Here is a 112,276-nt window from a genome sequence, read left to right on the forward strand (position 1 = left end):
GTTTTGTTGTTTTCTTTTGAAGACAAAAGCATCTCACCATAGCCTAAGCTGCTCTAACACTCCCAGCAATCCTCCTGCCTCAGCCTCCTGAGTGCTGGGATTACTGGGGTCTACCACCACACCCGGCTAGCAGTGGTTTTGTCCTTCTGCGACCTGGGGCAGTTACTGCTGTCTCCTGAGCCACACATTTAAGGACCTGAGGCTCAGGTGAATCCCTCTCGACCAAGATCCCCAGTGTGACTGAGGGCCCATCCCTGTGCCTGACTGACCCTCGCTTCTCTGCCATTATCATGCCTTGTCTCACAGAAGCATCAAATGTCTCCCTATCCAGGTCACCTGAGCCCAGAGACCATGGGGTCCAATCCTGGGCCTGCAGTGGTGGCAAGGACACATGCCCTAGGAAACTCTCCCCCGGCAGCCTATGCTGGACGGCCGGGGAGGAGATAGGGCAACACCTGACACCCCAGCGCTGGGCCTCTAGGCCTAGAAAGGAGTGACAGGCGTAGTGTGCCACAGACCGCAGGGCCTGACAGGCTACGGCTGGGAGAGGCCCGCAGGGCGCTTTACAGGCCAGCTTGTAAATAAGTAAGGAGGCAGGTAGAAAAGGCAGGGTGGGCCGGCTCCAGTTCCCAGGCTCAGAGGCCAGCCAGGACAGGGGCAGGAAGCTCCGGGCCTTCAACTCAAGCAAGCCAAAGGTCCTACCCGGTGTGTGGGTTGCGGAGCGCTGCAGGAACTCTCACTACACCTACCACCTCCTTTACTCCCCCACCCCCACCCCGTTCTCATGACCTTCAGCTTGCTCTGGGGCCAAGGATGACCTTGAACTCCTCATCTGCCTGCTTCCACCTCCCAAGTGCCGGGTTAAAAGGGGTGCACCACCATGCCAGTTTTAGACAGTACTGGGGGTGCTGTATACAGAACCCAGGACGTTGACTGTGCCGGGCAAGCGCTCTACCAACTGAGCTATGGCCCCACACCTGTTTCTGTTTGTGTTTGTTTTGTTTTGTTTGAGACGGGATCTCATGTAACACAGACTGGATTCAAACTCACCATGTAGCCGAGGCTGGCCTTGAACTTCTGATCCTCCTGCTTTCACCTCCCAAGTGCTGAGATTATAGTATGTCACCACCATAACCAGCAGCTTTAAAAAGAAAAAGAAAAGACGGTCTTACCGTGCAGCCCAGCCTGGCCTTGAATTGACAGTCATTCTCCTGCTTCAGCCTCCAGCCGGAGTCCTGGGATTCCAGTTCTGAACCACCACACCCGACCTTCCTTACTGGTGAATCACATATCCCAGGAGTCCCTGCTGTCTGTGTACCTGTCCCAATGCAGACCCATGTCGGGGACACAGAAGAGCTAGGAAGAGCCCCCACCCCATCCCCTCCATCTTGCAGAAGGGGCAGGTGCAGCCTCTGAGAGGAGCAACCCAGGGAGAGCCATGTAGGGATGGGAGAGTCCAGCTTACTGAGGGGCCTGTAGGCTGGGGGTCAGGAGACTCAGGATCCCTGAGCGGAATCTGAAGACGATGGGGTGACAGAAAGGGGTGTGATAAGACAGGCCGGGGTGGGGGGAGTAGTCTGTGTAGGATTGGCACGCCAGATGTGTCACAGAGTGTATGTGCTGTTTGCATGAGAGCGCGCGCGCGCGTGTGTGTGTGTGTGTGTGTGTGTGTGTGTGTGTGTGTGTGTGTGTGTGTTTGAACATGGAGGCCAGAGGTCAAACTTGTGTGTTGTTCCTCAGGAGGCATCCATCTTGGTTTGGGGGACAGGGTACCTGTTAGGGTTTAGCGGAGTACCCTGCGCAGCAGGGCTAAAGACAAAGATCACACCACAAAACACATCTCATGTAAGAGGTTTACGGGGGAGGGGGCATGAAAGGCCATCTCAGAGCTGGAGAAAGAGAGAGACAGACAGATAGACAGACGGACAGACAGACAGACAGACGGAGACAGAGCAGAGAGCGAGAGAGCAGTCTGAGATGGCGGAGACCTTTTAAAGGGTACACACATTGAAGGAATTTAGTGACTGGTGGCTGGTGATGACGTAGCCCAGGGCATTGAGTCGCTGAAGGCAGGCTGGGAGAGCACCTCACCTCACTGGCCTGAAACCATTGCTTTGGCCAGAATGGGTTTTCTGCCTCCCCAGTGCTGGGATTACGAGTGTGCACCACCAGTAATGTTATACGATGTGTTGTCTGGGCACTGGGCATAGAACCCAGGTCCTCACGCAAGCACGCAGCAAACATTGTACCCGCCTTACCACTGCATCTTCATCTGTAGGTCTTTGGGGCCCAGGGCAGCAGCCCGGTCCAAAACAATAGCCTCTTTATTTATTTAGGTTCTTTGTTAGTTGTTTCTTTAGCTGGTACTGAGGACGATATGGATCCCAGGGCCTTGTGCATGTTAAATGTTCAGCCTGTCATTGAGCTGTATTTCTGAGCCCCATTTTATTTGTTTATTTATTTTTGGGAACAGAGGCTCCCTGCGTAGCCCAGGCTAGACTTTGTCAGTCCTCCTACCTCAGCCTCCCAAGTGCCTGGTGATAGTCGTGCCAAGTTTGTAATGTTTAGAGAATGAAATACACACCCGTATAGATGAATGTCAAGGGAAGAGACGAGACTCGGTCGCACCGGCTCGGGGCACACAGGTTGGAATCAGGAGGCTGTTGTTAACAACAGCTCACTTAACCTGGGCACTGGGCTGCAGACTGGGCCTGGTGGTACACATCTGTAATCTCAGCAGTCAGGAGGCAGAGGCAGGAGGATTGCAAGTTCAAAGTCAGCCTGCACATTGAGTTAGGACAGCTAGGGCTATATAGAAAGACGCTGGCTTTGGTGTTGTTCTTTGTTTTTTGAGACAGGGTTTCTTTGTGTAACAGTCCTGGCTGTCCTGGAACTCACTCTGTAGCCCAGGCTGGCCTCAAACTCACAGAGATCCGCCTGCCTCTGCCTCTGCCTCCCAAGTGCTGGGATTAAAGGCGTGTGCCACCACCGCCCGGCAAAATATTTGAATAAAATACAACAGAAGTCTGTTGCTCAGGGACGTTACCTGTCCCGATTCTAATAGATTTGTCCCACCTCCCTCCCAGTCACTTCTGCCCTTCCTCTCTCTCCCCATTCCTTGACTTTTCCCTTTACAGCATGTGCAGTTAAATTCCTAAAAAGTTCAATATTGGTAAAAATGGGTCCCTTTTGATTCCACCTTTCAGCCTCATTTTTCACTCCTTGGCTTCTGTCTGTGGCAGAATCCAAAAGCCCTGTTCGTATGCAAAGTCACCTACAAATTCTGCAAGAACCCCGCGTCTACAGGGGCATCCTGTCTCCCAGCAGGGGCTATTGACCTTGCTGAAATCACCTTCCAGTGAGGAGGCAGGTTTGAAAGGCCAGCAGGAAATGGATAATTTATGTAATTAACTCCCAGCTCCTGAGCCTCCGGGCAGCTGAAATGTGTACAGTCCTGGATTTGAGTTTAATCTAATGAATTACGGGGACTGAAGCAAACGCACAACAGGACGTCGGACCATGCGCGGTGAGGGCTTGCCTATCTTACGAAGCCGGGAAAACATGGCTGCTGGGAAGAGAATACAGGAGCAAGGTGGTGGAGAAGGCTCAGGGACTTGCTGCCAAACCTGAATGAAGACTTGAGTTCAATCTCCGGGCCCCACATGGTAGAACAAGAGAAGTTACTAATAATGCAAGGTGTCCTCTGGCTTCAACACTTTTATGAGCATGGACTCACACACGGTAAATAATGAAATGCAATTTTAAAAACGCTTTAATATGGTGTAGTATTACACCATATTATGAGAAGATGGTGTAGTATTTTCATCAAACCTATATACATCCTTTTTTTATTTGAGACGGGGTGTCACAGTGTGACCCAGATTGGCCTGGCACCCACTACTGATAGCCCAAGGTAGCCTCTTCAGAGTTACAGCAATCCCCCTGCCTCAGCCTCCTGAGTGCTGGGATTCCAATTGGATGGCACCATCCTTCAAAAGCTGATGTGGATGCCTCCTCCTCCAACAAGCCCTCCCTGCCCTCTCTCTGTCTCTCGGGCTAGTCTTCCCCTCATGCCCATGTTTACTCCTGGTGTCACTGGCTGTGGCCAGGCTGGTCATGAACTTGGAATCTCCCATAGTTAGGAATGCAGACCTGAACAAGAGCTGTGGGTGAGCGCCTGCCCAGACGGCTGGTGGGACAGACTGAGCCCTGAAGGTCCTCTGTCCCTCCTGCAGGCAGACACCAGACTTTCTAGAAGAGCCACCCCTTGGGGCATTTCCCAGGTGGTCCACAGAGCCCAGGCAGGCTCCCATGGCTCAGCCCAGCCTCTCACTGCCCCCCTTTACCCTCCAGGAAGCCCCAGGCCTTTCTCCCACTGATGAAATCTGAAGGAATCCGGGTAGGAGGTTGGGCCACAGTGAAGAGAGCTAGCTGGAACCAGTTTGTGAGTTTCTTCTCTTACAAGGGGCAGGCACTGGGGCAGAACACTCCCAGCCAATCCTAACCCCCACCCTTCAACCTCATTTTCCTGGCTGAGACTCACTCTACGCGTCCCCCTGAGATTCTGCGTTCGGGAGGCCTCTTTCCTCCTTCTTCTGAGTCTGTTGTTCTTACCCTAGGAAGAATGACATTGTCTAGACTAAGAATGGACTTTGTGGTGAATTGGCCTGAGGCTAATTTTTAAAAATATTGTTACATTTGTGTGTGTGTGTGTGTGTGTGTGTGTGTGTGTGTGCGTGCGTGCGCGCGCGCCCGTGTGTGTGTGTGTGTGTGTGTGTGTGTGTGTGTGTGTGTGTTGTATCTGCCATGCACCTGTGGGGAGCACCCAATCTGTGACTGTCTAAGGAAACAGACTGCAAAAGGTCATTTTTCCTAGCTAGGGAGATGGTTTGCTGCTCGAGCATGATGACCGGAGTTCAAATCCTCAACATTCATGTAACAGCGTGGCACAACAGTGAATGCCCGTAACCCTAGTGCTAGCAGACACAGGCTGGAGGACCTCAGGGTCTACCTAGCCCCAAGCCTAGCCAAAATTGATGAGCTCAGATTCTGTGAAAGGGGAGAGCAATCGAGGATGACACCCAATGTCCACCTGCACACACCCACTTGAGGGCGGATGGACCTATTGGCACACAAATGGATTACACACACACACACACACACACACACACACACACACACACACACACACAAGGTCTTGTGTGTCAGGGTGGTATCAAACTTGCTGAAGCTGACCTTCAATTACTGTTCCTCCCCATGTCAACCTCCTGCCTCTGTCTCCTGAGTGCTGGGAATGAAAAATGTTCCAGCCCAGGGTCCCCAGAATTTAAAAAAGGTTTATTTTTATTTTACGTGTATGTTTGTCTACATGTATGTATGCATGCCACATTCATGCAGTGGCTGCAGCAGCCAGAAGAGCGTGGAGCTCCTGGGAACGCAATTCCGGTCTTCTGCAGGAGCAGCAAGTGCTCTTAACAGCTGAGCCATCTTTCAATATTAGCCTCCTGGAATTATTTCCTTCTTTCCTCCTTTCTTCTTTTGTTTGTTTTTCGAGACTAGGTTTCTCTGGGTAGCCTCGACTGTTCAGGAACTCACTGTGTAGACCAGGCTGGACTCAAGCTCAAGAGATCTGCCTGCCTCTGCCTCCTGAGTGCTGGACTTAAAGGCGTGCGCCATCCACCACCACCTGGTTTATCCTCCTGAAGTACTTTTTAAATGGAGAGGAACATGATGGTCCAGGCCTGTAATCCCAGGATTTGGGAGTTTGAGGCAAGAACACTTCAAGGTCAGCCTGGGCTACGTGAAACCCTATCTCAAAAATAAAAATAAAAACAACGAAAAAGAAAACTAACCTTTCAATGTCTGCCTGCCCTTTCTAGAAGTCCTGCTGTGGTTAATCAACTACAACCCACAGCTAGATTCCCTTAGCGGGGTCGGGGTGAGGTCCGGGTGGATGGATGTGGCTTGGTACAGTTTCCCAACGCCCCGCCCCTTTTGGACGCCTTTGCTCTGGCCCCGCCCCCTCTCCGGCCCCGCCCCTGTCCAGGCATTGTTATTCAGCCTTGGTTGGGTGACCAGCCCCTCTTTGATCTGGGTCCCACCCCTCGCTCACCACCTGGCGCCGAACGCTCCGTAGCCAATCAGCGCTCGCGGGCTGGCCTCCGCCTTCTCAGGCCCCGCCCTCCGCCTTTAATCCTAATCGCTTCCGTCTAGCAGTCTCAGAGCCACGCGGCGCAGCCTGGGAGGTGTTTTCTTCGCTCTTTGGCGCCACTTTCCACATCCTCGGGCCTCTGCCTATTTGCATTTGGGAATCTGATTTCCTCTTCAGGACCGGCGACCCTCAGTCCACTCCTCCCAGGGCTCCAGTACCCAGGGTTCGAGAGCCAGGCGCCCTAGCCCTGGGAACCCGCATCCTGGTTTCCCGGAGCCAGGCATCCCGGATCTACGCCACCTGGGTTGAACTTCTTGAAGACCTCGGCCACTTGGGCGCCCTAAAGCCTTCCCGGAGTCAAAGAATCCCACGTCCTAGTGTGAAGAACTGCCTCCCCCACCCCAAAAGAAGAAAAACCAACTCAGGCTCTCTCAACTCTGTTTTTGGGGGTCCTTCACCACTGGGAAAAGTAAAGGGGTCTCGGCGCACAGTCCAGGGAGCTTAGGACACTCCACCCTCCGAGAGCCTGTGGACACACCACTTCAAGGACTCCTGCAAAGTTCCAGCCTCGACTCTCCGTCCCAAGAACATTGCACCCAGTCTCTAGGCGCACAAGGGACCCCCAATTTCGGCTCAGCATGGCAGTGGATCCCCCTAAGGCCGACCCCAAAGGGGTGGTGGCGGTGGATCCCACCGCGAACGGTGGCCCGGCGTTGGGCTCCAGAGAGGACCAAGGCGGGAAAGCAGGTGGCTGCTGCGGTTCCTGGGACCAGGTGCGCCGCTGTCTTCGCGCCAACCTGCTGGTGTTGCTCACGGTGGCGGCGGTGGTGGCCGGCGTGGTGATTGGGCTGGGGGTCTCGGCGGCGGGCGGTGCTGAAGCGCTCGGCCCCGCGCGCTTGGCCGCCTTCGCCTTCCCGGGAGAGCTGCTGCTGCGTCTGCTGAAGATGATCATCCTGCCGCTTGTGGTGTGCAGCCTGATCGGGGGTGCAGCCAGCCTGGACCCTAGCGCCCTCGGCCGTGTAGGCGCCTGGGCGCTGCTCTTTTTCCTGGTTACCACACTGCTCGCGTCCGCGCTCGGCGTGGGCTTGGCTTTGGCGCTGAAGCCGGGCGCCGCCTTTACCGCTATCAACGGCTCGGTGGGAGACTCCTGTGACCACAATGTACCCACCAAGGAGGTGCTGGATTCCTTCCTGGATCTCGCGAGGTGTGTTCCCACCGGGGATTGGGGTGGGTGGGAAGGGCCCGGTACAAACGACAATGACCGTTCGAGGGAGGAAGGACTCTTGAGCCTCTGTTGCTCAGGATGGCCCTGAACTCATGGCAATCTTTCTGCTTCATCCTCTCAAGTGCAGGGATCTCACACATGTGTGCCACCACTAGTGATGGGACTTCAGATCCCCCAGAGTAAGACACGCCTCCTAGAGTCTAGGAAAACCCAAGGTAATGTTAACAGGACCTCGAACTCTTTGGAAGGGTGAATTTTTACGGAAGTTCCCCAAATTTGGGCGCGGATCTAGATGTGGAGGGCTTGTAGAGGAAGAAGGAGTAACCCTTCCTAGTCTTGTTTTTGGAGACAGGTTGCAGGGTTTCCCACAGCCACGCATGGCCTTGAACTCCTGATCTTCCTGACTTCATCTCCCAAGTGGCTGGGATAACAGCATCATTTTGCTTATTGAAAACAAGTCTGCTACATCGCTCAGGCTGCTCTCCCAGCAGTCCTGCCTCAAGCCTCTTAACTCGGTTTGCAGGGGTGGCGTGTCTAAAGAGATTCAAGGTCTGATCTAAGGAAAAGAGCCAGAGCCAAGCGCCCCCTCAGAAATAAAAAAGTTTGCAGCTCCACAGAGAACAGCTGTGCAAACTACTGGGCGGGAATTTTTGGGTGGCAAAGGGCACAGAGAAGGAGTTTCTGGGAAAAGATTTGGACTCAAGGTCTAAGGCCCTTGTACTCTGTCAGGAGCCATTGGAGGTGCAGTGGGGATGTGAGGAGCTTCCTGATCCCCAGTGACAAGTGTCCTCGCACGTCACCCAGACCCAGCTTCCCGCTCACTCTCTCTAACCCCAAGCAGCCAGTCAGCTTTCCGGTGCCTTCTCTCTGCCTTACCCTCTCACTTCCTCCTGCGTGCTACCCTTCAGTGCCCCCCTCCCCACTTACCCTTCTCTACCCAACCCACTTTGGAGGACTCTAGACTCTGGCTCCACGTGGCCTTGCCATGAGGCCCTCTGATTCAGTGTCTTCAGATTGGGGACTTCCTGGAAGGAAACGAGAAGGGGTGGAGGAAAAAGTGAGTCAGAAAACAGGGCATCTTCTGTGGCCGGGGCCGTAGCAGGAGCTGAGATGGAGGACAGGGCTCTTCTTGTCCATACTGAGTATTGCCTCCTGGCTGGTGCAGATTAGCTGGGTCTCGGGCCCTGCCCTGGGCTGTGAGCAGACACACCCTCCCGCCCAAACTCAGAACAGCTGGGACTCCCTTGGCTGGCTGGCCACCCACCCTCCGTCTCAGCCAGGACGCTTGGTGATGGCCAGCTGGCACTCAGGTAAACACACAGACGCACACGTGGCCTTAAGCTAGCTGTGAGGTAGGCGTACAGGGAGGGTTCTAGGCACTCTGACTACATTTTTATTATTATATGCACGAATGTCTTGCCTGCGTGTGTGTCTGTGCACCACATGTGTGCCTGGTGCCCACAGATGCCGAAAGAAGTGACTGGATTCCCTGGGACTGTAGTTACAGGTGGTTGCCAGCTGCAATGTGTGTGCTGGGACCTTATTATCTACATTTCCCCCACCACTAGCACTCTTAAAGAGCCACTTTTGTGTGTGTGTTTTGTTTTTCCAGACAGGGTTTCTCTGTGCAGCCCTGGCTGTCCTGGAACTCGCTCTGTAGACCAGGCTGGCCTTGAACTCAGATCCGCCTGCTTTTGCCTCCTGAGTCCTGGGATCAACGGCGTGCGCCACCACCGTGGCCCGGCCTGGAGCCACTTTTAATGATGCCCCTAGCTGTGTAGAAGCTTGAAGCCCTCTGTTCTAGAGGGCAGTACAAGTCAGACATGGTGGCCACACTGCTAAGACTCACCGCTGGTGAGATGGGAGGCAGGAGGATCCGGAGTTCTAGGCTGCCCTGGGCTGCATGAGACTCTCACCTCCCCACCCCACCCCCAAGAACAAGGACAAGCAAAAATCCTTGGGCAAAGTTTCTTGCCTTCCTGTGCCTCAGTTTCCTCTGTGTGTGTGTGTGTGTGTGTGTGTGTGTGTGTGTGTGTGTGTCTTTGTCTTTAAGGCAGGGTCACCCTGTGTAGCCTTGTCTTTGAAGCGGTCCCCACGCCTGCATCAACACACCTGCAGTCGGTTAAGAAGGAGTTGGCTGTGTGAAGCAGTAGCAGTTGCCACCTGGCCTGCGGCAGACACCCGCAAGTGGCCTTGCAAGGACAGATGCAGATTCATGAAGGGAACAGCCGTCCCCTCTCTCTGCCATGATTCCTCAGGCCCAGATCCCCCCCCCCCACTCCTCCCATGCTCTCCGACCCACCAGCCTGCCCCTTAGGGATCACCCTGTCCTCACCCCTCCAGGAAGTAGCTGATGCAAGACACCCAGGGTATTAAATGGTTGTAGGGGGTGGAGCTGAGGCCTGGTATGACCCTGCCATTGCCTGCCTCTCAAAAGCCCAGGTTTTTGTTTATTTTTTTTTTTTATTTCCAACCCACAATCCCTTGGTTCTGAAACACCAGCTTCCCGGGGCCAGAAGAGGCCAGTTGAGACTCCCACATCCTGGAAAGGTGTGCTGCTGCTGGTGGTGGACTAATTCCTCCAGCTACTCTGGGGGCTGAAAGATCACAAGTCTGAGGCAAGCCCTGGGCTGATGCAGCTAGAGGCCAGCCTGGGCAACTTAGCAAGACCCTGTCTTGAAAAATAAAAAGAGGGCTGAGAATGTAGTTCAGTGGTAGAGTGGGCAAGGTCCTTGGGTTCAGTCTCGAGTATGGCAAAATAAAAGGATGCTGGGAGTGCAGCTCAAGGGCTTAAGGTACTTTCGCTGCCAAGCCTGATGACCTGGGTTTGATTTCTGAGACCCACACAACAGATGGAGAAAACTGACTTCACACAAGAGCAGTGGGGGCACACATACCCCCCCCCCAATAAATAAGTGTTTATGGCCTGGCATGGTGGTGTACACCTTCAGTCCCAGCACACTGACAGTGGGAGTTGGATCTCTGAGTTCAAGGGCAGCCAGGGTTACATGATGAGACACTATCTGAATATATGGTGTGGTGTGGTGTGGTGTGTGTGTGTGTGTGTGTGTGTGTGTGTGTGTGTGTGTGTTATAAAGAGTGTGATTGTAATCCCAGTGCTCAGGAGGTAGATGCAGGAGAAACAGAAGGTTAAGAGGTCACCTTCAGCTGCATTTTAAGTTTGAGGCCAGCCTGAGCTACATGGAGACCCTTTCTTAAACAGCCAAGAACAAGAAAGGAGAGACTCCCATCACCACCCCCCAAGAGGCCAGCCCATCCCTCTCCTGTCCCCCTATCCCCCCCCCCCCCACGACAGTACCTAACAACAGTGTCTATTTCTGCAGGAATGTTTTCCCCTCCAATCTGGTGTCTGCTGCATTCCGCTCTGTGAGTCTTCCCGGGTGTGCTGCGGGACTGGGGGTGGGGTGGGGATGGGCAGAGAAGAGGAAAAGGCATGTAGCAACTTGCCAGCGGTTTGCCATGGAGACTCATCCATGCCTTTCCCATTAAGAAATGAGACTGGGGGCCATTGGGGGGGGGGTGACGAGAGCTGGCCAGATAGCAGGTAGAGGTGCTTCCTGTGGGAGGTTGACAGCCTGATTTTGATTCCCGGAACACACAGTGATCCTCTGACCTCCAAACGTGGTGGGGGGTGGTGGTGCACATGTTGGGTACACATACACACAATAAATTAAATTTTAAGAAGAAAGAAATGAGGATGTTGGGGAGGCTTGGTAGAGCCTGTAATACTGGCTCAGGAAGGCTGAGGTAAGAGAATGGAGAGTTCAGGCCACACAAGAAGGTACCATCTTAATAAATGAAGCTGGGCACGATGGCCCTTACCTATAATCCCAGCACGTGGGACGTGGATGGGGAGGGACCGAGAGCTCAGGGTTATCCTTGGCTACACAGGGAGTTAGGAGTCAGCCTGGGCTACAAGAGACCTTGTCTTTGGAAAGAGGAGGGGAGGGAGGGAGGAATGAGAGATGCTCGGGCCCGGTGTGTGGCTTTGTTCCCAGGATGGTGTGTGGTAGTTTTGGTGACAATTGACACTGACTTTTTTTCTGCAGTACGCTACCTCGTATGCACCCAAAGACGCCAACACCTGTGCAGTACAGGTGAGCTGAAGGGTGGGGTCCTGCAGAGCCTCGCTGCTGGCCCAGGGTAGCTTTTTCCGTGTCGCCGCCTTCCTTCTCCTTTGTCTTTGGAATCTTCCAGAAGTTTAGTGTGATTTTAGATTTAAACTCTGCAATCCTTGAGACTGGCGTTGTGGTTCAGTCGCCGAGTCCCTACCTCGCATTTCCAGCATTCCTTGGGGTTTCATTCCCCAGCATTGTGTAAGCTAAGCACGGTGGCACACACCTCTGAGCCCAGTAATAAATAAGAGTACGGGCCGGGCGTCGGTGGCGCACGCCTTTAATCCCAGCACTCGGGAGGCAGAGCCAGGCGGATCTCTGTGAGTTCCAGGCCAGCCTGGGCTACCAAGTGAGCTCCAGGAAAGGCGCAAAGCTACACAGAGAAACCCTGTCTCGAAAAACAAAAAAAAAAAAAAACAAAAAAAAAAAAAAGAGTACGGAAATTTCAGGGTCATCCTTGGCTACAGAGGGAGCTCTAGGCCAGCATGGGCTATATGAGACTGTCTCAAAAGCTGGGGGGCGCTGCGTGGGGCCGGGCCTGGGGCGGTGGTGGAGCTAGTTTTGGGCATTCTGTTCCCAGCGTGGTAGCGGGGAGCCATGCTGACCGCTGACATGTCACTAATCCTTCCAACCCTGTTTGCAGCCACCTGCCTGTACACAAAGAGAGATCAACGGAACCATGGTCCAGGTGAGCAGGACAAGGGCTGAGGAAGCTGCACCACAGGCCCACTGTGGCTTTTCAGTTTGCCTCCCACCCTTTGCTGTCCGAGTCTTTCCCCCCCAAAAAAATGTACAGTGTGAAATTTGATCTAAAGTCTGCGGTCCTCGTAGCTGGGAAGATAGAGCTCAGCAGGTGGAGTGTTTGGTGTGAACTTGTGACCAACCCCGGGCTTGGTCCCTAGCACCAGTAAACCAGGAGTGGTGGTGTGTGCTTGTGATCCCACATTAGGGATGTAGAGGCAGGAGGATCAAAAGTTCAAGGTTAGCTGGGCGGTGGTGGCGCACGTCTTTAATCCCAGCACTAGGGAGGCAGAGCCAGGCGGATCTCTGTGAGTTCAAGGCCAGCCTGGGCTACAGAGTGAGTTCCAGGATAGGCACCAAAACTACACAGAGAATCCCCCCCTCCAAAAAAAAGTTCAAGGTTATCTCTGTATACATACAGAAGAGACCCTATGAAATTCCATTGTCCTTAATGTCTCCTGAGGTTCTGAGGATCAACCTCCAGCCCCCTCACAGGTGGATTCAGTCCTTCCTCACCCTCCCACTACCTGATCCCATCATCTCCCCCACCTTTACACAGTGCAAATCTCATCCTGTTCATTGGCCAGAGTCCCCACCCTCCATGACCCCCGTCTCTCTAGAATGCATACTTTCTCCACCCCCTCAGCTTCCTTGAAACTTCGTCTGCCTAGTTCATTTCCTGTTGGCCAGAGTGGGTAGGTTTCTTCTCGTTCTCTGAATGCTCACCTTCTATTGCTTTTGGAGATTGTGTGTGCTGTGAGAAACACCATGACCAAACACAACGTAGGAAGGAAAGGGTTTGTGTTCCCTTGGCTCTATGCATCTATCATGAAGGGCCTCGGGGGCAGGAACTGAAGCAGGCAGGGGTCAAGGAGAAAGGCTGCTTACTGGCTTGCTCTCCATGGCTTGCTCAGCTGCTTTCTTAGAGAATCCAGAACCACCTGCCCAGCAGTGGCAGCACCTACCACAGTGGCCTGGTCCCTCCCTCATTAATTGTTAGTCAAGAAAATGCTGCACAGATCTGCCTACGGGCCAATCAGATCAAGAAAACACTGCACAGATCTGCCTACGGGCCAATCTGATAGACGAGGCTTTTTCTCAGCTGAGGTTGTTCCCTCTTCCCAGATGAGTCTGGCTTGTGTAAAACTGATAAAAAAAAAATAACCAGGACTCATCAGTTCCAGCCCTGCTCTCTCCAGGTGACCCCTGATCTGGTTTCCTGGGCCTCGGCAGGACCTAGGACAAGTGCAGTGTAGCTGGGTTAACGCGCTCTCTTCTCCACCCCGCTCTGTTCCTTTCCCAAAGCTGGGGTGTGAGGTAGAGGGCATGAACATCCTGGGCCTGGTGGTGTTCGCCATCGTCTTCGGTGTGGCCCTGAGGAAGCTGGGGCCTGACGGAGAACTGCTCATTCGTTTCTTCAACTCCTTCAACGACGCCACCATGGTCCTGGTCTCCTGGATTATGTGGTAGGTGGTGGGGACAAGGGATGGGCGTGTCTGTTGTAGATATGGGGGGGCCTCCTGGTGCAGCTCACCAGAGCCTGAGGGGGTCTTTATTAGAACCCAGTGTTCACCATTCCCTAGCTATGTGGCCTTGGACAAGTGACTTGCCTTCTCCGTGCCTCAGTTTCCCCATCTGTAAAATGGTGACCATTCTGTATTCCATCGGTGCTAGGATTGAAGCATTTGCCTTCTTGATCATACTAGAGGGCGATGGAAGACAGCCAAACTGATGTACCACAGCTTTCGATGTAACGACATGGTTCCTTTTGAATTAAGGATCTGAAATGGTGCCTGCCTTACCCAATTGCCATAGAAGTGTAGGTGACTCATAGAAGCCATGGTATCGCTCGGCTTGCCTCACGGCGCCTGCGTTCCATCCCCTGGGCCTGGCTCCTAACTAGTGAGCAGCCACAGATGTGAGTGCTCTCCTCTGGTTTTTGTTAAATGACTTCAGGAAATGAAAGCAAAAACCACACGCAGATGCCTCTGGTTTCCTCCTTATCCATCTGGTCTCAAACTGACCCTGCCCACCTGGCCTGGATCTAAAGATCAGAAACTGAGAGGAAAGACAAGATGGCTACTTAAAACAAGCACACTCCGGAGGCAGAGGCAGGCGGATCTCTGTGAGTTCGAGGCCAGCCAGGTCTACAAAGCCAGTTCCAGGATAGTCAGGACTGTTACACAGAGAAACCCTGTCTCGAAAAACTAAACCAAAACAAAAAGCAAAAAAAAAAAATCTTTTCTGGGACTGGAGAGAGTGCTCAGTGGTTAAGAGCCCTGTCAGCTCTTCCAGAAGACCTAGATCGAGTACCCAGAATCCACAGGGTGGCTCGCAAGCTTCTCTAACTCTGATTCCAGGGGAGTCTGTTGCCCCTTGTGGCCAGTGTGGTGCCCATACATACATACATACATACATACATACATACATACATACATACATACAAGCAAAGCCTCCTTACATGTAAAATAAAAAACAAATCTTTAAGAAAAGTAACTTTCCAGTGGCTGGAGAGATGGTTCAGGGATTAAGCTCACTCAGTGCTCTTACAGAGGACCTGGGTTTGATTCCCAGCACCCACATGGTGGCTCACAACCATGTGTAACTCCAGCTCCAGGGAATAAGACCCCCTCTACTGGCTATCAGGTATGCACATGGTGAATAGACATACATTCAGGCAAAAACACTCATACATATAGAATCAAATGGAAAAACTTCAGCCAGGCATGGTGAAACATTCCTTTAATCTCAGTACTGGGAAGGCAGAGGCAAGTGGATGGATCTTTGTGGGTTCAAGGCCAGCCTGTTCTACATAGCTAGTACCAAGCCACTCAGGCAACACAGAGAGACACTGTCTTAAAAAACAAAACAAGCCGGGGCTGGCGAGATGGCTCAGTGGTTAAGAACACTGGCTGCTCATCCAGAGGACCCAGGTTCAATTCCCAGCATCCACATGGCAGCTCATAACTCTGCAACTCCTGTCCCGGGGGACTCGACACCCTCACACAGACATACATGCAGGCAAAACACCAATGCACATGAAATACAAATAAATAAATTATAAAAAAACAAGCAAACAAGCCAGGCAGTGGTGGTGCACATCTTTAATCCCAGCACTCGGAGGCAGAGGCAGGTGGATCTCTGTGAGTTCTAGGCCAGACTGGTTTACATAGTGAGTTCCAGGACTGCCAGAGCTACATAATGAAACTCTGTCTCCAAAAAACAAAAAAAAGCCGGGCGGCGGTGGCGGTGGCGCACGCCTTTAATCCCAGCACTCTGGAGGCAGAGCCAGGCAGATCTCTGTGAGTTCGAGGCCAGCCTGGTCTACAGAGTGAGTCCCAGGAAAGGCGCAAAGCTACACAGAGAAACCCTGTCTCAAAAAAAAAAACAAAAACAAAAACAAAAACAAAAAAACTAGAAAAAGCCATACTAATTGGGTTTGCCTTTTTGTTGTAGATTTTTGGAAATTGGGTTTCACTATGTAGCCCAGGCTTGCCTCAAACTCAGTTCCCCTATTCTTGCACCCAAGTGATGGGACACAGGCATCCACCACCACATTCAGTATTATTTGTGAGTGTGGTGCTGGGGATCTGAACCAGAGCCAAGTAACTGTTAAGTAAGTACTCCTGGGTTGAGCCACGCCCCCAGCCCTTCGCTTTGGGGGTGGGAGGGAGTTCTGGGCTCTAGACTCTACCACTGAGCCACAACCATACCCCTAGTATGTCTTGGTCAGTAAGATCACTGTGCTGGAGCAGCGAAGCGGTAATGTGAGTGAGAACAGCTTCCAAGACAGCCCGGTTTCCCACCCTGGTGCTGCCCATTCCCACTGTGACTTCTACTCTCAAGTTAGACTTGATTTCCTGGGCCTAGATTTTTCTCCGTAGACACTGGGACCCGTGACGGCTGCTTCAGAGGTCACAAAAGAGTTAATGTGCATACTGTTCTCAGGACAGTGCCTGGTCTGTCCCATGCTCAGTAAACAATGGCAAATATTTATTTAAGCATTTGCACTTACAAAGTTTCTGGGCAAGTCTGAGTGGCTAGGGCTTGGCCAACTGGCTCTTCCCAGTTGCACAGGTGGCTGGGAATTGGTGCCATTTTGTGTAAAGGAAAAAGCTGAGGAGACATTCTGCCATGGCAGCTAGGCAGGAAGGTATTGGGAATCCTAGCTGACAGCAAGTGCACCTTGGGGTCTTTGCTCTGGGAGACAGGGATGGTTGTTGGACCAGAAGTGGGACTGTGTACATATGCTTCCCAGCTAGTGTCTCAACTCATCCTGTAAGTTAGTGATTGGTGTTTTCTTCATTTTGTGTTGAAGACTAAAAGCAGAGATTTGAGCTGCCACTGAGCCACACCCCCAGCCCCTCACTGGGGGATTCTAGGCAGGGGCTCTACCACTGAGCCACACCCCAGCCCCTCACTGGGGGATTCTAGGCAGGGGCTCTACCACTGAGCCACACCCCCAGCCCCTCACTGGGGGATTCTAGGCAGGGGTTCTACACTGGGCCACATTTGTCAGCCCTCTTTACTTTTTGAGACAGGGTTTCGTGGTCTTAAACTTTTTTCATGTGTATTCAGTGCCTGTGGAGGTCAGAAGAGAGCACCAGATTCCTTGGAGCTGGGGTTCCAGGCTGTTGTGAGCCACCGTGTGGGTTCTGGAAACTGAACCTGGATCCTGTGGGAAAGCACCCAGTGCTTGTAACTGCTGAGCCATCTCTCCATTCCTGGCCTTGGACTTGTGATGCTCACAACTTAACTAATGCCTGTGTGTCTGGAAGGGCAGCTTTGTAGTCCTTTTTAGATGCACATTCAGTATTGGCTCCAGTGGCTGCGACTGACATGCTTGTAATAGGAACTCTCTGGGCTGTCAGTCAGCCGTGATCAAAGGCTTGGGGTATGTTCCCAATGCCACAGACCTGGGAGTTAGCGTGACCCCGTCACACCTTTTTCTTTTTTACTGAGAGTGTTTCTGACAGCAGCTGCTATAACAAGCAAACCCAGAAAGCAGATGACTCAGAGCGGTGGGTTCTTCTTTCATTCATTGTCAAGTGTACACCTGAGGCTGCTGTTCTGGCGGGGATGGGGACTCGCAGCCAGGCTGCCTTCAAAGGGAAGAAGCGTGTCTACAGGTAGCTGAGTGTCCCATAGGCCAGTCTTGGGGCGGTACCCTGGGCAACCCCAGACTTGAGGGAGAGGCTGGGACGTGTGCTCAGCTGAAGTGCCGAGCACAGGGCCTGGCTGTGCCGGTGACGTGGTCAGCAGCACTAACCTGTCTCGGTGATGATCAGGTACGCCCCTGTGGGCATCTTGTTCCTGGTGGCCAGCAAGATTGTGGAGATGAAAGACGTCAGCCAGCTCTTCATCAGCCTCGGCAAATACATCCTGTGCTGCCTGCTGGGCCATGCCATCCACGGGCTCCTGGTTCTGCCCCTCATCTATTTCGTCTTCACCCGCAAAAACCCCTATCGATTCCTGTGGGGTATCATGACGCCGCTGGCCACAGCCTTTGGGACCTCTTCTAGGTGAGACCTGTTACCAGTTGTAACAAAGGGACCCGGGAGGTGGCTATTGGTGTTTGAAGACCTGTGAAATAGTGTGATTGGAGCCATTTGATGTGGACACAGGATGTCTTTTTCTTCTCCTTTTTAAGATCTATTTATTTTGTATACAGTGTTCTGCCTGCATGTCTGCCTGCAGGCCGGAAGAGGGCACCAGATCTCATTACCGATGGTTGGGAGCCACCATGTGGTTGCTGGGAATTGAACTCAGGTCCTCTTAACCTCTGAGCCATCTCTCCAGCCCTAAAATGAGTTTTTCTTTTCCTTCTTAGCCTTTGTGTTTTGTGTATATCAGCGTTTCACCTGCATGTATGTCTGCAGTGGGGGTAGTGGTGTGCAGAGGCAAGAGGAGAGTGTTTGATTCCCCTGGGGTTGTAGTTCCAGCCGTGAGCTGGCAATTGAACCCAGGGCTTCTGGAGGAGCAAGCACTGTTCTTAACCACTGTCCCATCTCTCCGGACCCTTCCATCAGCTGCTTGGGGTCCTGGGTTCCACTGCTCTTGAAAGAAACGAGAGAAACACTGTCTTTTTTGCTGTCTGTTGTATTGTTGTTCTTGTGTGTGTCGTATAGGTGTGAACACTCAGTAAGTCAGAAACCACCCTCTTTGTTTTGCCTCTCTGGCTCGGGCTCTCTGGCCTTCAAGTTTCTGGCCTCCCTCCCCTCCCCGTAGGGAGGTCTGCTGGGATTACAGACGCTTGTACTGCATGACTGACTTTTTTACATGGGAACGGGGACTTGAACTCTGGGCTTCCTGTTTGTGCAATTAGAGCCGTCTCCTCAGACAACCCCCTCCCTTTTTTTTTTTTAAACGAAAAACCAAAACAACAAAAGCATTTATTCTTGTGTACATGTGTACATGTGTGGAGATCCAAGGACAGCTGGAGGGAATGGATCCTTTTTCCTACACTAGGGGTTGAACTCAGGCGCGTCGTGCTTGCCGACTGAGCCAACCTTAGCCCCCTTTCCTCTTTTTTCGTGGAACCATGCCCTTGTGCATGCTAGGGATCGGCCCTTCCACAGAAAGCCACACCCGTCAGCCCTCACCGGGCTTAACCGCTGACCTACTTCCCGGCCCTCTTTATTTTGAGACAAGGTCTCACTCACCACATTAACCCTGGCTGCTCTCAAATGTGGAATCCTTGCTGGGCGTGGGGGTGCTATAATCCCAGCACCTGGGAGTCAGTGGCCAGCCTGGTCTACAAACAAGTTCCAGGCCAGCCCCAGCTGCACAGTGAGAGACCCTGTCTCAGGAAGGGGGAAACCGTTCACACACACACACATGCACACGCGCACACACACAGTTGGTCCCTCCCTGGGGTTGAGGTTACAAGATGTGTCACTACATCCAGCTTTTTGTGGGTGTTTGCAGACTTCCGGACACAGGAAGAAAGATAAGAGGGGTCTAGAGGGAGCATTTGAGACCTTAGTCCTCCTGCACACAGCACACTGTACTCCAAGCAGGAGTTTCGCAGGATCCTGGGTGCCTGCTTTAGGACGGGAAGGACACTGGAGAGCTAGATCCTCTGGATGATGGGAGGGAAGGGAGTTTGGGCAGGTGGGCAGGGTCCCCGGATGATGTGGGTTAGGGCTGAGTGGTGGATGACACCCTCAGCTTGGGAGTGGCCCCGTTGGACTGTGGGCCTGGCCTTTGCGGTCCAGGAGCGCTCACCCAGGCTCACTGACTCCCTCCATCAGCTCTGCCACATTGCCCCTGATGATGAAGTACGTGGAGGAGAAGAACGGCGTGGCCAAACACATCAGCCGCTTCATCCTGCCCATCGGCGCCACGGTCAACATGGACGGGGCGGCGCTGTTCCAGTGTGTGGCCGCGGTGTTCATTGCGCAGCTAAACGGGGTGTCCCTGGACTTCGTGAAGATCATCACCATCCTGTGAGTGCTGCCGGGTTGTGACCAGGAGCCCTGCCCCTCCTTCCCATCACAATACTCCATCTCACTGCCCTTCCCTCCCCAGGGTCACAGCTACTGCGTCCAGTGTGGGGGCCGCAGGCATCCCAGCAGGGGGCGTCCTCACGCTTGCCATCATCTTGGAAGCCGTCAGCCTCCCTGTCAAGGACATCTCCTTGATCTTGGCCGTGGACTGGCTAGTGTGAGTGGGGCCTTGGGAGTCAGGGGGGGGTCCCGAGGAGCCGCCTGGGAAAGGGCCTAGGGACTTTTCTGAGCCCAGGAGGCAAGACAAGACGGGTCTGGAAGGGAGCATGTGGAACCCGAGTCCTCCTTATGTTCAGGCGGTGGTGGCGCACACCTTTAATCCCAGCACTTGGGAGGCAAAGGCAGGTGAATTTAAGAGATTCAGGACAGCCAGGTCTACACAGAGAAACCCTGCCTTGAAAAACAAAACAAAAATAATGATGATAATGTATGTATTTTTATTTGTGTGTGCATGCATGATAGGGGATGGAGTATGCTTCATGAAGTGGTTGGTTTTCTCCGTCCACTTTTGTGTGGACTTTGGAGATCAGGCTCAAGCCTTCAGTCTTGTACAGGAACCACCTTTACCTGCTGGGCCATCTTGCCATTATTTGTTTGTTTGCTTTGGGGTGTTTTTGTTTTGTCTTGTCTGAGACTGGATCTCATTATGTAACCCTGGCTGCTCTATCACTTACTATGTAGTCCAAGCAAGCCTCAAACTCATGGTCCTTCTGCCTCAGACTTCGTGGTACTAGAAATACGTGTGCGAGCCCCTATACTTGGCCAAATCTTTGGGGTTTTTATAAGGAACCCCAGAAAGGCAGTGAGCCGTGGTACTTTGGAGCCATGACTCCTAGGACAGGCAGCTTAATCTCAGTTCTGTCATAACCATGTGACCTTAATCTTCCTGTGTCTCAACTTCCCCATCTGTACAATGGGAAGAGAGTACAGTATGTGCTACACATGTAGAGGCCTATTTGCATCCCTCCCGCCCACGTAGAACCTGGGCCTGACGGAGACAGATGCGTCTGTAAGAGCTCCTTGGCCCGTCCATCTCCCTGATTGACGTGATCATGGTGGATTCAGTGAGAGATGTTGTCTGAAAAAGTAAGGGTGTCGTGTGTGTGTGTGTGTGTGTGTGTGTGTGTGTGTGTGTGTGTGTGTTGCACACCTTTAATCTCTGTGCATTTGAAGCCAGCCTGGTCCCTCTCCATGGTGAGTTCCAGGACAGTTATGGAGAGAAGACCCTGTCTCACGGAACGTGTTTTCTAGCGGGAGCAGGCAGGCCGCCTGGGCCTGGCCTCCTCTCCCTTCCCTCTGACTTTGTCAATGCTTGTGCCCCTTTAGGGACAGGTCCTGTACCATCCTCAATGTGGAAGGTGATGCGTTTGGGGCAGGACTGCTTCAGAGTTACGTGGACCGTACCAAGATGCCGCCAAGCTCAGAGCCTGAACTGATCCATGTGAAGAACGACCTGCCTCTGAATCCACTGCCCCTCACCACAGAGGAGGGGAACCCCCTTCTCAAACAGTACCGGGGACCCGCCGGGGATGCCGCCACATGTGAAAAGGAATCTGTTATGTGAATATCGGGAGGGACTTTCTGTGCCCTGATGGCATCACATTGGAAGTGGGGATCATGAGGGCTGGAGAGATGGACTGGTGTGGACTCCAGGGGTGGGCTGTTCACACAGTCCGGGAAGCTAGGGGTCCCTATCTCCTTCCTGGAAAGGATATTGGGGGCCTCATCGCTGGGGTAATGTGCTTATATATGAATGTGTCCACAAATCTCCCCCCATCTTGGCTCCCACTCAAGGAGATGACGTTCTCTGTCACCCAGAGCCAACTACCCATCTACCATGTAGAGTTCTCTATCCTTTGAAGGCAAAAGTATTGTGATGTGATGCTGTCTTAATGGCGGTAGCTGTGGTGTGTGTGTGTGTGTGTGTGTGTGTGTGTGTGTGTGTGTGTGTGTACACATGTGGGTGTGTGACTTTCCCGGTAGTCCCTCCATGACGATAAACACTCCCCCACAAGTCGCAGGGAAAGCCAAGGATAAATATTGTCACTCCGGAGCACATTTTTAACAATAAAATGGTGTCAATGCATGGGATGAAGTGTTCTGAAAACCTGACTAACACCGGGTGTGCAAGCACACACTTTATTTTTTTTTTTTTTTTTTTTTTTTTTTTAGAAAACAATGGTTTTAATAAATTCACAATAGAATGGTATACATGAATTTAGGGAAAGCAAACAATATCATGAAAATCCTCCAGATCACATGAGTAAATCTTATATACACTGATGACATAAGACATTTTATACACCACTTCTCAAACATTTAAGTCCATCAGTACTTGTTTTGAACCCATTATGATGCAGGATACTAACACGGGGACATTTAGTCAGTTCCTTGCTGTGTTGTGTTGGTACAGAATGACATCTAAAAAACCATTGTGTTAGCTCTGGAGAAAAAGGCTCAGTGGGTAAGAGCACTGGCTGCTTGTCCAGAGGGTCTGGGTTCAATTCCCAGCACCCACGTGCAGTTCACAACTGCCTTTAACTCCTGTTTCAGGAAACCCAACACCTTCACACAGACATACATGCAGGAAAAACACATTAAATGAAATTTAAAAATATTTTTTAAAATATCCTCCCATCCCGGGGGAGTGGTGGCACACACCTTAGATCACAGCAGTTGGAAGGCTAAAGAAGTTATATCTCTGAGTTTGGGGCCAGCCTGCTCACAGAGTGACTTCCACAACACCCAGAGCCACACAGAGAAATACTGTCTCAAAAAAACAAAAACAAACAAAAAAATGTAAAAAGCATCACTATAGTCTTGTAGGAGAAAATGGTATATAGCCTGCATCACAGATGTATGGGTTTCTGTCCTAATATGTTGTTTGTTTTGTTTGCAGTTTTCAATTGACCTAAATGAGTCTTCAAAATGGATTCTTTTAGGACATGTGTACAGCCATTAAGCAATGGTGAGAAGAGATCCACATTCTTCTGTTGCTCTTTAGATGTTCTAACTAACTAGCACTCTGATGCCTTTTTCAACAGCCACTCAAAAAGCTCATTTCGCATGTAAAAAAAAATGTATCCAGTGAAGCACACACTTTAATTTCAGCATTTGGGAAGCGGGTTTGAGGTTTTTATCTGGGAAGAGGACACAGGGAGAAGAATCAGGAGCTAAAGGCCAGCCTGGGCTATGACACTGTCTCAAAAATTTTTTTTAGCTAGGCAGTGGTGTACACCTTGAATCCTAGCTCCCCAGCGGGCGGAGGCAGATGGCTCTGAGCTCGATCCCTGCCTGGTCTACATAGTGAGTTTCAGGCTATCCAGTGCTACATAGTGAGATCCTGTCTTTTAAAAAAAATAATATTTTGACTAAACAGGGCCTGGAGAGATGGCTCAGAGGTTAAGAGTACTACTGTCTGCTCTTCCAGAGGTCCCAAGTTCAATTCCAGCACCCACATGGCAGCTCACAACTGTAACTCCAGTTCCAGGGAATCCAGTGCCCTTTCAGACATATATGCAGGGAAAATACCAATGCACATTAAAAAAATAAAAATAAATTTGGGTGGGAGAAAGTATATTTTGACTAAACACACTAAACATTTCAATGCCAAAGACAAGTTTAGGCTTCACTGAACTCAAATCATTTGGGATCACTGAGCTGGTAAGAAGGCTTAGGAGGTACGGGAACCAGTTGCAAAGACAGACGACCTGAGTTCTATCCCTGGGACCCACCTGATGGAAGGACAGAACTGATTCCTGCCAGCTGCATACCACCCCAACGTGTATACGCAAATACAATGTAAAACACTTAAATATACATATTGGGTTGGGAATTTAGCTCAGTGGTAGAGCGCTTGCCTAGCAAGCACAAGGCCCTGGGTTCAATCCTCAGCTCAAAAAAAAAACTTAAAGGGGGCTGGAGAGATGGTTCAGGGCTTGAGAGCACTGGTTGCTCTTCAGAGGACAGGTTCCAAACCCAGCACCCACGTGGCCGGCCAGCCACTCCCAATCGTCTATAACTCCAGTTCGAGGGGATGCCACACGCTCTTCTGACCTCTGTGGTCACGACACATGTTTACACACTCACACAGACATACGTGTAAATAAAGGGTAGAGACGGCTCCACAACTAAGCACTTGCTGTGTTTGCAGAGGGCTGGGATTACATCCCAGCACTCAATCATTTGTGGCTCCCTAGGGGCTTGGATGTCCTCTCCTGCCCTCCGTGGGTACCAAGCACTTGGGGTGCACATACACACATACATGAAGGCAAAACACTTTACACTTTTGCGTTTATCACTTTATATATGAAGTAATCTGTTTATGTTAGTGGGGCTGGAGAGATGGCTCAGCAGTTAGGAGAACTGGCTGCTGCTCTTCCGGAGGGCCTGGGTTCCATTTCTAGCACCCCCTAAGGTGGTCCGCAGCCATCTGTTAGACAATATAAGCCTGGTCCCTGGATCCCAGTGAAGGTGGGAAGAGGACTGACCTCACAAAGTTGTCTTCTCATCTCCACACTTCCACAGTAAATTTTTTTTTTTTTAATATTTTTTGAGACAAGGTCTCACTATGTACTCCTGACTGACTTGGAGCTCACAGAGATCCATCTGCCTCTGTCTCCTGAGTGATGGAATTAAAAGCAAGCACCACTACACTCAGCTCTACTTAAAATTTTATCGTTAAAAATCACCATTGATCCTGGCTGGCTTGGTGACGTCTGTACTAGGGCATTTTGGATAAAATGAATAATGTATTACCTTGGGAAAAATTCATGAACCTGTGCTTGTAAAAATTAGTGCATTTTGTTCTGTGTTCTACTTAAAAATCCTGTACCGGGGCTGGGAGATGCTCAGTGGTAGAGCCCCTGCCTAGAATCCCCCAGTGAGGGGCTGGGGGTGTGGCTCAGTGGTAGAGCCCCTACCTAGAATCCCCCAGTGAGGGGCTGGGGGTGTGGCTCAGTGGTAGAACCCCTGCCTAGAATCCCCCAGTGAGGGCCTGGGGGTGTCGCTCAGTGGTAGAGCCCCTGCCTAGAATCCCCCAGTGAGGGGCTGGGGTGTGGCTCAGTGGTAGAGCCCCTGCCTAGAATCCTCCAGTGAGGGGCTGGGGGTGTGGCTCAGTGGTAGAGCCCCTACCTAGAATCCCCCAGTGAGGGCCTGGGGGTGTGGCTCAGTGGTAGAGCCCCTGCCTAGAATCCCCCAGTGAGGGGCTGGGGTGTGGCTCAGTGGTAGAGCCCCTCTAATACAAGGTTGTTGGCTTCATCCCCAGCATTGGGGGTATGGGTCTTGTACAACTTCTAGAAAGTTCATATACCACTGTGACTTCTGTCTGCTCTCACTATCCAAGTATTTCCCATACAATAAATTGCTCTCTCTTTTAGGATTATTTTTTCTTTTCTTTCTTTTTTTTTAAGATGGCGTCTCTCTATGTAGCGCTAGCTGGCCTTGAACTAGCAGAGATCTGCCCACCTCTGCTTCCATGCCCAGCCTATGATTCATTTTTATGTGTATCTGTGTCTGTGTGAATGTATACCATGTGTGTTCATAACTGCAGAGGATATTCCGGAGCTGGAGTTACATATAAGTGTGTGTGAGCACTCTGATGTGGGTGCTGGGAACCAAACCCATGTCTTTTGTAAGCACAGCAAATATTTTTTTTGGGGGGAGGGGGAGGAGCTTTAGACAGTGTTTCTCTGAGAAGCAGTCCTGGCTGTGCTGGAACTCATTTTGTACACCAGGCTGGCCTTGAACTCTGCCTCCTGAGTGCTGGGATTAAGGCGTGCGCCACCACTGCCTGGCACAATCAGCAAATATTAACTGCCTGAGCTGTCTTGTCATCTCTCCAGCCTTCCCAAATTTTGTGATTTTTTTTTTGTATTTTTAGATTTATTTATTTTCTGTGCATGAATATTCTGCCTGTGTGCACGTATGTACGCCATGTGCATGCCTGCTGCCCGCAGAGGTCAGAAGAGGCATTGGGGCCCCTGGAACTGGAGTTATGGATGGTTGTAAGTCTCCATGTTGTTTCTGGGAGCTGAACCTGGATCCTCTGCAAGAGCAACACGTGTTTGTAACTGCTGAACCACCTCTGCACCCTCCATTGAGGATTTTTTTTTTTTTTTTTTGAGGTAGGGTTTCCTATGTATCCCGGGCTGACCTCAAACAAAGCAATCCTCCTGCCTCAGCATCCCCCAGTGGTGGAATTAAGGTATCGACCAGTCACCTGGCTTTGATTTGCCCTTTTAGTTTTCTTTCTCTGGGAAACCTAAAATCTGCTGTGTCACTCAGTCTTGCTGTTCTTGGGGGGCTACTCACCTATTTAGCCCATGCTGGCCAGAAGCTCCAGATCTATGGCTTCAGCCTCCCGAGTGCCCGGATTACAGGTGTGTGCTCCATGCCCAGCTGTGCTGCTGTTAAGGCGTGTGTGTGTGTGTGTGTGTGTGTGTGTGTGTGTGTGTGTGTGTGTGCAGGCTGTGACCCCTGCATGTCTAGTGTGTTAGACAGAGCTGCTGTCCTCCCCTCCCTAGGTCGCTCTGTTGACTGGTTCCATTTTCCTGGGTTTTCCACCACTGGGTCTTAGGATGGAGGGATCTTGAGTCTGTCCAGCATGGTTTTGGACATTCCTTCCCCGCGGTCATTATGGTTCATACCTGACTCCACGCCCCATCCTGTGGTACACACAGACAGTGCTGATGAGTTTGATGTGGAAGCTGTGTGGAACTGGGCTTTTAAATGCTTTCTCAGTTAGGTCCTGATCCTTATTGTGTTGCAGTAAAAGTGTAAGAGCCTTTTAACAGAGCTAGGTATGGCCCATGTGCCTGCAGTCCCAGCACGTGGGAGGCAGCGGCAGAAGGCTCCCCAGTACATGGGTACCCTGGGCTACCAAGAGAAAGCTGCTGCTGCAGAAACACTAGCAATCGGAAGGCTGAGCCAGGAGGATTGCGGTGAGTTTGAGGCCAGCCTTGGCTATAGAGTGAGACTCTGTCTCAAACCAACCAACAAAAACCATGGGGGGGGGGGAGCATGGCTAGAGAGATGGCTCAGTGGTTAAGAACATTGGCAGCTCTTGCAGAGGACTTGAGTTTGGTTCCCAGCACCCACACGGCAGCTCATAGACATCAGTAAATCCAGTTCCAAGGGATCTGGGCTCTGTTCTGGCCTCTGCAGGCACCCCCCCCCATACACACACACACACACACACACACACACACACACACACACGCAGTGCCCATATATACACACATAAAGTCTTTATAAAGCCCAAATAACCTAGGGGCAGTGATGTGGCTCAGGGGGTACAGGCACTTACTGCTAAGACTGATGATCTGAGTTCCGTTCCAAGGACCCACAGAATGAAGGGCAGAACCAACTCCTGCACATTGTCCTCTGATGGCACTACCCCCCAACTGCATGCGTGTGTGCGAGAGAGTGTGTGTGTGTATGTATACGTGGTAGTACGTGCATACTGAACTATAACCTCAGTACTTGGGAGGTGGAGGCAGGAGGGTCAGGAGGGCTAGGCCTCACACAGTGAGTTCTAGGCCAGCCTAAGCTACATCAGACCTTGCCTCAGAAGAGGAGTAGGCAGGGATGCAGCTCAGATGGCAGCCGCTGCTTCTGGAGTAGCATGCACGTGGTCCTGGGTTCAATCCCAAGATTGAGTTCTGTGACATGTGGACAATAACTTTACATCCGTGGGTTCAAACTGTTGAGGCATAGTAGGCTCTTTTTTCCCTTCTCTTCCTCCCTCCCTCCCTCCCTCCCGGCCCCCCCTCTTCCTTCCTTCCTTCCTTGGGAGATAGGTTCCAGCTATGTATCCCAGGTTGGTTTTGAACTTTCCATCCTCTTGAGTGCTAGGGTTACAGATGTCCACTGCTATGCTTGGCTCAGTGGCCTTCCTTCCTTCCTTCCTTCCTTCCTTCCTTCCTTCCTTCCTTCCTTCCTTCCTTCCTTCCTTCCTTCCTTCCTTCCTTTTTATTTTGTCCTGGACGGTGTCCCGTTTAACCCAAGCTTGCCTGGTACTTTGTAGCTGAGGCTGACCTTGAATTTCTGCCTCTCCTATCTCCACCTGAGTGCTAGGATTACAGCCATGTGACACTGTGCCCGGTTTTATGTGGCACTGGGGACCAAACCCAGGGCATTCATATCTCATACTCAAGCTACCACACACCACATTTTCCTGCTCTGGAAAGAACTCCACACCCGGCTCCTGTCACCTCCCACACTGGCCGCTTCCCTGGTCCACCTGACCCTTGACTTCTGAGACTTCCCTACCTCAGCGCTCTCCGGGTTGAGTTATTCCCCATATGTCCACAAGAGGGCATCAGTTCCTACTTCTGGGAGCTCCCATTCCCGCTCAGAGGTGTCTCATCAGGCGCGGTTCATAGCCCTCGAGACCTCTGCAGCAACCCCCTTCACCAGTTTATTCCACCCACCCACCCCCACACACTCCAGCCACACTGGTCTCTCTTTTTGTTGGTTTGGATGTGTTTTTTTTTTTTTTTGTTGTTGTTGTTTTCTTTTTTCTTTCTCTTTTTTTTTGAGACAGGGTTTCTTTTGTGTAGCCTTGGCCTCGAACTCACAGAGATCTGCCTGCTTCTGCCTCCCAAGTGCTGGAATTAAAGGCGTGCGCCACCACCACCCAGCGGATTTGTTTTTTGAGACAAATGCTCACTCCATAGTCCTAGCTGGCCTGAAACTCTAGGCCTCAGCATCCCTCCAGCTTTTGTTATTTCTTTCTTTAAATTTTTTTTTTTACAGTATCTATTACTTATTATTTGACAATTTCTTAAGGGTATACCATATATATTGACCATATCCATCCATCTTTGACTCCCATCACCTCTTCTTCTTCCTCTTCCTCCTCCTCCTATTTCTTCTTCTTCTTCTTCTTCTTCTTCTTCTTCTTCTTCTTCTTCTTCTTCTTCTTCTTCTTCTTCTTCTTCTTCTTCTTCTGGTTCTTCGAGACAGGGTTTCTCTATGTAGCCCTGGCTCCTGGCTGCCCTGGAACTTGCTCTGTAGATCAGGCTGGGCTATAGATCATCTGAGTTCAATCCCCAGGACCCACAGAATGTGAGTTCAAGGCTAGCTTGGTCTACAGAATGAGTTGCAGGAACAGCCAAGGTTGTTATATAGATGTTGTCTCAACACCCCCAAGTGTGTTTATATATATGTGTGCATACATGTTTGTGGGCATGCACATGCAGATATGTGTACAATGTATATGTGTGAATATGTCAGTTTTCTCCCTACACTATGTGGGGTCTGGGGATCGAACTCGGGTCTCAGGCTCGGTGGCAAGCCCCCTGACCTGGTCTTGCCTGCTAGTTATTTCTTGCTTATGCCAGGCTGGCTCTTGCCCCAGAGCCTTTTCTCTGGCTGGTCCTTCCCCTAGACACCTTTGGCCCAAATCTCTACTTGGATCTTTCTTCATCTCTTTCAAATCTTTGTCCAAATGTCATCTCAGCAAGGTCTTCTCTGAGGATCTTTAATCCAATCCTCACCCCCATCCCATGCATCCCTTACCCACCCATTACCTATTCTAGTCACTTGGTTTCTGTTTTAATTTTTTTACACTTATTGATTTTTGTGCATGTGGCATGCATTCCGAGGTCAGAGGACAAATCCCAGTTCTCTCCTTCTGGTCCTGTTTTTTTTTTTTTTTTTTTTTTTTTTTTTTTTTGAGACAGGGTCTTGCTTTGTAGCCTAGACTAGCTGAGAACTCAACGTGTAGCCCAGGCTGGCCTGGAAGTTTTTATGTAGTCAAGGTTGCCCTTGAGCTCCTGCTTCTTCTGTCTCTCCTTCCTTAAGTGCTGTGGGTTGAGCCTAAGACCTTCTGCATGCTAAGCAAGCGCTCTGCCGCTCAGCCACTGACTACAGTCCCGGCCAAAAGGCTAGGCATTTGTAATATGTAGATGTGTGCGCCCCCTGCCCCCACTTCCTGACACCCCAGGCGCTTGTCTGACCCTGATACTAAAGGAGCAGCTCCAAATGTGCTGGAAGATGTGTAGAGGCCAATTGCCAAGTGCCGTGGGCAACAAGATTTTCTGAGGTGATGGGCAGGCCCTGGCCAAGTCTCTGATGAAAGCCGACACAAGCTTCCCTCATTCTACATGGGTGTTGCACTTCCTGGAAAATCCAGAGGCGGTTAGAGCCTCACAGAGGGCCTCGTGTTTACAATGGAGACTTCAATGTGGGGCGTAGATCAATAGTATTTTTGCCTGCGTGGAAGGCTAACATTTAGTTGGTCTGATCTGGATGTATAGGTTATTCAAATGTAGAAACAATTTCTCTTCTGGCTGATAATTAGTTGGTGAAGTAGTAAATTTACACAGTCTTTATTAATTTACTGGGGAAGGGCATGCATGCTTCTTCACCATGTGGGGCCTGGGGACCAACTCAGGCTGTCAGGCTTGGCAACAGGTTGTTTTTACCTGCTGAGCCTTCTTACCGACATTATAATTATTATTTTATTGTATTGTATGGGAGAGGGTTTGCTCAGCTGTGACCTCAGGATGTCCTTCAATAGCTTCTTTACCTAGCCGAGTGTGCTGGTGCACTCACAACACTCGGGAGGCAGAGGCAGGTGGATCTGAGTTCGAGGCCAGCCTGGTCTACAGAGTGAGTTCTAGGACAGCCAGGGCTACACAGAGAAACTCTGTCTCAGAAGAACAAAACAAAACAAACAAAAGCCCTAACTTCATGACCGAAAGCAGTTTGGGGAGAAAAGGGCTGATTTCATCTTAGAACTCTCAGGTCACAATCTGTCACTGAAGGACGTCAGCGCAGGAACAGAGGCGGGCACTGAGGCAGGGGCCACGGAGGAGTGCTGCTTACTGGCTTGCTCTCTATGGCTTGCTCAGCCTGCTTTCTTTCTTCTTCCTTTTCTTTTTGATTGAGACAGGGTTTCTCTGTGTAGTCCTGGCTATCCTGGAGCTTGCTACGTGGACCAGGCTGACCTCGAACTCACAGAGATCCTCCTGCCTCTGCCTCCCTAGTGCTGGAACTAAGGGAGTGCACCACTATGCTTTGCCTGATCGTTAGTTTGTTTTGAAACATGGTCACTTGTAGCCCAGGCTGGCCTGGAACTCTCCATGTAGTTGATGATGGCCTTGAAGTCCTGCTCCCCCTGCCTCCACCTCTCAAGGGCTGAGGCTGTAGGCAGACACCACCACTTCTGGGGGTTTCCTTTAGTTTGGTTGAGATGGGGTCTTGCTGTGTTGAAGGCTGGCCTTGAACTCCTGGGCTGGAAATACTCCAGCCTCAGCCTCCTAAATAGCCGAGATCCCAAACACATACAGCTGTGTTGGCATCCCGTGCTTTAATAGTTAGCTAGTACTATTTTGTGGTACAGGTGATCAAGCCTGGGGCCTGTGCAGACTAGATGAACCCGTGTGCTACATCCCTATCCCTTTGTTTTTTAAATCAGGACCAGAGTGCAGGGGCACCTATCTATAACCAGCGCCTGGGAGACTGAGGCAGGAGAATTACACATTGCAGGCCAGCCTGGGATCCACAACGAGGACAGACCTTGGGTCAAGGGACAACAACAAAAATCCTCCGTTGGGCCAGACGTTTTGGTACACACCTGCCATCCCAGCACTCCAGAGTCGGAGGCAGGAGGATCCTAAGCTTGAAGCCAGCCTAGGCTACAAAGTTAGACCCTGTCTCAAACCCCTGCTCCTCCCAATAAAATAAATGGAGGCGGGGAGAGCACACATCCAGGAAGTGTGTGGAACAAATCCTTGAAGCAAGAAAACAAAAGGCTTTGTTCATCTTGGATTTTTTAATTTTAAAGTAACATAATTTAAGCCTTATTGAACAATATACAGCCTGGTAATAGTGGTTTGAACATGATTTATATGCATAATCAGATAGGGAAAGTTATTTTTAACCTGTTAAATGGCGCACTGCAAGGCCCCACTTGGGTACTATTTCTGGAGCGGGACGTAAGGAGGGCCTTGAAATGATGGACTGAACTCGAGTCTCCTATTGGCTACTTTGGCCTCAGTTATCCTCCCTGGAAAATGGAGGATACTAGCAGCTGTCAATTAAGGGGGTAGGAGTGAGGATAAATCCATTCGTGCGTATGCCTGGGCCCCAGGAAGCACTCTGTAGCTGTGAGCTGTGGCAAAGGTTTACCCCTCCTGGCAAGTGGGGGAGGAAGCAGGTGCAGAGGACTGAAAGAGGTAATAAATACGTCAGCCGGGATCCAAACCAGAGCCCGCTAGTCTTCCAGGTGCACGAAGGGGTTAGAAGCAGCAGCTACATCAGGCAGCGCAAGGAGGAGGGGAGGTGGCCAGGGCGGTCCCACCACCCAGAGCCCCTCCAAGATGGCTATGGAGCAGAGAAGACGGAGCGGGGCAGATGCGCCCTCCAGTGGAGGAAGCAAACACCGCAGCCAAGGATCCTGAGGGTTCTAGACACCAAGGGAGGTATTCAGTAACTGAGAGGAAACGGGCAGAAAGCAAGACTGGTCCGGGGCCTCCTAAGTTGTACGTGGTAGACTGAGGCTGGCTGGTCTGTCCTCCGGACCTCACTTTCCAAGGGCCTAGGGCTCTGGAATACAGGGCAGAGACTGTGCGAAGCCCCGAGGATGGGCTCTAATCCCTGGGCCTGTCCATCAAAGGCCGCCACTTTCCTCCATTACTAGGATGGGCTAGGAGATCTGCGCACACAGCCCAGCTCATGGTTTAAGAATATGTATGTTGCTTCAATCTTCGGCAGGGTTCCTGCCAAAGCTGGACTTTTCCTGTGGGCTCCCTCAAGTCTTCTTTGGCAAGTTCACCTCTTTTTTTTCTCCAGTGCGCAGCCTCACCGGCCAATCAAACAAGCTTATCCGGATCCACAGGACCTCCAAAGGCAAAGAACAGCTTCCTGTAGCCTGCTGTGCTCAGGCACCAGACACAAGCACCAGGGTTTCAGCCACCTGTCAAGCTTAAGAGTGCAGGGTTGGGGTACTCAGGGTTCTCGATGACGCCGGGCCCGAACTTGAGTTCCAGAAAGCGGCGGTAGTTGTTAGGGGCCTGTGCCATGAAGCCGGCGAACGGCAGGGAGATTAGCGGCTGCAGGAAGTGCTCCGGGAACTCCACATCCTGCCGGTGGTCCAGCCACGTGTCCTTGGTCATGACGCCATTGCGGGGGTAGAAGGGCCACAGGTCCACGTGCAGGTGGTTGCTCTCGCTGTACTGCACTCGGAAGAAGTCGCCCTCCACCGCCTTCTCCCACACGAAGCCGCGTTCGTCCACTACTGAGCCAGCCTCGGCGCCCCGCAGCTGCTCGCAGTTGCCCACGTCCTCCAGGTAGATGCCCAGGTCTACGTCGTAGTCCCAGGGGATAATGTCGCCGTGGCGGGCTGCACCCAGCAATGAGCCGCCCTCCAGCCAGTAGCGCACGCCTGCCGCCTCCAGCACGCCCACCACGTAGCGGGCAGTCTCGCGCAGCGCGCGCAGGCAGCAGGGCGGTGTCCAGCGTCCCTCGTACAGGTAGGAGGGTGTGTCGCCCGCCACTGTCCCGAAGCAGCGCGCGCTCTCCTTACTGCAGCCGAACCACTCGAGCCGCCCGCCCTCCCAGCTCACCAGGCGGATGCCCAGTGTGCGCAGTAGCGCCGCCCTCCGCGAGCGCCCCTCGCGCTCCGCCTTCCAGCGCGCGTGGGCCGTGGCCAGCGGAGGTTGGCGCGCTGCGGCGAAGGTCAAGTCCAGCAGCTGCACTGTCCAGCCCCGTAGGGCGGTCTGCAGGAAGAGGCCGGTGGCCAGAGGCCGCGCCAGGGGCACCGAGAGGTTGAAGAGGTCTCGGGAGCGCAGCAGCAGCACAGCATCACCATCTAGGGCGTCGCAGCGGGGCGCGCTGGGCGCTGGACCATAGCGCGCAGTCCACTCCCGCAGGCTGACGTTCAGTGCTAGGCACCGCGCAGGGTTGGCGGTAGCGACCGGGGCGGCTACTAGGCGCGCGCTGCTCCCCCGGAGCGCCTCCACCATACGCTCCAGGTGGCCTGGTGACTCGACCCGCGCTCCGTCAGGCACCAGGGCCACGAACTCGGTGGCCACGTATGTCTCTGGGCGCGAGGCCGCGGCTGGCCGGTCCAGGGCCGGCTGGAGCAACGCCAGGCGAACGTTGGGGATGCGAGGCAAGGCCAGGGGTGGGTAAGGGAGCGTGTCCGCCGCCACCACTACCGGCTGGGCTGGGTCCTGCTGCAGGAAGGAATCCACCAGCTCTGGCACCGCGTTGTCAAAGGCCTCAAACTCCCGAATCAGGACGGTGACTCGGGGACCAGTGACAGGAGTACGGCGGAGGCCCCGTGCCCGGGAGTTTCTGGGTTGGTGTTGTAGCCACGACACATAAAAGAAGACTAGGAGGTTGAGGATGATGGCGGCTGCCAGGGCAGCCCAGCAGCGGGTGAGCCGCATGGGGCCCGATGTCAGACCCTAGCGGGGACGTCCAAGGCATCCTGGGGAGATAGGATGAAAAGGGAGACTGGAGCAGGTTGTCGGCAGGCCCCTCCCTCAAACCTTCAACCCCTCTTCCTGGATCTGATCTCAGCACTTGCCCTCCAGGACTTCCTAGGTTGGACAGCTGATCTTTCTGCAGCTACCTCCCATTGTTGAGTTTACTGATGTGGGACACCACATAGGTGTAAATGTACCACCTAGCTGTGTGTGCAAGGCTGGTTAAGATGATATATTTGATGTCATGTGTATTTGATCACATTTTTTTAAAAGCAGTAGTCCAAGCCGGGCAGTGGTGACACACGCCTTTAATCCCTGCTCTAGGGAGGCAGAGGCAGGCAGATCTCTGTGAATTCGAGCCCAGGCTGGTCTACAGAGTGAGTTCCAGGACAGGCACAAAGCTACACAGAGAAACCCTGTCTCGGAAAACAAAACAAAACAAAACAGCCCTAAGAAAAGCAGAAGCAGGATGGAGAGTTCAAGGAGAGCATCGGCTACATAGTAAGACTTTCTGCCTCAAGAGACAAAACAAAAACCCAAAAGCAGGAAGAGGAGGAGGAGTAAAGAGGCAACAGCTGCTGCCCTTTAACCCCTGCACTCAGGAGGCAGAGAGAGGAAGGTGGATCTCCATAAGTTCAAAGCCAGTCTGGTTTACATAGCGAATTCCAGGATAGCCAGGGTTACAGGCCCTGCTTTTATTTTTATTTTAAAGAGGGCTGGGGTCATGGCTTAGCAATAGAAGCCTAGCCTGGAATTCACCATCAAGGAGTCCACCAAGGGTATGGCTTTTAGTGGCATAATTGCACAGCATTAAAATGTTTCATCCCCAGTACAGTAAGGAAGAGGGGGGAAATCCCAATCAAACAAACACAAAACAGGGCTGGAGAGATGGTTCAGCAGTGAGGAGCACTGGTTGCTCTTCCAGAGTCCTGGAATTCGATTCCCGGCACTCACAAGGCTGCTCACAACTGTCTGTAACTCCAGTTCCAGGGGCTCTGGTGCCCTCTTCTGGCCTCCATGGGCACCAGGCATGCATGTAGTTAGTACACAGACATGCAGGCAGGCAAAACACTCAAACACTTAAATAAAAATAAAGCGAGGAAGCTGAGGCACAGAGAGGTGAAGTCACTTGCTCAAAGTTACACAGCAGAGAAGAGGAACATGGGACATGATGCAAGAAGCTAGTTCTGGAATCCTACTTCAAACCAGTATACCAAAGGGCACAGTGGTACTCACTTTTTTTTTTTTTTTTTTGGTTTTTCGAGACAGGGTTTCTCTGTGTAGTTTTGGTGCGTTTCCTCGATCTCGCTTTGTAGGCCAGGCTGGCCTCGAACTCACAGAGATCCGCCTGGCTCTGCCTCCCGAGTGCTGTGATTAAAGGCGTGCGCCACCACCGCCCAGCTGTGGTACTCACTTTTAATCCCAGTATTCTAGAGGCAGAATCAAGGGGATCTCTATGAGTTTGAGGCCAGCCTGGTGTACACAATGAGACCTTGTAACACACACACACACACACAACTGAAAAACCCTAGTAAATCATCTTGCTTTGTGAGATGGGATCTCACTGTGTATTGAAGGCTGGCTTTGAACTAAGAAGCTCTTGCCCTTCTGACTGCTAGGATTACAGGCATATGCCACTATGTCCACCCAACTCTGATTCTTTTCTTTTTGCAATCAATCACATAGCCCAATTCTTTCACTACATCTCTTCCAGAGCTGACAGACAGGTGCTTGAGAAGCTGAATATGCCACATGACTTACCAACTGAAGTCAGTATATCAAGTGGGTACTTACCAAGTACTCTGTGCCAGGCTGTTTTTGAGACAGGGTCTCAATGTGGGCCAGGCTGACTTGAATTAGGGTATATAGCTGAGGATGATTCTACCTAACAAGGGCTGGGCTGGGGTTACAGGGATGCACCACCATCTTCCACAAGCACTCTACCAGCTAAACTACGTCCTCAGCCCCAACCCCAATCCCAACCCCGGCCGGTGTTCAGAGATCTGTGTTCTGTGGTCCCGAGAAGACAGGCAAACCAAAACAACTTAGGTAGGAGACCAGCAGGGGGCATTAGTGAGTAACACAGGGACTGAACTAGGAGGAGTGGTCAGGGAAGGGAGAGGGAAGCTGAATCTTACTGGCTTTCCATCCCCCCCCCCCAACATTTTATATGCTAGAAGTGGTGTGGAGTCACAGCTCTTGGGAGGTGGAGGCAGGAACACTAAAAATTCAAGGTCATCCTTGGCCACTGCTTGAGTTTGAGGCCAGCCTGGGCTACGTGAGACTGTCAGAAAAATTCCAAACCAACAAAAAACAACAACAAAACAGTGCATAAAGTCTGAGATGGCCCAGCAGGTAAAAGTGCTTGACACCAAGTCTGACCTGAATTTGATTTCCAGGACCCACACAATAGAAGGAACGAATCAACTCCAGCAAGTTGTCCCCCGACCTCTTACACATGTACATGCACACAATATAAATATGTGATGTTTTTAAAGTGTATGCAAGTGGATCACTTGGATTTGGCCTGAGCCTAGTCACCCAGGTAGGTACCAAAAGGAGGTCTATTCAGGAAAGCCTTTAAGGACACAGAAAGGGAGTATCTTTGTGATTCTTGTGACGTCGAGGGGACTGCTTACCTCCCTAGGTTTCAGGCTGAGGGTGATCAAGGAGGGTGGCTCCACCTTGAGTCATCTGCTCTGCTGAGGGAGGAACCAGAAAACATCAAATGAGCCAACTCCATGCAACAAAGTGCAATTTTATCCTACCCACAAAAGAAGGCGAGGACTCTTTTTTCCTGTTTGAAGTCCATAAGCTGGGTTACCACTTCAATTGTCTCAGGAGTGGGGTAGATGGGTAGAAGGTGTATCAGTTATCAGATCTAACTATCCTTCCATGATGGTGTCCAAGGGCAGACGTGACAGCAGCTGTTACCATGACAACCTCTTCCCTAGACACATACACCCTTTGGAGATAATCCTAAAACATCCCCTATCTTTCTGGATCACTAGAAGGTGGGAGATTGCCCTGTTATAGTAACCAGGGCATGGCTTTGACTGTTTCTCATCTCCCTGGAAATGGTCCAGGCCCTGTAACCATAGCAACTGTCCCACAGCAGCACTTCTCCTCTAAATAAAAACACCTGGTTGGTTTGTCCATGGACCTCCCATATGGGAAGGGGAGATGGTTACCATGGTAATGCCAACTGGGTTGGCTGGGGGAGGGGTGGGGCTGAGGCATTCTTCTTAGAGGAATGTCTTTGGGGCTGGGTTCTTCTCTACCTGAGCACTAGGTGAGGAGAGGTTGCCATAGTAACTGATGAGGATAGGGTCAGAAGAACCACCAGGGACTTGGGTTACCTTAGCAACCTCCTCCCGGTGCAATCAATGATAGTAGAGGTTCGGGGCTCCACATACGCAAAATGGGAGGGGGCTGGAAGAGGCCTCCAGGTTGGAAAGGGTTGCTATGACAACAGACTTGGTCAGGGCTCAGGACGGATCTCACTCCCCAAAGCACCCCAGGTCGTCTATTTCTCCCCCCCCCCTTAATGAGTGAAAGTGATGGGGGGGTTGGTATTTGCATCTGGAGGGGGGAAAGAGGACACTGGGGAGAAGGCAGAAAGAAGTCCCGTTCGGTCTCACTCCTGCAAGGGGGACAATGGCGAGGGGCCCTAGGTCCCTTGCGTAAGTGGAGGCAGCCCCTACCCCCTCTCCCTCCCCGATCCGCACCCCGGAGCGCACACCATCGGGGGGGGGGGGGTCGACCCCCAACCCGGGGTGGGCGAGGCGCGCGCCCAGCTCCCGCGCTCGCCTCCGTTCCCCTCGCCCGTCCGGAGCGGGAGCGCGCGCGCGCGCGGGCACGCGAGGTGGGGGTGTGAATGTGTGTGTGTGAGGCTGCGCGTCCGCGCAGGCGCGCGAGGCACGGCGGGCGCGCGGGCCGGCCCCGGGGCCTCCATGATGGAGGAGCGAGCGGCCGCCGCGGTCGCCTCGGCCGCCTCCTCCTGCCGCCCTCTGGGCTCGGGCACGGCTCCCACTCCGACAGCGGCGGCCCCGGCCTCCAGCCCGGCGCCTGGGCCCGGCCCGGTAGGGAAAGGAGGCGGCGGCAGCGGCAGCGGCGGCGGCGGCGGCAGCCCGGGCCCCACGGCGGCGGGTCCGGAGCCCCTCAGCCTGCCTGGGATCCTGCACTTTATCCAGCACGAGTGGGCACGCTTCGAAGCCGAGAAGGCCCGCTGGGAGGCCGAGCGCGCCGAGCTGCAGGTGAGCGCCGCCGCCGCTGCCCTCCCGCGTCTCCTGCGCCCCCCGCCCCGGCCCCGGCCCCGGCCCCGGCCTCGCCTCACCCGCCGCCGCCGCCGCCGCCGTCGCCATCTTGGAGCAATGGCCGCCGGGACGGCCGGGAGGGGGCGGGCGGGGACGGCGACGGGCCGGCGGCGGGGTCCCCGGGGCCTCGGGGCGGGACGCGGGACGCGGGCCCGGGCCGGCCAGAGGAACCGAGCCGGGGCGGAGCGGGCTGGGGGCAGCCCCGAGGGGGAGGGACGGGCCCGGGCCGGGGGTAGAGGGTGCCTGAGCGACGCGAGTCCGGGGCCCTCGGGGACGGGGCGCGCTGAGAACGTGGGTGGGTGGGGGTCTGCGTGAATACAAACGCCTCGTACCCCGATCCTAACCAGATGCCAGCTGTCAGGGTGGGATGGGCGAGCTGCCTTTTGGGGTGGCACCCTCTTGACACTCACTGGATGCCCGGAGTGGAGGAGGAGAAAGTCTGGAGAGCTGGGATGGGTACCTTGGGGGGAGTGTCCGGCCTGGAGGAATTGAAAAGTGGCAGCGTGAGGACTGAGGAGGGTGGATGGGTGGGTGGGGGCAGGTTTATGGGAGGTGTCCCAGGATGAAGTGTGCAAGAAGGGACACTTCGGGGATGTGTGGGTACCATGCAGGGAAGGGACCGTTTGGGTGGAATCACGGAGTGGGCAGAGGACGTGTTTTAGGAAGCCGGAGGGGAGCTTGAGGGTGGAGAGCGACAGTTTTTGGTCTTGGAGGCAGTAGAGCCATGGTTCTGGTATGAAAGATGTAAGGATGTTAGGTCGGAAGCTCTGAGCTGTAGGGACATGTGTTGGATAGATCCAGTGTGAAGACAAGCGCGCCCGTGATGGACACAGTGAAGAGGAACCCAGGTGCCTTTGGGTGATGAGTTAGCAGGAGAGACAGCACGAGGGGGACCTCCATGAGAGAAGTATTTGTGCAAGGTCCTGAAAAGGGACTTGATGGTTTGTGGAGCAGAAACGTGCCAGGTGATGGTTCATGGAATAGGAAGGAGTTGGGCTGGGCTCTGTGACCTTGAACAAGGTACTCTTGGTGGATAGTGGTCTTTCAGATCTGCCGATCAGAAAGGTGAGCACTTGAAGGCCTTCAGGGACGGGCCACCAGGAGTCAAATGGTTCCTAGGCTGGGATGTTAACAACAGAAACAGGCAGTAGTTGGCTTCTGGCAGTCCATCTTTGTGTTTCCAGTGTGCTCGTTCCTGTCTAATTGAAGTAGGGCTCCAAATAAGTGACTGATTCGAATTTTGTCCATGGGATGGATGAGGAGAACATCCTGCTTTTCTCCCGTCCTTAGCTGGTGGTAGCTGAGGCTGTGGTGGGAGAGGAATCCTTATGTAAGTGCTCCTCGTGTTGTGCCCAACTCTAACTCAGGCTCGTTCCCAGCATACATCTCATCAGATCTTCTCAATACCCCATTATGTAGGCAGGGCCAATGTCATTACCTCACTCAGCAATAATGACAGCAGCTGCTATTTGTTCAGGGCATATTATGTGCTGGACACTGTGTTAAGTACTGTGATGCATGCTATCACTCTGAGAAGGGAGATGGGATCCCTTCCTCTCTGTTTTAGCACGCAGAGGAGGAGCGGGGTCTGGGGAAGGCAGGCGAATACTGCGGATCACAGCAGTGAGTGGCAGTGCTGATCTTTCCCCTCTCCGATACTCAGCACAGGTGAGCAAAGTCTCCAGGGAAGCTTAGAGGCCTTGGCAGGTCACTCAAGCCCTCATAGCAGACTGAGGGCTGAATCTTGGCCTCTGGAACTTGAACATGAGCACAACTGACAGTGTTACATCCACTGTAACCCCCCACCCAACACACACACACACACACTTGCTGTATAGCCCAAGCTCAACTCAAACTTGCTGTCCTCTTGCCTCAGCATTCTAAGTGTTGGGATTGCAGGTGTGTGCTACCTCTTAATGAGAGGTATGTGTCTGTCCCCTCACTTAGTAACCTTTTGTGGAACTCATGGAGCGCACTCTGTAAGAGGCTCCAGCGTCATCATTTTGTACTTTTGTTACATTATAAGTCAAACATCAGGGGTGTGCAAGAGTGTGTGTGTGTGTGTGTGTGTGTGTGTGTGTGTGTGTGTGTGTGATTGTGTGTGTGTGTGTGCATGCACAGAATGAATGGGAATGTGCTAGAATATACCACTTTGTGACTTTTCATCAAGTCTCCTTTTCCTATCAGCAGAGAGAGCTCTTTTTTGATAACGGTGTAGTGTTCCCATGGGTATTTATACCATAGCTTATTTATTTTAACCCTTGTCAGTGGATTTTTAGGATTGTTTCCACCTTTCCAAACCTGTCAGAAATATCTCTGAGGCCTCAGGAAACAGCTCAGTTGGTGAGGTACTTGCTGGACAAGTGTGAGGACTTGAGTTGATTCCCCAGAACCCTGGTAAAGAGCAGGCCTGGCAGCGGCACACACTTGTGACCCAGTGTTGGAGAAGTAGAGAAGGGCAGGTTCCTGGGGCTCACTGGCCAGTACGCCAACCCTCTAAGAGCTCCAGGCTCAGGAGAGGTCTGTCTCACTCAGCAAGGTAAGGGTGCCTGAGGAACGGTACTTCTGCACACATGCACTCATATATACACACACAAGATACGGCTCTGATGACTGAGTTGATCCTGTGTGAGCGTGATACAGAGTGGTGAAATAGATGTCTTTAAAAAATGATGATTGATCTCTTTTGTACTCCTTTTTACATTTTTATTTTATTTATTTTTGTTTGTTTGTTTCAAGACAGGGTCTTAACTATGTAGTTCTAGCTGTCCTGGAACTCACTATGTAGACCAGACTAGCCTTGAACTCACAGAGATTCACCTGCCTCTGCCTCCAAGTCCTGGGATTAAAGGTGTGCGCCACCATACCTGGCTAGATTTTAATTTTAAAAATTAAGTTTGTTTGTTGTGGAGGTCAGATGACAAATTGCAGGAGTTGATTTTCTCCTTCCACCATGTGGGTCCTGAGATGGAACTCAGGCAGCAGGCTTGGCAGCTGGCATCTTTACTCACTAAACCATCTCCTTGGCCCATGCGCTTCTCTCCATTCATTCATTCATTCATTCATTTGTTCGTTTGTTTATTTATTTATTTTGGTTGTTTCGAGACAGGGTTTCTCTGTGTAGCTTTGCGCCTTTCCTGGTACTCACTTGGTAGCCCAGGCTGGCCTCGAACTCACAGAGATCCGCCTGGCTCTGCCTCCCGAGTGCTGGGATTAAAGGCGTGCGCCACCACCGCCCGGCTGTTTGTTTATTTTTGAGGCAGGGTCTTGCTGTGTAACTATGGCTGTATTGGAACTTCATATGTAGATCATGCTGGCCTTAAACTCACAGATACCCCGCCCTCCCACACACACACACACACACACACACACACACACACACACACACACACGAACATACCTCTAGCTCCTGAGTGCTGGATTTAAAGGCGCTTGTTACCACATTTGGCCCCTTTTTATTTTTGAGTCAGGTCTTACTCTGTAGCCCAGGATGGCCTCAAACTCGCAATCTTCATGCCTCAGCCTCAGGAGTGCTGGAATTACAGGTCTGCACCGTTACAGGAATAATCCCATCCTTTGTAATGGATGTGCATCAGCATGTCTGGTGAGCAGTGTCCCTCCTCACTCACCTTTCTTCCGTCCAGCGCTCACACTTTCTTAGGGGCAGTGTCGGTACTGAGAAACTGGCCTTGGCTGGTTGTGATACAGTGCTCAGGACACGTGTGGGAAGAGGGCTGGCCAGGAGATTCCAGAGTTCAGAGCAGAGAAGTAGTGGAGTGCACTTGGATAATAAGTAGAAATGTGTTGGGATAGGTGCTTCTCAGGAGCAGATGGTATGACTTGCCCCTCAGAACCTTCTAGACCAGCAGAAGAGGCTGCTTTATTCAGGAGACTGCAGAGAACTGTCTGTGCTCATGCATAAAGTTGATTGTGGGGCTCTGCTCTGTGCTTCTGAGAAGGGAGCCCTGGGGAGAGCTCTAACCTGATGTTCTTGCAATGGAGAGAGTAGATGAGGCTCCAGGGAGAAACCCCAGCCTCCTGGGCACTCTGGGACCAGTAGAAAGAAGCTCTCCCTACCAGGAGCTGTGTGAGCTATAGGCTCCAGGCCACACCGAATGGGAGCTTGCGGATAGGGAGGTCTGCAGCAGGAGCGGCTCTGTTCCACGAGGATGCTGCCTTAGGGGAGCAGCCTGGGAGAGAGGCAGCCCCAGGATGAAACTCAGGGTGTTGGGGCCCTGTGGCTGGAGGGTGTGGCACTTCTAGCTCCCAGCTCCTCTGCTGCCCCCATGTAGGAGACAGGCCAGTGCCAACACTTCCCCAATCCAAGACACTTCAGCCACATCTTCTTGGTTCTCCGTCCTCTCTTCTCTACCAGAGGAACTGCTGGGAAGAGGACAGCAGACTGAGACGGCGCTCCGAGCCTCCACTCAGCTAGTCTCCGTTCTTCTGGGTTTAAAAAAGTTTTTATTGGATTTATTTATTCATGTGTTTGCTGAGAGTGCAGACATCAGTGCTACCATGCCCCATTTTATGTGGTGCTGGAGATCAAATTTAGGGCTTCATGCATGCTGGGCCAGCACTTTAACATCCTCAGCCCAGCCCCAGGGGTTCTGTGGCGGCTGCTTTTATTGGGGTGCCTCCTCTTTGAGCTTTGCTAAATTCACACTTGGTTCTCCACATGTGGTTGTAATGGCTTTGGTACCCACCTGGTTATAGCTTTCTCCTGTGGCTTCCCGTGCTCTTCCTGTTCATCTCTGTGCCTATGGCCCTTTCTCTCACTTGGTTCACTGGTCCTAGTTCACATTCTGATGCCGCCCTGCTGTCCTTGTACGAGAGCCTTTAGTCTGCCCTGCCCTGTTGTCTGTCTCTGCCTGCAGCTCCCTCCCTCCCTTCCCTAACTTCTGGTCAGCCTCAGTTCTCTGTTAACCCTGGGTAAAAGGAGGTGAGACACAGCAAGCCTGGGGTACAGGGGCAGGGCAGATAGGCCAGGGCCTTGCTACCCCCAAGGAGAGGATGAACAGTGTGAGTGGAAGAACCAGGCAGGTCAGCCTGTGAGCTTTTGGGGGAGCCCTGGAAGCACTTGAGGCCTGTGATATGTAGGAAGCAGGGCCCCAGGAAGATAGCCGTCTGCAAGGGCTGGCCTCCCAAGCCTTTCTCCCTGATGGGTCTTGGTTCAAGGGTTAGGTCCCTTTGACTAGCTGGGATTTTGAATTAGTGGACGGGGAGAGAAAATGAAGAGAGGCAAAGGCAGGGGCTGATACAGCAGCTCTCATTGCAGGTTGGAGCTGCATATGAGAGAGAGTGCCCCGGTGCTCTGTTCTCTTAGCAGAGGAAGGCCCGATGAGCCACTTAGTATCTGCAGCAGATCAGCGGCAGAGCCACACCTGGCTCTCAGGCTGCCTTGGGCCGGAACAGTGGAGCCATTCTGGGAAAGCCAGCAAGAGCCCCGTGACCTGGGCTTTGGTGGAAGGGCTTCCGGAACATGATTGGGGGTGCTGTTGGCCCAATGTCTCTAAATGGCCTGTTGACAGGCTGGAGCTGACTAGGGCAGCCCAACTAGCAGACAGGGAGGAGAGCCTGCAGGAACTGTACGCCGTGTCTGTGGCACATCTCCTCATGCCCTGGGCAGCAGGAAGCTTTGAACAGCTTCTGCACTGTAGCGGGAGCTGAGCCCAGCCTCCTACTCTTGTCCCTGAGCGCCAGAAGTAGCTTCCTACGTCTTCCAGCAACAGATGCTCTGAAGGAATAGTGGGATACCACCTCCACCAGCAACCATAGGGACAGCAGCTGATGCGGGAGGGAGGAGTCCGGGGCTGTTAATGCTTAACACCCCCAACCCATCCCTGACCTAACTCCTCAGAAGGCCACAGCCAGGTCAGGCCTTGCTGCCCCTGTTTGAACTTCTTGGGTTAAAAATGCCTCCTCAGCTTGCTTCCCTGCCTGCCTGCCTTTTTTTTTTTTTTTTTTTTTTTTTAAGGTAGAGTCTTATCTTAGCCCACACTAGACTTGAACTCATAGCAATCCCTCTGCCTCAGCCTCCCAAGTGCTGAGATTATAGACTGAGCTCTTTTATAGGTGATATACCTAGAGACCCTGGAGGTGGGCCCAGCATGTCCTCTCTCGTTGAACCCTGGCATTGCTGTGGGGGAGGGGCTGAAGCCGTGTCTGAATGGGGAGGGAGACACAGCATCAGTGACCCTGAGCCCTGTTGTCCTCCTTTCTCTTCTGTCCCAGGCTCAGGTGGCTTTCCTCCAGGGCGAGAGGAAAGGCCAAGAGAATCTCAAGACGGACCTGGTGCGGCGGATCAAGATGCTGGAGTATGCGCTGAAGCAGGAGAGGTGAGCCCTGCCCCGCCAGAGAGGTCACTGTTCCAGACAGGCTGGCAGGCTGGCAGCTGCACTCCTGCCAGCAAACGAAGGTTCTCTACCTCCCTCCTCCCATCATCCCTAGGAACAGGGTGAAGCAGATTGTAGTGGGTGGGATTCAGATGCCAGCAGCAGCATTGGGGCCATGGCAAACCTACTGTGTGCACCAATTCTAGACAGCTGCTACCTTGCTTATTCTTGCCATAGTCTGATGGTGTTGCTGGCCATGGTTCTGGGAAGGAACTGAGACTTCAGGAGGAGGGTAACTGGGAATCTTAGAGCTGGTGCCTGTGGGGCAGGGAGTGAATGAAGGAGGCCCTGGGACTTGGGCTTCTTAGGGTGGTCTCTTGCCCTGTCTACACTTCTCTATTCATTTGTTATTTGCTCTTTTAGGGCCAAATATCATAAACTGAAGTTTGGGACAGACCTGAATCAGGGGGAGAAGAAAGCAGATCTGTCAGAACAAGGTACCCGCCCTTGCATCCTCCCTAGACCACCCCCCCCCCCCCAGCACTGCAGTTGCTTGGCATAGAGAAGTTGCAGATGGCCTGCACTTTCTTTCTTTGCTCTGTGAAAAGCAGCAGTGGCCATAGGGCTAGAGTGGGGTGGAGTTGCATCCTCAGTGTCTCCTCCCATCATCAGTCCTGTGTCAGACACAGTGCCCAGCACTACCTGTCTGCCATCCTGCTGTCCTCAGGGACATGATGGATGCCCCAGCAGCCCCTGTTAGAAGAGTGAGTGGAACTATTTATAGCATGCTGTGGAAAGCACTGGAAAGACATCACTGAAGAGGTGGTGTTTGCACTGGGCTGTCATTCAGTCATTTACCCTCAAAAATTGATATGTGATGTGCTGGCTTCCTGTCACAGAACAGTGCCACAGCAGAGAGCAGAATAGATGTGATTCTGTTCTGTGGGCACTGGTGGCTTAGGCTTCTGGAAGGAGGGATCAGATGCCCATGGGAGTGAGGGGATGTTTTCAGGTGAGGCACTAGTATCCAGTCAGTGAAGGTAGACCCAGTGGCAAGGGCACCAGCGTGCTTGGCTATGCTGGTGATGCTGGGAGCCTGGCCCAGGGCTCTGTAAAGGCCTCGCCTGCAGGGCTAAGGGAGGTCATCATTTCATTCCATGCTTCTCCTACCAAGATGTAAGCTCTTGATTGGTATGGCCCAGGCATCTAGCCCAGCCTTATAGATGCCCAGTGGATAACTGATGAGCAATGCACAGAGCAAGTTTCCCAGCCAGCCTCACCTCATCCTGAGAGGTGAAAGCTGTAGCATGGGAGGCAGGCTTTCCTAGGCGCTCAGAGCTGTTCCAGGAAGTGCAGCCAGACTGCCCACTCCTTGCATAAGAAAGCAACAGCCAGCCGTGCATGTGGAGGCACAGCTCTGCTATTGTGGGGGTGGTTGGCAGTGGCCAGTCAAGAGCCTAGTGAGGAGAGCTTCCAAGAAAGGAGTCACTTGGAGTGGGAGAGTGGGTGGAGCGCGCTCAGGAAGTGGGACAAGGCCTGTGATGGTGGCAGATCCAGACTGGATGGGAGAGGAGGGTGACAGAGAGTATCGTGCCTGACTGAGCCGGCCTCCTCTTTCCTCCCTCTAGTTTCCAATGGCCCTGTGGAGTCGGTCACCCTGGAGAACAGCCCGTTGGTGTGGAAGGAGGGGCGACAGCTTCTGCGGCAGTGAGTGAGGGGAGGGGGGGACAGGATGGGGCATGAAACACACAGTGAGCTTGGCTCCGAAGATAAGCCCAGGAATCTGCAGTCCTTCCTGTCCCCCGGGACAGGAACTATCAGGATCCCACCAGCCAAAGCTGGAATGACCCATCACCCCATGGGAACTAGAGGGAAGGCACCGCAGCAGGGGGCACCCTCCCACACCCCGAACTTGACCCTGCATGCCTTGCCTCTCTGACATTTCCTTTTAAAAGAATAATGTTGGGGGAAAAATATTTTTTAAAGAGTGAAATTAAATTATAGCGGTAGTAGTACCTGGGTGCTGTGGGTTCAACCCAGGACCTCGGAGAAGGGGAGCCTTATTATTGGCTTGCCTTCTGAGCAGAGAGCTGTCCTGCCTCCTGAGAGGAAAGAGGCCCCAGACAGAATTGTTGGGCCACCAGCCTCCAGCCAAATCAGGATTTGTGTTACTTTAAAGATTTTAGCAGTTTAGGATACCTGAGAAGTAAATAAGCCCATTTCTGAGGAAATGTGACCCTGTCTGTACATGTTGGCATCTCCGCTATCAGCCTCAACACTTAGAGAGGTGCCCTGGGTCACTAATAGTGTGCTCTGTGCTCTGTTAAGATCCAGGGCTTGCCTTTTACTGTGCTTAGGCTTTGTAATGCTTTGACTAAGTATTATCAAATCCTCCATATAAATGAGCTAGGTTACATAAGGTTAAGAATTTCATGGGTGGAGTGTGGTTTAAGTGTTAAACCAGGCCCTGGAGTCCGTCCCCAGCACCACAAAAATCATCACCATGTAATAGGCACCCTTCTGGAAAGCCAAAGATCTTGAGAGCCAATCCATCATGAGGTGTTTCAGTCTTAGGACTCGTGACAGACCTCAGGAAGCTGACCTCGGCTGTCTTCAGCTCAGTCTCTGCAAACCACTGCTAGCTTAAGTGGGCACAAATAACCCCAGAGGGCTGTGAAACAAACAGAATGAGAGCCAGGCACAGTACCTGTCTCTCACTGGTGCAGAGACCATTTGAGGAATTCATGGAGCGCCTACAGTCACCTCTAGAGCCCACCTTCCAGATTGCCAGGCTTCTCTACCTCTCTTGTTCCCCGGGACTTATCAGAGACGAGACAAGCAAAGGAGGGCACAGGCGCCCAAAGGTGCCTCTAGCAGAGCAGCAAGGCAGTATTGTCCCTTAACTTTGGAAGCCGCAGACACCCATGATTGACTTTTTGATCTTTTTCTCCTCTTCTTTTTCTTTTTCCTTTAGGCCAGTCTCAGCTGGCTTCAGTTTTTTAAGTTGCAGAAGTAATAAATGCTCAGGTGTAGAAGTAAGTAGAACGGTCTGCAGCGCTCTCTTGCGGGCTGCGGATGTAGCGCAGCGGTAGAGCGCTTGCCTCGCATGCTCAAGGCCTGGGGTCCATCCCCAGTACTGCAGAAAAAAAGTGTACTCTTGTGTCCTGGAGCCTCCCCTGCAGAGGTCACTGTTGCTCAGTTTATGTCTGTCTTCTAGGCATCCGGGAGGCAAGCACAAGTGTGTGTCTGTGTGTGATGAAAGCATACACACACCTTCACACTCTTTTTTTCCATTTTTATAAAACCTGGAATCACATGGAACATGGAACATGTACCATGTTCGCTGTGCTGCTGATCATAGCCATCTCTGTGGTACTCTGCCTTCGTCACCTTCTGCCTAGCGTCCATCAGTGGACATCTGGCTTTTCCTGCACGTGGGCTCTCCCCTACATGTTGGGGACACTGTGCCATAGCAGTGTGCATGGGGACCAGGGCTTCCATTGAGAAGTATCAGAAGCCAAGCTGCCGCTCAGGGGTTGCTTCTGAAAAATTGCCGTCTGCTCTTTGGTGGCACCTCAGAAGGCTGCTGGGTTTTTCGTGGCCCCAGCAGCCAGAATAGCTCAATTCATGTGTTACCTGAACTGGCTCTGCTCCCACAGGTACCTGGAAGAGGTGGGCTACACAGATACCATCCTGGACATGCGGTCCAAGCGTGTACGTTCCCTTCTGGGCCGCTCGATGGAGCTCAACGGGGCCACCGAGCCTATCGAGGGGGCTCCCAGGGCTTCACCAGGCCCCGGGGGACTTAGTGGTGGCGAGTCTCTGCTGGTAAAGCAGATCGAGGAGCAGATCAAGAGGTGAGCCCCTGAGCAGGAGTGCTGTTCTTCCTCCCCCAGGAAGACTGGGCAGTAAGCCCTTGTAGATTGTGTCGCGGGCTCCACCACAGCGAGGTTTCCCCTTTAGGTTGTTGCACGGCCTCTTTTCCTAGCTGAGGACAGACCTCGGGTGGTTTGGTTGCAGAGGGAAACATGTGAGGCCTCTCCCCTTGTCTTAGGGGGCTCATTTTGTTCATCTTCCCGTCAGTAGTTGGTATTCATCAGAAGCAGTAACGTCATCATTAGGTGATGCTAAGTGCTATGAAGAATGTGAAGAGAGTGACAGGAGATTGCCAGGTACTGTGGCACGTCCCTGTGGTCCCAGCTACTCAGGAGGCAGAGGCCGGAGATTGCTTGAGCCTAGGGGTTGGAGACCAGCCTGGCCAAGAAAAAAAAAGTAACAGAAGTTGTGCCCCTCTTGGTGGCTGAGAGGGAGGACCTCTTGGTGGGGGTAGCATTTGGACAGAGAGGAGCAGGAAAGAGTGCTCTCTAGGCAAGGGAAATGCTGAGGGCTGGATTCTGAGACAGAAAGGGCTTGATGTGTGTGGGAAGCAGGAGACCTGTGTGGCATGGCTGCTTCAGTAAACACGTGAGCCTTGTGGCCTGTGGTCTGTGGTGAGGCCAGATCTCAGGAGGCAGCTCATGGACTGCCTCCCAGGCCACGATAAACAGTGGATGCTTAGCCACAGGGCTGTGGGAAGCCAGTGGTTTCTAGCAGAGGTATATCATCTGACATCTTAGTCTGCTTCAAGGAGAGATTGCGGAAGCAGGGAGGCTGGGGGCGGGGGTGGGGGGGAGATTAGGCCAGGGCTGATGGACCTGAGCAATGGACAGGTAAGAAATGGGCTCTTGTAGAGGACTTAGGGGGAGAGAGAGGGAAAAAAGTCTGCGGAATGGATTGACACCTTTTGAAGTCAGGAATTTGAGGGGGAACGGCAGGAGTTGATGCAGTTGAACAGCTGTGTTGAGGGTAGGGTTCCTGTACGTCCCACATCAAGAGGCCACATGTAGCTTGGAGCCCTGAACATCTCTCCAGTGTATAGCACACTGATGTTTGGGGAGGGATCCAACTGTGGACCCTGAGGGCTCCTAGGTCTAGAGATTGGCAAGGAGAGCTGAAGGAGGAAGCAGCAGCCAGAGAGAGAGGAGGCAGAGGTAGGTGTGGAAGGAGGAAGTCCTCAAAGGAGAGGGTTCCGGGATGGCCAGAGAGGATGCTCTGTATTGATCTCCATAGAAAGTCGTAACTAGGTCCTGGCAGTTGACAGCTCTGTGTGACAGTGGACAGCAGGAAAGAGGGTGGGTGTCTGTCTGTGCCGCTGCACTCGGTATTGGGAGCCAGGAGGCAGAAGAGGAATGCCGCCTATAGGATGGGACGTGTTGACGGTGAAGAGTGTCAGAGTGGCCGCTGCTCAGGCTGATTAGTTAGGGCAGGGCTCTGGGCAGCGGTGTCTTCTTACCTAACTCATAGATGACTTGGTGCAGACATATTCCGGGGTACTCTGTCACCACAGTTGGAATTCAGTGGGTGGGAGGCACAGGCATAGGCCGAAAAAGAGGTTGTGCATGCTCAAAGCCAAGGCTCCTTGGGGCTTAGGAGCTCAGCTATGGCTGGGCTGTCTCCCTCTCTTTCCTTTTGTCACCTCGGCGGGACTGACATCCCTCTGTCTCCTTCCCTGTCTCGGCAGAAATGCAGCAGGCAAGGATGGCAAGGAGCGCCTGGGTGGCTCGGTCCTGGAGCAGATCCCCTTCCTGCAGAACTGTGAGGATGAGGACAGCGATGAGGACGATGAGCTAGACAGTGTTCAGCACAAGAAGCAGCGTGTGAGGGTGAGTCTCCTTCACTGCCGCCTAGCCTCTGCCTGGCCTTCCCTGACCCGTGTGGGGGCTGCTTCCCTTCAGCTAGCCTGCCCCACCCTGAGTTGAATGTTTTGACCTGTGACTCTTGCTTTCTGTCCTCATGTCCTGAAAAGGGTGTGAAGCACAGGCTCTTGGCAAAGATTTGTGAATGGATTAAATGTGCCTGGGCCTGGGTGAGGTCTGGGGAGTCAGTGTGAACTGGGGGGGGGGGGGGGGTCCAGTCTGCTAGTGTGGTCAGGACTCTTGCTTGTGGACACTGACCTTATCAGCATGTCCTCCCATCTGGCTCCCAGCACCCAGCATGGTCCTACCTCCATGGTCCTGTGCTCTTTCCAGGATTCTGTCCTTGGTTGTGGTGTGGCTTTAGTTGCCCATTAAGCATCTGCTGAACCCCTCACAGCCCAGCTCTGAGCAGGTCATGGGACAAGACCACAGTGGAGCACTGGTGGCTTTGTAGATGGCCACCTGCAGGATGTGCTGAGGTGGAGGCAGAAGTACCAGCTGTGGGAAAGGCCTGAGCTTTCCCTGGACCCCACTTACCCAGATGTGGCTCTTTCCCACTCAGTCCAGGCACCCCTTCTCTATCTTTCCTTGGGTCTCCTGGGGCCACAGGGTATGTGTTTTGTCAGCTCCCAGAGCTCCTGGGTTTCCTTCTCTGGACCCTGACAAACCTTTGAGGTGGTGGTGGGAGGGGCTTGACTTCCTTCCACTCTGTCCCTGGGGTCCCTAGCATGACTTAACACAGGGTCTTGTCCAGATGGGCTTCTGATGGGAGCAAAAGGACAGACCTGGAACTCTGAAGGAGGCAGAATGCTAAAGGGTGTCTTTGATATGAGCACTCTAACTTGGCTTCCTGGTTCCTTGGTTCAGATGCTGGAGTCTTCTGTTCCTCCCCACCCCCACTCAGGATTGTCTTTTTGATTTTTTGAGACAGGGTTTCTCTGTGTAGTTTTGGTGCCTGTTCTGAATCTCGCTCTGTAGACCAGGCTGGCGCACACACACACACACACACACACACACACACACACACACACACACACTGCTGTCTTTTCTTTTGTATGTGTATGGGGGGGGGAGGGAGGGAGGGAGGGAGGGAGGGAGGGAGGGAGAGAGAGAGAGAGAGAGAGAGAGAGAGAGAGAGAGAGAGAGAGAGAGAGAGAATATGTATGCATGTGCTACTTCATGTAGAGGCCAAAGGTCTGCTTCCTCAATCTACCTTATGGTTTCTTGGGTTTGTTTGTTTTCATTTTTGGTGTTTTACTTATTATTTGTATATTAGAGTTCTCTAGAGGAACAGAACTGATAGAATAAATCTATAGCCAGCTAGATATATATAAATCTGTAGATAGTTAGATAGAAAGAAAGAAAGAAAGAAGATTTATTAGAATGGCTTACAGGCAGTGGTCCAGCCTGTCTAACAATGACTATCTACCAATGGAAGGTTTAAGAATCCAGTAGTACCAGGGGTGTGGGGTGGTGGCACACGCCTTTAATCCCAGCTCTCAGGAGGCAGAGACAAGTGGATCTCTGTGAGTTCAAGGCCAGCCTGGTATACATGATCAAGTTCCAGGACAGCAACAGTGGTTACACAGAGAAACCCTCTCTTGAGAAACTTAAAAAAACAAAAACAAAAACAGGATCCGGTAGTTTCTCTGTCCACTAGGCTGGGTGTCTCAGCTGGTCTTCAGTATACGCCAGAATTAGAAGTAGGCTCTGATGCCAGTGAAGGAATGGACTTGCTAGTGAGGGCAGACAGGCAGAGAGCAAGTTTCTTCTTCCATGGCCATGTTTGTTATAGGTGCCAGCAGGTGTGGATCTTCCCACCTTCCCACCTCAAAAGATGCAGATTCTAAGTGGATCTTCCCACTTCAGATGATTTAATTAAGAAAATCCCTCACAGGTGTGCCCATCTATTTGGGTTTTAGTTAATTCCTAATGTAGTCAGTTGACAACCAAGAATAGCCATCACAGTTTGTTTTTTGTGTTTTTGACACAGTTTCCCTGTGTGGTCCTGGCTATCCTGGAGCTTGATATGTAGACCAGGATGGTCTAGAACTTGCAGATATTCCCTCTGCCTCTGCCTCCCAAGTGCTGTGAGTGCTGTGATTAAAGGCTTGCACCACCATGTCTGGCTTACCTTGTTGTTGTTGAGACAGGTTTCTCACTGGCCTGGACTTGCTGATGAGCCTCCAGGCTGGCTGATTAGCAAGCCTCAGAAGTGCTGCCTCCCTCTCCTCGGCACTGCAGTGCAAGGACATACTGCCGTGCCTGTCTTTTTACCTGGTTGAGGGGATTGAACTGATGCTTGTTAGGCAAGCAGTCAACTGAACCGTCTTCCCAGCCTCTCGGGACTTTCCTTCTGAGTCTGGGTGATGCTTCCTCTGGGAATTGGCCCTCTTAGCTCCTCACAGCAGAAACGATTCTTCGCTTTATTTTGCTTTTGTGTTCTGTGGTAGTGATGCTCAAACTTAGGGCTTCACACATGCCAGGCAAGCACTCTGTCTCTGAGCTTCATCCCAGCCCATTTGTTTGCTTTTGAGACAGGTTCACACTGTAACTGAGGCTAGCCCAGAACTCTGGGGTATCCTTTTGCCTCCTCCTCCTGAGCACTAGTTCAGGCATGAACCGTCACACCCGTCTTCCCTCTGACTGCTGTATTCCGAGAGGCCTGTGCATTTCACTGTCCCCCATGCCCTGTGGGCTCCCTTGTGTGGATACCTGAGAGATGTCATTTCTAGATTCAGGCACTCCGGATGACCACACTGGGAGTCAGCTGGGTTCTGGGGCACCACAGTCTGTTGGTGCTGCCCATTTTGGGGTCCAGTTTAAATTTGGGGACCTGGGGCAGCTGGCTTCCTTCTGCCTAGCTTGTCCCCACCACACATTAGGATGGGAAGAAGGGTAGTGGTTTGGGTGACTGTTCACAGTGCTGTGAGGTAGAATGAAGCCATGTCTGTAAGCTCCTTCTGTGAATCTCTAGTTCTTGCTCAAGCACACAGCTGAGTGACAAGCGTGTGTTGTCACAGTTAGCTTTATGCCCAGAGTGGATGCAGAGGGTTCTGATCATGCCCTGTGTGTCTTTGTATACCCCAGGGCTTGTATCGTATGACTTGCTGAGAGCCATGTGTGAGGGCGGGGCCCCGCAAAGCTGTGAGGAGGAGGGATGAGAGTGCCCGGTGCTGCGGTAGAGGAGGGCCCACCACAGTCTCAGATCTAGCTGTGGGAGATGGGCTGAGGGCTTGTCTCTCCCGGGAAGCGGCTGGGTTGGACCTCTGAACCCCAGCCCTTTCCCCACCCAGCTCCCTTCCAAGGCCCTGGGGCCTGAAATGGAGGATGAGGATGAGGAAGGTGACTCAGAAGACGCCATCAATGAGTTTGATTTCCTGGGCTCAGGGGAAGATGGGGAGGGGTCTCCAGACCCTCGACGTTGTGCTGCAGAGGGGAACCCCCATGAGCTGGGTGAGTTGGTGACTGACTGGCAGGCCTGGCTAAGACAGGCTCTGACCCTGCATGCTTCAGCTGCTTCCTGTCCAGGCTCTGCCTAGGCGGATGGACTTCCTGAGGTGGCTCAAGGATAGCTCAGGCCCAAGCCAGGCCCAGGCCCTTACCCTTCCCTGGAAAGTCCCTGCACACTGTACTCAAGTGGCTCTGCAGAAGTAAAGCTCCAGTCCTCACAGCAAGTGTCCAGTGCCTGTCCAACTCAGGCAGGGCAGGATGAAAGCTGAGGGGGGGGGGGGGGGAATGGGACTGTGTTTTCCTGTCTGTGACTCCTGGCCAAAAGGGCCTTGGGGTCCCCTGGGCCTAGGGTAGAACCGGGATTTGCCTGCCACCTCTCACTGGGTCCCTGCCAGTCTGCTTCCTCAGCCTGTCTCTCCCTGGGGTCAGTGCTTTACAGCGTCCACTATTGCAGGAAGGCCAGCCGCAGTGGGGTGGGTAGAGCTGTGGGCGATTCTTGCTCATGCCTCATCCATGCAGAAAGCCGTCGAGTCAAACTCCAGGGAATTCTTGCTGACCTCCGGGATGTGGATGGGCTGCCCCCCAAAGTGACTGTCCCACCTCCTGGCACACCCCAGCCCCGGCCTCATGAAGGTAATCTCCAGCCCCATATTCCAGTACCTTGGGGTCCATGACAGAGGGGGGGCTGCAGAGATAAGTCCGGGATTTCTGTGTCCTCAGAGGTAAGGCCCAGTCTCCAGTCTGCAGCTCCCTGTCCCAAAAGGTCGTCTGTCTGTCTGTTTCCCTCTCTTTTTGTCTGTCCTCCCCTGTCTGTCTGTCGTCCCTGTCTTCCTTTCCAGCTGCAATTCTTGAGCCTGTCTTCCTGCCTCTCTTCCTTGCTCCTCATCCTTTCTGCCTCTCTCTGCCTTTCTCTCTCTCTCCCTGGCCCTGTCCGCCCCACCCACCCCTCCCCCCCTACCAGGTTCCTTTGGCTTCTCCTCAGACGTCTTCATCATGGACACTATCGGGGGCGGGGAGGTGAGCCTGGGGGACTTGGCAGATCTCACCGTCACCAATGACAACGACCTCAGCTGTGATGTAAGTTCTTGGGGTGCCCCATCAGTTCTTAGCTCAGCTCTGACCATGTTGCAGGTCTGGGTTCTGTCCCTTTCATGTGAGGACTGTGAGAAGTCATTCCATAGCCCCAGCAAGAGGCTTCAGTACACCATGCCTTAGAGAGGGGTATCTGGCAAACACCTCAGTGTGGTGCAGGCTCTGAAAAGCACAGGAGTTTCTTCATCCCATGCCTTCTTTGGGGATGTGGGGAGATGATTGCCAGCCTTGCTTCCCCCACTCGGGGCCTCTGTTGTGAGTGGAGTAGGGGCTGGAATGAAGAGGCCTCGTGGCTGGCATTCTGTGCTGTGCACCTTGGATAGGTCACTGGGACTTCCTGGGTGGGTTTGGATGCATTTTTCCAGGGCAGAAGATGATCAGGTACTGACCCCAGTAAGGTTGGAGGCTAGTGTAGAATGCAGAAGTGAGGCTAGGCAGGGGCTATTGGAAGTGTACTGCAGGGTTCCTCAACCTGCCCCATGGGTGTTCAGGGAGTGGGGAACCCACTTGAGCACAGATCCTCCAGTTCCTAAGAATCGTGATAGAAATGCCAGCTGAGCCCAGGTGAAGGGGATCTGAAGGCACTAAGGCTTCCCTGACAGCTCTTGGTGTCTCCCAAACCTGGCTGTCCCCTCGCAGTGAGCAGCTTCACCTCACAGGACACATGCTCTCACAGCATGTGTCCTGGGGCCTGATGGCTCTGCTTCCCAGCCTCCCCTGCCAGGGGCCTGTCAACTCGAGTCAAGGCTTGTTTTCTAGGGCTTTGTAGCTTGGGGACCTGTCTGCAGTCACTCTGACCTCCCCCAGTCCCAGCCTCCTTAGCGAGGCCAAGACCAGCTGTCGTGCCACTGCTCTGCAGCATTGTCTGTCTGGGGCTTTTGCTCAGGATGGACAAAGTGCAGGTTTCTGAGTGGGACCCACTGTTCTGCCTGCGATTGACCTTTCTGGCTTCCTTTGTGTGGCACGATTCTGAATGTTGTGTGTCTTGCTGCCTCCTGCCCAGGGCCTTTAACACGCAGCTTCTTTCTTCAGTCCCTTTCTCCTTGCCTGGTGCTGCTCCGGTCCTGCTTATCTGTCACTACCTCACAAGATCCTCTTGGTCCCTAGAGGAGGGTAGGCTGCCTTGGTGTCCCCTCCTCATGCTCAGAGTTCCCGGTTCTGTATATTTAGGACCTGTGTGTCTCCCTGAGGGGCCTCTGAACTGTAAGGCCCCAGAAGAGTTAGGCTCCCCTGGCCCCTTCAGAACCTCCCATGCTGCTGAAACCTGCTGAGTGTGTGAAGGGCTCTTCCTGGCCTGCTGAAGGGCGGGCAGGCTGGGGCCAGTCAGTTCCAGTCTGAATGGGGTGGCATCAGTGTCTGTGTGAGTGCTGGCATATACAAGAGAACACTGAGGCAGCTCCCCATCCCCAGCTGTCTGACAGCAAAGACGCCTTCAAGAAGACATGGAACCCCAAGTTTACTCTCCGCTCACACTACGATGGCATCCGCTCACTGGCCTTCCACCATAGCCAGTCAGCACTGCTCACTGCCTCTGAGGATGGCACCCTTAAACTGTGGAACCTTCAGAAGGCAGTTACAGCCAAGAAGTAAGGATGCCACCCTGGAGGGGGTGGGGCCCTCGGACCTGGGGTCCCAGTGACGGAGTTCCTCTCTCCCACAGAAATGCTGCCCTAGACGTGGAGCCGATTCATGCTTTCCGTGCTCACAGGTAGGGCCTGAGCCTGTTCTAAGCCCTGGATCCCGGCAGCATGGGCTAAGCTGCTGCCTGCTGCCCTGGAGACCTGGGCCCTCTGTATACTGGAACCTCAGTACACCCCTTCCCCGGGGACCATGTTGATTCCCATGTGGTTTCACTGAGGCCCTTCTGAGCAGTAAAGGCAGAAGATAGGAGACAGGCAGCTTTCCCAGGTGGCCTTGCCAGAGCACAGAGGCCAAATTCCCTTTGGCGTCCTTAAAAATGCCTAGGAAAGGAGACTGATGAGCTGGCTCAGTGGATAAAGGTACCTGCTACTAAGTTTGACAACCTAAGTTTGATCCCCAGGGTGGGAAAATTGTCCTCTGACCTCCACATGCACATGGTGATATGTGACAACAAATACATTTAAACTATTTTTAAAAATAGCTAAGAGAGCTGGGCATGACGGTGCATGCCTTTCACTCTAGCACTCAGGAGGCAGAGGCAGGCGGATCTCTGTGAGTTCGAGGCCAGCCTGGTCTACAGAGAGAGTTCCAGGACACCTAGGGCTGCACGAAAGACTCTGTCTTGAAAAACAACCAACCAAATAGCTAGGAGAAACCCCCAGCTCCTGTGAGCAAGGCAGGCCCGAGCCTTAGCTGCCCCCATCACCTGCCCTTGCCCCGCAGGGGCCCTGTGCTGGCAGTCACCGTGGGCAGCAACAGCGAGTACTGTTACAGCGGTGGGGCTGACGCCCGCATCCACAGCTGGAAGATTCCGGACCTCAACATGGACCCGTACGATGGCTACGGTGAGGCTAGACCCCGCCACACCCACCTCCTGGCACAGCCCTGCGGAGCAGCTCTGTAGGGCTCCCAGTCTGATCTAGTTAGTGGGTGGGGCAGAGGGAGATGGGCAGGAGGGGTAGTGGTGAGGGGAGGGTTGGCAGCATCTGAGAATCAGCGTGAGCTGGCCTTCTGGGGAGCCAGAGACAGGAGAGCCGAAGTCAGGGCCACAATGGGCTTTGGCAGCTTGGTGGACTCTGTTCTTGGGGACCAGCCAGGGTCTTATCGTGGGTCAGTGGAGGGTTTCTTAGAACAGGAAGTGAGCTGAGAGGGGGCACCATGGGCACCACATGGCAGGGAGGTTAGGCTTTGTCTTTGATCCCTTTAAGAGTTAAGTGGAGGCAGAGGCAGGTGGATCTCTGTGAGTTCCAGGCCAGCCTGGTCTACAGAGGGAGTTCTAGGACAGCCAGGGCTACACAGAGAAACCCTGTCTCAAAAACAAACAAAAAAAAAATGTCTTTCACTAGAAGTGAACACCAAGTCCCATCCCTAACTAAGAAGCTATTTGCGATTGATTCCTGCTGAGAAAGGGAGTCAGTCTCTCTGATCAGTATCCCTGGGTGTATCTGTCACACTCCGGGGCTGGCCCCATGCCCAGGAATAGTTGGACAACACAAAATAGACTCCATGTTGTTGGGGTTGATTTTTTGTTTGTTTGTTTATTTTTGGCAATTTTTGTTTTTATCCTCTGTCTTTAGTTTGTCTATTTTGATTTTTGTTTTTCTTATTTTTTTGAGAGAAAAGAACATGAAGTTGGGTGGGTAAGGAGGTGGGAGAATCTTGGAAGAGTTGGGGAGGGAATATCACAATATAGTTGATGAAAAAATTATTTAAATACATTTTTTTAAAAAATTGTCTTATAGGTTGAGTATGGTGGTGCACATCTCTAATTCTTAGCACTCTGGAGGCAGAGGCAGGCAGAGCTCAGTGAGTTCAAGGCCAGCCTGGTCTACACAGTGTGAGTTCTAGGCCAGCTGGGACCACAAAAAGAATATTTTTTAATAAACTCCAGCTCTGGAGGGTTGTAGAGATGACTCAGTGGTTAAGAGTGCTGACTGCTCTTCCAGAGAACCTGGGTTCAATTCCCAGCACCCACATGACAGTTCACAACTATAACAGTTCCAGGGGATCTGACACCCTTGTACAGACATACATGTAAGCAAAACACCAATGCACAGAAAATAATAATAAATCACTAAAAATAAAAAGAAAGAAACTCAAGGTCTGCCTAAATAAAAATGTTTCATTTGTTTGGTTTGGTTTTTCAAGACAGCATTTCTCTGTGTAGCTCTGGTTGTCCTGGAACTGGCTTTGTAGACCAGGCTGGCCTTGAACTCACAGAGAGCTGCCTGCCTCTGCCTTCCCAGAGCTGTTTTACTCTTGAATATGGCCTTGTGCTAAAAATGTTGTGGCAGAGTAGAGTTGTATTTACTGTCGAGGTACCAGTTATCTGGGAAGGTCAAAGGTCAGTCCTAAGTGAACTGCCATACTTCAGGTATTAGCTGGATTGACTCAGAACTGTGTGGAGTCTTAACAGATAGAGAGGCCACAGAGGGTCCTTTGAGCAGCAGAGGCTGTGAGAACCTAGCAAGAAAAGACACCCTAGGGCTAAAGGGCAGGCTACCCTCGGTCAACAGAGACAATACTGCCCCTCCTGCTCCCTGGCGCCCTGAGCTGCTGACCTTGGCCCTGGGGAGACAGTGAACTCAGAACTCAGAGGCCTCATCTCCTAAGCTGTCGAGCTGCTTCCTGTGCCCTAGAGTCTGCCCAGAGGAACTCATGGGCAGTGGGCAGCCACCCAGGTCCCAGCCGAGCGGCAGCCCCTGGGCCATCCAGTGGGGCTGGCATCACTAACAGCGTATTTCCTCCCGGCCTGCCCAGACCCAAGCGTGCTGAGCCACGTCCTGGAAGGCCATGGGGACGCTGTGTGGGGTCTGGCTTTCAGTCCCACCTCCCAGCGCCTAGCGTCCTGCTCCGCTGATGGCACCGTCCGCATCTGGGACCCCAGCAGCAGTGGTCCAAGCTGCCTCTGTACCTTCCCCATGTCTGGAGGTGAGTGTTGACCGCACTGTCTCAAAAGCAGGATGCAGAGCCCAGGGCTCAGGTGCTCCTGAGAGGACCTCCAGCCGCAGGGTAAGACTGGCTCCTTGATAGCCTTTTCTTCTCTGTGCTCTCAGAACACGGGATCCCCACCTCAGTGGCCTTCACCAGCACCGAGCCTGCTCATGTTGTGGCCTCCTTTCGTTCTGGTGACACTGTTCTTTATGACTTGGAAGCTGGCAGCGCCCTCCTCACATTGGAGTCCCGAGGGAGCAGTGGTGAGCAGGCAGGCCAGTGGGACTAAGGTTTGAACGCCCATAGGACCCCAGTTCCTCCTGTAGCTCTGGGGACCTTGCCATCAGTGAGATCAGAATGTTGCCCATGTGCCCTCAGGGGCCACAAGCAGGAAGGAAACAAGGCTCAGTGGCGGCCAGCCAGCCTGACACAGTGGGCTGGGTAGTCTGTCCCCAATTGCAGAAGTGGCCTGCCCCTCCTCAGTCCCTCCCTCTCCCCCTTACCGTGCAGGCCCAACACAGATCAACCAGGTGGTGAGTCACCCAAATCAGCCCGTCACCATCACTGCCCACGACGATAGGGGCATCCGGTTCCTGGACAATCGGACAGGTGAGGCCCAGCCTTCGTCCCTCACTGTGTTCTGGGGAGTAGGAACACGTTCAGACTGCCACATCCTAACGTCGGCCTTATAGGCTCTCAGCCTGGACCCCACCTCGCCTTCCCAGACAAGGCCTGTAGAGGGAGGCCACTGCCAGCCACTCTCTGTCCCTCCCTCAGGCAAATCCGTGCACTCCATGGTTGCCCACCTGGACGCAGTCACCTGCCTAGCCGTGGACCCCAATGGCGTGTTCTTGATGTCAGGAAGTAAGTTGGGCCCCTCTTGCTGCCCCTTCCCCAGGAGGGTTGGAGGCAAAGAGAAGGGGCTGCAGCCATGGCAGGCAGCTCCACTCTTGAACGTGCTAGAAGTTCTGCCTCGTTCTCATCGGCTGTCCTTGGTGTCCCTCCCTGCCTAGGGATTTGTCCGTGGGGACCCAGATCCCCTCAGAGTTTGAGCACGTGGTCCCTCTCTGCTCTCAGATACAGGCTCAGCAGCTGTCTACTCTAGAATGGGGAGACAGGTCCCTCAGACCAGTGTCAGCTGCAGTGAGTGTGTGCAGATGTGTTTGCAGATGTGCAAGCAGTGCTGGTGGAGGCTGTAAGCAGATCACAGCTCGCTCTGCCTAACGTTGCCGTGTACTGACTGAGCAGCTGCACCCCAGGCCTCCTGTTCCCTGCCCAGTGGCATCAGACCCAGCCCTGATACAGACAGCTTAAGATCGGGGGCACTGCTTTCTGGGCTGAGTCCCTGGAGCTGGGCTAACTTGAGGAGCAGAGCTTCAGGCTAGTCATGCTCTCTCACGCCCAGCAGAGACCCTCGCCCAGGCAGTCTGCTGGCTCCACTTCCACCCTCAGTTCCCCGCAGTTCTCAGCCCTCATTGGCTGCTTGCCCCAGCCCCTCCTTGGCCATCCCTCTACCTGGAAGGCTTCACCCCCTTTAAGCCATGTCTTTTCGCCCATCACCTAGAGCTAGTGTCTGCTATTTTCTTTCTTCCCTGCTGTGCTGGGGATCGAACCCAGGGCCTTGGGCTGGCCAGGCCCGTGTACGGCCCCTGAACCACACCCTACCACTTTCAGCTGTTGGTGCTCAGTCACCCTGCAGTCCGAGAGCCGCCTGTTTGTGTGCATCGGTCCTCCAGCGGCCCTTCTGTGCTTGGCGGGTAGCAGAGTGGTTGACAGGATGGGGACAGAAGGGCTGCCCTTAGGGCAGAGCCATGGGAGGAAGAGGGCCAAGCTGCCTCCGTCTCAAGGCCTTTCCATGAGGCTACGTGAAGGATTGGAAACCCAGATCTGAGCTGAAGCTTGGTAACAGACTCTTGTGCCCCACACCTGTGCAGGTCATGACTGCTCTCTGCGCTTATGGAGCCTAGACAACAAGACATGTGTGCAGGAGATCACAGCCCACCGCAAGAAGCATGAGGAGGCCATCCATGCAGTGGCCTGCCATCCCAGCAAGGCACTTATCGCCAGTGCTGGTGCTGACGCCCTAGCCAAGGTCTTCGTATGATCCCACCTGGCCTCGCCCTGGCTACACAGTGGCAGGGAGCGGGGCCAGGCCAGTGGGGCTGAGGTAAGGGCCAGAGGCCGTTTGTGTTCTAGGTAGGAATGCAGAAACCCAGTGTCTTTGCCCCAGAAGATACCCCCTCCTCTGTGACCCCACTGCCTTTCAGTTTGAGTTGGGTTAAAGCCCAGTCCTATGAGAGTGAGGCTTGTCTGAGAAGACGGGAGGGATTGGGGCTAGAGTAGGACTCGATCCTAACCAGCTGCCTTCCCTCTCTGTCTCTGCAGGCAGCCCCCAGCCTCCCTTGAGAGGCTCAGAGTCTCGGCCTCTTTCATCTTCCTGGAGCCTGGTGGTGCTAATGGCCCTTTCCCCGGGAATTACCCCTTGAGGATGGCCTCTGGGGTTCCTGCTCATGCCCCAGCCCTAACTCCTGATATAGCTGTCTCCTGAGTTTGGCACAGCCAGGACTGGGTGTCCTTGGGGATCTGTTTTTTCCAAGACAATAGGAGGTGCCAGGCTCCACCCTGGAGTGCCACCCCTCCTTCACCCATCAGATGAAGGGCTGTGCTGAGAGGGGTCTCCTGTGGCCCTCTTGTGTGGGCCCCAGGCTGTCCTCTTGGACCTCAGTCCCTTCCTCCTGCTTCCAACACTAACCAAGCCTCTGGGGCCAGGCCTTCCTGGGGAGGGCCTCCACGCCTCTGGGGCACGCTCCCGGCCACAGGCCCTCCTTGAGATGTAGAGGGTGGGGTGGGCCCCGACCCTGGCTCGCTGTCCATCTGTATAAATGAATGGGATTTGAACGGCGCCCACCCCACGTTATCACTGTGTGATAGTCTGTCAGTCTCGTCCCAGCTCCACACTTTTGCCTCTATTTATTTCACTCTTCATTTGGGTTCCACCTTGTGCCCTTGGTTCCCCCTTCAGTTCCTGTTTATAAGCCCCATCCCCTTTGCCTCCAACTTGTACGTGAAAAAAACTGTCTCAATAAACCCTTTGGAGTAAGATAGGTTCCTCGGGCCATCTGTCCAGGGGATAGGGGACTGGGGGGGTCACTCCCTCTGCCTTGGCTGAGTGGAGTCTGAGGAGAGGGATATATGATGGATTGGGGTTCTGTGATGGAGTGGGGGGGTGAAGCTGGGTGCCATGCCAGTGGAGAGCAGGAGTGGAACACAGGACCAAATCTCTGAGCCCTCCTCTCTGTCACTAGACAGGTCTCCCCGGGGCAGTAAACGGTGAACAAATGCTGTGTTGTGAAGACCCTTGCCCGTTCAGGAGCTAAGAATAAGAACTAGAGCCCCTTTCCTGCCCCAAACCCATTCCTGGACTGCCCGAGGACAGGCAGGGCCCCTCCCCTTCCTGCGTTCAGTGTCAGCCTGTAGGGTTAGGCGGGCCTTCGTCCCCTCGCCATCTTCATAGCCTCCCTCAGCCTGGGAGTCCACACTGAGAGTAAGGGTGAGGTGACGCCAGCCAGCAGGCACAGCATGCCCCACACCCTCCACCTTCACCCCCTCAGAAGGGTCAAGGGGTAAAGAGGACTGTAAGTCCAAGTCCCGAGCCAGTGGTCCTACCGGGGACATGCCCGTCTAGGAGAAGGTGCCGGTGGGTATGTGATTTTCAGTGACACTCAAGCGGCCAGATGAGCTCCACGTGGCCTTGCCTCCCCCATCCCTTTGGGCTCTCTGCAGCTTCCCCAGGTGGTAGTTTGGGTTTTCACTCCAGCCTCAGACTTCCTTCCCCAGCCCCTGCTCCCCGGATGTGGTGACAGCCAGCACTGTACCAACCTCAGCTCCCCCAGCAGCACTGAACCATAAGGGGGGCTCTTGTGGACAAGTCGCCGCTCTCGGAAACTAGCTGGGAGCCTCTGCCTGATCATTAGAGTAGAAGTCAGCATTGCTCCTGATGGAGATGGGGTTGATTACACAGGCCTGGCTCATGGGCTCTCAGTAGATGTTACCTTTTTAGATTTCCTGGATTGCACTATTTATTTCAGAGAAGGGTGGAGGTCAGGACAACCCAGAGGGGCTGGTTCTCCTTTGATTAAGTGAGTCTCCAGGATTGAACTCGGGTCAGTGAGCCTGGTAGCAAGCGCCTTTACCTGCTGAGCCACCCCACTAGCCAGATGCTGGACGATTCACTTAACAGACCCAGCCAGAAGCCCTGAGTGGCTTTGGTGCCTCCCTTCTCTGCAAATGTAAGGGCAGCAACATCAACTGGACTAGCTGTGTTCCAGGCACCTGCATTCCATCTCTGAAACACAGCCTCCTGACAGGGAAGGAAGGCTCACGGTGGGGAAGCCCCTACCTCCAGGCACACAGCCGAGTCTCATGAGAGGTCTATGAAGTGCCCTTTGGCATGCCGCCTTGGTTGGGGGTTCTCGTGCCCCTTTCAACTCACTGGAGACAGACATGAGGCTAAGCTCTCCTGTGCATCCTGAGGCCTCCACTTCCCCCCTGGGTACTGGGTGTGTTGTTGAGCTGGGGACGTGGGGTGGGGGTATAGGACCAAGAGCGGAAAGCCACCGGACTTGACACCGAATTCCGACCTTTTCCCTGGGGTTGGCGCCGGATGCGGGCCAGCCTGACAGCTCCCTCTCTCAGCGACCAAGCGCCCGCCCCTCCCGTCCGTCCGTCCGCGGCGGTGGACTGCTGCGACAAGTCAACTTTCCAGACTGGAGCGTGCGGAGGAAGCCTTGGACCTTCCGCCCTCTGCCCACCCCAGCCACCAGACACCCCCCCACCCCCACTCCACACCAACTCCCCAGCACGGGGTCCCGCCTTCCCCTTCCGCCCCAGGCCCCTCGATGAAGGCTCCGCCCCGTGACGTCACGGAGCCCCGTGCTGATTGGCCGGCTGCGCCGTCGTTCCCGAGACTTCCTTCTGGGCCGCTGCCGCCGACTTCAACTTTGAAGGGGGGAAAAAAGATCCACCGCGCTGTGCGACCCTCCCTTGCCCCTCACCCGCCCCGCCTCCGGTAACGCTCCCTTCTTCGCCGCCCCTGACCCAACTTTTCTTCAACTTTCGCGACCTGTGAGAGTCTCTTCTTCCAGCCCTGGCCCTGGGGACCCCTCTCTCCCCATCCCTGAGCCAGTCGGGTCCCTATGATCCACTAGGTCCCTGACCAAAGACCAGAGCATCCTCGGGCCGCTCTGAGTTTGAGCCTGCCGTCAAACCCGCTGGATCCTGGGATCCCCCTGCTCCGCTTTCAACCTTCTTTCTCCCAGGGGCCTTGGATCGTGGGGGTCTTTGATTCCAGGGACCCTGCCCTACCCGATTTTTCTTTTCTGGTTTCTCGCAGTCTTCCGATCTCTGGGTACCCTCCAAACCACTACTTTTCTTTCTGATCTGTGCTCCCTTGACTGCGGGCGTTTGACCCACTAGATTCCTTTTCTCTCATTGCCCAGGATCCCGCCATCCTCCAGTCCCTCAACCTGACAGATTTCTCTCTCAAATGCCTGCGTTTTTACCACCACCGCACGAGAGCGCTCGGATCTAGGTCCCAGGTTCCTCAGCGAGCTCCGGGCGGCAGGTCGAGCTCCGGGCGGCAGGTCGGGGTCTGGCCCCCATGGCCGCCGCCCCCTCCCATGCCGCCGGAGTCCCGGGTTCTCCGGTGCCCGGGTCGCCTCCGCCCCCCGGGGGCTTGGAGCTCCAGTCGCCGCCACCTCCGCTGCCTCAGATCCCGACCCCGGGCTCGGGGGTCTCCTTCCACATCCAGATCGGATTGACCCGGGAGTTCGTGCTGCTGCCGGCAGCCTCCGAGTTAGCTCATGTGAAGCAACTCGCCTGTTCTATCGTGGACCAAAAGGTGGGTGCCTGGGGGCTCTCCTCATAAAGGAAAGGGGGCTTCAGAAGGGGCCCGGGGCTTGTTGGGAGGGGAGAGAGGGGCCTGGGTAACTGAGCCGAGGAGGGGCACTACTCCCCGCTTGTGTCCTCACTCCACCACTGGTTTGAGAGAGGCCCAGGTAGGGGTGGGGTGCCCCAGAGGCCTCCCCAAATTGCGTGTCGCTGCTTGTTGTTTTCTGCAGCGGGCAGGGAGGAAAGGGAGGGGCCTTGCCAGGTGTGGAGTGGGGAGGAAGGGGCAAGTGGGAGCTGCAGATCAGGGGGACCTCTTATGGTCCCACCCCGGGGCCTCGGTTCTTTGGAAACAGTAGAAACCGAAGCCATCCTGGCCATGGTGATCGGGTGACATGTGTGGGTGTGTGGACAAGCTGCCAGGGCAAGCAAGGTCTCGGGGACAATCTCTACCCTTCCCCAGGCCTACGATGGGGTGCGAAGGAGCAAGGCACTCCTTGTGTATCCCCTCGGCACCCCCAGAACCACTGCAGACTTTACCTGCTCTCCTAACCACGGCTTCCCCATGCTCCTCTTAGCTTTAGATATCAAGATTCCTCCCCTGAGTGTCGAAAGGGAGCCAAGTAGGACCGGATCCCCAATCCTAGGAATGTTAACAGTTACCACCAGGCGGGACGGGGGTGGTGGCAACACCCCTGTGATCCCAGCAACTCGGGAGGCAGAGACAGGTGAACCTCTGTGAGTTCAAGGCCAGCCTGGTCTACAGAGTGAGTTCCAGGACAGCCAGGGCTACACAAAGAAATCCTGTCTCAGAAAACAACCAGAAGTTATGACCAGGCTGGTAGAGCACTTGCCTAGCAAGCAAAAGCCCTGGGTTCCATTCCCACCCCAACCCGCATCCCAGGGCGGTGGTGGTGCTTGTGTGCAGTTCAAGTGCCTGACTGTGAAAATGGAGAACTTTGGGGTCCGGAGAAGTTAGATATTGAAATCTTTTCATACTAAGGCATTCAAGTACTAGAATCTGAAGTTTATAGTGTCGCTACATCGTAAGAACCCTAGATGACACTGATAATAATAGGACAGTTACAGTGGGAACCCAGGATTCTAGAACGAGAGCACATTGGAATCCAAAAACATCCGGATTTAGGCTTCTCTCAGGCTCTTGGAACTGGATCCTTGGGGCTTAAGGGAAGCAGAAGGAACAGGGCCACCTCCCCCATTTTTTCCAGCCGGTGAAACTAGTTTAGAAAAAGACCTTCCAGTTACTTTTGTAATCCCAGCACTGAGAAGGAGCATCAGGAGCTTTAAGCCGGGCTAGGGCATTTCCAGACCCTGTCTCAAGAGAAAAAAAGAAAAAAACAAACTAATTCACCATGAGGGGCAAAGCAGTTCTGGTTTTCTGTAGAAGATTGGGGTGGGGAGAGCCGTGCCCACCAACTCCCCAAAGTCCAGCCCAGCTCTCATTCTTTTTTTTTTTTTTTTTTTTTTTTTTTTTTTTTTTTTTTTTTTTTTTTTTTTTTTGGTTTTTCGAGACAGGGTTTCTCTGTGTAGCTTTGCGCCTTTTCCTGGAACTCACTTGGTAGCCCAGGCTGGCCTCGAACTCAGAGAGATTCGCCTGGCTCTGCCTCCCGAGTGCTGGGATTAAAGGCGTGCGCCACCACCGCCCGGCACCCAGCTCTCATTCTTAAACCAGCCGGCTTAATGGGAGGCAGGGCCGGGGCTCCTGTACATTGTGCCTGGAGTGAGATTCTTGGTACCAGAGTTCAGATCCCCAGCCTCCCCTCCTCAGGCCCAGCCTAGTTTGTTTTTTGCTCTTCCCGGGGTACAGGTGCTGTTTAGGGCCCCTTCCTGCCTGCCTTCCGTCCTGGTGCCCCACCTGGGCGGTTTCACTTTCTGTTTTACGGGGTTTCATTTCCTGCCCCTTCCCAAGCTGGGACCCGGACACCTGGGTTTTGGAGCACTGGATGAGGGGAGGCCTCCTTACCTCTGGCTATCTTGAACACCCCTCCCCAAAACCCCTAGCCCCCCCCCCTTCCTTTCTAGTTCATTCTGCTCCAATACTGGGCTACGAGCCAGGTAACAGGGACAATGGATTCAGGAAGGAAGCTGGGGTGGAGATGTGGCCGAAAGAGGAGGGGGTGATCACTCAGTGTCCCGCCAGCTCTGGAAAATTCAAAGTGTCTATTCTGCCCCTGGAGCCTTTAAGCCGCCTCCCCCGAGCTTTGGCCCTCAGCCGGCCCCCTGCCGTCCGCGCCACCAGACTGGCCGGTGCTCCGACCCAGCACACCTGGGGCCCCAGCATCCTGCTGGCGCGAGCTGGGGTTGGGAGGGGCCAGGCAGGAAGCGGTGGGCTGCAGGGTCTCGGTTTCCGGGGGAAACAGCCAGTTCTGCCCCTAGAGGGTTCAAGGAGGCTGCGGCTGCCGCAGGCAGCTCTGAGCTTTTCTGTCGCCACCCCCTCCCTGCCCCTCAGTTCCCGGAGTGTGGCTTCTACGGCCTGTACGACAAGATCCTGCTCTTCAAACATGACCCCACATCGGCCAACCTCCTGCAGCTGGTGCGATCGGCTGCAGATATCCAGGAGGGCGACCTGGTGGAGGTGGTTCTGTCGGGTGAGAAGCGGCGGTCACCCTGGGGGCGGGGCCTCGGGCACGGGGCCAGGCCTCTGGGAGGGGTGGCTGAGGGTGGGCATGGTGGGGCTCACCTGTAACCCCAACGTTCCTGAGGCACAGACAAGAGAAGCGCTGTACGTGTAAGGCCAGCTTGGGCTAAAGAGTGAGACATTTGGGCTGGATAGTTGGTTCAGTGGTGAAGAACACTTGTTGCTCCTTCAGAGCACTGGGAGCTCACAAACCGTAACTCCGGTCCCAGGGGGATCTGACGCCCTCTTCTGACCTCCACAGGCATAAATGCTGGCAAAACACCATACACATAAAAAACCGTAAAGTCAACAATCTTAAAAAGGTGGGGAGGAACTCATCAAGAGGTGTGCGCCTTTAGAAGTCTTGGGGAAACCAATTAGCTAGTTTATGTTTATTTGTTTGAGATAAGGTCTTACTATGTAGCCCTGGCTGGCCAGGAACTCAAAGAGCTCCTTTTGCCTCTGCCTGCCCCTGGAATACTGAGATTAAAGATGTGAACCGTCAGACCCAGATGGTTAGCCCCCTCCCTTTGTGATACTGGGGACTGAACCTAGCACCTTGCACATGCAAGACAAGGTCTGTACCAGTGAGCCATACCCTCAGCCCACCAAATCTGTTTTACATTTATTTAGTGTGTGTGTGTGTGTGTGTGTGTGTGTGTGTGTGTGTGTGTGTGTGTGTAGAGGACGACTTCTGGGAATTGATACACCAAATGGAGCTCATGGATCGGGCCTCAGATCATCAGCGTTGGCAGCAAGCACTTGTTTATTGCTGAGCTGTCTCGCTGGCTCCAGGACTATTTTGTTCTAGTTATTTATTTTGGTTTTTTTCGAGACAGGGCCTCACTATGTAGCTCTGGCTGTTCTGGAACTCACATCTACCCTCTGGTTCAAGTGTATGTCCCTCCTTGCCCACAGCCTCGGCCACCTTCGAGGACTTCCAGATCCGCCCGCATGCTCTCACTGTGCACTCGTACCGTGCTCCGGCCTTCTGCGACCACTGTGGGGAGATGCTCTTCGGTCTTGTGCGCCAGGGCCTCAAGTGCGATGGTGAGGGGGCTAAGGGACTGGGCGGAACCCGGGAGGTTGGGAAGGCTGGGGCTCGGACTGGGCTCAGGTCAAGGGGTGGAGCTTAGAAGATGGGCGAGGCAAATGCTGAGAGAGAACTGGGGAGGAGGGTGGGATTCAAGTCTGTGGGCGGAGCCCAGGGGTGGGGCTAGTGGGCTAGGTTAGGGCTCTTGGGCTAAGTTTGCGGAAGAGTGAGAGGCCTGGGCTCCTGACTCTGGATGCAGGGCCTAGGAGGAGATCCTTGGTAACTGAAGTTAAGGGTTCCTGGACAGAGCAGAGGTCTGGTTCAGATCTGGAGATAGAGCATAGGAAGATGGGGCTCCCAGAGTAAGCATTTAGGGAATTTTTTTTTTTTTTACTTATTATTTATTTATATGTTATATGCATGGGTGTTTTGCCTGACTATATGTCTGTTGCACCACGTGCATGGGCTTTAGGAACTGAACCTGGGTCCCCTACAAGAGTAACAAGTACTCTAGCCACTGCTGAGATCTCGAGGTGAGGTGATGGAAGAGCCAGCCCGTGTCAGTCAGGGACCAAGCAAAGAAAGAGAACAGAAGGAGAGAAATAGCAACTATTTATCTGGAAGAACTGGCCTGTAGGACTTCGAGGCTGGCCAGGCCACAATCCTCAGGGCAGCCTGTCTGAGATCACAGGCTGAATTCTACAGGCTGGCAATCATTATAGCTCTTCACAGCTTTGGGTCTAGTGAACATCAGGGGCGTTCATCAACCAGGCTAGAATCAACAGGATGTGGACTTGAATCCAGTACACAAAATATCTCCAGCTGCAGCACTGAGTCTTGGGGACTTTTGCTGTGGGAGACAGGACAGTACACCTGTGTGCTTGAGGCACAGGGTGATTTCTTGAGATGGGGGGCCTGCCTAGTAGTGAATGCAGGTTTTGGCTCTGATGGTCTTGCGCCCCCTACAGGCTGCGGGCTGAATTACCACAAACGCTGTGCCTTCAGCATCCCGAACAACTGCAGCGGGGCTCGCAAGCGCCGCCTGTCATCCACGTCCCTGGCCAGTGGCCATTCTGTGCGCCTAGGCAGCTCCGAGTCCCTACCGTGCACCGCTGAGGAGCTGGTGAGGGGCCGGAGAGTGGGGAGGCTTGGAGGCTGGGGGCTGATGGGGCCAGGCAGGTGCTAATACACTCATGCGTTCCTTCCACCCTCGCTGTTGGGTAGAGCCGGAGCACCACCGACCTCCTTCCTCGCAGACCCCCCTCGTCGTCGTCCTCCTCCTCTTCCTCTTCCTTCTACACAGGCCGTCCCATTGAGCTGGACAAGATGCTGATGTCCAAGGTTAAGGTGCCACACACCTTCCTTATACACAGCTACACACGGCCCACCGTCTGCCAGGCCTGCAAGAAGCTGCTCAAGGGTCTATTCCGCCAGGGCCTGCAGTGCAAAGGTCAGTGGGACCAGCTGAGAAGACTGTGGGTCTGACGATCCCACCCAGAGCAGCGCAGGGCCTCATATCCATGTCATCCTGGAAGCCACTGGAGTTCTGGAACCCTAAGTCCTTGGAAATCTAGATTCCTAGAACAGGATAGAATCCTCACTGTAAAACCCAAGAATCTGAGAGTCAGGGAACCTTAGAACCAGGAGATTCAAGACTTCTGGAGCTGGGCATGGTGGCCCACGCCTTGAATCCCAGTACCTGTGAGGCAGAGGCAGGGGGATCTCTCTGAGTTCGAGGCCAGCCTGGGCTACAGAGTGAGTTCCAGAACAGCCAGGGCTATACAGAGAAACCCTGTCTTGCAAAACCAAATCTATCTACAGATATATATTCAAGACTTCTGGAATTACACACCTGTAATCCCACCCAGCACTTGAGATGTTGAGGCAGGAGGGTCAGGAGTTTAAGACTAGCCTTGGCTATAAAGTTTGAGGCCAACCTGAGCTACATGAAATGTTATGAGGAGGCTGGAGACGTCGCTCTCAGAGTAGAGTGCCCACCTAGCACACCAGAGGCCCCGGGTTCCATCCTCAGGACCCCACCTTTGAGCCAGACAGTAGCACACAAGTCTGTAATCAGCCTGGGGTTAAGTCACCTCCTGCCTTACCCAGTTCCTGGCCAGCTAGGCTTCGGGAGATCTTCAAAACAACAATGAAAATATCTGGAAGAAAGAGGAGAAATAAAAAGGCCCAGGCCATTGGGGTGGCTCAACAGATTAAAGGCGCTTGCCGCCAAACCTCATGACCTGAGTTCAGTCCCTAGGCCCCACGTGGTAGAAGGAGAGAGCCAACTCCCACAAGTTGCCCCCTGACATCTACACGCACATTATGGCACTCATGTACACACCTGTGCATGCATACACCCCCACCCCCACCCACAATTAACTAAATAAATACATCTAATAAAAAAAAAGTTTGGGGGCTGGAGAGATGGCTCAGAGGTTAAGAGCACCAACTGTTCTTCCAGAGGTCCTGAGTTCAATTCCCAGCACCCATATGGTGGCTCACAACCATCTGTAATGAGATCTGGTGCCCTCTTCTGTGTACATAATAAATTAAAAAAAAAAAAAAAAAAAAAAAAGTTTGACCTGATGGCCCATGCCTATAAACCCAGCACTTGGGGGTTGGAGGCAAGAGGATCATGCTTGGCTTCATAGCAGGTTCTGGGCCAGTCTGAACTACCAAGAGACCCTAGCTCAGATACATAGATAGATAGATAGATAGATAGATAGATAGATAGATAGATAGATAGATAGATGAGTCTATACTTGTGGCTCTTACCTGTGGAGCTATCGCCTCAATCTTTATAGTGTAATCCTAGCGCTATTGATGCTGAGGCAGGAGGATTGCCAGGAATTAGGTGCTAGCCAGCCTAGGCTACATAGTGAGACCTTGTCATGCACGCACAGTAACTCTCTCCTTTCCCACCCGTCCCCTCAGACTGCAAGTTCAACTGTCACAAACGATGTGCTACCCGCGTCCCTAACGACTGTCTGGGGGAGGCACTCATCAATGGAGGTAAGACTCTCGGCATCCAAGAGGGACGGGGCGGGACAGGATGGAGGCCCTTCTGATGCCCCTGTCCCCAACAGACGTGCCGATGGAGGAGGCCACCGATTACAGTGAGGCCGACAAGAGCTCCCTCTCAGACGATCTGGATGACTCTGGTGTCATCCCAGGCTCCCACTCAGAGAATGCTCTCCATGCCAGCGAGGAGGAGGAAGGCGAGGGAGGCAAGGCCCAGAGGTACCCAGGGCCCCTTCAGGAGGCTCCCTGCTCCCGGCCCCCAACAAATCTCTGCTTTCCTGTCTCTAAGATGGCTGATGTTAGTGTATGATTGAGTCCCGCCTTATCTTTGGGTTCTCTCTATTGCTTCTTTTCTTTTTAAAAAACATTTAATTTTTTGGAGGGAGGGGCAGGGGGATGTTCAAGACAGGGTCTCTCTGTGTAGCCCTGGCTGTCCTGGGACTTGCTCTGTAGACCAGGCTGGCCTCAGATTCGGAGATCTGCCTGCCTCTGCCTCCTGAGTGCCGGGATTACAGGGTTTTGCCGCCACTGCCGGCTTCTTCCTTGATCATTTAAAAGATTTTGTTTTTGCTTTCTTTCTTTTTAAAGTTCAAGGACAATTTATTAGCGTTTGAAAGAAAAACAGCCAACTGTACATCTCAGCCAGTGCCCTGAGTGGTTAGGTAGAAAAGAGAGAGAGCCGTGCCTCTTTGAGCGAGGGTCCAGGAAAGGTGGCGTGTTCAGCAGTAGCGGTGAACATGCCGCTGTGTGGCCAGAGGGAGGCAGGCTCAGGGCTTCCAAGACAGAGTCCAGATGCCAGGTCACAATCACTGGAGGTCGTCTGTAAGCCAGGCTCTGTGCCCAGCTCCTTGGGAAGCTGGAGACTGCGGCACAGAGCCGTCAGGTACTTGCTAGACAGCCTGCTTTTGTAATATTGTAGTACTGAGGCCAGAGCCCAGGGCCTTCTGCGTGGCAGACAGGAGCCTAACCTGTAGCTGGCTTGAGAAGCCGGCCTCCTCAAGAGTCACCTTCCTGCTGGGGCTGGGGCTCAGTTAGGTACAGTGCCTGGCTAGCCAGCAGGAAGGCCTGGGTGACCCCTAGCCCTGTATAAACGAAGTGTGGCAGGGTACACCTGTAGTCTAGGACTCAGGAGACAGGGGCAGGAGGGCCAGTGCCAGCCCAGGTCACACGGAATTCTCTTAGAAGGCAAAGCCAGGGCCTGGAGAGACTTCTCAGAGGCTAAGAACACTGGCTGCTCTTCCAGAGGACCTGGGTACAGTTCCTAGCACCCTGTGGCCAACCACCTGTAACTGCTGTCTCAAGGGATTTGACACCCTCTTCTGGCTCTTTCAGGCACCATGCTGTGCAAGCAAAACACTCATACACATAACATAAGAGAAATCTTTTTTTCTTTTCTTTTCTTTTTTTTTTTAGCTAAGCTTTTTCCTGTGTAACCTTGACTGTCCTGGAACTCACTCTGTAGTCCAGGCTGACCTTGAACTCAGAGGTTCACCTTCCAAGTACTGGGACTAATAAGCATGCACCACTATGCCAACTCAAACAGATAGATCTAAAAAGAAAATAAACATAGCCAGGTTAGCAAGATGGCTCCGTGGGTAAAGGTGTTTAATCCCTGTCAGCCATGTGACCTCACAGAGCTGTCCTTCACCTCCTTCGCTTTCCAGTGATGGAACAGACCCCCCCCCACACACACACATAAAATAGTAAGCGAAAAGAATCCTGGGGGGCGGCTAGAGGGCGGCTCGGTGGTTAAGAGCCCTGTTGCTCTTGCAGAGGACCTGGGTTCAGTTCCCAGCACCCACGGCAGGAGGCTGACAATGACTGTAACTGTTGCTCCTGGGGATCTGACATCCTCCTCTGCCTTAAGGCACACCCACACACATGGCATGCGATCACTCACACAAACACTGAAAATATTTTTTTCTCAAATTATAAAAGCAAGAGTCCCCTTGCTATGAAAATCTAAAAACTCAGTAGGCAAAGAAACAGCATTTTCACACGACTGCTCAAAGGTGTCCCTGTGGCCCCAGGCAGGACATTATTTTTGCATGTGACGTCTAACATCTGGCCCGTTCCTCCGCAGCTCACTGGGATATATCCCCCTGATGCGGGTGGTACAGTCTGTGAGACACACGACCCGGAAGTCCAGCACCACCCTGCGGGAGGGCTGGGTGGTCCATTACAGCAACAAGGACACACTGGTGAGTTGGGGGTGGGATGGGGGTGGGGCTAGTTAGGGGTGGGTGGGGACAAGTGGGTGGGGCTAAGTTTCTGGGTGGGCTGGAAGAACTTGAGTTGACAGGGATCCCTGAAGCTTGTATGGACAGAATCTCCCACCTTGTCAGAATTATGGATAGGTGTCTGGGTGGGCGTGGTCAGAATGATGGATGGGTGTCTGGGTGGGCGCGGTCAGAATGATGGATGGGTGTCTGGGGTGGGCGTGGTCAGAATGATGGATGGGTGTCTGGGTGGGCGTGGTCAGAATGATGGATGGGTGCCTGGGTGGGCGTGGTCAGAATGATGGGCGGGCCGGGAAAGTGGGTAGGTGAGGCTAGCTGGGTGTGACTAGATTTATAGGTTTGTTGAAAAAGCTTGAGCGGATGGCATACTCGGTGGCCAGATGGGTGGGGTCTAGGTGGGCGGAGTTAGAGAGGGGAGGGCTGGGAAAGTCCAGGTTAAGGTGGGTCTAAGAGCCGGGGTTCCACAGGCAGTGCTGGAATCGAGGGTATGTTAGAGGAAGGAGGCTGGGCAGGATGTGCAGCAGGATGGGTGAGGCTGAGCAGAACCACAGTCCCAGCTAGGGGAGGAGCTCGGCTGGGCATTGCGTTTGCAAACCACCTGGCTGTCAACCTCACCCTGCCCCTGACTTTCCCTCAGAGGAAGCGGCACTACTGGCGCCTGGACTGCAAATGTATCACCCTCTTCCAGAACAACACGACCAACAGATACTACAAGGTGGGCCTGTGTCCTCCCTCTCTCCTCCTCCAGCAGTGGTCACCGGAGCCCTTACAACTGCCACGATCCCCCACCCGCCGTCTCCTTGCTTTTGTGGTGAGGCCAGGGCTGCCCACCAGCCTCATGCGTTCCCGCTGGGGAGCAGGGCAGATTCTTAGGCCGCCCGTATCTCACCTGTAAAGAGTCTCAGATACTGGTTCCGCCCCTGGGCCAGTGTGAGAATTAAAAAATAATCTGTGGAAAGCGATGAGCTTGGGGCCTGGCTTGTACAGGACCCCTGATGTCGTAGCTGGCCTGGCCTGGCACTTAGAGATCTGCCTGCCTCTGTCTCTGGGGTTAGAGGCGTGTTCCACCACGCCCGACAAGCCTGTGAGTGCTTTAACATTCACGGATGGCCTGCAAGTTTGCCTTCTCCGCAGCTCCCCTGTGAGGCCCTGGGCTACTGTCACGGCTTCTACACGGTTCTTCACAGTAGTCTCTGGGTGTGACTTTGCTTCTCTGTAGCCGGGGGCGTCTTTCCTAAAACCTTCAGAGGCAGACATGATGATGAGTCTGTGATCACAGCATTCTGCGGGGTAGAGTTCCAGGCCAGCCTGGGCTACATGAGACCCTGTCTCAAAAAGTAAAATACACACATACATAAAGTCACCAGTGTTCCAGTGACTCCATTGATCTTGGAATGCAGATCAGGTTCCCCGGGCCTCCGCCATGTCTTCCTCGACATGCCCAGGCCTGCGTCTCTCTTACCTTTTCTTGTCTCTACCTCACCACATAGCTTGTTACGTAAGTCACTTTCTCTTTTTTTTTTTCTCTTTTGGTTTTTCCAGACAAGGTTACTCTGTGTAGTCTTGGCTGCCCTAGGACTTGTTCTATAGACCAGGCTGGCCTCAAACTCATAGAGATTCATCTGCCTCTGCCTCCTGAGAACTGGGATCAAAGCCGTGTGCCACCACCAACTATAAGTCACTTTTTCAAAGCCAGGGTCCAACTTAGGCCTGGTAAGCACTCTACCACTGAGCCACACCCCAGCCCCTCACTGGGGGATTCTAGGCAGGGGCTCTACCACTGAGCCACACCCCAGCCCCTCACTGGGGATTCTAGGCAGGGGCTCTACCACTGAGCCACACCCCCAGCCCCTCACTGGGGGATTCTAGGCAGGGGCTCTACCACTGAGCCACACCCCAGCCCCTCACTGGGGGATTCTAGGCAGGGGCTCTACCACTGAGCCACGCCCCCACCCCCTCACTGGGGGTTTCTAGACAGGGGCTCTACCACTGAGCCACACCCCAGCCCCTCACTGGGGATTCTAGGCAGGGGCTCTACCACTGAGCCACACCCCCAGCCCCTCACTGGGGGATTCTAGGCAGGGGCTCTACCACTGAACCACACCCCCAGCCCCTCACTGGGGGATTCTAGGCAGGGGCTCTACCACTGAGCCACACCATCAGCCCTCACTGGGGGATTCTAGGCAGGGGCTCCACCACTGAGCCACATCCCCAGCCTTCTTTCCACTTTTTGTTTTTGAAGCAGGGTCTCACCAAGTTGCTTAGGTTGGCCTTGAACTTGTGTCCCTCCTGCCGCAACCTTCCCTGTGACTAGGGTTATAGACTCGTACCCCTGAGCCTGGCTGTCACTCACTTCCTCTCCCCTTTTCCTCCCTGTCTTCCTTTCTTGGTGCTTCGCCTGCACCATAGTTCCTGCACGTTCTCTCCACCGCCTCCCTCTTCTCTGCTGTTTGGATCTCCTTTAGTCTCATGGACTTTCCGCACCAGCCATAAACTGCACTTCCTTGCTCCAGACCTTTCTGTGGCTGCTCTCTCGGGCCCTTAGACAGGATCCAGTCTTCTCTGTATGGCCCCTGGTGTCCTTGTGGAGCCTCGTGTCCTTCATTTGCAAACACTTACCAAGTGCCTACAGTGTGCCGGGGACTGTCCCATGTGATGGCACAGCACACTTTCCGGGGCCTTTGCACATCCTGTGCCCTGGCTTCTGCCAACTGGCTGTTCTTATGGCTAATATGGGCACTGGTGGGAGACCTTTCCTGACCTCCATGTAGACCAGGCCTGTCGTCCTTATTGACTGTGGCTTTTATGTGGCCCTCTGAGAGCAAAGGAGCCACAGGGATGGCCCACCAGGCTGGCCCGTCCTGACAGTCCCCTCCCTTGCCAGGAAATCCCACTGTCTGAAATCCTTGCCGTGGAGTCGGCTCAGAACTTCAGCCTCGTACCTCCAGGCACCAACCCACACTGCTTCGAGATCATCACGGCCAATGTCACCTACTTTGTGGGCGAGACACCTGGCGGGGCCCCAGGAGGGCCGAGTGGGCAGGGGACAGAGGCCGTGCGGGGTTGGGAGACAGCGATCCGCCAAGCACTGATGCCCGTCATTCTCCAAGATGCACCCAGTGCCCCAGGCCACACACCGCACAGTAAGTCCCCACCCAGGGCGCTGTGAGATGACATTGGAAAGGCTCGTAGGTGTCCTAGGGAAAGGGATGAGCCTGGAGGAAGGCTGGGTGGGCTTGGGCTGGGTGTGTCTCTGTGCAACCCTTACCCAACCTTGGGGGTGTCGCCTCTGAGACTAGCTGTGGGAATTGTCCAAGTCCGTCTTCTGTACCAGCCAGTAGGGCAGGACTGAGAAGAAGAAGCCGGGAAGCCAGGGGCACTTTACCCGAGAAAGCACAGCTCTGGTACAGTGTGGACCAAAGAGAGGAAGCAGGAGCGAGCCTTCTGCACATGAGTGCCAGAGGGAGGCCAGTGTGTCAGGAACACACAGCCTGGAGTGGGTCAAAGCCGCAGACAGATGATGCCTACATCAGCCTGTGTGTCTGGCACAGAGGGCCTGAGCTTCCCCGAGGGTATGGAAAAGCTGTGGCAGAGCCGAGTCTAGAGGAGGGACAAGGTCCCTCTGGCTTTGTTGAGTGGGGATTACATACAGAAAAGGACAAGACTGAGTCAGGCATAGATAGCACCACGCACTTACTGTCCCAGCACTTTTGAGGTGGAGGCAGGGGGATTGCTATGAGTTTGAGGTCAAGCAGTGATTTCAAAGCCAGACTGAGCTCTCCCGCAAGATTCTGGCAAAGAAGAAAGAGTAGGAATGGGAAGAAGAGGAAGAATGGAGAGAAAGGGCGCTGGAGAGGTGGCCCAGTGGTTAAGGACCTGCTGGGTGAATCACAACCGCCTGTAACTCCAGGGGTTCCTATGCCCTCTCTTGGCCTCTCTGGACAACTGTACTCGTGTGTGAGTCCATGCACACACAGACATACACACCTACACCTATACAAACACACCTAAAAGTAAAGATAAAATCTTTTAAAGAGAGGAGAAGGAAAGGGGCAAGACTGGGACAAGGAGAAGAGGGACGAATCTGGGGTAAGTTGTAGGTGGGGGTTGGTGAACCGTAGTCTAGATGGGACTGTTGTGGGGTGGGAAGGGGAGATGAGGAAGAGAAGCATTTGGGTGGCAGAAGGAACAGGACTTTGTAAATGCCTCAGTTGAGTTTGTAATGTGATGGGGCAAGTTCCAGGGAAGTTGCCGAAATCTGTTGCGGCTCTCCCCCCCAGCCTTAGTTTCCTGCTCTGTTAACTGGGACCATCATGCCTCCCTTCCTCGGCGCGGAGGACCCTGGGTAAAAACGTAGGCGCAGGAATGCGAGGTCCCGGTTGGAGTCTCTCGGTACATCTGGTCTACCCCCCCCCCCACCACCACCACCACACTCTTGTATTCCCAGTTTGTAGATGAGGAAGTTAAGGTTCAGAGTGTAGCCTCGGGAGGTACAGGTGACAGCCGTGCTGAGCCTGGATCCCACTCGCTTGTCTCTCCCCTCCTCCTAGGACGGGCTTCTCTGAGTATTTCTGTGTCCAACAGTCAGATCCAAGAGAACGTGGTAAGTCTCCTGCCACCATGGGGGCAATTTCCTTCTGTCTTCATTTCATTTTGGGTCATCATGACAAGCTACCCTGCTCAAAGTGGCTTGGGGGCCGGAGAGATGGCTCAGCAGTTAAGAGCCCCTCGTCCTGAAGAGGACTTGGGTTGGATTCCCAGCATCCACCTTGGGCAGCTCACAACCCTTCCCTGTAAATGCCAGCTCCAGAAGACCCCATGCCCTCTCCTGACCCGCTCAGCTATCTGCAGTCCTGCCCACACATATTTAAAATAAATTAAAAAATAAAACAATTTTTATTCTTCTAAAATTAAAAAGTAAATTGTTTATTTTGTTGAACTTTAAAATAAACCTAATTAAATCAAATAAAAAAATTTTAAAGCAACTTAGGAGAGACAGAGTCTCTTTGGGCTCAGAATACAGCCAATCACTGCAGGCAGCTCAGTTGGCAGGACCTGGAGGCAGCTGGCCACATCTGTAGTCAGGAGCAGAGTGGAATGCGTGTGTGCCTGCCTGCTGCTCACTCATTCCTCCTCCTCTACACAGTCCAGGACCCAGAGCCAGGGAATGGTGCTGCTCACTGTTTGCCCAGGTCGTTCCACATCCATTATAAGACAACCCCCTGCCCCAGGGCAGCCTGGGCTGGACCCTCTTTCAGCCGACAAAACTACCATACCTGTCGGCTCTCCTCCGACCTCTGACCTCCTGGTCCCCTGTCTCCTTGACCCTCTCACCTCCAGTTTGCACCCATGACCATGCTGTCTCTACCTCACAGGACATTGCCACTGTCTACCAGATCTTCCCAGACGAGGTGCTGGGCTCCGGGCAGTTTGGAGTGGTCTATGGAGGTAAGGATGTCACAGGGCTGGCTCAGAGGCTGCCCGGCGGTCAGGTGGTGCCATGCCCTCCTCGCTGCCTGTCTCCTGTTTTGTTGGAGCCGGGAAGCTGGACCCCAGGTACAGAGATTTGCAGGCTCCTTTTTTCATCAGGGAAACCAGTGGGCTTCCTGCCTGTTGTTAATAGGAGATGTCTTAGTTAGGGTTTCTACTGCTGTGATGAAACACCATGACCAAAGAGCAGGTTGGGAAGGAAAGGGTTTATCTGGCTTACACTTCTGCATTGCTGTTCATCACGGAAGGAAGTCAGGACAGGAACTCAAAACAAGGCAGGAGCCTGGAGGCAGGAGCTGATGCAGAGGCCATGGAGGGGAGCTGTTTACTGGCTTGCTTCCCCTGGCTTGGTCAGCCCGCTTTCTTGTCGAACCCAGGACCAGCAGCCCAGGAATGGCACCACCCACAGTGGGCTAGGCCCTCCCCCATTGATCACTAAATGAAAAAATGCCTTAAAGCTGGATCTCACGGAGCATTTCCTCAGCTGAGGCTCCTCCCTCTGATGACTCTAGCTTGTGTCAAGTTGACACACAAGACCACGCAGTACAGGAGATGTACATTCTGGCTTCTAATTGGTTATGAATATAGTTGTCCATGTTATCCTCCCCCTTCCCCCAGACAGGGTTTCTTTGTGTAGCCACTTCGTAGCCCAGGCTGGCCTCAAACTCAGAGATGTGTCTGCCTCTGCCTCCCAAGTGCTGGGTTTAGAGGCGTGCGCCACCACATCTGGCTTTACATTGCCCTTCTTAAAGCTCTCTCTGTAACTATAATTTGCGGTTGTGACCCTCTTGCCTCAGTCTTCCAAATGCTGAGATAACAGGATTGTACCACCATGCCTAGCTCGTTTATCTTTCTTCTTTCTTTCTTTTTCTGGGGGTGAAACCCAGGGCACCCTGAATGCTAGGCAGATGCCCTACCACTGAGCCACACCCCCAGCCTCACTGGAGGATTCTAGGCAGGTGCTCTACCACTGAGCCACACCCCAGCCCCTCACTGGGGGATTCTAGGCAGGGGCTCTACCACTGAGCCACACCCCAGCCCCTCACTGGGGGATTCTAGGCAGGGGCTCTACCACTGAGCCACACCCCCAGCCCCTCACTGGGGGATTCTAGGCAGGGGCTCTACCACTGAACCACACCCCCAGCCCCTTCCACTTTAACTCTCTAGACCTGCCCTCCCATCCCTCATACTGAGAACTCCTCAGAGAAACCTTGAAGGCCTCTAACATCTTTGCTCAATTCCATCTGGGTCCCCATAGAGTGGTAGAAGGAACCGGGAGGTTCTGACCGCTGATCCTTTGCCTTTCCTGCGCCCTGCCCCCAGGAAAACACAGGAAGACTGGCAGAGATGTTGCGGTCAAGGTCATTGACAAGCTGCGCTTCCCCACCAAGCAGGAGAGCCAGCTCAGGAACGAAGTGGCCATTCTCCAGGTGACCCACAGGGCCCGTGACCCGGCCATGCCCTTGCATGCAAAGAGCCCGCCCTTCCGCTTACTCCTTTTAAGCATAACCTGTTATGAGCCACAGTCTAGGGATGATCAAGTTAGGCTTCCTGGAAGAAAAGATGTCCATGCCGGAACTGAGAAGTGTTCCGAGCAGAGAGGGACCAGGACCAGCCCATGTAGGTGACAGGAAACCCTAGAGCCGTGGAAGAAATGAGGCCAGGGAGGAGGGCAGAAAGATACCAGCGGGCTTTCTTCTAAAGGTACCTAGGGAGCCATAGGAAGATCTTGTGGGCTAGGGGATCAGCGGTAGAGCACTTGCCTACCATGCATGAGTACCAGAAGGAGAAAATGAATCAAACAGAAGCCAAAGCAGCAGAGCTTGCTATCTTCCCAAGCTTCCTGCCGTACCCTCCTGCCGCCCAGGCCTTACCCCTAAGTTCACACGCAAAGACCCTCGAAGCGCTTTCCACCTCTTGCCGTGCTGATCCTCAGTCCTGACCCCTCTTCTCCCGTTTCCCGGACAGAGTCTGCGGCACCCCGGGATCGTGAACCTCGAGTGCATGTTCGAGACCCCTGAGAAGGTGTTCGTGGTGATGGAGAAACTGCATGGGGACATGTTGGAGATGATCCTCTCCAGTGAGAAGGGCCGGCTTCCTGAGCGCCTCACCAAATTCCTGATCACGCAGGTGCGCTGCGGGCCGGCCTCGGGCGCCCCCTGGCGGAGGCCGGGAGAACAGGCTGGTGCCTTGGGCAGAGAGTTAAGAGAAATAGATGGAAATCGTATTAATAGCAACAAGAGATAAATTATGGAGGGACTGAAGCGGGGTGTGGCGGCGCACGCCTTTAATCCCAGCACTTGGGAGACAGGTAGATCTCTATGAGTTCAAGGCCAGCCTGGTCTACATAGTGAGTTCCAGGATAGCCAGAGCTACGTTGTAAAACCCTATCTCAAAAAGAAAGAAAGAAAACGACACTCAGGTCTCAGTAAACACCATATTATTGCTCTCCCTGTGTCAGCCCTGCCCACTGTGGTGACAACACCCACCATCCAAGCAGACTAAGGCTATCTTGGTCACAACTGTGTCTCAAGTGCTCCCCAACCTGGGACAAGCATGGAGCAGAATCTGGCAGAGCATTGGTGGAAGAACCTAGTGAAGGATTGAAAGATTGAAAGAGGAGGGGAAAGAGCCCATTTGCCCCTTTCATAATAATAGCTCTTATTGACCCTGTTTTAATAAGCTTCCCAAGTGCTGGGATTAAAGGTGTGCACCAGTACTCCTGGCTTCATTTTCTTTTCTGAGAAAGGATCTTGTGTAGCCCAGGCTAGCCTGGAACTTGCTATGTAGATGAGGATGATCTTGAACTTCGGGTCCTCGTGCCTCTCTCTATTCCCTGAGAGCCCAGATTATGGACCTGTACCACCATACCCAGTTTGTGCAGTGCTGGGACTCAAACCCAGGGCTTTGTGGGTGCCACAGAGAGCAGAGCCACATCCCCTGACATTTGCATATATGTATATATGGACTCCTATAGTCCAGGCTGGCCTCTGACTTGCATCCAAAGATGGCCTCGAACTCCTGCTCCCCCGCCTTCACTTTGCAAGTTCCGGAAGCACGGGTGTGCTCCACTGCGCCCAGCTCCTCACTGGCCGAGTGGCCAGAGCTGTGGGACAGTTTGAATACACCTCTGGGCAGCCCACTGGTTAGCTCCGTTGGGAGAGCGCTTGCCTGCCTAGCTTGCACCCAGCCTTGAGCTGGGGCTTCAGGATGAACTGGGCATGGTGGCACAGGCTGCTACGGGAGGCGGGCGGGGAGATCTGGAGGTCACGGCCATCTTTGCCTGTGTAGTGAATTCGAGGCCAGCCTGGGCTACCCGAGAGCCTGTCTCAAGAAATAAAAACAATGTTTATTGTCTGAAACTTTTTCCATCTTTTCCCACCAACCAAGTGGGAGGATGTGTGCTTTCACACTTCTTACTAACGCTGGATAAAAATAATTGCCAGGCTCAGGAGATTTCATATCGGCTTTTGGCTTTCTGAGACAGGCTCTCATGTACTTGATGTTCGCCTCGCATGATTCTCCTCATTATCCGTCCTGCTGCTGGGGTCACAAGTGTGTGCCACACGCTTGAGTTATTTTTTCTATGTTTTATGTCAAATTAGTATTTTTTTTAAAAAAAATCATTTATTTATATTTATTATTATCTTTATTTTAGTTTTTCGAGATGAGGTTTTTCTGTGTAACAGTCCTGGCTGTTCTGGATCTCACTCTGTAGACCAGGCTGGACTAGAACTCACAGAGATCTGCCTGCCTCTGATTCCCGAGTGCTGGGATTAAAGATGTGCACCACCACTACCTGGCTCGCTCTTTCTTTCCTTCTTTCCTTCTTTCTTTCTTTCTTTCTTTCTTTCTTTCTTTCTTTCTTTCTTTCTTTCTTTCTTTCTTTCTTTCTTTCTTTCTCTCTCTCTTTCTTCTTCTTCTTCTTCTTCTTCTTCTTCTTCTTCTTCTTCTTCTTCTTCTTCTTCTTCTTCTTCTTCTTCTTCTTCTTTTTCCTTTGCTGCTGCTATTGTTGTTTGAGACATGGTCTCCTATATCCTGGGCTGGCCTTGAACTTGCTATGTAGTCAAAGAGGACCTTGAATTCCTCCACCTCCCCAGTGCTAAGAATCCAAGCATAAGCTACCACATCCACCTTATGCAATACTGAGGTGGAACCCAGGGCTTTGTGCATGCTAGCTAGGCTATCACTTCACCCATGGCTTTCATTCACCATGGAGGTTTTTTGTTGTTGTTGTTGTTGTTGTTGTTATTTTTCTTTTTTCTTTTTTTTTTTTTTTTGATTTTTCGAGACAGGGTTTCTCTGTGTAGCTTTGCGCCTTTCCTGGGACTCACTTGGTAGCCCAGGCTGGCCTCGAACTAACAGAGATCCGCCTGGCTCTGCCTCCCAAGTGCTGGGATTAAAGGCGTGCGCCACCACTGCCTGGCTTGTTGTTATTTTTCAAGACAGGGCTTCTCTGTGTAGTTTTGGTGCCTGTCCTGGATCTCACTCTGTAGACCAGGTTGGCCTTGAACTCGAAGAGATTTGCCTGGCTCTGCCTCCTGAGTGTTGTGATTAAAGGCAGCCACCACTGCCTGGCCACCATGGAGTTTTAACCTTTGCCGTGTTCAACATTCCCTGGTGTGGTCTGAGTTTCAGTTCTCCCTGGAGTGGCCTCCCCTCTGCCTCAGACTGTTTACTCTGGGACAGCTTTTCTGTTAGCTACGATGCATCCTGTGCTGTACTTTGCTGCTGCTCTGTCTGTACACCCCCATCAGTATCCCTGGATTTGCTAGGCACAGATGGAGACAGAGAGCCACATCCTGACCGTGGAAGAGGGATCTGAGTGTTTTCAGCAACCTAAGTAGTTTCTTTCCTCTGGTTTTCCATTTCATCCTTCTCTCTCTCTCTCTCTCTCTCTCTCTCTCTCTCTCTCTCTCTCTCTCTCTCTCTTTCTCTCTCTCCCTCTCTCTCTCTCTCTCTCTCTCTCTCTCTCTCTCTCTCTGTCTGTCTCTCTCTTTCTCTCCTTTCTCTCTCTCTGCAGATTTCTGTCCTCAGAGCTCTTGCCTGCTCCACCTCTAAGCGATGGACCCAGTTCTTTGCCCCAGGAACGTATTTAGGCCCCACCACCACCACCCTTCCAGGTAGGTATGGTTAAGTCCTGAGCTCAGCAGGGAATGGTGACACAGGCTTGTAACCCTAGCACCCGAGAGGTATAAAGATCCATCAGTTCAAGGCTAGCTTTGGCTACATAGTGAGTCTGGGGCTAGCCAGGGATATATAAGACCCTGTCTTAAAAATAGAACAAGAGGTTAGGCAGTGGTGGCGCACGCCGTTAATCCCAGCACTTGGGAGGCAGAAGCAGGTGGATCTCTGTGAGTTCGAGGCGAGCCTGGTCTACAGAGTGAGATCCAGGACAGCCAGGACTGTTTGTTACACAGAGAAACCCTGTCTCTAAAACTAAAAACAAAACAAAAATCTAAAAATTAAATTTAGTGTGTGTGTGTGTGTGTGTGTGTGTGTGTGTGTGTGTGTGCATGTCAGAGAGAGCGCATGCATGCATGCACACATGTGAGGCGGGGGAGGACACATGTCATAGTACACATGTGTGGGTGAGAGGACAACTTGCAGAGGTCGCTTCTCTCCTCCAACACGTGGGGTCCAGGGATTGAACTCAGGTCATCTGGCTTAGTCGCAAGCTCCTGCTGAGCCATCTTGCCAACCAAAACAAGGTTTGCTGTTGTTTGTTGTTTTGTTTTGTTTTTGAGACAGGGTCTTACTGTGCAGCCTTAGCTGCCCTGGAACTCACTCTGTAGCCCAGGCTGGCCTCGAACTCCCAGACATCCATCCGCCTCTGCCTCCCGAGTGCTGGGGTTAAAAGCACGCACCACCACATCAGGCCTCAAAATGTATTCAATTGCACCCTGTGTCTTGGGAGCCCTTGCTGTGTTCATAGCTCGTTAGGATTCTAGGCTGGGTCTTCCCACGCTCCCCACTGCAGCCCGGCCTTTCTAGAGTTCTCCATCAGGCTCTTAACTCTGGAGGGTAAATGGTTCTACCGTTTCTGGGATTCCTTCCTGAGAGGCGCCCTCACCCAGGTAGCATCCTTAGGGGTGCAGGGGAAGGCCTGGGTCGGGCTCAGGGGTGTGGACATCGGGGCTGGTTCTCTCCTTCCTGGCTCACTGGCCCTGCCTCCTCTCCTCAGATCCTGGTGGCCTTGAGACACCTGCACTTCAAGAACATCGTCCACTGTGACTTGAAGCCGGAGAATGTGCTGCTGGCATCCGCCGATCCGTTTCCTCAGGTCCGTTGTGTCCCCTCCTAGACGGCGGCAAGCCCTGACAGCAAGGGGGTGGGCAGTGACTGACAGTCTAGATGCCGGTGAGCTCCAGACCCTAGGTGACATGGCCTCCTAAGGCAGGGGCTCTAGCTCACCCCCATTGCATCTCGCCTGTGTATTCTGGGCCTGCAAAGGGACCCACATGGCGCTGGGTACCCTCTTCCCTGCTGTTATGTCTAAGCCAGTTTGGTGGTGCTGCTGGCCTTCATGGTCCATGGTCTAGCTACAACACAGAGAAAAAGACAAGAGGTACAAAAAATGCATGCATCCCTTTCCTTCACTGACACAGTAGAGAAAGTGGCCACCTCACTTCCCTTACATCCCATTCACCTCGCTCACCTTCTAGGGATGGAACCTAGGGCGCTGCTCATGCTAGGCCTGTGCTCTGCCACTGAGCCACACCCCAACCCCTCACTGGGGGATTCTAGGCAGAGGCTCTACCACTGAGCCACACCCCAGCCCCTCACTGGGGGACTCTAGGCAGGGGCTCTACCACTGAGCCACATCCCAGCCCCTCACTGGGGGATTCTAGGCAGGGGCTCTACCACTGAGCCACACCCCCAGCCCCTCACTGGGAGGTTTTAGGCAGGGGCTCTACCATTAAGTGAATCCAATCCCTTTTAATTTTTTATTTAAGATAAGGTCTCAGTATTTTCCTTGAAAGCCCTCTCATGCTCAGAACTTCTTTTTCCTATCTATCTTATCTATCTATCTATCTATCTATCTATCTATCTATTGTTTTTCAAGACAGGGTTTCTCTGTGTGTAGCCCTGGCTGTCCTGGAACTCACTCTGTAGACCAGACTGGCCTTGAATTCACAGAGATCTCCTGTCGGCCTCCCGAATGCTGGGATTAAAGGCATGGACCACCACTGCCTGGCTTTTTTTTTTTTTTCTAATTTACTTAGTTTTATTTTATGTGTGTTGGTATTTTGCCATGGGTGTTGGGTCCCTTGGAGCTGGAATTACAGACAGTTGTGAGCCACCATGTGGGTGCTGGGAATTGAACCTGGGTCCTCTGGAAGAGCAGTCAGTGCTCTTAACCGCTGAGCCATCTCTCCAGCTCTTTTTCTTAATCTATGTTTGTTCTGCATTAAAAAGTAAATAAGTTGAGTTTTTCGGGCTAGCTGTGAACTCAGTCTGTAGTCCAGGCTAGCCTTGAACTTGTAATCCTCCTAGCTCTGCTTCCCCAGTAGCTGAGATTACCACCAGCAGGAGCAGATTCTGCATGCCTGGTTCCCCAGAAAGTCCTAGAAGTTAACCCATTCCCAGTATGGAGGCATCAGAGCCCTTGTTAGAAAGCATGTGCCCATTCCAACTGGACACGGCTTCTAGAACGTTGCCTCTGTTCCCTCTTCCAGTCCATACACCCACCTATCCAGTAGGAACCACCAACAAAGGGTCAGTCGGAGGCTGCAACCCATTCTAGGAGGCAGACAGAGGGCTTTAGGGAGCGCTTTATAGAAATTTCTTCATACTGGGCACAGTTCAGAGAGCTACACTCGGATGATCTCACGCCATCCTCATGCTCGCGCTTTGAGGCAGGTGCTGTTATGTTCTTCCTTGTGTTTGAGATGTGGAAACTGAGGCACAGAGAGGGGACGTCATGTGACGTGCCATCGCTCAGCTAGCGAGTGGCAAATCCTAGATTTGAACCAGCATTCAGTGTTGTTCGGCATACCGAGGTGGCGGTGGTGTGGACGCACAGTGGGGAAGGTGACGTCATCATCCCTCACCGCCTTCGCCCGGTCGCCTTCGCAGGTGAAGCTGTGTGACTTCGGCTTTGCTCGCATCATTGGTGAGAAGTCCTTCCGGCGCTCGGTGGTGGGCACACCCGCCTACCTGGCCCCCGAGGTGCTGCTGAACCAGGGTTACAACCGCTCCTTGGACATGTGGTCCGTGGGCGTGATCATGTACGTCAGCCTCAGTGGCACATTCCCCTTCAATGAGGACGAGGACATCAATGACCAGATCCAGAACGCAGCTTTTATGTACCCAGCCAGCCCCTGGAGCCAGATCTCATCTGGAGGTGAGCCTCGGTGGACAGACTAGGAAACAGGGAGGTGGGGAAGGAGACAGGCCCCAGACTTCATGGGCTGTAAGCATGGGGACGAGGGGGGCTCAGTGGGTGTGGGAGAGCAGCAGAGTGAGGCTGTCAGAGATGTGGGGGAAGCTGGGCCTGGGTGGGCGGAACTACAAAGCGGTGGGGGTGGGCCCGGGCCAAACGTGGGTGGGGCCATAAGAGGGGGCTGGTCAAAGAGGCGGGGCTGTGCGAGTGGGTGGAGCTATGAGAGTGAACCCTGGAGGGGCAGGTGCCTTGTGGGTAGACCCTGGTACCAAGGGGAGGTCACGGTGGCTTGAGACTCCAGGACAAGTACAGAATCAGGGTACTGGGGAGACTCAGGGAACTTTCTTTTCTTCTCTCTCTCTCTCCTCTCTCTCTCTCTCTCTCTCTCTCTCTCTCTCTCTCTCTCTCTCGTTATTTTATTTCATGTGCATGGATATTTTGCCTGCATGTGTATATGTGTGCATCATGTGCATTCCCACTGCTCCTGAAGGCCAGATGTGGGTGTCAGATCCCCTAGAACTAGAGGTACAGGTGGTTGTGAGCAGGGAACCTAACCTAGATCATTTGGAAGAGCGGCCAGTGCTCTTAACCGCTGAGCCATCCCTCCTGCTCCAGGTCTGTCTGTCTGTCTCTTTTGTTTATTTTATGCGTATGAGTGTTTTGCCTGCATGTATGCATGTGTGCCTGGGGACAGAGAGGAGGTCAGAAGAGGCCATCAGATCCCCTACAAATGGAGCTACTATGGATGGTGGTTGTGAGCCACCATGTGGGTGCCGGGAACCAAACCCAGATCCTCTGCAAGAAGAGAAAGTGCTCTTCACCACTGAGCCGCCTCTCCAGCGCTATCAGATGTGTTCTTTTTCTTTTGCAACAGTAGGGATTGAGCCCAGAGCTTCATGCATGGTAAGTGCTCTATGACTAAGCCATACCCCCAGCTCTTTCGTTGCGTTTTAACCACAGGGTCTACTAAACTGCCCAGGCTGGCCTGGAACTCATTCTGTAGCTCAGTTAGGCAACAAAGAGTTCAATGCTGGGATGAAAGGCCCTGAGAGCCATCAGGCCTGGCTGAGACTCAAGCTTTAACCGTGATATGTGGTTTGGAACTCCTGAGACAGACATCTGGGGCCTTGAGGATGGGGTGCAGCTTGTCCATGTAGCACCCTGAGAGGAATAGGACCAGAGGAAGCCAGAGTGGCCTGCACGTGGGTAGAGCCTTTCTAGAGAGAGGCTGGAGCCGGACTCTGTGAATGGAGCAGAGATGAGCCTGAAGAGTGGAAATGTGTCCAATGATGAGGCAACCCAGTCTAGGGGTGTGGCTTTGGGGTCAGGTGTGGGATAGGACATTTGAGAGGATGAGAGCCATGGGTGGGCTTGTTTGGTTTGGTTTAGCTGGCTTTGGACTATGTAGCAGAAGAGAACTTTGTACTCTCCATTCTCCTGCCTTCACTTCCCAAATGCTAGGATTACAGGCTGATGCTAGAAGAGCCTGGGAAAGCTTTGTCTCCATTGTTCCTAGCAACACAATGCAACAGCTATTTACAGAACAATCCATTGTATTAGTAAAAGAAATCTATGTCAGAGTATAGGGCAGTGGTAGAGCCCCTGCCTAGAATCCTTCAGTGAGGGTCTGGGGGTGTGGCTCAGTGGTAGAGCCCCTGCCTAGAATCCCCTAGTGAGGGGCTGAGGGTGTGGCTCAGTGGTAGAGCCCCTGCCTAGAATCCCCTAGTGAGGGGCTGAGGGTGTGGTTCAGTGGTAGAGCCCCTGCCTAGAATCCCCCAGTGAGGGGCTGGGGGTGTGGCTCAGTGGTAGAGCCCCTGCCTAGAATCCCCCAGTGAGGGGCTGGGGGTGTGGCTCAGTGGTAGAACCCCTGCCTAGAGTCCCCCAGTGAGGGGCTGGGGGTGTGGCTCAGTGGTAGAGCCCCTGCCTAGAATCCTCCAGTGAGGGGCTGGGGTGTGGCTCAGTGGTAGAGCACCTGCCTAGAAACCATCCTGAGAGGCTGGGGGTGGGGCCAGGTCCGTGGTAGTTCTCTTGCCCAGGACCCATGAAGTGCTAGGTTCCCTCCATAGCAATGTAACAAGAACACCATTCTAAGTTATCTAGAGATGGTTCTAAGCAAGCAGCGAGACTATGCAGAGGCTGTATGCAAACCTCTGCCGTTTTATATAAAGGACTTGAGCATCTGTGGAGTTTGGTATCCATGGAATCCCTGCAGATATCGCCCCTAGGCTTACATGGACCCGCACAGAGAAGCCTTGTCCTTCAAGATGCTCTGTCAATGACAGAGGCTCAGTGGGGCCCTGGCTTAAACACCTGACACTCGGTGATCTTCCTTTTCACAAAGGCCGGAGCTTCTGTCACGGGGCCTTCTGAGGGCCATGGTGGCTTCTGTGTGAGGCAGACCTTTGTTTTCATTTTCCTTTTGTCAATATGGCACGTTACTGTTCGCTCCCTGCTGATCCCAGTGATGTCAGGATTCCATGGGGAATAAATGTTTTCACCTCAAAAAGTACACTCATAAAAACTGGAGCTAGGGGGCTGGAGAGATGGCTCAGAGGTTAAGAGCACTGGCTGCTCTTCCAGAGGTCCTGAGTTCAAGTCCCAGCAACCACATGGTGGTCTATAATGGTATCTGATGTCCTCTTCTGGCATGCAGGCATACATCTAGACAGAACACACATACATAACAAAACAAAAATAATAAAATAAGGATTTATTTTAAAATTTAAGGGGGAAAAAAAACCTGGAGCTAGAAGGGCTGGACAGATGCCTCAGCAGTTAAGACTGCTTGTACCTCCTGCCGAGGACCTGGGTGGGTCCCAGCATCCATGGCAGGTGGCTCACAAACAGCCTGTAACTCCTGCTCCAGGGGATTCCAATTCTCTCTTCTGGCCTAAGAGGGTACCTTCATTCACATATACAGATACATACATACATATAAATAAAAATAAAATAAAAATTTTGTTTGGTTTGGTTTTTGATACATGTAAATAAAAATAAGTTTGGTTTCCTTTGGTTTTTGATACAGTGTATCACTCTGTATCCCAGGCTGTCCTTGAACTCACAGAGACCTATCTGCCTCTCCTTCTGCCTCCCAAGTGCTGGGATTAAAGACGTGGACCACGACAACCAGCCCCAAAATAAAATAATTTTAAAAATGTAAGCTGGTCATGCTGGCATAGATTTATAATCTCAGCAATTGCCAGGTGTAGCCCACACTGGTTTCGAACTCCTGATCCTCCAGCTTCCGTCTCCCAAGTGCTGGAGTGGGGCCACCATGAGTAGTAAGATTGGTAATTTAATGAGAACAGCAGGGCTAAGTGTTTGGTCACCTGGGCCAGTGCTGGAGAGATGCCTTTGAGGCAGGCAGGGTGGGGTGCCCTGCTGGAAGGAGCCACCCGTGGAGCTTCATCTGTCTCCTTCCCCCACAGCCATCGACCTCATCAACAACCTGTTGCAGGTGAAGATGCGCAAGCGCTACAGCGTGGACAAGTCTCTCAGCCACCCCTGGTTACAGGTGACGTACCGAGGGGGCTGGAGGGAGCGGCAGAGCTAGGTCTTTAATTGGCTGGGTGAGGGGGGACGCGATTGACCAGCCTATTGCTGGGCTGTGGTTGGGGCTGGGGCCACGCCGCTATTGGCTGAGCAGGTTTGCGGTGCTTTACCATCATTGGTCCCAGCGGAATCTACGCTGTTGCTAAGATTGCAGTTCTCTGCCCGGCCTGTGGTACCCGAGCTAACCCAGTTCTTCCCGGCCCAGGAGTACCAGACATGGCTTGACCTCCGAGAGCTGGAGGGAAAGATGGGCGAGCGATATATCACGCATGAGAGTGACGACGCGCGCTGGGATCAGTTTGTGACCGAGCGCCTTGACACATCTGCAGAAGGGGACCTGGGCTGCGCCCGGCTGCCGCAGGACCATGAGATGCAGGGGCTGGCTGAGCGCATCAGCATCCTCTGAGGCCAGCATTTCCCCCTGGGTTGCTTCCTTTGGAATCCTGCGCACCATCCCTGAAGCGAACTATTCTAGGGGAAGGGAAGCGGCTTCCTGCATAGACTGAATGGGGCGATATGCAGGGGGACTGGAGAAAGGGGCGTCAGTCACTAGAGCTTTCTGTCTTTCCAGACATTGAAATAGGCTCTTCCGGGGCCATGGTCTTAGTCTCTGATGCCACTGCCCTAGGCCGTTGCCCACCAGAACGACTGTATGTAAAGGAGGCGCCAAGGCTGGAGGGATGAGCCTGTGGGTAAAGGTGCTTGCCACCAAGCCTGACAACTTGAGTTTGATTCCTGGGACCCACCTGTTTGAAGGAGAGAATGGACTCCTGCCGGTTGTCCTCTGACCACCACAAGTGCCCACACAAACACACACAATAAATAAATGTACTTTTTAAGAAAAACCGAGGCTCCCACTGGCTGTGGTGATGCGTGTCTGTAATCCCAGCACTTGGAGGGCTGAGGAAGGAGGATTGCTTTGAGTTCAAAGCCAGGACTACAGAGCACGACTCAAGTCTCAAAAAAGCCTTTTCCTGTGGTGGCTCCTGCCTGTAATTCCAGTGTTTGGGAGGTGGGTGAGAGATGGGAGGGGGGCAGGAGGGGGATAGTTTCGGGAGGAGGACTCCCTAGAGTAGTATATAAGAGAGGGATATCACATGTGCCAGAAAGGGGGAAAGGGTGTAGCCTGGAGAAGGAAGAGTGCAGGTACAGAGCTGGGAATGGCGGCTCACAAGCAACTGTGCCAGACATGCTGCCTGCTTTAAATCCCAGCGCAGAGGTCTGAGTGCAAGGCCAGCCTGGGCTACATAGTGAGACTCAGCCTCCAGAGGAGGGGGAGAGGGAGGAGGAGGAAGAAGCACCGTGAGTGGGTGCAGTTCTCAGGACTGAGACACCTATCTTAAACTGGAAGTGCACTGAAGGGGCAGCCGATGGAGCCCTTGCCCAGGACCCACCAGGGAGAGCCTGGGGGCTTGCCTCAGCTGAAGGACAGTTGTCTAGTATGTGCCGAGGCCGCTGTCCCACCACCTGGCACCTAGGAAAGCAAGTCAGGTCCTGGATCTTGCTCTGTAGACCAGGCTTCACAGAGATCCGCCTGCCTCTGCCTCCCAGGTGCTGGGATTAAAGGCGTGCGCTACTGCCACCGGTGAACCTTTTTTTTAATACAAAACAGAAAGGTGAGGTGGCTCACACAGTGGTGGAGGCCACCAAGCCTGACGGCCGGGGTCCTATCCCAGAAACCACACGAGGCCGAGGTCCTATCCCAGAACCCACACGAGGCCGAGGTCCTACCCCAGAACCCACACGAGGCCGAGGTCCTACCCCAGAACCCACCACGAGGCCGAGGTCCTACCCCAGAACCCACACGAGGCCGAGGTCCTATCTCAGAACCCACACGAGGCCGAGGTCCCACCCCAGAACCCACACGAGGCCGAGGTCCCACCCCAGAACCCACACGAGGCCGAGGTCCCACCCCAGAACCCACACGAGGCCGAGGTCCCACCCCAGAACCCACACGAGGCCGAGGTCCTACCCCAGAACCCACACGAGGCCGGGGTCCCACCCCAGAACCCACACGAGGCCGGGGTCCTACCCCAGAACCCACACGAGGCCGAGGTCCTATCATCCCAGAACCCACACGAGGCCGAGGTCCTACCCCAGAACCCACACGAGGCCGGGGTCCCACCCCAGAACCCACACGAGGCCGAGGTCCCACCCCAGAACCCACACGAGGCCGAGGTCCCACCCCAGAACCCACACGAGGCCGAGGTCCCACCCCAGAACCCACACGAGGCCGAGGTCCCACCCCAGAACCCACACGAGGCCGAGGTCCCACCCCAGAACCCACACGAGGCCGAGGTCCCACCCCAGAACCCACAGGAGGCCGAGGTCCTACCCCAGAACCCACACGAGGGTTGCAAGGAGAAAACTGACTCCCCAAGCAGTCCATTGACCCCCACACATGTGCTGGCGGCCCCTTCCTTTACCACCGAGCCGACTCTCCAGCCCCTGTAGGCGGGATGCCTGAGTCCAGCGCTCCCTGTTAGGCTAGTCTACCTAGCCAGCTTGCTCCAGGAGTCCTCCGTCCTTGCTTTCCAAGGTGCTGCGGTTAGGGGCAGGCTGCCATGTGCATCCGGCATTTACATGGGTTCTGAGGACCCAAACACCAGTCCCATGCTTACGCAGCAAGCTCTTTAACCACTGGACAACCCCTCCAGGCATTTTTTAAAAACCATGTTTGCACCATGATACTGTCAAAAACTTCCCTCCTTCCTTTCCTTCCATTTGAGGTTCTGGAGGTGGAGCCCAAGCCTTTACAAATACCAGGCAAGCATTGCACCACTGAGTGCCAGCTAGTGCAGTGTGTGTGTGTGTGTGTGTGTGTGTGTGTGTGTGTGTGTGCGCGCGCGCGTGTGTGTGCATGTGTGTGCATGTGTGTGTGTATGTGTACATGTGCGTGTATGTGCATGTGTGTGTGGTGTGTATATGTGTGTGCCTGTGCATGTGTGTGTATGTGTGTGTGCGTGTATGTATGTGTGTGTGTGCATGTGTGTGTGTGTGCCTGTGCGTGTGTGTGTGCATGTGTGTGTATGTGTGTGTGTGTGTGCATGTGTGTGTGTGTGTAGAGAGTCTGTGTCATATGGGTTCCTCTATCACCCTGATCTTATTTTGATTATATTTTAATTTGGGCCGGTGTGTGTGTGTGTGTGTGTGCCATAGCATGCCTGTAGAGACCAGTTCCCTCCTTCCCCCATGTGGGCACCAGGAACAGAGCTCAGGCTCAGCGGCGAGTTCTCTTACCCACTAAGAGCCATCTTGCCAGCAGCCACTTAGCTTTTTGAGACAAGGTCTCTTGCTGAACCTCAAGTGCCAGACTGGCTGGCCATCAAGCTTCAGTAATCCTCCTGTGTCCACTCCGCAGTACTGGAATGGCAAGCGTGGAAGCGTGACATTTGGCCTTTCCCATGGTTCCTGGGAACCTGAACCCAACTCCTCACGTTTCCACGGCTCGCACTTTATCCACGGAACTGTCTTCCCAGCCTTCGTGGTTTCTTTTCTATTGCAATGACTTCTTTGACACGCGACAGGCGATCCTTCACTCTTGTCCGTTTCTGTCACTGCGCTGAGTGATGCAGGGTGGATACGCAGGGGCGGCCAGGACACCTCAGGCCCTGCTACCATGGCGTGGAGACCTAGACCAGTCCTGGGGTAGTGCTGGTCCCGAGTGGGCAGGGGAGGGGCCGGCAGGGTTGGGGAGCCCAAGAAGTAGGGCCACCTGAAGAAGTCCGGGAGCGTGGGTGGGTCTAGGGGAACACCTAAGCTTCATCTTGGCCTTGAGGGCCGTGGGGAAAGGAAAAGACCTGAAGGGATCATGTGTCCCGCATCATCCCCTCCCCCATTTTTTTTTGAGACTTGGTCTTTCTACATACATTGTCTTGGCCGTCCTGGAACTCACTACCTAGACCAGGCAGGCCTTGAACTCACAGCTCTCCACCTGCCTCTGCCTCTCCAGGGTTGGAATTAAAGGTGTGTGCCATCATGCTGTCCTGTTCAACTTTGGACCCCTGCCCAGCTCTCCAGTTGCTTGGTCACCCTGACTTCAACCCTCCATAGCTAAGAGTGACCTGAGGATTCATCTGAAGAGGATTATTAATTTATTATTCATTACTGTTGTAGTGCTGGGGATTGAAACCAAGACGTGGCACATTCTAGGCAGGTGCTCTATTTGGAACCACGCCCCCCCCCCAGCCCCTCACTGGTGGATTCTAGACGAATCCTCTACCGCTGAGCCTCATGCTCTGTCTTTGTTTTGTTTGGCCTTGCTAGGTAGCCCAGGCTAGCCTGGACCTGCAGCTCTTCCTGCCTCATCATTTAGAACTCTGGGGTTAAAGGCCTGAGCCACCACATTTGGAACCATGAGAATTTTTTGTATGTTTGTTTTTGAGACAAGGTTTCTCTGTGTAGCTCTCTGGCTGTTCTGGAACTCACTCTGTAGACCAGGCTGACCTTAAACTCACAGAGATCCACCTGCCGAGAGCTAGGATTAAAGGCTTGCACCACCACTGCCTGGCAAAATATTTTTTAAGGTCTAATTTTATTCATGTATGGTGTCTTATCTTACATAAGATCTAATTAAATTATGTGTATGCATGTGTCTTCCACTAGAGTGCAGTTTCCTGAGGTGACCAGAAGAGGGCACCAGGTCCACGGATGCTGGAGTTATAGGGGGTTGTGAGCCTCCTTTTCCCTGTGTGTCTGGAACTGAACTTGGTGTTCTGGAAGATGGGGGAGCACTCTTGACCCTCTGGGTCATCTCTTCAGCCCCAGTGCTGGGATTATAGGCACAGACCACTACGCTCAGGACTCACTTCTTTATGAGTAGTAGAAGCCATTGCTCCAAAAGAGTTAATAAACAGGGCCATGTGTGGTGGCCCACACCTTTAATGTAAGCACTTCGGGGGTGTGTGTGAGAGAGAGGACTGAGACAGGCTGGTCTTTCTAAGTTCAAGGCCAGCCTGGTCTACACAGTGAGTTCCAGGCCAGCAGGGCTATAGAGTGAGACTCTCAAAACGCAAAACAAAACCTAATAATGTCTTTTAACGTTCAGAATAACCCTCGGGGACGCAGATGAAGAAAAGGAGACACAGAGAGACTACATACGTTTCCTGACGCTACTCAGCCTTAAAGTGGCGGTGCCGAGACTCATCATATCCTGGTCGCTTACAGCAGGGGAGATCATAAAAGATGGAAGGTTTCACACCACTTTTTTCTTTTTCTGACAGGCTCTCATTGTTAGCCCAGACTGGCCTCGAACTCACGGTGATTCTCCTGCCTTAGCCTCCCTCACAGATCTGAGTTTTGCTTTTGGTTTTTGAGACAGGGTTTCTCCGCGTAGCCCTGGCTGTCCTGGAACTCTATAGACCAAGCTAGCTTCGAACTCACAGAGATCTGCCTGTCTCTGCCTTCCGAGTGCTGGGATTATGGCGTGCGCCACCATCGCTACCTTTTAAGAAGTCCAAGGTCCGTCTGAGAAATGGGTTGACACACTGGGTGTAGTGACACAGGCTGGCCGCCTGGGGGGGCGCTAGCCCGGCGAGGGGAGCCTTGCGAAGCGGAGAGGCTCAGGCTCAGGACCACAGAACGTAGAGAACAGAGCGTCTCAGAAGACTGAGAACAAAGCCTTTTAGAACCGGGAACAAAAGCCCCTGCCATCTCAGACTGGTGGAACTCACAGCCGCACAGCACCTGGGAGACAAAAGACCTCAGATTCTTTTCTGGTCAAATCATAGACTATTTCACCCAGGGTCTTGTAATTCCAGGAGCGTGTTGTTTTAATGAGCTAGAAACCCGCTGTGTAATCGGACTAATTTCAAATTCACTCTGTAGCTCAGGCTGGCCTCGAACCCTCCATTCTCCTTCTCCCTTAGCCTCCCCTGTGATGGACTCACAGAGCCGTTTTGCTTAAAAGCATCATCGTATCGTAAGATGTCCACTTGATTTTACTTCTGGGAAAGCTTCCTGGGAGAGGAGGCGTGATCCGGATCCCATCCCGGCTGATGATTCTCCTTCTGCGCAGACTCAGAAGCTGGAAGTTCGGGATGGGCGGCGGGAGCCGTGGCGGGGCTGTCACGTGGACCCAATCTCTATTTATAGACTACCCTTCCCCTGTACCCCGGACAGTCCAATAGCAGCCAGAGCTCGCCCGCAAGAGGGCGGGACCAGCCCCCGAATCCGAGCGGCTGACACCAATGGAATTGGAGCAAGGGCGGGCTTGTTTGATTGTGACGTTAAGGGCGTGGCCACAGCGCCTTAGTCCGCGCACGAAGGGGGCGTGGCGAGTCCGATTCCCGTAGGTAGTGGCGAGCATGCGTCGTGGGGGCGGGGCGGGGCGGGGCGGAGCGCTCGCGTCAGCGAGGGCAGCAACCAATAGACGGCAGTTGTTGCGCGGCCGGGGGCGTGGTCATGCAGATGAGGCGCGGGTGGGCGGCCCAATGGGCGGGCGCCTATGCAGATGAGACGGTGACAGCCCGGCCAGCGGGCGGGCGGGCTGCTGGGGCGGGGAGGTGGGACCGGCGGAGAGGGGCGGCCGTGGGGCCCGGCCGGGCTGGGGCGGGGGGCCGCAGCCATGATCCGGGCCTTCTCGTTCCCGGTGAGCCCGGAGCGGGGTCGGCTGCGGGGATGGCTGGAAGGCAGCCTGGCCGGGCTCTGCGAGTTGCATTGGCTCCGAGAGAGGCAGGAGTACCGCGTGCAGCAGGCGCTGCGGCTGGCCCAGCCCGGGATGGGGGGCGCCGAGGCCGAGGACGAGGAGGACGCCGAGGAGGACGAGGATGCGGCAGCGGCGCGCAGGGCCGCGGCGGCGCTGGAGGAGCAGCTGGTGAGGGGTCTCCTCCTGTCCGTGCATCCATCCGTGCATCCCTCCCTCCCCCACCTCCCTATCCGTGTGTCTGTCTGTCCATCTCGGTGGTATGCTCAGGACACCGGTCCTGGGGTGGGGGAGCAAGCACGGGAAAAGGACGAGCGATAAGACTGGAGACCTCCCCCACCCCCAAATCGAGCTGATGGAGAGGGATGCACGGCCTCCACTGGACCCTCCGCATGGACCCTGTTAAGCATTCTAGACGCCTAGTGTATGTCAAACGGAGCACTCGGCTTCTTACAGTCTTCCCATTTCATGAGGGGTTGAGAGTCCCCATTTTACAGAGAAAGAAACTGAGGCTTAGAGACAGGAAGAGACTCACCCAAGGTCACACAGCCGGCATTCAAACATAACCTCCCTCTGGGCCCCGCTACCCAGGCTCCATCTTTCCTTAAGTCCCCGGGGGGGTGCTTGGAGATCCCTGGAGGGGGCGGGGTGGGGGAAGGGGAATCTTCGGGCCTCTGGAGGAAGGGACCCACTGCCGAGAAGAAGCTCACAGCCCCTGAGGACCCCCGGGGGCATTTTGATCAACCCGATGACACTTCTCTCTTCTGCTTGGTCCCGCGCTTCAGTAACCTAAGGGGAGGCCAGGTGAAAGTGGCTGGGGCGGGGTGGGGGGCCGGTATCTGACTCTTCGGGGCGGTCTAACGATGACTTTCAGATCGAAAAGGCCCCAGCTTTCTCTCCCTCCCTGTATCACCCCTGGAGTCTGGAGACCCTTTCCGGGGTCCCTCCCACCTTCCCATGCCACAGCATCTCTGACTGTTTCCTTTTCTTAACCCTGTCCCTGTCTCTACGGTCTTCCCAGACCTGCTTAGCATCCAAAACCAGGGTGTCTCAGGGATGGGGCCGTGGTCCGGCCCTAGACTCTCAGTGTTTTTCTCCCCCACCGGCTCCATCTCTCTTCCCTTCCCCCAGCCCTCGCCCCTGGCCCATCCAGGTCCCCTAAGCCTCCGTGTGTGTGTACATGTGTGTGGTCAGAGCTTCCCGCTTAGGGAAACCTGAGCCGAGGCTGTGGGGGTGGGGAGGGGGCTCTGGCTGTCGCTGACCTCGGCTGCCCCCTCCCCGCATGGGAAGTGGGGAGAGGGGCCGAGGCCAGACGCCCAGCCCCACCCCCACCGGCCTGACCGCGCAGGGAGTGGGACCTTACATTCTTCTCGAAGCAGAAACAGCTGTGGGAGGCCCCGCCCCCTCTCCCAAAGTTACAGACGGGGTGGGGTGGGGGGGAGCTTCAGCCGCTCCCCCCCGCCCCAAGCTGCCTGGGCTTTGCCAGACCCCACCATCCCACTAGGAGAGGGAGGGAGAAAGCACCACAGCTTACCAGGAGTGGCTTGGCCTCTCTCGCTCCTCACTCTGCCCCTCACCTTCTATGTGTCTGTTTGCTTTCCTGCCCCGCGCCTCCCTGCTGGCACGAGGTGGTGATGGAAGAGAGGACTGTCCCCTCACCCTCCACCCCTCCACCCCTTCCCCACTGTCAGCAGCCAAGGCTCGACCCAGCCTCAAAGAGGAGGCGGTGGCGGACTGGGGCAGGAGGCTGGCTGGTGGAGGAGCTAAATATAAATATATCTGGTGTCGAGGGTTCCTGGGTCTTTCTGAAGAGGGAATGGGGACACCTCTGATCCCAGAAGCCCTGTCTTATCAGGGGTTCATCTCCATCCATCTCTCAGAAACACACTCCCTTTGAAGCAAGAAAAACCGAAGTTAGACTTGGTGACTCTGCTAGACATGTCGTGGCCATGCCAAATAAAGAATAGAGACATTTCAGAAAAGAAGCCTGGAGATTGTGTATGGACGGGTCCTGTTTGCTCCTAGGGAGGAAAAAGATCCCATCCAGCAAGGAGAACTTGAGTTAGACTTGCAGAAGGACTTCTTAACACAGATCAAAGGACTGGAATGTAAGGAGAGGAAGAAAGATACGGGGAAGTTGGGGCAAAGGAGTCTCTCAAGACATCAGGCAAGCCGGGCGGTGGTGGCGCACGCCTTTAATCCCAGCACTCGGGAGGCAGAGGCAGGCGGATCTCTGTGAGTTCAAGGCCAGCCTGGTCTCCAAAGCGAGTTCCAGGAAAGGCGCAAAGCTACACAGAGAAACCCTGTCTCGAAAAACCAAAAAAAAAAAAAAAAAAAAAAAAAAAAAGACATCAGGCCACTTAAAGATGAAGGAACTCGGGCTGTCTGTTCCCCCAATTCTTGACTCTTCCCTCTAGTGGAAAAGCTGAAATAAGAGTTGTGGAATAATCTCCCCCCACCCAATCCATTATTTAACATATTTTAAATTATACACGCAGTACTTGAAATTATTCCTTGAGAGATACCCTGAGCTTTTTTGTGATGATGTAGGCTAGCATTTATGAAGTGCTGAAAAAGAACTTCTCTTTTCATTCACTTTAGCTCTTCCAGCGAGCTTATGAAAGACCTGGTTGTATGATGCCCATGTTTCAGATGAGGACAGTGAAGCCCAGAGAGGTGAAGACACCCACCTAAGGTCTCACAGCTAGCTGGGCAGTGGAAGAGATTTGAATCTTGAGTTTGAACCTTGGCCACTGGGTACCAAGTCATAACTTCAGTATTTCATCAGCCTGTACAGTGCCCCTCATCTCTCTGATTTCGTGTGTTCAGAAGGCCACTATCATCTGACCTTGGCTTCAGTGCATCCTGACAGTTTATATATCAGGAAAGCAATGGAGAGCACCCGGCAAAGCTTTGCTTTTTTATTTACCAGTACAGGGACTGGAATTAAGGGTTAGGTACAGGCTAGGCAAGTGCTGTACTCCTGAGGGACACCCCAGCCCCTCATTGGGGGATTCTAGGCAGGGGCTCTACCACTGAGCCACACTCCAGCCCCTCACTGGGGGATTCTAGGCAGGGGCTCTACCAGTGAGCCACACCCCAGCCCCTCACTGGGGGATTCTAGGCAGGGGCTCTACCACTGAGCCACACCCCCAGGCCCTCACTGGGGGATTCTAGGCAGGGGCTCTACCACTGAGCCATGTCCCCACCCTCTTTTTGGTTTGTTTTTAGTTTATTTTTGGTTTGGTTCGGATTTTGAGACAAGGTCTCACTATGTGACTCTGGTTGGTCCAGAACTCACAGGGATCCACCTGCCTCTGCTACCTTGTCTAGCCCTAGCCCTCTTTCTGAGACTGGATTTCTCTATGATTCCCAGACAGGCTTTGAACTTTGTATACTCCTGGCTCTCTCTGCCCCCCAGAGCACTGAATTATCTCAAACCCCACCCCTGCCCTGCCTCAAAGGTTCTGCTGTTTTATAAAATTCCAGTTCCTTGGGTGAGGTCCTAAGGCATTGCTCAGGATCTTCAGAATGTGACCAACCAGAGTAGACACAAGGTGTGGAAATTGCTAGACATGCAAATTTTGGGGTTCCAATCCAGGTGTATCCAGAAGCTCTCAAGCTGGGGCTCAGTAACTTTGGTTTTTACAGACCCTCCAGGTTCCGTCAGGCTTAATCCCCTTGCCAACACCCATCAGCAGTGGCGTGCATATGGAAAGGTGGCCCCATAAGATTGTGTCGTCACTTGCGTGGTGGTGCATACCTCTCATAAGAGCCCTTGAGAGCACTGGGAGGTGAAGACAGGAAGATTGGGCACTCAAAGTTATCCTTGGCTACGTAGGGAATGCAAGGTCAGCCTGGGCTACCTGAGACTGTCTCCAAACCCAAAAAGGATCGCTGCCTAATGTCATTGCACACAATGCCCCCATCATGATGAAGTCCCAGGACACATTTCTCTGAATGTGTCCCTGTGACTGTGAATCTGATTTCCTCTCTCCCTTGCACATTCCTTTTCTGCTCAGCACTGTGTTTTCATGACAGCTCCACAGGAAAAAAAAAAATCTGTCTTTGTCCATCTTCACAGCTGTATAGTATTCCACTGTGAGCATAGGCAGGCATTCGTTCCTTCACTGGAAATTTTCTAAGTGCTGAGCCCGAGGGAGAAGAGTGGCACTGTGAACAAAACAGTCAGAAATCTCTGCCCTGGTGAGAAATCACTTCCTAGTGAGAGACATGATCGTTAAACAAGTGACACTCTGATAAATATTTTAAAGTCAGGAGGCGGGAGGAAGAGCAGAGTGACAGGATGCAGAATGGTAAAGGAACTGTTTTAGAAAGGTGGGGGATGGGGGATCACATTAGCAAATACTGGGCATTAGGAAGGCGTGGGGGCAGAAGCACAGAGCTCATGCTCCTGGTGGTAACCAGGGCCAGGCTGCCGCCCGGTCGGGTCCACTTGGAACATGGCACAGGCCACTGATGATGGCGGCCTGGGGTTTGTGTTGTTGTTGTTGCTGTCTTTCCCAGACACTTTCCCATACTGTGTCATGGACTTCTCTTTTAGGTTTTGCTTACAGTGAACTGGCTGGGCCATGGGCATGTGCACATACCCAGAGTAGGAGCCTCCAGCCAGCCGGAGGCTTTTGTGGACACAGACAGGGCCACATGGGGGCTTCTGTTCAGGGAGAGGAGGGCAGGCCTGGAGGAGTCAAGGGCGGGGTGGGGGGTGGGGGGTGTCTGTGGCTGCTGCCCAGAGCCAGGCCAGTCTTTCTGCCCTAAATAGGCAGGGCTGGATGCTGGTCCCGCCCTCCCGCCAGCGGCCAGACAAGCCGCTTTTGTCTGAGGGTCAACCGTCTGCCCCTGGCAGCCGCTACCTCTGGTCTCACTTGGTCCCCAGTGAGGCATTCCCTGGCCCTGCCTCGGTGCCTTCCAAATAAGATAAAATTCTGGAGTTTTTTTCTTTTTAAATTGTAGAGACAGGGTCTTGTTGCCCAGGCTGCCCTCAGACTCACCAGGCAGCCAAGGATGGCTGTGAACTCCTTACCCTCCTGCCTCCAATCAGTGCAAGGACAAAGGTCTGTGCCACCACCCCAGACTAGGGACAAAGCCCAGAGTTTCCCTGGCTAGGCAATCACTCATCCAACTCAGCTCCATCCCCCACCCCAGTCCTGGGGGTCTTGGTCTCTGATCACTGTGCAGTAGCCACCAGTAAGGCTAGACCTGCAGAGGACTTCCAGGAGGGACAAAGGGTGTGTGGTTCTTCAGAGGGACGGGGAGCAATGAGGCCTGTGAATTGTGCGGCATGTTTTCCTTTTCTTTTCTTTCTTTCGTCTTTCTTCCCTTTTGGGGGGTTTTGAGACAGGGTTTCTTTGTGCAGCCTTGTGTGTCCTAGGACTAGCTCTGTGGACCTGGCTGGCCCTAGAGCTGGGATTAAAGGCACGCGGCCACTGCTGCCTGGCCATGCCGCATGTGTTTTGTATGAGGTAGCCAGTCTGCAGCAGGAAGCAATAAGAGGAGACTTCTGTAAGAACTTCCTTTTGGTAATAAGGGTCCGTGCCAGGGAGAGCGAAATACCTAAGAAAGGAGGGTCAGAACTGAGGAGGAGGCAACCCTGTGTCCGCCCCGTTAGCACTGAACTCTCCGGCAACAAGAAGACCTGCCATAAAAAGATACAGCCCAAGTGTAGTGTGTCACCACCAGCAACATGCGACTCAAAAAGTACAGGCAGAAAAGTCGTGAGTTCAAGGTCATGCTCCCCTGCATGGCAAGTTTGAGGCCAGCCTGGGCTCTGTGAGAAGGAGGGTCTGCTAGGAAGGTGTCTCAGTTCCTGACACTTGGGCATGAAGACCTGAGTCTGAATCCCCAGTACCCACATAAGGAGCCAGGTAAAAGGCTCGGTGAGGCTGAGATCCCTGGTACTAACTAAGGTGGCAGAGTCAGGAGGATTGTAGACTCATCAGAGCCGGGCTAGCCTAAGCAGGTGAGACCTTGCCTCAAAAAAGTAAGGTGGATGGGGTTGGGGATTTAGCTCAGTGGTAGAGCCCTTGCCTAGCAAGCGCAAGGCCCTGGGTTCAGTCCTCAGCTCCGAATAAATAAATAAATAAATAAATAAATAAATAAATAAATAAATAAATAAATAAATAAAAATAAGGCGGAGAAGTCAGGCAGCGGTGGCACACACCTTTAATCCCAGCACTCGGGAGGCAGAGGCAGGTGGATCTCTGTGAGTTCGAGGCCAGCCTGGTCTACAGGGCGAGTGCCAGGACAGGCTCCAAAGCTACACAGAGAAACCCTGTCTCGGAAAACCAAATAAATAAACAAATAGGGTGGAAGGGCTGGAGAGATGGTTCTGTGGCTAAGAGCCCTTGCTGAGCAGTCATGAGGAGTAGAGGTTTGAATTCCACCACCACATGGAGAGCAGAGTGTCTTGCACACGCCTCTAACTGCAGCTCTGAAGAGGGGGGAGGTAGGAAAGTCACTGGAGATCGAACCCCAGGTTCAGGGGGAGATTCCGCCAAAAAGGAATAGGCAAAGACTGGTAGCGTACGCTTGATGGCCCTCCTCCAACCTCCACTCTTAACTACAGGGGCACACACATGCACAGACACTCACACACATAGATAAATAATTATTTAGAAAAATAATGAGGGATCCGGGCATTGGTGGGACACAAATTTAATCCCAGCACTTGGGAGGCAGAAGCAGGAGGATCTCTGTGAGTTTGAGGTCTGCTTGGTCTACAGAGTGAGTTCCAGGACAGCCAAGACTACATACATAGAGAGAGACCCTGTCTCAAAAAAACAAAATAATAATAATAATAATATAATATAATTAATAAAGACAAGCATGGTGGTGTCTTTAATCCCAGCACTGGAGTTGAGGAGAGGCAGAGGCAGGAGGATCTCTGTGAGTTCAAGGCCAGGCTGGTCTACAGAGTGAGTTCCAGGACAGCCAGAGCTGCATAGGAAGACTCTGTCTCAAAACACACAAAGGCAAAACAAGGATGCGAAGTGGGACTGGAAGAGGAATATTCTAATAGGGTTTAGGGAGCTGTGATCATAGATGTGGGGCATGGCTAAGAGAGAATGGACCAAGGGTGGGTCCTGAAGTCTCAGCACACATAGATGGGGCCACAGCGTGAAGCCTGAAAGGTAGAAGGACTTCCTCACGGGGACGAGGGACAGAGAGCTGACATTTCCAAGTGGATCTCTGCCAGGAGCTCATGAACAGCAGGCTGGTCGGCTCTGGAACCTCCTGACCACTCTGTTCTCCCCATGCTTTAGGAGGCCCTGCCTGGGCTCATCTGGGACCTGGGTCAGCAGCTGGGAGACCTGAGTCTGGAGTCTGGGGGCCTGGACCAGGAGAGTGGGCGCAGCTCAGGTGAGAATGGGGGCGGGGCGGGGTCTCTCTAGGACACCCCAGTCTTTCCCTGTCTCCCCCAGACCCACCTCTTCCTTCCCCACACCAGCTCCCTAATTGATTCCGCTTCTCCCTGGAACCCAGGCTTCTATGAAGACCCCAGTTCTACAGGAGGCCCCGATTCACCACCCTCTACCTTCTGTGGGGACAGTGGCTTCTCCGGATCTGGCTCCTATGGACGCCTGGGTCCCTCGGACCCCCGGGGCATCTATGCCAGCGAGAGACCCAAGTCCCTAGGTAAGGTGGGTGGGGTGGGGCCCTGTGACAGTCAGAAGATGGCTTTGAGCATAAAATGGAGTCCACTTTAGACTCCCAGTTCTGACTGGGACCTCCAGTCTTGGTGTGGTTTAGCATCTCTCTTTCTTCAGGACTTCCGTTTAGGCTTCTGTTTAATGGGGTCCTAAGAGTGTCTACATTGCCAGGCATTTCGGTGCATGCTTTAATCCCAGCACTCAGGAGGCAGAGGCAGGCAGATTTCTGTGAGTTCAAGGCCAGCCTGGTCCACAAAGTGAGTTCCAGCCCAGTGAGGGTCCCTTAAATTTCTTTTTCTTCCTTTCTTCCTTTTCTTTCTTTCTTTCTCTCTTTCTCTCTCTCTTTCTTTCTTTCTTCTTTCTTTCTTTCTTCCTCCCTTCTTTCCTTTCTTTTTTTTTTTTTTTTTTGAGACAGGGTCTCTCTCTGTTCCCTGGCTGTTGTGGAACTCACTCTGTAGATCAAGCTGGCCTCAAACTCACAGAGATCCACCTGCCTCAGCCTCCTCAGTAATGGGATTAAAGGCATGCACTACCAAATCCAGCCTCAAGAGGGAATTGGTTTTAGAAAATATGGACAGGGAAGGCCTCAATGAGACTCTGACATTAGAGAAATGAGAGGAACAGGCCAAGCTGATATCCTAGAGAACAGGCCAGGAAGCAGAAGTCACAAGTGCAAGGCCCTGAGGTGAGGCCAGAGCATGGCAATTCCGGGCATCTAGGAGGTCAATATGACTGCAGATGTAAGAATGTGAATGCTCAGGGTTAGCTGTGGTGTGAGGGAGGTCAGAGCAAGGGGTGAGGTCCTGAGGGGATTTATCATGAACCATATATATATAGAGAGAGAGGGAGAGAGATTGCCCTATCCAGGCAATCCAAGGTAAGAAAAGCCTTGCTTTTTGTTTGTTTTTTGTTTTTTGAGGCAGGGTTTCTCTGCAGCTTTGGTACCTGTCCTGGATCTCGCTCTGTAGACCAGGCTAGCCTCAAACCCACAGAGATCCACCTGGCTCTGCCTCCCGAGTGCTGGGGTTAAAGGCGTGCGCCACCACCGCCCGGTGAAAAGCCTTGATTTTATTGTGATCTGATGAGACAAGGTCCCTCCATGTAGCCCTGGGTGGCCTCAAACTTGCAGCAATTCTCCTGCCTCAGTCTCCCCAGTGTTGGGATTACAGATGGGGGCCACCATACTCAGCTTAACTATTATTGTTGTTGTTTGTTTGAGGCAGGCTCTCATGTGGCCCAGGCTGGCCACTAACTTACTATGTAGCCGAAGGCGGCCTTAAATTCCTGATCCTTCAACGTGCATCTGCCCAGTGCTGAGACTAAAAACTTGTACCACTGTGGCCATCTTGGGTTTGGGTTTTTTTTGGGGGGGTGGGGGGAAGCGGTTGTTTTGAGGTAAGGTCTCATGTAGCTCAGGCTGGCCTCCAACTTGTTAAGTAGCTGAGAGTAGCCTCCACCTCCTCAGTCCGGGGATGGATCACAGAGGTGCACCACCAAGCCCATTGTTTATCTGTCTATTTATTTTACACTATTAAACTGCTACATAGCTCAGGCTGGCTCGGAACTGGAGGCAATCCTCCTGCCTCAGCTGCTTCAGTTTTAGGGCTAAGAAAGGCCTTTGAGTGCCCCTCCTCTCTCTTCCTCTGCCTCTCTCCAGTAGGTGACGCCAGTCCCAGCGCTCCGGAGTCGGTGGGCCCCCGGGCCGCGGTGCCTCGCTCCTTCTCAGCTCCCTACCCGACGGCGGCGGGCGCCGAGGCCTGCTCCTCCGCCGAGAGGCGTGCGCGAGCGGGGCCCTTCCTGACGCCCAGCCCGCTGCACGCCGTGGCCCTGCGCAGCCCACGGCCCAGCGGACGCGCGCCCTGCGGCTCCCCCGACGGGGCGGCCGGCCGGCCCCTGGACGGCTACATCTCGGCGCTCCTGCGCAGGCGCCGCCGCCGGGGGGCGGGCCAACCGCGGACGAGCCCCGGGGGCGCGGACGGGGGCGCGCGGCGCCAGAACGGCGCGCGCCCGCGGCCGCCCGAGGCGTCCCCGCCCCCCGGAGGCGCGCGACCCGCGCGGGAGCCGTCGACGGAGCGCGCCTGGGCCACGGCGTGGGAGGCGGAGGTCGCACCCGAACCCGCGCCTCCAGCCGCCGCGTCGCCGCCCTCCAGCCCGGCTGAGGGCCGCCTGGTGAAGGCTCAGTACATCCCGGGCGCGCCAGCAGCCTCCAGGGGCCTTCCGGGCCGCGCCGCGCGCCGCCGGGCCCCGCCGCTCACGCGAGGTCGCAGCGTGGAGCAGTCCCCGCCCAGGGAGAGGCCACGCGCTGCGGGCCGCCGCGGCCGCCTGGCAGAGCCGTCGGGGCGCCGGGGATCCCCGAGGGCGCGGAAAGCGGCGCGCTCGCAGTCCGAGACCAGCCTGCTGGGCCGCGCGCATGCCGCTCCGCCGCCCAAGTACCCCACGGCAGAGCGCGACGACCCCCGGCCGCCCCGCCCCCGGCGCGGCCCCGTGCCCGCACCCACCGTCCAGGCCTGCCGTCGGTGGCGCTCCACCGCGGAGATCGACGCGCCTGACAGCCGGCGCGCCCGCGCCCGCGTGCCCGCGCCGCGCGGCCCCGCGCCCTCGCCGTCCGCGCCCTCGCGCCGCCTACTGTACGGCTGCGCGGGCAGCGACTCCGAGTGCTCGGCGGTAGGGCGGCCAGTGCCGCTAGGCCGTCGGATGCCGTCGGGGTGCGGCCCCGGAGGTTATGGCGAGAGCGAGTCGAGCGCCAGCGAGGGCGAGTCACCCGCCTTCAGCTCTGCCTCCAGCGACTCCGACGGCAGCGGAGGCCTCGTGTGGCCTCAGCAGCTGGTGGCGGCCGCCGGAGCCTCGCCATCGGGGCCCGGGGGTGCGGCGGGTGTTGCGACCCCCGCGGGCCCCGCCAAGGTCTTCGTGAAGATCAAGGCATCGCACGCGCTGAAGAAAAAGATCCTGCGTTTCAGGTCCGGTTCTCTGAAGGTCATGACGACTGTGTGAGTTGGGGGGGATGGGCTCGGGATCCACGTCCATGGCCTCTGCACCCCCACACTTCTCATCCTCGACCCCCCTCCACACCCACCTTCCAAAGACCACCGGTTTTCTCTGCTTCCAAAGACCCTCCTCACTCACCGCCCGCTGTCCATAGCCGTCCTGGAGAGGCTGCCCCTCTCCCCCCATTGAGAGGCGCTCAGATTGTCCCAGTACAGCTGTTTTGCAAATCCTTGAACCAGAAAGGGTCCCTCTGTGGGCCTCGCTCTCCCCATCTGTACAATGGATGTCCATGTATGCAAAAGCAGTAATTCCGTTCGGGTCCCCTCTCCCCCTGTTTTAGTTTAAAAGCTTAGTCTGCTCCCTCTCCATTTCTCTCATAGAGCTTTCTCATTCCTCTTTTCCTTGCCCAGATTGGGCTCCCTTCTCATTCACAAAGTGCCCCCTCCATGTCCCTGGACCCTTAGGATATCCCCTGGGGCCCCCGGGTCAGAGACTCTGACTCAGGTTATGCCTGCAGAGTGCCCCGGAAGAAGTGGCACTCACGTCTTAGGGCCTTTGAGGGTCACGTAGGAGTTGCCAACACCTGGAAAGGACTCGCTCTTTCTGCTCCATCCCTGGACGATTATGGAGGACTGGGAGGTTAGAGAGAGGAAGATGGTTTCAATCTCGTGCCTCTCCCCACCGGGAGTGGGGGAAGCTCAGTGACCCTCAGCTGTTCCAATCCAGTGGGTTTTTTTATTTTTTATTTTGATTTAAAAAAAAAATTACTGTATTTATTATGACAATGGTGACTCCCCGGTGCATGGGGGGCCAGATTCTGTGTGTTTCTCTAACCTCTTTGTAAATAAATGCACAGTGTTACATATTCCCTGGATTCTTGTTCCCTGTTAAAACGAGAGATGTGGCCTTTTTTCTTCGGACCGGCATCCGTGGAGCACCTTCAGCTTGCTGTGGAACCAGCAAGGTGCAGAGCCAGGTGGCGAGTCCCAGGTGGGATTGCAGCGTCACTTCGTGACCACTGACTGTGTCTTTGGTGACTGACCTTTGAGTTGTATTTGGACGTCGTTATGTTTTCGTAAAAATGGCAAGTCATCAAGAAGAGGGCTGGGGCGGGGGCTCGGGGGATCAAGTGCTTCCGGAGCGGGTGTGAGGCCCTGCATGCCGGTCCTCAGGACCCTTGGAAAGCCCCCACTTAGTGACTCCAGCGTGCTAACGGAGACAGGAGACTCCCTGGCAGCTCAAAGAACAGCCACACTGGTGCATGCAGTGGCAAGTGGAAGCCACAGACGGACATGCTAGGTCGTCCTCCGGCCTCCACACAGCATTGCTTGCGCATCCTTCACGCACACGCACACGCACAAGCGCGCACCTGTCGTGCGCGCACGCTAAAATAATTAAGAAGTCAGCAACATTAGGGGCCAGGGAGTTCACTGCTGTGCAAGCATAAGGACCTGAGTTTGGATCATTAACACTCATGTAAAAGCCAGGCATGGTGGGAAATGCTGGGGACATAGAGGTGGGCACATCTCTGTGAGCTCCAGGCCAGCCTAGACTACATAGTGAGCTCCTGGCCAGCCTGGGCTACATAGTTGAGCTGCAGGCCAGCCTAGGCTACATAGTGAGCTCTAGGCCAGTCTGGGCTACATAGTTGAGCTGCAGGCCAGCCTGGGCTACATAGTGAGCTCCAGGCCAGTCTGGGCAACATAGCCCTGTCTCAAAATAACATTTAATAATAATAATAAAAAAAAAAACACAACAACTGCTGTTTTATTGAGACAGGGTTGTCCCTGGGTAGCCCAAGCTGGCTATAAATTTGTTATATATCCCACATTGGCCTGAAGCTGGAGATCCTCCTGCCTCAGCTTCTGGAGTTTGGGACCACAGGCATGCCCCCACCACATCTTGCAGTCATGTTCATTTTTTAAAATCTCAGGGGGATGGGAGTGAGGATGTTGGGTTAATTAGCACACCTGCCAATCTGCTTTTAGTTTTACTTTTTGTTGTTTTGAGACAAGGTTTCTCCGTGTAGCCTTGGCTGTCCTGGAACTTCCTCCGTAGACCAGGCTGGCCTGGAACTCAGAAATCTGCCTGCCTCTGCCTCCTGAGTGCTGGGACTATAGTGGTGAGCCACCACTACTCTGCTGTTTTTACTTTTTATTCTTATGTATATGGGGTGTTTTGTCTGCATGTATGCCTGGTGCCCACAAAGGCCGGAAGTCGTCAGATCCCTTGGAATTGAACTCAGGTCCTTGGAAGAGCAGCCAATGCTCTTAACCACTAAGCCATCTCTCCAGCCCCTATTTCTCTGCTTTGGCACAGCCTTCTGTATGGGATTTGGTCCTTGTGTTTCTTTTTATTTTGCCTCTTCATAGCCTTTACACATTTTTCTACTGGATGAGCCCAGCAACTATGCCCATTTTTATGGATGGGTAAATAGATACCTGGAAAGGGCATAGTTGTCACAGGCCTTAGGACAATCAGGATTCAGAGCCAGTCCCCATCTGCTTCCACAGTGGGGAGAAGGGGATGTTTGTATCTGTCCAGGTGGGTCCTTGTCCCTTACTGCACTGAGAGAAAAGAGCCCAGGTCTGCCATGCTCTGGAGGACACAGCAGGGAACAAAACAGAGTCCCTGTCCCAGTCTAGTGAGGACAGAGGAGACAGGTAATAGGAAATGGTGGGTTGGGGTTGGGCTCAGTGGGTAGAGAGCACTTGCCTAGCATGGACGAAGCCCTAGGCTCCAACTGAGCCCCCAGAAACCAGGCATGGCTGTGTACATCTGTAATCCCAGCACTTGGGAGGTGGAGGCTAGAGGATCTGAAGTTCAAGGTCATCCTCGGTTTCCTAGTGAGTTTGAAGCTAGCCTGGGCTACATGAAACTCATAGGTAACTAGGTAAGTAGATGGCTGGCTGGGAGTTTAGGGGCTGGGAGCTGGAGATGTGGACCTCTTGCTTGGCAGACACGGGCCATGAGTTTGATCCTCGGCCGTGGGGAGTGGGAATTCTGTTATTTTCGAAAGTG

General features: G+C 53.6%; 5 protein-coding genes and 1 long non-coding RNA gene across 15 annotated transcripts; 4 read left to right on the forward strand and 2 right to left on the reverse strand.

Annotated features, from left to right (window-relative positions):
* The first annotated feature begins 6,122 nt into the window (after positions 1–6,122).
* On the forward strand, positions 6,123–21,847 carry Slc1a5 (solute carrier family 1 member 5). Of its 2 annotated transcripts, XM_006991470.4 has the most exons (9): positions 6,123–7,355; positions 10,721–10,763; positions 11,447–11,494; positions 12,156–12,200; positions 13,559–13,719; positions 17,542–17,775; positions 19,507–19,701; positions 19,784–19,918; positions 21,088–21,847. In XM_006991470.4, the coding sequence occupies exons 1-9, from the start codon at positions 6,790–6,792 to the stop codon at positions 21,323–21,325; spliced, it is 1,665 nt and encodes a 554-aa protein (XP_006991532.1). In that variant the 5' UTR covers positions 6,123–6,789; the 3' UTR covers positions 21,326–21,847. The 2 variants fall into 2 exon arrangements, with proteins under 2 accessions (XP_006991532.1, XP_076421903.1); XM_076565788.1 differs by lacking the exon at positions 11,447–11,494 and having other exon boundaries at positions 6,144–7,355.
* Positions 21,848–31,524: 9,677 nt separating this feature from the next.
* On the reverse strand, positions 31,525–38,596 carry Fkrp (fukutin related protein). 2 transcript variants are annotated; one of them, XM_076565945.1, is made up of 3 exons: positions 38,539–38,596; positions 36,842–36,904; positions 31,525–34,204 (listed from the first exon to the last, which is right to left on the reverse strand). In XM_076565945.1, the coding sequence occupies exon 3, from the start codon at positions 34,161–34,163 to the stop codon at positions 32,679–32,681; it is 1,485 nt and encodes a 494-aa protein (XP_076422060.1). In that variant the 5' UTR covers positions 34,164–34,204; positions 36,842–36,904; positions 38,539–38,596; the 3' UTR covers positions 31,525–32,678. The 2 variants fall into 2 exon arrangements, with proteins under 2 accessions (XP_076422060.1, XP_006991533.1); XM_006991471.4 differs by lacking the exon at positions 38,539–38,596 and adding an exon at positions 37,562–37,911.
* On the forward strand, positions 33,774–62,808 carry Strn4 (striatin 4). 7 transcript variants are annotated; one of them, XM_076564861.1, is made up of 19 exons: positions 34,014–34,152; positions 36,602–36,747; positions 44,753–44,856; positions 45,277–45,350; positions 46,482–46,560; positions 48,513–48,710; positions 50,414–50,555; positions 53,885–54,044; positions 54,561–54,674; positions 55,003–55,118; positions 56,544–56,719; positions 56,794–56,841; positions 57,498–57,619; positions 59,535–59,705; positions 59,831–59,971; positions 60,219–60,317; positions 60,486–60,572; positions 61,643–61,875; positions 62,094–62,808. In XM_076564861.1, exons 3-18 carry the CDS (start codon positions 44,828–44,830, stop codon positions 61,810–61,812), a joined length of 1,926 nt encoding a protein of 641 aa, XP_076420976.1. In that variant the 5' UTR covers positions 34,014–34,152; positions 36,602–36,747; positions 44,753–44,827; the 3' UTR covers positions 61,813–61,875; positions 62,094–62,808. The 7 variants fall into 7 exon arrangements, with proteins under 7 accessions (XP_042127135.1, XP_042127137.1, XP_076420976.1 ...); XM_042271201.2 differs by lacking the exon at positions 36,602–36,747 and having other exon boundaries at positions 33,774–34,152; XM_042271203.2 differs by lacking the exon at positions 36,602–36,747 and having other exon boundaries at positions 33,806–34,152; positions 55,024–55,118.
* A 1,810-nt stretch (positions 62,809–64,618) lies between these two features.
* Positions 64,619–92,802, forward strand: Prkd2 (protein kinase D2). The gene is made up of 19 exons (XM_006991472.4): positions 64,619–64,776; positions 65,207–65,607; positions 68,065–68,203; positions 69,151–69,282; positions 70,234–70,388; positions 70,490–70,715; positions 72,203–72,280; positions 72,355–72,508; positions 74,373–74,490; positions 75,167–75,244; positions 77,414–77,672; positions 79,080–79,132; positions 79,905–79,977; positions 81,343–81,449; positions 81,988–82,149; positions 86,204–86,302; positions 88,099–88,366; positions 91,834–91,919; positions 92,163–92,802. The coding sequence occupies exons 2-19, from the start codon at positions 65,368–65,370 to the stop codon at positions 92,361–92,363; spliced, it is 2,628 nt and encodes an 875-aa protein (XP_006991534.1). The 5' UTR covers positions 64,619–64,776; positions 65,207–65,367; the 3' UTR covers positions 92,364–92,802.
* Positions 90,115–98,248, reverse strand: LOC143272573 (uncharacterized). The gene is made up of 3 exons (XR_013050252.1): positions 97,846–98,248; positions 95,198–97,642; positions 90,115–91,066 (listed from the first exon to the last, which is right to left on the reverse strand). It is a non-coding gene; the product is annotated as an uncharacterized LOC143272573 (long non-coding RNA).
* A 195-nt stretch (positions 98,249–98,443) lies between these two features.
* On the forward strand, positions 98,444–110,120 carry Dact3 (dishevelled binding antagonist of beta catenin 3). Of its 2 annotated transcripts, none has more exons than XM_076565555.1 (4): positions 98,444–98,771; positions 105,884–105,980; positions 106,104–106,256; positions 107,931–110,120. In XM_076565555.1, the coding sequence occupies exons 1-4, from the start codon at positions 98,523–98,525 to the stop codon at positions 109,259–109,261; spliced, it is 1,830 nt and encodes a 609-aa protein (XP_076421670.1). In that variant the 5' UTR covers positions 98,444–98,522; the 3' UTR covers positions 109,262–110,120. The 2 variants fall into 2 exon arrangements, with proteins under 2 accessions (XP_076421670.1, XP_076421632.1); XM_076565517.1 differs by having other exon boundaries at positions 98,445–98,771; positions 107,928–110,120.
* The last annotated feature ends 2,156 nt before the right edge of the window (positions 110,121–112,276 follow it).

Source organism: Peromyscus maniculatus, chromosome 1, assembly GCF_049852395.1.
Source record: "Peromyscus maniculatus bairdii isolate BWxNUB_F1_BW_parent chromosome 1, HU_Pman_BW_mat_3.1, whole genome shotgun sequence".
Lineage (NCBI taxonomy): Eukaryota > Metazoa > Chordata > Mammalia > Rodentia > Cricetidae > Peromyscus > Peromyscus maniculatus.

What these genes read in the sequence shown, in the direction of transcription:
- Strn4 (XM_076564682.1), top strand. Translation starts at nt 38,156, where the DNA reads ATGATGGAGGAGCGAGCGGCCGCCGCGGTCGCCTCGGCCGCCTCCTCC. An exon ending in TATGCGCTGAAGCAGGAGAG is followed by an intron (nt 44,857 to 45,276) that starts GTGAGCCCTGCC and finishes TTGCTCTTTTAG; the next exon opens with GGCCAAATATCATAAACTGA. An exon ending in GGAGTCCCGAGGGAGCAGTG is followed by an intron (nt 59,972 to 60,218) that starts GTGAGCAGGCAG and finishes CTTACCGTGCAG; the next exon opens with GCCCAACACAGATCAACCAG.
- Fkrp (XM_076565945.1), bottom strand. Translation starts at nt 34,163, where the DNA reads ATGCGGCTCACCCGCTGCTGGGCTGCCCTGGCAGCCGCCATCATCCTC.
- Slc1a5 (XM_006991470.4), top strand. Translation starts at nt 6,790, where the DNA reads ATGGCAGTGGATCCCCCTAAGGCCGACCCCAAAGGGGTGGTGGCGGTG. An exon ending in TCAACGGAACCATGGTCCAG is followed by an intron (nt 12,201 to 13,558) that starts GTGAGCAGGACA and finishes CCTTTCCCAAAG; the next exon opens with CTGGGGTGTGAGGTAGAGGG. An exon ending in GTGAAGATCATCACCATCCT is followed by an intron (nt 19,702 to 19,783) that starts GTGAGTGCTGCC and finishes TTCCCTCCCCAG; the next exon opens with GGTCACAGCTACTGCGTCCA.
- Prkd2 (XM_006991472.4), top strand. Translation starts at nt 65,368, where the DNA reads ATGGCCGCCGCCCCCTCCCATGCCGCCGGAGTCCCGGGTTCTCCGGTG. An exon ending in GTTCTATCGTGGACCAAAAG is followed by an intron (nt 65,608 to 68,064) that starts GTGGGTGCCTGG and finishes CCTGCCCCTCAG; the next exon opens with TTCCCGGAGTGTGGCTTCTA. An exon ending in CCGCCGATCCGTTTCCTCAG is followed by an intron (nt 86,303 to 88,098) that starts GTCCGTTGTGTC and finishes TCGCCTTCGCAG; the next exon opens with GTGAAGCTGTGTGACTTCGG.
- Dact3 (XM_076565517.1), top strand. Translation starts at nt 98,523, where the DNA reads ATGATCCGGGCCTTCTCGTTCCCGGTGAGCCCGGAGCGGGGTCGGCTG. An exon ending in GGAGAGTGGGCGCAGCTCAG is followed by an intron (nt 105,981 to 106,103) that starts GTGAGAATGGGG and finishes CCTGGAACCCAG; the next exon opens with GCTTCTATGAAGACCCCAGT. An exon ending in CGAGAGACCCAAGTCCCTAG is followed by an intron (nt 106,257 to 107,927) that starts GTAAGGTGGGTG and finishes GCCTCTCTCCAG; the next exon opens with TAGGTGACGCCAGTCCCAGC.